Source organism: Jatropha curcas, chromosome 10 (assembly GCF_041381405.1).
Source record: "Jatropha curcas cultivar XTBG-Jc1 chromosome 10, XTBG_Jcur_1.0, whole genome shotgun sequence".
Taxonomy (NCBI): Eukaryota; Viridiplantae; Streptophyta; class Magnoliopsida; order Malpighiales; family Euphorbiaceae; genus Jatropha; species Jatropha curcas.
Window position 1 is genome coordinate 22,718,638 of NC_143160.1, and position 144,179 is coordinate 22,862,816.

The 144,179-nt window shown below is 32.6% G+C and overlaps 3 protein-coding genes and 3 long non-coding RNA genes across 10 annotated transcripts in view; 5 read left to right on the plus strand and 1 right to left on the minus strand.

The window, feature by feature from the left end:
- Nucleotides 1-24,981: 24,981 nt before the first annotated feature.
- On the plus strand, nt 24,982-56,320 carry LOC105635545 (putative LRR receptor-like serine/threonine-protein kinase At1g56140). 3 transcript variants are annotated; one of them, XM_020679882.3, is made up of 24 exons: nt 24,982-25,388; nt 26,566-26,753; nt 35,684-35,755; nt 36,544-36,615; nt 38,516-38,587; nt 42,173-42,244; nt 42,357-42,428; nt 42,519-42,590; nt 42,710-42,781; nt 42,891-42,962; nt 43,037-43,108; nt 43,205-43,276; nt 43,416-43,481; nt 49,446-49,508; nt 50,214-50,258; nt 50,382-50,443; nt 52,640-53,019; nt 53,140-53,335; nt 53,417-53,575; nt 54,136-54,254; nt 54,361-54,571; nt 54,780-55,023; nt 55,286-55,436; nt 55,525-56,320. In XM_020679882.3, exons 1-24 carry the CDS (start codon nt 25,356-25,358, stop codon nt 55,933-55,935), a joined length of 3,048 nt encoding a protein of 1,015 aa, XP_020535541.1. In that variant the 5' UTR covers nt 24,982-25,355; the 3' UTR covers nt 55,936-56,320. The 3 variants fall into 3 exon arrangements, with proteins under 3 accessions (XP_020535541.1, XP_020535540.1, XP_012074000.1); XM_020679881.3 differs by having other exon boundaries at nt 26,570-26,753; XM_012218610.4 differs by having other exon boundaries at nt 24,983-25,388; nt 26,570-26,753; nt 54,792-55,023.
- A 1,469-nt stretch (nt 56,321-57,789) lies between these two features.
- Nucleotides 57,790-58,257, plus strand: LOC105635544 (uncharacterized). The gene has a single exon (XM_012218609.4). It carries the CDS (start codon nt 57,895-57,897, stop codon nt 58,111-58,113), a length of 219 nt encoding a protein of 72 aa, XP_012073999.1. The 5' UTR covers nt 57,790-57,894; the 3' UTR covers nt 58,114-58,257.
- A 4,966-nt stretch (nt 58,258-63,223) lies between these two features.
- Nucleotides 63,224-68,549, plus strand: LOC149493279 (uncharacterized). Its single transcript, XR_016318515.1, has 2 exons — nt 63,224-63,466; nt 65,865-68,549. It is a non-coding gene; the product is annotated as an uncharacterized LOC149493279 (long non-coding RNA).
- Nucleotides 68,550-68,803: 254 nt separating this feature from the next.
- On the plus strand, nt 68,804-71,201 carry LOC105635543 (uncharacterized). 2 transcript variants are annotated; one of them, XR_002284502.3, is made up of 5 exons: nt 68,804-69,486; nt 69,579-69,705; nt 69,917-70,209; nt 70,294-70,406; nt 70,534-71,201. It is a non-coding gene; the product is annotated as an uncharacterized LOC105635543 (long non-coding RNA). The 2 variants fall into 2 exon arrangements; XR_002284504.3 differs by having other exon boundaries at nt 70,576-71,201.
- A 51,114-nt stretch (nt 71,202-122,315) lies between these two features.
- Nucleotides 122,316-135,265, plus strand: LOC105635542 (Vacuolar sorting protein 39). 2 transcript variants are annotated; one of them, XM_012218608.4, is made up of 14 exons: nt 122,319-123,687; nt 124,327-124,602; nt 125,427-125,623; nt 125,703-125,844; nt 126,789-127,061; nt 127,151-127,223; nt 128,522-128,570; nt 129,080-129,368; nt 129,568-129,623; nt 130,745-130,813; nt 130,923-131,034; nt 132,979-133,068; nt 134,077-134,247; nt 134,865-135,265. In XM_012218608.4, exons 1-14 carry the CDS (start codon nt 122,521-122,523, stop codon nt 134,955-134,957), a joined length of 3,057 nt encoding a protein of 1,018 aa, XP_012073998.1. In that variant the 5' UTR covers nt 122,319-122,520; the 3' UTR covers nt 134,958-135,265. The 2 variants fall into 2 exon arrangements, 1 of the variants encoding a protein (XP_012073998.1); XR_002284501.3 differs by lacking the exons at nt 130,923-131,034; nt 132,979-133,068; nt 134,077-134,247; nt 134,865-135,265 and having other exon boundaries at nt 122,316-123,687; nt 129,080-129,442; nt 130,745-130,816.
- A 6,346-nt stretch (nt 135,266-141,611) lies between these two features.
- Nucleotides 141,612-144,179, minus strand: part of LOC110009622 (uncharacterized) — a 3,290-nt gene continuing 722 nt past the window's right edge. The window contains exons 1-2 of the long non-coding RNA XR_005177057.2: nt 143,974-144,179; nt 141,612-141,843 (exon numbers count right to left, since the gene is read on the minus strand). The exon at nt 143,974-144,179 is cut by the window's right edge and continues 722 nt beyond it. This is a non-coding gene — a long non-coding RNA (uncharacterized LOC110009622). The remainder of the gene's footprint in view (nt 141,844-143,973) is intronic.

The window sequence follows — 144,179 nt, forward strand, 5'->3', positions numbered from 1 at the left end:
AATGATTCTAAGAGGGCTCTAGTGGCTGCATCAACCAGGACTGGATTTTTCAGGACCTTTATGAGGATATTAGGCCTGCCTGTGGAGGAGGCTAGGGAGTTGGTTGTGGGTGACCAGGCTAATTTGGTTATGCTAATTGAGCAGTATTTGGATTCATTAGACTTTGCTGATTTAGAGTTTCAAAGGTTTAGGATCGGGCTCTAGTTTTCTATTTAGTGACCACTTGTGTAATGGCTGGTCTGGTTGGTTGGGGTGATCTGAGGGTGGCTGATTTGGTGCTGTAGATGGAGCGAGGGGTAGTGATAGCCAGCAGAGCTTTGGCTGAGACCATCCTGCGCCTCGATCGAGCATATAGGGTTGATAGTATCTAGTCTGCTAGCTCGATCCTACTTCAGGTAAGCATTCTTGAACTAGTTTGAACTGAATGTCATTTTGGTGCTTTCTGAAAAAGGTTTAGGTTTTGAATAGAGAATGTTTGCATATGAATGCCTGTTTAGGATTTAGAAGGAGGGGGGCAAAGTCTGATCTTGCATGCTTTTTAGAAAAGGCTTAAGTGTTTAGGCTAGGATACAGCTAAATCTGCTTGGTTTTTGAGGGTGTTCCATGTGAATGCCTATTTAATTTCTATTTTTTGGTGCAATGTCTGATCTTGCAAGTTTGGCTGAGGGATTATTTGAGGGTGGTTGAGCCACCACAATGCCACCCGCACAAGCCTTCTCAGTATATATCTAGGTGAGTCGTGGTGAGGCTCGGGTCTAAGGATGAGTGGTTGCAGTGGCTGTTGACACAGATTTTATGGAGGTGTGACTGGTATGATATCAGGAGATTTTTGGTCAAGTCAACTGATTTTTAGATTACTTATCTACTTAGCATGGACCACATCACTTTCTACCCCGGCTTTAGGCTGATGAGGCAAGTAGGCCATACTTAAGGGCTACCACCAACCGTGCCTTTTTTGAGGATACGCTGTTTCACCTCGGGGTTACTATGATTGTTTTAGGTAGATGGTCCAAGGGAGCATATGTGGTTGAGGCTAGAGTTTCTAAGGGTAGGATTGCTGCTAATTAGGCTTGGTGGATAACTGAGCATACTGACTCAGGAGAGAGACTGTAGAGTGACTCTGACTCAGGAGATTGAAGCTAGACTTCAGGCGACTTCAGAGATAGTCCTAGACTCTACTAAATAGGCTAACCTAGAGAACTCTGACGACTTGAGGGACATCCATCCAAAGTGGCGAGATGGGCCACCTAGACCTTCTGTGCATGCCGACCTTATTCTGATAGTTAGAATTTTTTACATTTTGATTTTTGACTCAACCTATATATTTTTAAGGGCTTCGAGATAGATTACTGGCCCATGATGTATAGAGGACATTTTGACTCTCTGGATAGTGGACACACACAGATAGTTGACACATAGATAGATGACAGAGATAGACGACAGAGATAGATGCCTAAATGATAGGGCTTTTGTGATTTGCTTTTACATAACTTGTACTGATTTGAAGTATGTAAAAAGGGAATCATTTTGACACTTGAATGGAAAAGGAACTTCAATTTTATCCTTTATGAGATTGTTGGTCTTAAACCTTAACTTTTACCTAAATCGCCCTTGTGGGTTTTCGATTTAGTAGACTATCCTGACTTTTACCTAAGCTACCCTTTCAGGTTTTCGACTTGGCAGGCTAGTACTGATTTTGCCTAAGCCGCCTGCCCTTGTAGGTTTTCAACTTAGATATATTTATTTTTGCCTAAGCCGCTCTTTGTGTGTTTTCAATTCAGCTTTTATTTTTTTTATTCTTTTTTTAGTTGGCATAGTGAAAATCTAGAATTTTCATGATAGGGGCAAAAATATATTTTTATTATTACATAGATTGGGCTACCTACTATACCGTACTTTTGGAACATATTTTCGGGAGTCAGGTCATCGTATTTCTGATTAACAGTGACATGCAAGGGGATAATATTTCTGGTGCTAATGCCTAAATGCATTCACACAAAGTATCTCTTTAGCTTATCTAAATTGCATGGGTTAGTGAATTCATAGCCACCAATATTTGACAGGATAACACTGCCTCTGGAGAGGATTTTCTTCAAAATGTAGGGGCCTGCTCAATTTGGCCTGAATTTACCTCAAGAATCTTGTATTGGAGCTCTAATTTCCTTGAGTACAAGACACCCTTCTTCTAATTTTTGATCACAAATTCTCTTGTTAAAGTGCTTGGCTATTTTCTATTAGTAGCTTTGGATTTGATTGAGAGCCTCTAGCCTTTTCTCATAAATAGCATTCAACTGATTATGATAATTTTGAACCCATTATGCTTCAAGGAATTGACTTTCTTGTATGACTCTGGCTGATTGAATTTGAACTTTGATGGGGAGGACTACTTCCATCCCATAGACTAGTGAGTATGGTGTTGCCTTGATTGGCATTCTAATGGAGGTTCTGTATCCCCATAAAGCAAACGGCATATGCTCATGCCAATTTCTATGATTACTGATCATATTCTGAAGGATGTTCTTAATGGACTTATTAGCTGCTTCAACTGCTCCATTGGTCTGGGGCTTGTAAGGTGAAGACTGGTAGTGCTGAATCTTGTACTTAGTCATGAGTATGAAGACTTTCTTCTGAAAATAAGACCCATTGTCTAATATGATCTCGAAAGGAATCCCGTATCTGCATATAATGTTTGACTGGATGAACTGAGCCACTTTTCTGGAATTCAGAATATGACAGGAGGTAGCTTCTACCCATTTAGTGAAGTAGTCTGGTTGGACGATTTTAGAGTGATTTTGCTAATCACATCAATTCCCCATGTTGCAAAGGGCCAAGATATAGAGATAGGATGAAGAGCGATAGGGGGCATCTTTTGAAGCTTGGCATAAATCTGGCATTTATGACATTTCTGAACAAATTGGGTATAGTCTAATCACATGGTGAGCCAATAATAACTCTGATTGGTGATCTTATGGGCTAAAGCCATTCCATTCATGTGGGGCCTCCTTCTCCGCCATGTACCCATTCTATTATATGCTGAGCTTCTTCTTCTGTTATGCACTTGAGATGTGCCTGATTCCATGTTCTTTTATACATAATACTGTCCTTGTACAAGTAGCCTTTTGACAATTCCTGAAGAGTCCTCTTATCATATTTAGAAGTACCCTTAGGATATTCTTCTTCCTCTAACCAGGTCTAAATGTCCCAAAACCATGGCTTGCCATTGGTGAGTTGGAGGTTGCAGCAATAAGCTGGCTCTTGGTGAATTTGGATATTCAAGGGCTTGATTACCACATCTGGGCTGACATCAATCATTGAGAAAGAGTAGCTTGTGCATCGGTAAACTGATTCTTAGCCCGTGGCAAGTAGTGGAAGGACAATTCTTCAAACTACTTAGCCAATTGATTGAGGTGATGGAGGTAAGGAACTAAGCACTGCTATTTGATTTTTCACTTTTTTAGGGCATGAGAGACTATCAGGATAGAGTCTCCGTATACTGTTAGGTGCTTGACTTGAAGGCTTAACGCTGCTTCTAACCCGACAATGCAGGCCTCATATTCTGCTTCATTATTTGTGACCTGAAATGTCAACTTGATACTAAAAAGTAACCATTCCCCATTAGGAGTCAATTTAACTATTCGGGCATCGTAACCCTGATAGTTGGTTGCTCCATCAAAGTACATCTTCAATACATCGGACTGAATCTGGAGAATATCTTCAACTAAAAATTGGATATTTACCATTTGAGCATTTCTGGGTAATGCAACAAAGTGATCTGCTATCACACTGCCTTTGATTGCCTTCCTTGAAACAAACTTCAGATCAAATGTTGCAAAGATGGTGGCCCATTTCGCCATTTTACTGTCCACAACCGGCCTTTTTAAAAGAAATTTCAAGGGGCTTTAGTCAGCTATGACATGAGTGGTGTAAGAGCACAAGTAATGCTGGAGCTTAGTGCATATCCATGCTAGGGCCAGCCATAGTTGCTCTGTAACGCCTCAAAATTTTCGAATCTTAAAATAATATTATTTTATCGGGTCATGAATGGTGCTACAGAAAGGGGGATAATATTTTATTTAGATCCGAGGAAGATATTGAGTATGATTAACTATGAATGGGTAGAGATTTACCAGTTTATGACTAGTACCACCGGTCTGTGAATAGTACTACCGGTCCGGGAGTCGGTATTATTTTGATCCGGAAAATTACTATATATGTTTTATATTTTCTTTAATATTTTTGGAGTATGTATGCATGATTTTTATGGGTAGAAAGTAAGTAATGAATATTTTTGGAGAATTTAGATAATTAGTGAATAGTGAATTATGATGCTTTATTAATTAAGGAAATTTGAGGAATAATTTTTATGGAGTAATTTGAGAAATTTGTGGAGATAAATAATATTGTGATGGAATTGAATTGGAGAATATTTTTAGCCATTAGATGAGCTTAATCTTAGCCATCCAATTATGGGGAAAAGACCAAAATACCCTTTGATCACTTTATAAGGTCAACTCCAATTATTGAGCCACCACTTTTTCTCTTCTTCTTCTTCTCTTCAACGCCACTTCCTCTTCTTCTTCTCTTCTTTGTTTTTCTTCACTTCTTACTTGTTAAATCCACCAAATTAAACCCACCCAACTTGATTTAAGTAATTAATCTTAGAGAATTAAGCTTGAGAAGTGATTTGTGGTGATTATTTTCAAGAAATTTGGAGATTCTCTACTTAAGCCAAAGGTTGGGGAAACCTCTACCATGGAGTAAAGGCAAATTTAGAGCTTAGAAAGCTTTAATTTAAGCTTGCTAAAGCTTATTTTTAAGGTTAGTGTTCATAAACACACTTACCTTACTTAAATTTTTGATTTTGTGCATTTATGCTATCATACATGTATTTTGGGATTTTGTATGAAATGATTGATTTGTTGAACTTTGGTGGCAATAACATGCTCTTGGGTGATGTTTGATGAGTAATTAGTATGTGGTAGAAATCTCTACCTTGTATCTTTGTTGTTCATGTTCTTTTCATGGTTAAAGAAAGCTGAATTTGGAAAACAGTGTTATTGGGTGAGATTAAGGACTAGTTTTCGACCATTTCTATTTTCCATTTGTGTCTGAGTCCTTCATGAAAGTTGTAGGTATACTTCTTAGCTTTCCAACCCATCATCTTGTGTCCAATTTGGAGATAGATAGCTCAACTTATGGCTAAAATACCTAAACTGACTCTGTTATGTTGGGCCACATGCATCACTGAATTGAGTGCCTATTTTGACCACTATAATGACAAGATTAGGTTCTGAGTTCTTCATGAAAGTTGTTACCCTGTGTCTTGAGGCTTCTATGGTTTTGGATTGGTTTAATTTGAGTGTTTGGTTAAGTAGGAATTTAATAAATATTGGACTTAGTTCTGCTGAATCGGGTCTGGACTGTTGGTTTGTGTTCCTAGCTTCTGTTTACCACCTTACACATTGATCTGGGATGTGGTCCCTTCATAACATTTCTAGAATTTTGTCTAAGCTTTCTAATGAATCTAATTTCATTCAATTTGGAGACCTATAACTCAAGTTATATCCTAAAAACACCGCATAGGTCAAGGTTATTTTAATGCTGGAAATTTCCTATGCCTTGACTCATAGGTTTATTTGGATAAATGTATGTATGAATCATGTGTGATGAGGTTCTCTTGATTATTTGTATGTTTGAGGATTGATTTGATAAAAATAAGATATAAGGTTGAAAAGTGGTATTGAAAAGTTGTATTGTGGATATGTTTAAATGGATATAAATGGGAAAAATTGTTGGAAATTTTGGGATAAAGTGCGGAATTAGTTTAGATAATGCATGATGAGGATAGAAATGGATATCTTGGTGCATAAGAGTTATGTTAGTATGCTTGGTTGGAGAAGGAAATTCCTCCCCTTGGTTTTCATTAAGAGGCCAAACCACTCTAGGGTGGTAAGGCTTACTTAATTATTTTTTTTTGTATAGTATAAGTATGACATAAGTATGATTTTCTATGATAAGAAGTTTCTTATGATAAATTTCATTATGATGTTAAGAAAGTTTTAAAAGAAAAGGAATTTATGAGAAATTTTCCTATATTAAGTATATATATCTATATATATATTTTCAATATTTCCTTTGAAGAATGTCGTAATTTTTGTAAGTTGTAAGTTGAGAAATTTGAAATGATGGGTATTAAGTAATGAAGAGGTTTTGATTAAGAATTATTGCTTTTGTGAAAGAATGATTTTGATTTGGGCTCTACTATGCATGATTGAAACGTGGTATGATGAGATTGATTTTGTTATGTGAAGCTATGATCATATGCTAGGGTTATCAGCCCTTATAAATAGGCGGACGCGCTTATTTGTGTGATGGGGTGGTGCTTTCATAGGCCACGGTGGTGCTTTCATAGGCCACGATTGTGTGATGGGGGTGGTGCTTTCATAGGCTACGGTGGTGCTTTCATAGGCTACGGTGGTGTGATGGGGGTGGTGCTTTCATAGGCCACGAGTATGTGATGGGGGTGGCGCTAACATAGGCCACGATCAAATCTGCTTATGTTCATTCTGCATGAGTACGAGCCTTAACGAAAAATGAAATTTTATTGTTGCTAGAAAAGAATGAAGACATATTTGTATTTATAATCGTCTTATTGCTTTCAAAGTATTTGAATTAAACGAATGAGATTTTATTATTTTAGTAAACCTTACTTTGAAAATTAATGATTATGTTATCAAATGAATTTTCAAAGCATGATATTCCGGTACATGGTTTTAAACATAAATAGTATATGGATTGGCATAATAAATGTGCAAGTAATGAATTTATGAGTTGAAAGAATTAAATTCTTTATGTTGTTAATTAATATTTTATTTGATATTTCTTTTGCTATAAATGTAAATGTCTATTGAAATTTAATGATTTTATGTAATTTGTGTTTTAAGTAAGTTGTCATCGCAACTTTAGTAAGTATATGAATTATGAGCACCACTGAGTTTTATACTCAGCGCGTTGATTTTTATCACGCGTAGGTTAAAGACTGTGGTTACTGCTCGAAGACTAGAAGAGTAGCAACAGAGCAGAAGTGACTATTGTGGTAGTAGTAGATTGAGATTTATGTAATTAAGAATTATGGCATGTATAAGTATTATATTTTCGGAGGTTGTATTATTTGAATTATAACTTAAGCATGTAATTAGCACTTATGTTGGTGTATATATTTAGAGATAAGCATGAGATTCATTAAATGATTGAATATAAAATATTTCAAGAGAGTTTGTATGATTAGTTTATTAAGACTTGATATATATACTGAATGCAATTAATTGATGAATATTAAAATGCTATTGAGGAATTATATAATTATGAAAATATAGAAGTGCTGTTGTGTTATGATGATTATTTGGAGATGTTGGGATTTTGGAGTTTAGTTGGGAGTGTTTTGTATTCACATGTTTGGCGAGCTCAGTTTTTAAAGGGAAATTCTCATAGTATTTCTGTAGGATTTTTCCCAATCTATTTTTTTTTTTTTTAAAAAAAAAAAAAGATGGAAGCGAGATGAAATGATTATCTAATAAAAAAAAAACATATTACTCGCTAAACTTGTGAATACTCAATTACTTCTAATTCATAATCTAATTTTATGATTTGTATGTTAAGTTAAGACGGTGTCTCAATGTGGCATCCGTCGTCGGGTCTCACGGGACTGGGCGGAGGGTGTTACATGCTCGATCTTTCTGTACTTCAAATCAATGGCCAACATGTGCTTACTCAGATAGAAAATAGCATTTTCCTTGTGAGAATTTGGCACTTCTTGTGCTAACATCGCCCCTATGGCTTCGTCAGTCACTAAGAGATATAGGAGTAATGGCTTACCAGGTCTCAGAGGCTGAAGAACTGGGGAATTATGTAGGTATGCTTTAACTTGATCAAAGGCTTTTCAGCATTCATCATCCCAAGTCTTAGGGGCATCCTTTCTCATTTTCTTGAAAATTGTTCCACAGGTGTCTGCTAACTGCGAAACGAACCAGCTGATGTACTATAGGCGACCTAAGAACCCGCGAATCTCCTTTTCTATTTTAAGAGGCTGCATCTCTAGGATGGCTTTTGACTTGGCTAAATCAATCTCAATTCCTCTTTTGGAGACCATGTAGCCCAAGAAGATACTAGATGGTGCTCCGAATAGACATTTGGCTGGATTAAGCTTCAGGTTATACTGACGAAGTCTGAAGAAGAACTGTTTAAGGGCAATTAAGTGACTTGGGCAATCCCTGGTGTGGATAACCATATCATCGACATATACTTCTATGTTTTTGTGGATCAAATCATGAAAGATTGTGGTGGCCATCCTCTGGTAGGTGGTTCCAGAATTCTTCAACCCAAATGGCATCATTTTTATCGCAAAATGTACCCCCCATTTAGTAATAAATGAAGTCTCTGGCTTATCCGGTGGATTAACTAGTATCTGATTATACCTTGCATACAAAACTGCAACTGAGATAACACTAGATCCTGCCATTCTATCAATAAGCAAGTCGATGTGGGCCAATGAAAAATCATCCTTAGGACAAGCCTTATTCAAATCCCGATAGTCGGTGCAAATTCTGATCTTACCATCTTTCTTGAGGATCGACACTCTGTTCGCCAACCATGTGGGATAATCTATTGCCTCGATGAAGTTGTTTTCTAATAGCTTGGCTGTTTCTTCCTTGATTTTAAGAGAAATCTCCGATTTTTGTCTTTGGAGCTTCTATTTCACTAGTTTAACGTGATCGTAAGTGGGATCTTGTGGACCGCAATATCAGGATCTATGCTGGTCATATCACTGGAGGTCCATGTGAAGTAATCTGAATACTACTTGATGAGTTCTGTCAACTCTTGTTTACAATCACATTCATGCACAATAAATATATGCTTTGGTTCATTTTCTATGTTAACATCTATTTGTTCTTTTGTTATTTTTATTTGTTTTTTATTGTCATTTTTCATTTTGCCAGTAATCTCATTCGGGTTGGAAAGAGGGTAATAAGAAAACTGAAAATTTTCATTACTAATAAAAGTGACATAGTCGGTGTCAACATTTAGTTCAACAAAAAAATCTCCTAACTCTAAAAGAGAAGACAAGGAAGACTTAGAAGACTCTAAGCTGAGCTTTGACTCAGATTTAGTTTGTGACTCAGACTCAGGTTCATGTTCATGTTCGACAAGAAGGGTGACCTGCCCTACACTCTCTTCCAAGTAGGGCTGACTAAACGGTCTATTCGGTTCAAACCAAACCAAACCAAAGTCACAAAATATAAACCAAAATTTTTTTACAACAAGTCGAACCGGATCAAAGTTTGTATAGAACCAAATCGACCAAACCGATCAATCGGTTCGATATATTTTTTTATCGGTTTATACCATTTCAGTTCGGTTCTAAGTCCAACCGCCAAATTTTTGTATAACCGAATTGAACAGAGCAATAAATTTGGTTCAAACCAAACGAACCGACCAACCGAATCTCTTTGGCATTTGACCGAACCGAACTGAAATGAGTCGGTTCGGTTGGTAATTTTGCTCACCCCTACTTCCAAGTATCAATTCGGGAAAGGTGCTTGGATAAGTTGAATGAGGCTTGTAGGGTCTGCTTCCACTTGATAAGTTATCATGTAAAGGTAAAAAAGAAATGCTTCCATAATTTATATCTATACTGTATATAAAAGTGGGAATAATGAGGGGGATAATGAAATTTCTTATATTGTCCTTGTAAAATTTAAGATACACTAAAAAACCTTTGTCATAGCCAATTAAAAAATTTTAAGATAAAAATACATATAATATCCCTAAATTTGATTGGATTTTTTTAATAGATAAATAAATATAGATAATTAAGCATTTAATTTAAAATTTTACTATTATTATCTTATTATGTCTAATTATGTTTTATTTCATTATATTATTATATAAATTATTAATAATAATTTATTATCTTTATTTTTATTTGCTATTATTGTGATTTATATTCAACATTATTATTTTAAATGAATATGTGTAAATATGAGGCATTTGAAAATTTTTTTCGAATTTATTTTAAATAAATATATCTAGATAATTAAGATTTTGATCTAAAAAGAGTATGATAAAATTTCTATAATTACAAATTGTACTCTAATTTGATTGGCAAAAAAGAAGATACAAAATATTATTTTTAAACATCTCAAATTTGATTAATTATATTGATATCTTATTTAATTCAAATCCTATTCTTTTTATTAAGGAATATAATTTTATTAATAAAATTTTTAAATGATTTTATGATTTTGATTGGCTAAAAAAATAAAAATAAAAATAATCATTATTTATAAATATTTAATTTGATTTATAAGATTAGTTTCTATTCCATTATTAAAGTATATTTTAAACAGAGAAACAAATATATCAACTTTTTTTCAATGATATATTACAGTGCAAACATATAACTAAGAAAAAAAAAATTTACTGTATATAAAAAAACCACTATATTTATTGAACCTAAATAAGAATTTATATTTTAATTATATAAATAAAAAAAGCTAATTGAATACAAAAATGAGCATAAAACGAGTATAGTCAACATATACGTCATAAAAAGAATTAGTTTTTCAAAAAATGTGAATGGAAAAGGGGAATAATAAAATTACTTATAATTACCTATATTTTAGGAATTCTAAAATATCCTTTTGGATAATTGATAATAGTTTGAGTTAACTAAATAACTTGAGTTTTTAATAATTGATAAATTAGTACATTACATTATTAATCAATTGAGTTTTTAAATAATTTTTTATTACTTGATTTAAAATGTTTTTTATTATATTATTTTAATATTATTATTTTAACATATTATACTAATCAAAATTTCAATCATTGATTAATTAGGATATCAATTTTTCAAAAAATAGATTATTATTCTAATTTTAAAATAAACTTTAAAATGTAAAAAAATAAAAAAAAAGCATCTATAAAAAATATTGCTTCACACTATATATATATATATATATATATCACTTTTAAAATTTTGATTTTTTTCTTCTAATACCTATTTATCTATATTTAAGTTTTTCAAATTTTTTTATTTATAATGGCAATGCTTTAATTTTTTTTCTTTTTCTGTAAATATTGGTTGCCACTATATCATATTGTATTAGATCATATTCAATTCCTGCAAAACCAGTTGGATGATTTTCTTTTATAAATAGAAGAATTACACATCGTATAGGACTCCGAGATATATATATCTCAACATTTAATCGAAGCAAAGTGTTCTCTTTATAACTCTTGATGACCACGTTCAATTTTTATCAATAGGGAAAGGAGCCCCTCAAACAGTTTCTGTTCTACTTCCTACCAGTGGAAGAGCATTAGATGAGTCAAGGGGATTTTCAAGCTTTTCCGTTTTTTAGGCAAAAACGGGATTATTGAATGAAAAGCAACTAGATCTAGGCATGGCCATCGGTTCGGTTCTAACCAGAAAGGAACCGGAACCGAACCGTGCTATAGACGAACCGAAATCGACGGTTCATAATTTTGAACAGAAACCGGCAGTTCAAGGGTCGATTAAGGTTCATGTGAATGTTAAAATATGAAATAAAACCGGCGGTTCCGCTCCGGTTCGAACTGGATGCACAAAAAATTGTAGCTTAAAATTTTTATAAAAAAATTTATATCACTTGATCTGATTGTAGTTGATTTGATTTATAGTGAAGAGAAGTACAATGGTACATAAGTTATAAAAATTAGTGAAAAAAATACACATGATTTGACGTAATTTATACAAAAAATGGTACATGAATAGTTGATTTATAAAAAAAAAATAAATACTTTCAAGTGTACAAAAAAAAAGTGTAACAGATAGTTTTTGATATGATAGGTGTTTTTTATTTATTTTTTGGTCAATAAATTTTATTCATTTTTTAATCATTTATTTATTTATTTATTGTAATTTACTAAATTATCTAAAAATATAGCTGTTATTTTTCTGTTATAAGGGACAATTTGAGAAACTAATAAATGAGAAACATGTATGAATATGATGAGTTGATGATTTTTTATTTCACAACCAATTATATCCTAACTCTTCTCTTATTCTCAGTCAAAATTCTCTCAAATTTCCATAGTTCATTATTTTTTCTATTGCTTTATTTCCCTTAATATTGGAATTATCTATTGTTTATTTTTTATTTTCTTACATCCAATTCCAAATTCTTTCTCTAATCTCAATTTTTCCATTCATAAATTTACTTCATTTGATTTTTTTAATAATTTTCTTAGTATTTGAAAATAATAATTTACAACTCATTCCATTAATTTTATATTCCATTTATAGTTTTCTATATTAGTGAATTAGCAAAATTTGAAAATTTAATGTAATAATAGTTCTAAGTTAGTTAATAGAAGTTTTTCTTTTAAAATTTTATAATTTATTGAGTTAATAAAATTTAAACATTTTAAAATTATTATTTATTTATGAATTCGAAATTAAAATTTTATTATTATTTTTTAAAAATTTGCGTAATACTGGAACTGAATCGGAATCATAATTCGAACCGTCGGTTCTCCGGAACCGTGCTGAACCGTGCCAAAATCGGAATCGGACCGGAATCGGAGGTTCAAGGGTCGGTTCTAGTTCAAAATTTTAAACATCTCGAACCGGCGGTTCACTGAACCGGCTATGCCTAAGTAGATCAAATTGGAATAAATAGAAACATACAATTTCGCTGCCTCTGAAAACCTAAAATCTCTTTTCTCTTCTTCTATGGGCGGCCACCGATGAGCTCGCACCGGTGGTTACCCATTTCCTTTTTTTATTTGGTTTTTTGCAAATAATCCTTAGATCTATTTATAGATACGAGTTATTATCACCCATATATTGGGATATATTGTTACCCATATATTGAGATTTTGCCATCAGATCTGGTTCTGAGTTATTGTTATCACCATTATGGTGATTTTTTCTAGCGTCTTTTATTATTTCAATAGTTATGCAGAAAGAAGCATAGATCTCCTCTCCAATAGAAGAAAGAAATTTGAAAGTAGTTAAATCGGACTTGTAGAAAGACCATAGAGTCAAACAGTGGCCATGAATAGCCACCAAGTGGAGCAAGCGATCGCCTATGATACAAATATTATGCTCTGTCAACTCGATCAAATACTTCAAATCAAGATTGTGTTTTTTTATTCTTTGTATAAGCGGTTTATTATTAGGCTTCATATACAAAAAATATAAAAACATATTGATTTATAACTCATGTCTGTATACAGTTTCTAATTAATGAAATTCTAGTTTGATTTCTCTCAAAAAAAGAAAAAAAAAACAAAGTGCATAATAAATAATAGGATTTCCAAGAGAAATAATAGGATTTTCTAAAATATTTTAATAAATTTTGAGATATTCTGAAATATCTTATGAAAAAATTTAATTATATATATATATATATATATATATATATATATATATATATATATATATAAATAATATTTGAGTAATTAATATATAAATAGATAATTATAACTTTCAATTTTAGAGATTTTTCCCTAGTTTTTAAAAAATTTTATATTTTAAATACTACACACATAAGATTTAAGCAATTTATAAATAAATTGATAATTATGATTTTCAAATTTTTGAATTTCAGAGTATTTTTTGTTAGTTTTTTAAAAAATTCTATACTTTTAACTTTTTGAATGGTGCACGCACGCACATAATTAATATTCTATTTAATTTATTTATTTTAAATTATCTAAAAAAAAATTTGTGTTTAATTTATATATTTTAAAATTGCAAATTAATAATAAAACATTAAAATTACTTAACGTAAGTGTATATGTATTTATTTATTATATTATTCCTCTTTTGATTGTGTACAAATGAATGGAATGTTAAAATCCTTTAAGAAATGGTAGATGCTAATTGAAATCAAATTTATCATTTTCAAAAAAATTAAAATTTAATCTTATAATTAATAATGATTTTTCATTTTATCATCTATAATAATTTTATTAAATATACTTGACTTTTAATGGCTTCCTATCATATTAAAATTAGTTTTAATTATAATATTATTCTCTTTAATATGAATATTATTTAAATAAAAATAAATTTTAATTTTAAGGTTGTTACATATAAAATCCTGCTTTAACATTATAAATATCTAGAGAATATAAGAGAAAAATTATAATCATACTTATTCTATAATCTATACTATATTTAATGTAGAAATAGGAGAGTAAATAATGGGATTTCTGATAGTATCTTTGGTGAAATTAAAATATTCTAAAATAATTTAGTCATAATCAATTAAAAAATTTTATCTTCCAAAAATATTTATAATATTTAATCTTAATTTTAAATATTTGATTAGGAGAGAGATAAGGATAAGGAAAAACTATTAAAAAATATAAAATATTTGATTGTAATTTAAAATATTTTGATTAGGACTACATTTGATTTTTTTTTTTATTTTTTACAATTTGATAGGATTTTTTCATAAATTTATTTTTAAATATACATCTACACATAATTAAGTCTTCGAAAATTTTTAATTTCTTAATTTATTTGTTAAAACAAAATTTTATTTTTAAATTTCTATATTTTTATTTTTCTACAATTTGGTTTATATAAAATTAGGTTTAGGGGTTGGGTTGAACTTTATTTTGAGACTACTTCATTATATAAAATAAATTTTTATTTTTAAATTTCTATATTTTTTAGAGCAAAGTGTAATGTAAATAAACATTGTATTTATTTAATTTAAATAAAAACTTATGTTTTAATATTATATAAACAAAAAAATTAAACGAGTAAAAAGAACGAGTATAATAAACATGCAATGCACGTCATAAAAAGACTAGTAAAAAATAAATAAACGAATAAAGAACAAGTGTTGTAGGCGTAAAAGCAGTGGTACTGTCATCTCGGTGGAAAGGAGCACGAGCAGAGGCTTGGACACGGTCGAAGAGTGTTTCCGACTGCAAGTTCAACTAAATTCATGTTACATTTTGACACGGGTGTGTTATTTAGCACGACATGCATGTGTTCTTCTCTGAAAATCTATAATTTTGCATTTCAAAAGTCCTAGAATGGTTGTGCTAATTAACAGCCTCAAGCCGTGCAACTCCGAATTTAGTCCGTTTCACCACAAAATTAGTTAAGTTCGGTTCATTTAAATAAAAACTACAAAGAAAATTAATTAAATTATTTTAAAGCTACGAAATAAATTAAAAAAAATTATTGAAATGATAAACTAAAAAAAATTGTGGGTTGCCTCCCATTATTGCTTTATCTTGACTTTTGAGAAGTTCATCAAATAACAGCTTTCGCCAATAGTATGTATCATGTAACATCACACTTGGGTCTTGGTTGAAAACGCCCTCAAGATTGGCTAGTTCAGGAAGAATTATGCTCATCTTATCAACAATATGAGGCTTTGGATGATGAACTTAGGGAAAGAACTGCATTAAATTATGGAGAGCACAATTTATTGAATATGGTATCATTGGAAAGAAAGGATCTTTTAGTGGTGTACGTATAAAAACCATTGATGATCTCAAATCAATAATTTCAATTATTCCCTCATCCACCAATATTATTTTTTGCTTGTCTTCATTTAAAATCTCACCCGATGCCCCTTCCAATTGTACCTCACTTCTTCATAGTCATTAATAATTATATTTGGAGGCAAGATAATGTGATTTGATTTGTCTTCAAAGGAGCTGTATTCTTCATATGTAGGCTTTACTTCTTCTAAAAGTGCAACTTCCCATGAAGTTTCCTCATAATCTAACTTGCATTCCTTATCTTAAGATCCATTAGCTGCCATAGTTGCCAATTTCCCTAGTTGTACCTCCAAATTCTTCATTATCTTTTGTTGGATCTTAAAACTCTTGCAAGTTTCATTCATAAATTTCATGTGAAACTTAGAAAGTTCCATTTAAGATTTAGTGAGGACATCAATCAAATCCTTAATTTGATTCTTCTTTGTCTCTTCATCCTCAAAATTAGGAGGGTATTGGTGATTCCAAACAGTGAAGGATCCCAATGCCAATGGTAGTCAAAATCTGCCAAATCATTTAATATGTGAAGTGCATCTTCATAACTGCTTTCTACAAGGTGAATACTGATTGCTAAAAATCTACTATCTATCCAACTTCTTGTTTCTTCATCTAATGCAAAATGGAATAAGAAATTGAGATATTTATTTGTAAAATTATGATAAGGAAATCCCTCCAATAAATTGTTAAATCTTGCCTAAGTGACATAAAATGGCTCCGAATGTTGTTGACTAAAACTTGCGACTATTTATTGATGAAACATTTGAAAATACTTCAGAAGAAAATAACAAAAGTAAAAAATCAATAAAGTAAAGAAAAATTACAAATAATATAAACAAACATTTCTATTAATAAAAAAATTAAAATAAAAATTATATAAATTAATAATAGGTTAATTATTATTGATATTGGTAATGTCAATCTCCAGAAACGGTGCCAAAAACTTGACAGGGAAAATTCACAAGTGCACAAAATCGCAATAAGTAATAAAAAATGAGTAGAGTATCGTTTCCACGAAGATTGTATACCAAGTACCAAAATTATATTAACCTACTATTATCTAAACGACATAAGAACAATAATCGTAAAATACAAGAAACAAAATAAAGCATTGATAAAGAAATTAAGCAAGTAATTTTTGAAAATAAATCAAGGTTCAAAGGTTACTAGGGATTTTGATTTCACTTACTTCTATCTAATTTATCCTCTTAGTTTGATAATCAAATTTAATTATTCAAGAAGGAGAACTAATTCTAAATCACTAATAAGCTCTCTCGATGTTTTATTAGTTATTTTAACCCAATTCAATTATCCATCTCTCATTGGCGCAACCAAACATAACTTTCGAGTCAGGATTAATGAAATAAGGCCTTTAATTTTATGAAAACCTCCCACAAGGGAAACCATCTAGCTCTCACATTAAGTTATTATTCTCATAAAATTTATTACTATGTTCATATCAAAAACCCTTTTCTCAATAGTGATTAATGAAAGAAATTAATCCAAGGAGAAACTTTATCTGGAAGCATTAAGATCAATAATAAACTTTACTTGAATAAGGAAAATAAAATCTAGTATTATAAATTGGAATTGAACTTAAGCTACATCATATCCTTGGTAAAAATATTTAGTTCGACGTGGTAAATAAATTAAACTGAATTAAACTTGTAAATAATCTCATAATGAAAAATAAACAAGAAAAAAGTTCAGAAATAAAAACTAGTCGACAATAGATTTGAATGGCTTCCTTGAATCTTTCCACCAACTTGAATACTTAAAGTCTTAAAGAGAGAAACTAACAGTAGAGAACAAGAGAACAAAAGATATCAAAAAGATGATATATCCAATGAATCATAGCCATGGCTAGTCTCTCTCTTTATATAGACTGTCTGGAATATCTTTGGATTTGTTTAGGAAAGTGAATCTCTATCGAAGAAGAAATCTTTTTGAGACAGAAAACTGTTTAGACTTTATATTTTTTTCCCAATTAGGATTTTCTAGTGTCTAAATAGGACTCTATCTTGATAAGATACGTCCTATAAGATCTTCACGCAGATTTATGGAGGCAGCACGAGTTTAATATGTAATCTTGACCCAGGGTTGAACTATGCAGAGTAGCAAAGGGGTGCTGGGTAGCACGGCCTGGACGTGCTTCTTGCTGAATGTCATGGCCAAACTTTTGCTTTTTTAATCATCTTTTGCACTTTTGGCTGCTTTCCTATAAAAATCCTGCAAAATTCCTCAAGATCAAATGAAGTATGATTTAAGGAATCTTTATTAAAGACATAAATAATTCTAACTAAAATAAAACAAAATATATAAAAATTAAAAGAAATGCTAAAGAAAACTTAATTAAAATAACTATAAAAATATAACCTATTAATAAGCTAAGTTGATTTTAAGCTAACATCATTACAAACGCAGAATTCAAGGTATTTTAAATAAATTACTCAATAATTTAATTCAATTTATACTTTTTTTTTGCATCACTTAGTTTATATTGGATAATGTATTATAATTTCGTATTCGTTAGGTAAATTATATAAGGAAAGGTTCAATTTGCCCCTTAACTTGGGTCTAATATACAAAAAGCTCAATTTTGAGCTTTTTGTCAATTTCCTCCGAAACTTATATTAAAATGGATAATTAAATCAAATTTTGACAGTGTATGTCACATTATTCCTAAGTGTGTACCAACCCTATTTATTCTAAAACATCTCTTTCTCTTTCCTCTCTTCTCCATCGATTTGTTGAAAGATGAAATCTCTGCAATTTCTTAAGCCTCTCTTCTCCATAGATTTGTAGAAATATGCACTTTTTAAAACCTCTTCCTGACTTTGAACTCTCATCTTACTCCCCCACTTCAAATTGATATATCTCTCTCTCTCAGTCTCTTCTATTTTCAATTCCCAAATCTTAATCTATATCAATACAGTTTCTAGATCCCTTTTTTACTTTCTATTTCTTTGTGATGATTCTTTATTCTTTGTTTTTTTTTTTTTTGTCTCGGCCCGTTAAGAAATCGCGTTTTGTTTAAGTACTTTCTGTTGATGTAAGTAGAAATTGATTTTATAAGGAAGTTATGGCTACTGATTCCTCCCGTGTTTTCCGCTGTCTCCTCTATTATTTCTTTTTTCGAGTTCGTTCTCTCTTACAGGCCACAACAATAATAGTCTTGGCCAAGCTCTAAAAAATATGAGCTTTGACTCTACCTCACTTTGGGATTGGAGGGAAAGTTGTATTCTTACTCTTTAATGGAGCATAGAAATCACTTTGTATCATCACTGTTAATATTATCTGCAACAAAGCAAAAGAAAAATTAGAAAAAGCAGAATAAATCTCGAAAAGAAAAGATAAAAAAGATCCAAGAATTACAGGGCGATAAATCAAGAAATACTAACAAAAAAAAGAAAAAGAAAAAATTATATTCAAATCAATGAAATATAGAGTAACAACTCCAATTGGGTGTAAAGAAAAGAAAACAAAGAAATAAAAACAGGATAAATCAAATATGGCATAAAGCTTCAAGAAAAAAGAGTAGGAAGGAATAAGAGTGAATTTAGAGTTTAAAATTTTTTTATTATTTATTTTTGTTGTTGACCACGTGTAGCTCACTGAGCTAATTGTCCATTTTGGTACAAGTTTTGGAGGCTTATTTTTACCCACTTTCCCTCAATTATATGTCATATTTTTTAACTGTCCCTGTATTTTAATTCGTCACTTAAAAATATATGAATTTTTATTAGAATAACAATACCACATCAAAAATTTTCTCCTTTCCTTTCTCCTGCATTTTTTCTCTCCTGCCCACAAAACCTCCATCAAATCAATTATACTCTCTTTATCGTGTTTTCGTCCATTTCCTATAAACACAAATTAAATCAAATCAAGAACATTAAAAAGAAAAAAAATCAAAAGAAATTATAAATAGAAGATCCATTTGATTTACACAGCAAGTAGCCTTTTTTGAAAAAACCAAAACTCTATTTTTCATACATAAAGATAAGAATCTTAAAGTGCAACAGAGCAAATTTATTGAAATAAGAGTAAGTGAAAGTTGATTACCTTCAAAAGAATTCAAAATCAACCTTATTGGCTAGATTTTGATATAAATCTTGAACTAAAAAACACTCTTCCTCTATCAGATTCTCTTCAAATACTTTTCCATCTTTATTACAACTTTCTTCATATTATACCCATCCTTTGACATTCAAAAAACCAACAATTACATCAATTTTGATGGTACAAATTAAATGTAATAGACTAAAAAAATATAACAAACGAAGAAAAAATAGAACAAAGATGGAAAGGGCACCAAAAACAAGGGAAAGGGAGGTTTAATCGGTGTTTGGAACTTTGAGTTGTTCCTTAGCCATGGCTATAGGCAGGGTTTGTGATTGTGAATCACGCAATGGAGATGAGGGATGGTCTGATCGACGAGCCTTACTTGCTCTGTTGTCTCGTAAATTCCAACAAAAGCAGTGATGGTGAAGATAGATCAGAGCAATAGTTTAGATTTACTTTAGTGAAAATAGATCTCTTCTATCAATCGGCTGCTGCAAGTGAAAGGGGGCAAAGGAGAGAGAAAATTACAAAGTAAAATAGAGAGAGAAAATTACAAGTTGAAGAGAGATAAAAAATTTTAAAAAATCTGACTTGTTATTTTTTTAAGTAATTATTTATCAGTGATAAGTGTCAATTTTACGGTATTTAGTAGAGTTTTTAATCAGAAATTTAGCAAATTTTATCACTTTGATTTATTTTTACTTCATTTCAAGTATAATTTTTGTCAAAGCTTCCTTGAACCTTAATCCACTTGATTTTAAAGAAATTTGCAAGGTTTTGGCACAGAAAAGAGCATTACGAAGCAAAATACTCAGGCTCGAGCACGCCCAGCCCGTGCACCTTAGCACGCCCGTGCTAAAACTAAGGAAAATCAAGTGGAGAGTCAGGGGCTAGCATGGCTGGCCCCTGTTACATGGCACGCCCGTGCCCAAAAGAACCTCAGGGCGTGTTTGCCTAGCACGCCCATGATAAGATCTATCTTGGAAGGACAGAGCCTAGCACGCCTTAGTAGTGCTAGGGCGCACGCCCGTGCCACAAAGACTCCTCTGAGCGTGTTGCATAGTACGGCCCGTGCTCAACCATTCATAGTTCCAGACTTTAGCACGCCCTAGCCGTGCTATATGGCACGCCCGTGCTTTGAAGGTAGAACTGACTTGAACTAAAAATGCAAGCCAATCTTTTTCTCACATGGGCTCGCCTCAGATATTTTCCTAAACGTGCTACACAAGATCTAAACCTAATTAGGAAGAGAAAGAGTCCTAACTAAGAAGAAATCCAAGACCTAAACAGTCATGATCTCCTAAAGAAGATTTTGTACTTAATAAGGATTCTATTTCCTAAACGGAGTCAGATTTTCCTCCAGGAGGTCTATATAAAGAGGGGAGCTTTTCATTGTGAAGATATCTCGAATTGTAGTAATTTTCTACATAATTCTCTCTCTCTCAAAGATTTCAAGCATCCAAGATTTGTGCCAAGATTCAAGGAAGCCATCCACATAGCTGTTGCCTAGTTTTTATCTCGAAACTCTTAATCTTGTTTTTCTTTTCATTGTTCATTACTGATTATGAAGATTTATTCAAGTATTACTGAGTTTTATTTAATTACTATGTCTATCTAAACTCTTATACTAGGGATTTGATTTAACTTAATTCGATTCCAATTTATAATATTAGATTTGCTTTTCCTTGTTCTTATTATAATTTATTATTGAACTTAAGGCTTCCAGGCAGAGTTTCTTCCATGGATTGATTTATTTCATTAATCACTATCGGGAGAAGGATTTTTGATATGAAAAAGGTAATGAATTACTTGAGAATAATAACTTGATGCGGAAGCTATATGGTTTGACTCAATGGAGGTTTTCATAAGTTAATGACCTTAGGTTATGAATTCACAAAACAACCATAAAACTTAATGATTTAATCTATGTTTGATTGCGCTATTGGAAGATAAGTAATTAAACTAGATTAGAATAGCTAACAATACATCGGGAGAGCTTGTTAGTGATTTTAGGATTGTTTCTCCTACTTGAACAATTAAAATTGATTAACAAACTAATAAAATAAATTGGATAGAATTAAGTGAAATCAAATTCCCTAGTAATTTTAAATCCTTGATTTCTTTTCACCTAAATTTTGTTGTTTGGTCTCTTTCTGTTTATTTTCAAATTTACTTTCCTTCTAACAAATCTCTCGTATTGTCGATTAAATAATAATAGGTTAATATAATTTTGGTACTTGATATACAATCCCTGTGGATACGATACTCTTTCACTCTATATTACTTGTTGCGATTTCATACACTTGCAAAAATCTCTGTTAATCAGTCAATTAAATCCACATCAGCAAATTACCGGTAGTTGACCGGACAATTGGTAAACATATTTTTTATGTTTTTAAGTAACAAATTGAAGTATTGGGACAATTAAAAAATATGGGGTATATTTTAAGGACAACGGTGAAAATGAGTTAATTTTGGAGGAATTTGACAAAAAAAAAAAAAAAAAGAAAAAAGCTCAATTTTGAGCATTTTATATATTGGGTCCAAGTTCAGGGGATAAACTGAACATTCTTCCATTATATAATTATTTTAGGAAAACTCAAATATTAAAAATTCATGACAACTATATTATTACCCATTACATACTAATTATACATTAGTTTTTTTTTTTATATAGTTTTTCAGGTAATAAATGTAAAAATAAATCAATTTTAAATTGTTGAATTAACATCTTATTGTATATAAATACTTTGAACAACTATTTAAAATCATGTGTCTTAATATCATAATATGTATTAATCTATTTTTCATGTTTAACATAGTGTTAATCTTTTTTTTTTTTTTCTCTTCTCAACTAGACAAGGAAGTTTAATTTCTCTTCTTCCAAACATCAAATCGAACCAAATAAATCACATCGCCATTAAAATTTTAGTTTGATTTGTATTTTTGATTATTTGGTTCGGTCTCAGTTTTTCAAATCACCACTTTTAATTTGGTTTGATTATTGCTTCAAATCGAACTAAACGGACCTACTAAGTTATAATCATGTTGAGATGATATTTTGTAAGGGGCACGCTAATGTTATTAACCCTATCCAAAAACTTCTACTCTTTCTCTCTTTTAATTTTTTAATCATTTTTAATAAACTTGGATCTGTTGATCTTATAATATATTTATTTTGGTTTTTTTTATTGTTTTTTTTCTCTCCGTATTTGAAGGTTTTTGTCCATTCTTTTGTGAGGGTTTATTCTAAATAAGAGTATAATATTTGATTTTATTTGGTTAGAAACCATTGATATTAATTTATATATATATGGATCTTCAATCAATGGAGTCATAGTGTGGCACGTTCCTCTATTTTGTAATATTTGATATTATAACTAATGAATTATATTTTTCAATATATATATTTATTTATTTGTTTGATTGATTAGATAAAATTTCGCAATTTTAACTTCAAAATTATAAATCTAATTGATCTTTTAATTCTTTTTAATTTTTTTCAAATCAAACCAAATCATTAATTTTTCAACAGCGTAATTATACATCAGTTTGTGGATAGCTTACGTGATTCATGAATACCCTTGGCTGCTTATTAGGATATTAGTTACTTAAAATAAGGGAAAATTACGATTTTATTCCCGTATTTTCCTAAAATGACTAGTTTTTTCTTATATTTTAAAAAATACACTACTTTTTCCTTGTGTATTAGCTTCAGTGAACTGTTATACCCTTATGTTCAAATTTTATACCTTTTTCGTCAAATAATTAATAAAAAGACAAGACCCTTGTTTTAAGAGGATTCCATCACTTACTCACCTAAAAATACAAGGCATAGTTAGTTTAATGATGAGTAGCTCTGAGCACATTACAATTGCTTTAGTAGCTATTTTTTCAATTTTCAGGGGCCTTTTACGTGGAAAAGAGGTTGAAATAAGAAGTGAGGAAGCACTGGAGACGTGATTAATCAGTGTTGCTCTTTTTAGTGATAGAGTTTTTTAGATCGGAGGGGAAACAATAGTCATAAAATAATTTACTTGCAGGACTGGATGTACGTGTTTCGAAGAGTTGGGTTCTCAGAGCCTTACCTAGAAACATACCCAAAAAGCATTTTTCTTCAATTCAAAACCTTATTAAATATCATCAATTAATTTAGAAAAATCACCACCAAATTGAGCTGTCATAATAAGTCAAGACTTAGGAAGCCTTTAGCCCAAAAATGGTTGATCCAAGCCCACAAAGTATGTAAATACCTAGGGCATTCTAGAATAATCCCACTCAAAGATATTTTATGAAATATCTACCTAACTCTAGAATGTTCCTTGTAATCTAGACCATCCATTTTTGTAAGCAAATCTTAGCCGTACATTAAGGAAGTGGAAATGCCTATAAATACCACCCCTCCTCTCATTTGTAAGAACCAAGCAAAAACCAATCCTGAGGAAGGAATAGCAAAAACCAATCCTATAATTCCTTTCGTGAAGCTTTGTGAAAATCAATATTATTATTTGGTGTTTTGTGTTAGTATTATTTTGGTTTCCTTGAGCTTTGTGAAAATTTGCTTCTTATTAATACAATATTATTTGGTGTTTTGTGTTAGTATTATTTTGGTTGCTTTTCCCATTATTATTTTTGATGTTATAAATTATTAATCAATCTTGGAATTTATTACTGCGCCGATATCCAACAAACCTTACCCACAAAAAGAGTTTAAAAAATTGATGCAATTCAATTCGAGTTCATGTGAATAAGCCAAAGTAAGATACAATCAAGTGAAATAAAATTACCAAATGGGTAAGGCTTTTTATGGAGGAAAGGAAGATAAGCCAAAAAGGGAAGAAAAGAAAATCTCAGGATTCTTGTCAAAATCCAAAAAATCCATAAGATTTTATGAAAATAATAATGAGTTTCGATTGATACTAAGGAAAAAAAGGCGAATCACAAAAAAACACAAACAATTTGCAGGGAAAGAAAGAAAAAGAAAAGGAGGAGGCGCTACAAAAATTTGAAGAGAAATTTATAATAGAAAGATGAATAAGAAAAGAGAAATTTCTCATGTAATTATAGGAAATTGTGGTACAAAAACTCTACATCTTACCTTTGACTCCCGTTTTTGTGGTTGACAAACAGCAAAATTGTTGAAAAATAGATGGGAAGGCATACCAGTTTGAGGGAGGCGAAATATAGGAAAAGAACAGTTTATTTTTTAAAATACAAGGATAAATTAATTATTTTAGATAAGATACAGAAATAAAATTATAACTTTTTTTTAAATAAAAAAAATAATAATAAAATAAAAATAATAATAATGATATGACCTTCCAGGTCGGAATCCTCTCTTCCATGCTAAAAAAAAAAAAAAAACAAAAAGATACCATTGTCAAAGGAACTAAGGAAGTACAGAAGATATTAATTAATCTCCACTTACAAAATATTTGAATGGAGATCGTTCTAATTCTGGGCATTAAAACCTTACAAGAAAAGTCTTTCTAGTGAGCTCAGCTCATAGAGTTTTTGAACATTTTGGAGTCTATCTTTTATGGTTACCCATCTGAACAAGTTATTTCTGTGAAGGGCAGAGATAGAGAAGAAGAAGAAGAAGAAAACGAAGACAGAAGAAAAAGATATGGGCTTGCATGTGAAGCCAAAACCTTCTTCCTTAGTGTTAGTTCGTTGCTGGTTGTGCCTCTGCTTCATTTTTCTCTCACTTGACAGTTCCAATGCTCAAAATGCTACTACGGACCCAGCTGAAGGTACCATTTCTTCTCCTTTTTTTTTTTTTTTAAAATTTTAATTAGTAGAATTCTTGTAATAATCTTAATTTTGTGAAGTATTTTGATGAAATAGACTATCTAAGTAATTTTTTTTCAACTGAAAGATTGCTTCTTCTGATAGATTAGTTTGACGGGTGGAAATGAATGGCTTCTGAAGGTGAATTGCTCTGTTGTGATGTTTAATTGCAATCATTTGTGATTCACAAAAGAAAAGAAAAAGCAAGTCTTGATTAGAAACCAGTTCATTTGCTTAAAACACTTGTCTTCTGTATTGTAAAATTCAAAAATAATCTTTACATTAAAGTGACGATGTACCCAACAAATTCTTCCTTGAATCTGAGAAAGGTTATTGGAAATTTTATTTTCAAAAGCCAATCAAAAATTTCAGCTCATATTTGGAACTATTAGTTTTGAAGATCAAAAACTGAGAGAGAGAGAGAGAGAGAGAGAGAGAGAGAGAGAGAGAGAGAGAGAAAGAACAGTAGTGGTTGCCTGGTTGGTGAGATAGGACAAAGAGTTAGGGGTGTCTGGTTCATTGAACTGGGACCACTGGCTCAACGAATTGTTCAGACTGGAACTGAGACCTGAACCAGACCCTAAGGTTCTGGTTCTGTCTTGTAGTCTCAACAAGGGCCAGTTCCTGCACCAGTTTTGTTTGGCTTTTTTTCCTCATTTTGGGACCAGAACTGGTTTCAACCAGAAACAGTTGAATCCGGTTTTGATCCTAAAGACTTTGGGAAAGGACTAGAACCTGAATCAATTCCCTGGTTTTTGTCTGATTGGGTGTGTGCCTTTCCCAATCGGTTCTGGCACGGTTTTATTCTGAAGTATGCTGTTTGGCAGGCCTACTAAGAGCATCGAGACTTGCAAAGTTATGAAGGGATTTGGTTTTCGTACATTGATGAATATTAATTGGGTTAATTATGATTGAGAAAATAACTTTAGGTTTGTTTATAGTGTTATGCTAATGGAATTTTCCTACCCTTAAAATTTTACAATTAGCCTTTTAGAGCTCTAGTTGAGAGGTTTTAATTTTTTGAGCTTTTCTTCTGCTCCTTCTTAAGGAATCTTCTGGTTTTATTACTGCAGCTATTCTCTTGTAGTGCTAATTCCCTTGTTAATTAACTTTACATTGTGATTTTGTGTGTGTGGTGAGACAGTGGAGGCACTGAACTCAATATTCAAACAATGGGATATTGAATCAGTGCCATTGTGGAATATAAGTGGAGAGCCTTGTAGTGGATCTGCTATTGATGAGTCTGAGTTTGAAGCTCCTGATAACAATCCTGCTATCAGATGTGATTGTGGCTACAACAATGGTGCTACTTGCCACATAACCAGATTGTATGTCTCTCTTTCTCTCTTTTTGTAATATAAATACTGAACTTCTGGTCCAATAGCATGCATTTTGAAATATGCCATTCACTCTTCATTTTGGTAATTTGACCTTTCAGAAACTTTCTGAAATAACTCAAACATAAAATCAAGAAAAATCACTAGAGAGAGTCTGTCTATTTTAATGATAATTCCATATTTAACTGTTAACTTCTGTTTTTTCTAGAAAAATTTTATTAAGATACTCCCTTTGTCCCAAAAAATAAGTCGTTTTTGGTTTGTTATTTTGTCCCAAAATATAAGTGGTTTTGTGTATTTCAAGAAGTAATAAATGATGTTTTGCCAATGTAGCCCTTGTTTACACTAAATACAATAAATACTTCACAATCAATTATTGGTTTTGAGATAAAGGATAATTTGGTCAAATTACTCTTGAGTTTGTTATAATCTAGGAGAATTAATTGTTTTCTTAATCCTTGTGCAAAAATCTTAAACAACTTATATTTTGGGACAGAGGGAGTATCATTTATAAGAAAATTTCTTTATTTGTAGACCACTAATAAAGTCAGCCAAATCAAAGATTATTTGACAGCAAAAGCTTGAGCCAGAATTACTGGCCAACCTGGTTGAGCATCTTGGTTTTGGCCCACCAATAGCTAGCAATTCCACCAAATGCTGACCTGTGAGCCAAAAGTAGGGCCACCTCTTCATAAAATTAGTGAAATTTAATGTCCTATTGTTTATATGTTTAGAAAAATAGATTAACAGGATTTTTTTTTTTTCTAGATTATAGAGAAAACTAGTATTTAATTTTTTGGTTTAAAAAATTTCTTCCTTTTTTTTAATAATTGTTGAAAGAATATTTCGTATTTCTTTTATTGTGTGTTATATTTTCAATCTCTACACCACTATATATATAAACAAGATTGTTCCAATATAGGAAATAATCTAAATAGGAATAAACCTAAACTAGGAAAGAAAATATTGACTTTAATTACAAAGATTTCAACACTCCCCCTCAAGTTGGTGCATAGATATTACTCATGCCCAACTTGCAAACTAAATGATGAAATAGTTTGCTATTCAAACCCTTTGTGAAAACATCGGCTAGTTGCTCTTTTGAAGCTATATAGGAGACATTTATAAGGCCTTCTACTATCTTCTCTTTTATAAAGTGACGATCAATCTCTATGTGCTTAGTCCGATCATGTTGGACTGGATTATTCATAATACTGATGGCTGCTTTACTATCACAAAACAAGGATATATTTGTTGTTTCAACCAACTTTAACTCTCCCTTTAATTTGCGCAACCATAGGAGTTCACATATTCCCTGTGCCATAGCTCTATATTTTGTTTCTGCACTGGACCTTGCAACAATGGCCTGCTTCTTGCTTCTCCATGTGACAAGGTTTCCTCCAACAAAAACACAATATCCTGAGGTTGATCTTCCATCATCAAGGGAACTAGCCCAATCCGCATCTGTATAGCCTGTTATTGTCAAATAGCCATGTTTAGAAAATAAAAGTCCTCTACCAGGAGCTGATTTTAAATATCTTTAGAATTCGATGCACAGCTTCTAAGTGAGACTCCCGAGGATCATGCATATACTGACTCACTAAACTGATAGCATAGGCAATATCTGCTCTAGTATGGGCAAGGTAAATCAACCTCCCGACCAATCTCTGATACCTGCCAACATCAACTGAACTTCCCACTCCAGCTTGAAGCTTATGATTGGCTTCAATAGGTGATTCTGCAGGTTTACATCCCAACATACCAGTTTCTTTAAGGAGATCAAGGATGTACTTTCTTTGAGAAATAAAAATCCCTTTTTCTAATCTAGCAACTTCTATCCCAAGGAAATATCTCAACTTTCCCAAATCCTTAATCTCAAACTCCCTAGCTAACAAATTTCTCGAGTCATTTCTTCTTCATTATTTCCAGTCATCACGATATCATCAAAATAAACAATAAGCAATGTGATCTTACCTTGATGATGTTTAATGAACAAAGTATGATCAGCATCGCTCTAAATGTAACCAAATGAAAGCATAGCTTTACTAAACCTTTCAAACCATGCCCTTGGTTATTGCTTTAGCCCATATAATGACTTCTTTAGCTTGCAAACTTTTCCTCTGGTCTTGTCATCATGAAATCCAGGAGGAATCTCCATATACACCTCTTCTTTCAAATCACCATGTAGAAAAACGTTTTTAACACCAAATTGATGTAATTCCCAGTCAAGATTGGCTGCACAAGACAATAAAATTCTGATTGTATTCATCTTGGCTACAGGGGTTTCCTGGTAAACAACTCCATAGGTCTGATTGAACCCTCTTGCTACCAATTTGGCCTTGTACCTCTCAATGGAACCATTTGCCTTATGTTTAACTGTGAACACCCATTTACATCCAATTGGCTTCTTTCCTGATGGAGGAGTTACAAGATCCCATGTCTCGTTTTTTGCCAAAGCTCTCGTCTCTTCAACCATTGCAGCCTTCCATTTTGAGTCCTGTAATGCCTCTTGCCAATCTTGCGGTATAGAAACAGAAGAAACAGACAAAACAAAGGCTCTATAGGAAGGGGACAGAGCATTATAGGAGATGAAATGGGAGATGGGATGTTTAGTGCATGTTCTAACTCCTTTTCTAAGAGCAATAGGAATATCAAGGTCATTGTCAGAAAGGCTGGAATCAAGATTAGGATTAGAATCATCAGGAATTAAAGAAGACTCACCAAGTTCTTGTTCGGCTGTATTTTCAGAGCCTGAAATTGGAGAAGACGGTCGATCAGAGGTCTCATGCTCCATGGTTGTATCTGTATTAGTCCGCCGTGTGTAGGTTTTCAAATCAGGTCTATCCAATCTTTCTAGAGGTTTGGGTGGTTGTTCTCTCCTACTGTATATGTCTACAGGAAACTCCCCCTGGAAATGAATGTCATCCATCACCTCTTCCATCTGATATTTCTCCACCTGAAGAGGTGATTGGGAAGGAAAATAAGACTCGAATTCCCGAAATGTAACATCCATACTCACAAAATATTTTCTAGAAGGAGGATGATAACACTTGTATCCTTTTTGAGTAGTAGAGTAACCAACAAACACACACTTCAAGGCTCTAGGATCTAATTTGCTCAGACCATTTTGATGAACAAAACAAACACAACCAAAGACTTTAGGAGGTACAATGTAAGAGTTTTTTCCTTGAAGAACTTCTAATGGAGTTTGAAAATTTAAAATACGAAGAGGCATACGATTGATAAGGTAAGCAGTGGTCAAAATAGCATCGCTTCAATATGGTTTGGGTAGATTCATAGTAAACATGAGAGACCTAGCTATTTCCAATAAATGCCTATTTTTCCTTTCGGCAACTCCATTTTGAGCACTAGTATTGACACAACTAGTTTGATGTATAATACCATTAGAATCTAAATAGGTACGAAAAACTGCATTCATGCATTCAGTACCATTATCAGTTCGTAGGATTTTAACATGCGCATCAAACTGAGTACAAATCATTTTATGGCAGTTCTGAAAACACGAAAAAACTTCATTTTTTGTTTTCATCAAATAAACCCAAGTCGATTTAGTGCAATAATCAATAAAGGTCACAAACCACCTATAGCCAGAAAGAGACATTTTTAGTAGGAACCCATACTTAGAATGAATAGTAGCAAAATGAATCAAGCTTTTATTATTAATTGGAGAATAAGAATGCCTGGTGTGTTTGGCAAGTTCACAAGCATCACATACTGATTAATCGAAATCACACTTAGGAAATAAAGTGGGAAATAAACGTCCTAAAACAGAAAAAGAGGGATGTCCTAATCTCCTATGCCATTGAATAACTTCATGGGAAGGATTTCTAGAAGTTCCTAACAAAACTTGACCGGTACCCTAATTTGAAAAACGACAAACGTCATCCAATAGATAGAATCCATCGCGCACGCTACCACTGCCAATCGTTCTCCCCGTGTTCAGTTCCTGAAATATACAATGAGTAGGGTAATAGGTTACTTTGCAATTAAGCGCTTTTGTGATTAAGCTAACAGATAACAAATTAATAGGGAATCTAGGAACATGAAGAACAGAGGAGAGTTTAATATTGGAAGTCCAGCTAATAGAACCTGTGCCAGCAATTGGTACTAAGGAGCCATCCGCAATGCGAATTTTTCTGTGCCTTGATACTTAGAATATGTGAGGAAATGTTTTATAGAGCTTGTTGTATGTTTATTTGCTCCTGAATCTATAACCCAAGAGGGTTTTGCAATTTTTGCAAGAAAGGTAAGAAAAGCATTACCTGAATTAACAAAATTAGAAGCTGCAGTCTGAGTTGAGGAAGAATCAAGCTGTGACAACAATCGTTTCAGGGACTGAATTTCCTTATTAGAAAAGCTACCAGTAGTAGATGTTTCCTCACATAAAGCTCCACCATCAGATATGTGTGCCTGCAGTCTAGAAGAACTGACCCGCTTTCCTCCACGCCCTTTAGATGGGCGTCCATGTAATTTCCAGCAGAACTCCTTAGTGTGCCTGTTCTTACCACAATAGTCACAAAACAATTGATCTCTGTCTGAAGAACCGTTCTTGGCAGCTTGTATATGTTCTCTTCTAGAATTAGCAATCAACCCTGCTTTATCAATTGTAGATCTGTGAACCATAGCTTTCCTCCAAGTCTCTTCTTGTTGTACAAATGAATATGCTTGTCGCAAGGATGGAAAAGGATCTCTTCCAAGAACTTGGACTCGAATCTGATTATACTCGTTGTTTTGGCTGGCCAGAAAATCATACACACGTTCTACTTCAATCAACTTTTGAACTTGAGTGGCATCATCAGTACATTTGGCTTGAAAGTCTTGGTAATAATCTAGTTCTTGCCATAACCCACTAAATTTAGCAAAATACTGACCGATAGTCAGATCTCCCTGCTTGTTTTCATGAACTTTCTATCGCAATTCATACCTCTGAGCATAGTTTCCAGTTTGCGAATACGTCTATGAAGCGGCATCCCATATCTTCTTAGCTGTATCAAGAAGCAAATAGCCTCGGGATATAGTTGGCTGCATAGAATTTATTAACCAAGACATAATAAGAGAATTCTCAGATTTCCATTTGTTAAGCCTGTATTTGTCGAAACTGGTTTAGTTGCGCCACCATCAAGGTATCCTTGCAAACCTCTTGCTTCAATGAATAATAAACAATACCGAGACCAAGCCAGGTAGTTCGTTCCATCTACCTTCACCGGACTAATCTGCAGAGAGGGGCTCTCTGAGTGGAAACCCATATCTACCTTTTTTTCGTCACACATATTGTCAGAAAAAAAAATTTTAAGCGGCAGTGGCGAAGAACCAGCAGCGGTAGAAATAAACCAAAAAAGGAAAAAAATTGCAAAAAAGCAAAATTGGTGCTGAAGGACCAGCAACGGAAAATCACCAGATCAAATCGAGGCCGCCGGAGCAAGAAACATCGACGAAGCTTGCCGGAAATAGCCGCACGCGCCGGCGCGTGAAGAACGGCCAGAAGCTTCTGGAGGCGCGTGTGCACACGCACGTGATCGGACTGCGACGCGGCTTGGACGGACGGCCGATCGGCGGTCGCGCTTCTTTCTGAGCCGGGCGGTGATGATCAACTCCTACTCCGGTCGGTACTGTGTGTATGTCAGTCCACTCGGAAACCGAAACTGTCACCGAAAAAATTCATGGCAATGGCTTGATACCATGTTGAAAGAATATTTTGTATTTCTTTTATTGTGTGTTATATTTTCAATTTCTACACCACTATATATATACACAAGATTGTTCCAATATAGAAAATAATCTAGATAGGAATAAACCTAAACTAGGAAAGACAATAAACCTAAACTAGGAAAGACAATATTGACTTTAATTACAAAGATTTCAACAATAATTTTAATAAAATTTCAAGCTCATAAAAAAGAAAGGAAGATATGCATAGGCATACATCCAATTAGCATATTGCTCTAGCATGTTTAATTGAACCCTAATGGTTGTTGACCACAACAAAAATTTTCTAATTCATATTTAAGTATATATAGAAAAAAAAATAAAGTATTTATTGGCCCATTTATTTTTTATCTATCATGAACATTATTATTTTCCAATGTACACTTAAGGTTAGGAAATGATTTACAACTGTTGTTTTTAGTATAGCAACAAAATAACATAAAATAAATATGAATAATATCTGTAACGAGTAAGTTATTTCTGTGAACCAAATAGTTTTAACATGTAAAACTACTGATGATGGCATAACTTTGCATTTTACAATAATCGTAATCATAACTAGTGAGGAGCCAAGAATTGTGTTTATTTGCGACAATGTGGCCCTAACATTTATTTTTCATTTAAAAACATATTTTTCCCCTTAATTCAAGGATAAGATATAGAAAAAAATAATAAGAATCTTACGATTCATGACTTTTGCTTTACGGGTTAGGCACTTGACTATTGTGTTACTAATTCAGTTGCTAGTTGTTTTTTAAATTATAAAATGCATTTTCTTTTCTCTATTTGATGTTTGTTTCCTAAGTTTCCTTAATAGCTACATATGTAACAAATTAGTTCCTTCTATGAATTGCGAATTTTATTATTTAGAAAGAAATTATTATTATATGGGAGAGAGGAGTATAATCCTACATAATCTTATAACTTTTTGTTTTTAATTTTCTTTTTTCTTTCAATTATAAAAATAAACGTAAATTTCAAGGTGACTTTTTTCGCCATTTATGATTTGAAGACCTTATTATATGATTAAGGAAGTTAAACATTGTGAAAAAAATTGTTTCATATTTAGATGATAAAACTTTCATCATAAATCATATTTGAAGGCCGCAATGATTAAATATAAGTAGAGAGCAATTATTTATGCTTCATATATTTTATTAACGATCCTAGAATATTTTACAAATTAAACTCTTCAAAGAAATCAAACTTCACTTAAAAGTGACTATCAAAGTTGAAAACTAAAAACTAAGTAAAACGAAGAGTATACTAGAAATTTGGTGGGACATGTTATAAATTTAGTGAAAATACAATCTAAAATACACATAAATCTTAAATGATTTATTTGGATGGGTGCAGGAAGGTTTATTAAGGTAATGTAAGATACGACAAGGTAAGTTTTGTCATGGTAATAGGTTTGTTCGGCAAAATTAGTTGTTTTGTTAACTGTTAGTTGTTTTAGTAATGTTTAGCCATAGTAATTAAAGTCGCACTAAGGCGCAAAGGGCTGTTGGAGCCTAGTCGCTAGCCTCCGGGCGAAGGCACGTGCCTGAGTGAAGTGAGGCGCAAAAAAAAAAAAAAAAAGAATAAAATACATAAACCTGAAAAATATATTTTAAGATATCAATCAACAAAAAAAAAAAAAAAGAGAAAAAGTAGAAAACATAGAAAGAAACACACATAAATCAGAAAAAAATGGCAACATGACAAGTTATATTTTAAGATATGGAGTCAAGACAGAAAAGAGTATAATGAAAAAAATGAAAAAAAGAAAAGAAATAGAAAGCAAATATAGGTAGAAAAATTGAAAGAGTTATATCTGTATGGAATGGGGCTAAAGACTAGATTGCAGAGGTAATTGCTAGTTGAAGTAGTAGAGGTTGGATCACAAAGTACATCACTAGTTTTTTGTTGCATTTTTTTTTTATATTGATTTATTTATTTTGTGTAAGCTGATGTTGGCTAGATAGCTTTATATTGAAAAAAGCCCTCGGTGACTTGTTCTATAAAAAAACAAAAAAATAGAAAGGCACGCCTTTCTCAAGCCTTAGGCACAACAGAGGTACAAAAAGGCACACGCCTCTTCCTAGAGGCGATAGCCTAAGTGAAGTCGCGCGCCTCAGGACTGTTGAGGCGCAAGCCCTTGAGCCTTCAGGCTCGCCTTTAATAACTATGCGTTTAGCTATTAGTTGTTTGAGTAGTTTTTCAAAAATGCTCAAAGCTAATCGTTACATGGGTTGACTTTTTATAAAACGCTACCTTAAAAGTTAATCGTTACATGAGTTGACTTTTTATAAAATGCTACCTTAACTTCTAAAAGCTAGTTCAAACGCTATGTTACCAAACACAACCAATGGAAGGTAATGATATTTTTTATGCTTGGAAGGAAGGTAAGATAAATGAAATTTAGTAAAATTATTATTTTTAGATATATAAATTTGTTAGAACTATATTTTTTATCAAACATTAATTTATAAATTTCTTCCTAACTTAAATTTTCAAGGAAATTAAATAAAAACTTTTACTAAGAAAAAAAAAATACAAAGGGGGGTGGTTTTTAATAGGTATTCATGGATAGTATGGGAAACTAAAAGTTTTAATTCTCCCTAACCTCCAATTTGGTGGGTTGAAAATTTTGGTTCTTTTTTGGGGTGGGCACTTGGTTGGTTGGTGTTTGAAATCTTCAAAAAAACTTCCCATTCCTTCAAACCCTTTTCCTAAAAACAAAGCATAAGAGTTACTTAAGCTTACTTTTCTTTACCTTCAAAAACCCCCAACAACGCTCCATCTAAACAAAGCATAAGAGTTCTTAAATATTTGATTGTTACTAACCTTGCTCACAAAATTGTGAGGTTGTTCCTAAGTTTATTTGAAATAATGTTAAAGTGCATTAGTCAAGCCAAACTTAATGGGTTTTATCTTGTTAGTTTTCAATTGGTGGTGAATCTCTCATTTGATTTTGGCCAACTATCTTCATCCTTATATTTTTCTGGTTTAATAGCTTAGTACATGTAAGAATGTCGTTAATTAAATTGAAATATTATTGGAAGTCTAATATATAATTGATTAATTGCTTATTCCTAGTGTATTAGACATCAAATAAAATTCTACCTGATCCCCTATTTTAATATCTTTTTATTATTCATTTGAAAAAGAAAAATATTTTCTTTGTTAATTCTTGTTTAATTAATTTGCAGGAGGGTGTATAATCTGAACAAACGAGGGGTGATTCCAGAAACACTTCTAGTTTTGAAACATCTAATTTTTCTGTGAGGATTCTTTCTGCATTTCATTTTGGTTATGCTTGTTGTACTATTTGTTAGCAAGAAGTGAAATTGGCAAGTTCAACTTTTTGGAGGAAATATATAAAATCTTCATGTTTAGTTGCAATGGAGTATAAAAGTCTTTGATGAAATTACTAAAATATTTTCAATATTCTTTCCTAAAATAATATTTATATTAGTAAGGTAGAGACATTGTTTTTAAGTGTGAATATGCAACATATTATTGTACTTTCAAATATACTTTCTAATTTAGTAAATGAACCAACAAAAAGTCATTGCATTTACTAAAAAGCAATTTGTGAACAAAAAAAAAAAAAAATGTCACCTATGGGCAGCATGTAACTACAGAAGAAATGGACATATTTGAATGGAATGGGACTTATCTTTTTCTTATTAAGAATGAATAAATTATAGAGGGTTGTTTTGGATTTGGTTATTTCAAATCTTAACTCTTAACTTGTGAGTTCACTGTTAGGGTAACCAAACTTCGGTTATTTGGGTTGGAAAATACTTGCCTACTCCTAGTGTATGGACCTACTCATATACCGAATTAATAGTTAATTGCCATTTAAAAAAATTGATGACACTCGTTATTGTTATTTTGCCACCCTCATTCCCTTCTCCCTTTCTCTCTTTTGCATAAGAGAACTCACTTTCAGTAAAATTGAGTGATATGGCTGCATATTGCACAATCCTTCTAAGCTTTACAGTTATATATATACACACGCACACAAACAAACACATGATTTTTTTTTTTTGAATCAATTTGGCAGGAAAATTGACAGAAATTACTTCACGGGTCCCTTGCCTGCATTTATTGGAAATTTAACATCATTAAAGACTCTGTAAGTATAGAAGCTCTTACAAGGACATTAGATGATCAACATTTTAAAGTTTGACATATATATCATATAAATAGGTATCTTATTCTACATTAGTTAACTTTGTCAATTTTTCTGACTTTTCTTATATATTGCTTAAATTAAATGTGATTTCTCAATAAGGTAAATAGTAAGGGATTGGAATATATATATTTTCTCCTTTTTTCTTCTATAAATAATATATTTAATGTTGGGTTGATGGATCCAACCCATATTTGAATTTGGTATAAAGAGGATATGATACTACCACAATTTCTATGACCGATGCTGGTGAGAAGGAGGATGTAATAGTTGTTTTAGTTGTATAGAATAATCTTGAACATGTTGAGCCAGGTGTAGAGTGGCTTGCAGACTCAGCAGCTTCGGTCATACTATTCCTGTGAAAGAGTTCTTCGCTGTGTACAAAGAGGGCGACTTTGGCGCTATAAAAATGGGAAATTCAAGCAAGTAAAATAGAAATTAGTGATGTGAAAATTAAAACTAATTTTGGCTATATAGTGACATTCAACGATGTAAGACATGTTCCAGGTTTGCATGATAATTTGCTCTCAACTTGTGCTAGATATTGTAGGTTTTTATAAAAATTTTATTGGTGGAGGACGGAAGCTCATTGAAGGGTGCCTAATGGTTGCAAGTAGAAAAGCTTGTGATCTTATATGCAAGCCTAATGCATAGGTACTCAAGAATGATTTGAACAAAACTTCTGTTGGTACAAGCAATGTGCTTTGGTGACATGTGGATGGTTCATATATAGTGTAAAAAACGGGGGAGTGAAAAATTTGATGGTAATAAAAAGTTAAGAGTTTTTTAGAAGGAAGCATCTTTCAAAGTTAGAATGCAGTGAAGTCAATGAATGACAACAAGGATTTTAAAGAAGAAAAATAAATGCATGGGAATTGCATCTTTTGTTGGGAAGATAATAGAAGACATAATGTTACGTGTTTTAAATGAAGAATTGAAGTAACCAACATCTCTCCATGGGTTAGAGGGGGGGGGGGGGGGTTGTCGAGTTAATGGGTCCAACCCATATTTGAATTACTTTATGAAAAGAAATAGAAGAAGTAGAAAAAGAATTGCAAAGTCCAAAATGGACTTGAGTTTCTAGTTGGTTTGAATTGGGTTTTCATTAATGGGGTGAGAGTCATTAGGATGTGGATTTATTGGTCATTGACATGATAAATGGTATTGGATATAAAGGAGTGCTAATCTCCTTGTGTTTGTGTAGTTATGCAAAGTGTAGTGTGCATAAACGTGTGAAGGTTTTGTGTATAGTGGCTTGGCAAAATCACTAATGATAGAATTATTCTTGTTCATGGGTGAGGAAAAGAGCAAGTATTAGTAAGAGCATATTGGTGAAAGTGCAAGATATTAGAATTGCCGTAGAATGGAACAAATAAGTATTTCCTAGTTCCCTTTTCTTTTTTGGGCTCAACGAATATTTTAAATTGCTTTATAGTTCTTTCATTATTTTTTTTCCTTCAGGAAAACATGTTATCAGTTTCGTAAAATCTCAATATGTTGTATAATAAAGTCTATAAAATTTTGCATACAAAAAAAAAAAAAAAAAAAAAAGAATTCTATAAAAGATATATTTTGCTCAAATAGTTTCATAAGTACAGATCATTAAAATTCAAGTCATCATTCATATTGTTGTGGTAAAGAATGTAATGCCCACTATAGGAAAAGTAGCAAGAATACTGTATTAATGCTTTATATGATCTCATGTTGGTTTTACATACTAGTCAAGTGGTAACTTCTTCTTCTTCTTCTTCTTCTTCTTCTTCTTCTTCTTCTTATTATTATTATTATTAATTTTTTACTGTTTTGGATCTCCAAGTGACTTTATTTTGTTTCATATGATTAGGTCAATTGCTCAAAATGCATTTTCTGGGACCATTCCAAAGGAACTTGGAAACCTTAAGGAGCTAACCTTATTGTAAGATTCACATTCTCTGCATTTAAGCCTCATAATTCATTGTGTTTAAAATAAATGAATTTGAAATTCATTTGATTTAATAAATTTCATAATAAGAATAATTTATAAATGAATTCTCGTGGTTGGTATATCTTAAGTATTAAATATAGAAGGCTTATGATTGTTGTAAATGTAAAAAACACTCACACTACATCTTCTATTATACGATTCTTATATAGCTATTACAATAATTAGAATAGGAAATAATCTTAGAGATAGGGTCAAAGGCTTGATTCTAGGATCAAATCACGATCCCCAAACCATGCTTCTTTCCTTAATTCTAACACTCCCCCTCAAGTTGAGTTGTCGGATCACTTGACACCCAACTTGCCAAGAACCTCATCAAAGACTCGTCCTGGTACAGCCTTTGTCAGAATGTCTGCCAGTTGCTCATTTGATCTCAAAAATGGAAGACTAATAATTCCTTCTTCGAGCTTCTTTTTGATGAAGTGTCTGTCAACTTCAACATGCTTAGTGCGATCATGTTGCACTGGATTCTCCGAAATGCTAATCGCGGCTCGATTATCACACATCAATTGACAAGTGCTTCGAATTGGAAAACCAATCTCTGCTAACAATTTCCCTAGCCACAATACTTCGGTCAATCCACGAGCTGTCTCTCTAAACTCGGCCTCAGCACTTAAGAGAGCCACTACCTTCTGTTTCTTACTTCTCCAAGTCACTAGATTGCCTCCAACCAGAGTAAAGTACCCTGATGTTGACCTCCTATCTACAAGATTTCCTGCCCAATTTGCATCAGTATGTCCCTGGATATGTAAGTGGCCATGCTTCTGAAATAACACTCCTTTCCCTAGTGAACCCTTCAAGTACCTTACAAATCGTAGAGTTGCCTCCATGTATTCCTTCTGAGGCTTATGCATGAATTGGCTAATGACTCCAACTGCATCAGCTATATCTGACCGAGTATGTGAAAGATATATCAATTTTCCCACCAGGTGTTGGTGTTGTTCTCTGTCAGCAGATTCTGCTCCATCGATCATCTGTAGCCCATAGTTCACAATCATAGGCTTCTCAGTTTGTCTGCAGTCCACTAAACCAGTCTCATCTAGTAGATCCAAAATGTATTTTCTCTGTGAAATGAAAATACCCCTTTTTGACCTTAGTACCTCAATCCCAAGAAAGTAATTCAGCCCTCCTAGGTCTTTCATCTCAAACTCCTGAAACAATTGATCTCTGAGCTTTTTAATTTCTATAGTCTCACTTCTGGTGATGATCATATCATCTACATATATGATTAGACATGTCACCAAATCTCCCCTCTTCTTCAAGAACAGGGTATGGTCGGAGTTACTCTGCCTATACCCGTACTTCTTCATAGCTATAGTGAATCTTCCAAACCATGCCCTCAGAGACTGTTTCAACCCATATAGCACCTTTTTTAATCTACAGACCTCATTCTTCTGGAAACTGTCTGAAAAACCTGGTGGAGCCTCCATATATACTTCCTCCTTGAGATCTCCATGGAGAAAGGGATTTTTTACATCAAACTAGTGTAACGGCCAATCCAGGTTTGCTGCCACGGAGAAGAGCACTCGAATTGTATCAAGCTTGGCTACCGGAGAGAAGGTCTCAGAATAATCAATCCCATATGTTTGAGTATAGCCCTTGACTACCAGTCGAGCCTTAAACCGCTCTACTGTCCCATCTGCTTTGTGTTTCACAGTATATACCCATCGGCACCCAACAGCCTTTTTCCTGTAGGCAACTGGCACTTTTCCCATGTCCCATTTCTTTTTAATGCATCCATTTCAATTTTCATAGATTGTCTCCATTTTTCAGTCTGCTGGGCCTCTTGTATTGTTCGGGGAATCTCTTCGGAATACAAGATTGTTTTGAATACCTTGGCTTTCTTTGATAGACTCCCCCTGACCAAATTGGTCATGAGATATCTTGATGCGCGTGGTTCATATTCTGGTTCATATCACTTCGATGGTATAACACAAGTACTCCTGGGGGGTAAGACATATTTCTCCTGTGTCTGCTATAATCACTTCTGGAACAACATTTTCGTTATAATATTCTACAGCGGAAGCAGATTCAAAATGTAATTCCGAATCAAAGATACTTACCTCAGGAATATTAGGCGAGGAGTCAGATTGAGGCTCACCTAGCTTAGTAGACTGTCCTGTGTTTTCAAGTACCGGCCCAGTGGTATCATCTACTATTTCTTGTGGGACACTGGTAGGCAAGCCTGGGTGTTGAAGGAATATTTCGAATTTCTTTTTATTGTGTGTTATATTTTCAATCTCTACACCACTATATATATACACAAGATTGTTCCAATATGGGAAGAAATCTAAATAGGAATAAACCTAAATTAGGAAAGACAATAAACTTAAACTAGGAAAGACAATATTGACTTTAATTACAAAGATTTCAACACTCCCCCTCAAGTTGGTGCATAGATATTACTCATGCCCAACTTGCAAACCAAAGGATGAAACAGTTTGCTATTCAAACCCTTCGTGAAAACATCGGCTAGTTGCTCTTTTGAAGCTATATAGGAGACATTTATAAGGCCTTCAACTATCTTCTCTTTTATAAAGTGGCGATCAATCTCTATGTGCTTAGTTCGATCATGCTAGACTGGATTATTCATAGTACTGATGGCTGCTTTACTATCACAAAACAAGGATATATTTGTTGTGTCAACCAACTTTAACTCTTCCATTAATCTGCGCAAACATAGGAGTTCACATATTCCTTGTGCCATAGCTCTATATTCTGCTTCTGCACTGGACCTTGCAACAACAACCTGCTTCTTGCTTCTCCATGTGACAAGGTTTCCTCCAACAAAAACACAATATCCTGAGGTTGATCTCCTATCATCAAGAGAACCAGCCCAATCCGCATCTGTATAGCCTGTTATTGTCAAATGGCCATGTTTAGAAAATAAAAGTCCTCTACCAGGAGCTGGTTTTAAATATCTTAGAATCCGATGCACAGCTTCTAAGTGAGACTCCCGAGTGTCTTAATATCATACAGTTTTTAGGGTCTTCACTCTGATGTTCTGGATTTGCTTCTGTGGTATTGCTCTGTTTTGTGGGTTCAGATCTTTGTAGAACATAGCAAACTGTTTGGCAATATTCTTATGTCTGTTAGATTTTGTAGCATTGCCAGAGAAATATAGGCATTGAAATCACCCCTGACTTTGATTTAAAAAAAAAAAAAAAAAGGAAAAGGAAACAAAAACTTGATGTTTGCAGTGTGCAGATTTTTATCAGCTAGATTTGAACATCAGGTCTACCCAAACTCTTCCTTTCATCGCTCTAGTTATGAACCAAAGACAATCATTTGAAAATATTAAGCTGTAGCATTTATGTTTGAACTTCCTTTCGTGCTGGATAAATCACTTGAGGACTCTAATTGGCTGTCTAATTAAATTGAGTATTGCTCTTATTTTAAAATCCTTCCATTTGTGTTTCAACAATCATTACTCTTTTGGACATTTGCTATGGGTTTATACACATAGTATGTGTTATTGGTTTGAATGAGTCTTATGAAAATATCTTTTGTGGTAAACAGCTCTATTGGTGTAAATGATTTCACTGGAACACTCCCTCCAGAACTGGGTAATTTAGTCAAGCTTGAGCAAATGTAAATTCCAAACTCACACTTCTCTTCCTTTCTGTTTTTATATTCGTGTCTGCAAACATGTTAATATATAAATCATATGAAGTTAAGAACATCTGATTTGTGGATTTTATAGGTACATTAACAGTTGCGGATTAAGTGGTGAAATTCCCTCGACATTTGCCAACCTCAAAAGGCTGAGAATCATGTAAGGCAAAACCATTCTATGTATATCTTTGGCTGTTAGATTCTCATTTCTACATGGACACGCCTTTACTCTAACTTGTCAATATATTAGGTGGGCATTCGACAATCCTTTCACAGGCAAGATACCAGACTTCATTGGGAATTGGACTCAGCTTACAACATTGTAAGCTAAAATACTTCAAAATTTTCTCTATTTTTAAGGTTTTGTAAAGTCTATTTACATTTTGCAAATTCTACTTACAAGGAATAACTTCGTTTATTGATCCTCTAATTTTTCCTCAGGAGACTTCAGGGCAATTCTTTTGAAGGTCCAATTCCATCTACCTTTTCTAAATTGGTCTCATTGAGTTCTTTGTGAGTAATTTCTCTCTCTCAAATACACACATAAGTGCACATATTCATATGTATGCCTGCATCTAAAAGAAAACCAGTTTTAGTAACATGTGCACACATAACCATGCAGAAGAGTCAGTGATTTATCCAATGTGAGCTCTACGCTTGATTTTATCAAGAATATGAAGAACTTGACTGACTTGTAAGTTTATGATCTCTTACAACCTTTTCTTTGTGCACAAAGTCCTTATACCAACTGCTCATTTTTATTCAAAGGAATTTGAGGAATGCATTGATCACGGGTACGATCCCACCTAATATTGGAGAATTCCGAGTGTTGAAAACATTGTAAGTTATACATAATCTCAATTGCAAAAGCCGATCTTGAAATTACCCTATTTCTTTAGTTGTTTTTCTTCTCATTATTGTTGATCTGCCTTGCAGGGATTTAAGCTTCAACAACTTAACAGGAGAAATTCCAAGTGCTTTGTTCAGTATGAGCTCTCTTGAGTTCCTGTAAATATCAGTCAATCCATCATCTTTGTTGATTAAATCACTTGTGTTATAGGATTCTAAATCTATTTTAAGTCATATACTATTATTATTCACTTGACATTTTTTTCTTTTTTGTCCCGCACCATTATAAAATGGCCAGATTTCTTGGAAATAATAGTCTGTCTGGAGCCCTACCTAATGAGAAGAGTGGTATTCTTCAAACTATGTAAGTCTTTATGCCAAAGAAGATGCCATAGTGAATGTATTTTCATTTCCCTTTGCAGAAAACTGTAACATAGAGCAAACTGATGTGATATCATTTCTTTCCCTCCAATCTTCATCTCTTTCTAACTTGTTACCTTGTGCCTTTTCTTTTGCATATATGAATTTGTATTCTAAATATCTTTTCGTATTTGTGCCAGTTTGATCTTTTACATATGATCAGCAATATTGGTCTTTGATACTCAAAAATGTATAATTGGAAATCGATCCATAATGATGTATTGATGCAAATACATTTGCAGGAAATGTTGGCTGCAATTTTCTTGCTATTTGCTGGGATGTCATACTCCTAATATGTCCTTTAGAATTATGTTTATGGAGTTGCATACTATGCTTAGTTCTCTCCTAGATAGAAATATATTATGTTTATTTAGTTCTTTTGTGAAAGAGTCTGAAATAACAATTGGCTTTTGAAACTTTGATGTGCAATTTTTGGTTCTTCACCTTACATCAATGTCCATGCACATAATATTTCTCAGTAGATAGATTTCTTATTCTACCATTCTCGCGTGATAAAGCAAGACAACAATGCATACTTCGTGTCGGATTTAATTCACAAATTCAGAAGAAAAGTTATTTTGCAGATGATATGTTCAAGACTCATATTCTTATTTTCTTCTTTACAAATCAGAATGTAGAAATTAGAGGAAAGAATATGTTTTTATTTCTTTCAATTTGTGATATATTTTCAACCTCTACTCCACTATATATATAAAAAAATTGTTCCAATATAGGAAGTAATCTAAATAGGAATATCCCTAAACTAGGAAACATAATCTTTACACTAATTAGGAATAAACCTAAACTAGGAAACACAATATTTACTTTAATCACAAAGATTTCAACACTCCCCCTCAAGTTGGTGCATAGATATTACTCATGCCCAACTTGCAAACTAAAGGATGAAACAACTTGCTATGCAAACCCTTTGTGAAAACATCAGCTAGCTGCTCTTTTGAAGCTATATAGGAGACGCTTATAACACCTTCAACTATCTTCTCTTTTAAAAAGTGACAATCAATCTCTATGTGCTTAGTTCAATCATGCTGGACTGGATTGTTCATAATACTGATGGCTGCTTTACTATCACAAAATAACGATATATTTATTGTTTCAACCAACTTTAACTCTTTCATTAATCTGTGCAACCATAGAAGTTCACAGATTCCCTGTGCCATAGCTCTATACTCAGCTTCTGCACTGGACCTTGCAACAACAGCCTGCTTCTTGCTTCTCCATGTGACCAGGTTTCCTCCAACAAAAACACAATAACCTGAGGTTGATCTCCTGTCATCAAGGGAACTAGCCCAATCCGCATCTGTATAGCCTGTTATTGTTAAATGGCCATGTTTAGAATATAAAAGTCCTCTACCTGGAGCTGATTTTAAATATCTCAGAATCCGATGCACTGCTTCTAAATGAGACTCCCGAGGGTCATGCATGTCCTGACTCACTGAACTTACAACATAGGCAATATCTGGTCTAGTATGGGCAAGATAAATCAACCTCCCAACCAATCTCTGATACCTGCCAATGTCAACTGAACTTCCCACTCCAGCTTGAAGCTTATGATTAGCTTTAATAGGTGATTCTGCAGGTTTTCATCCCAACATACCAGTTTCTTTAAGGAGATCAAGGATATACTTTCTCTGAGAAATAAAAATCCCTTTTTCTGACCTAGCAACTTCTATCCCAAGGAAATATCTCAACTTTTCCAAATCCTTAATCTCAAACTCCCTAGCTAACAAATTTCTCAAGTGAGTCATTTCTTCTTCATTATTTCCAATCATCACTATATCATCAACATAGACAATAAGCAATGTGATCTTACCTTCGTGATGTTTAATGAATAAAGTATGATCAGCATCGCTCTGAATATACCCAAAGGAAAGCATAGCTTTACTAAATCTTTCAAACCATGCTATTGGTGATTGTTTTAGCCCATATAATGACTTCTTCAGCTTGCAAACTTTTCCTCTGGTTTTGTCATCATCAAATCCAGGAGGAATCTCCATATACACCTCTTCTTTCAAATCACCATGTAGAAAAGCATTTTTAACATCAAATTGATGTAACTCCCACTCAAGATTGACTGCACAAGACAACAAAATTCTGATTGTGTTCATCTTGGCTACAGGGGCAAATGTTTCCTGATAATCTACACCATAGATCTGGCTGAATCCTCTGGCTACCAATCTAGCCTTGTACCTATCAGTTGAACCATCTGCCCTATGTTTAATTATAAACACCCATTTACATTCAACTGGCTTCTTTCCTGGTGGAGGAGTTACAAGATCCCAGGTCTCATTTTTTGCCAAAGCTCTCATCTCCTCAACCATTGCAGCCTTCCATTTTGAATCCTGTAATGCCTCTTGCCAATCCTGCGGTATAGAAACAAAAGAAACAGACAAAACAAAGGCTCTATAGGAAGGGGACAGAGCATTGTATGAGATGAAATGGGAGATAGGATGTTTAGTGCATGTTCTAACTCTTCTAAGAGCAATAGGAATATCAAGGTCATTATCAGAAGGACTGGACTCAAGATTAGGATCAGAATCATCAGGAATTAAAGAAGACTCACCAAGTTCTTGCTCTTCTGTATCTTAAGGGACCGAAATTGGAGAGGACGGTTGATCAGAGGTTTCATGCTCCATGGTTGTATCTGTATTAGTCCGCCGTGTGTAGGTTTTCAAATCAGGTCTATCCAATCTTCCAAGAGATTTGGGTGGTTGCTCTCTCTTACTATCTATGTCTACAGGAATCTCCCCCTGGAAAGAAATGTCATCCATCACCTCTTACATCTGATATTTCTCCCCCTGAAGAGGTGACTGCAAAGAAAAATAAGATTCAAACTCCCGAAAGGTAACATCCATACTCACAAAGTATTTCCTGGAAGAAGGATGATAACACTTGTATCCTTTTTGAGTAGTAGAGTAACCAACAAACACACACTTCAAGGCTCTAGGATCTAATTTGCTAAGACCATTCTGATGAACAAAGCAAACACATCCAAAGACTTTAGGAGGTACAATAGAAGAGTTTTTTCCTTGAAAAACCTCTAATGGAGTTTTAAAATTCAAAGTACGAAGAGGCATACGATTGATAAGGTAAGCAGCAGTCAAAATAGCATCCCCAAAATGGTTTGGGAAGATTCATAGTGAACATAAGGGACCTAGCTACTTCCAGTAAATGCCTATTTTTCCTTTCTGCTACTCCATTTTGAGCACTAGTATTGACACAACTAGTCTGATGGATAATACCATTAGAATCTAAATAGGTACGAAAATCGGCATTCATGTATTCAGTACCATTATCAGTTCTTAGGATTTTAACATGCGCATCAAACTGAGTACAAATCATTTTATGAAAATTCTGAAAACACGAAAAAACTATATTTTTTGTTTTCATCAAATAAACCCAAGTCAATCTAGTGCAACAATCAATAAAGGTCACAAACCATCTATAACCAAAAAGAGAGACAGTTTTAGTAGGACCCCAAACATCAAAATGAATAGTAGCAAAAGGAATCAAAGTTTTATTATTAATCGGAGAATAAGAATGCTTGGTGTGTTTGGCAAGTTCACAAGCATCACATACTAATGAATTAAAATCACATTTAGCGGACAAAGTGGGAAATAAACGTCCTAAAACAGAAAAAAGAGGGATGTCCTAATCTCCTATGCCATTGAATAACTTCATCGGAAGGATTTCTAGAAGTTCCTAACAAAGCTTGACTGGTACCCGAATTTGAAAAACGACAAACGTCATCCAACAGATACAGTCCATCGCGCAAGCTACCACTGCCAATCATTCTCCCCGTATTCAGTTCCTGAAATATACAATGAGTCGGGTAAACAGTTACTTTGCAATTAAGTGCTTTTGTGATTAAGCTAACAGATAACAAATTAATAGGAAATCTGGGAACATGAAGAACATGGGAGAGTTTAATATTGGAAGTACAGTCAATAGAACCTGTGCCAGCAATTGGTACTAAGGAGCCATCCGCAATGCGAATTTTGTCTGGGCCTTGATATTTAGAATATGTGAGGAAATGTTTTATAGAGCCTGTTGTATGTTTATTTGCTCCTGAATCTATAACCCAAGAGGGTTTTGCAATTTTTGCAAGAAAGGTAAGAAAAGCATTACCTGAATTAACAAAATTGGAGGCCGCAGTCTGAGTTGAGGATGAATCAAGCTGTGACAATAATCGTTTCAGGGACTAAATCTCCTTATCAGAAAAGCTTCCAGCAATAGATGGTTCCTCAGATAAAGCTCCACTATCAGATATGTGTGTCTGTGGTCTAGAAGAACCGACCCGCTTTCCTCCACGCCCTTTAGTTGGGCGTCCATGTAATTTCCAGCAGAACTCCTTGGTGTGCCTGTTCTTACCGCAATAGTCACAAAATAATTGATCTCTATCTGAAGAACTGTTCTTTGCAGCCTGGATATGTTCTCTTACAGAATTAGCAATCAACTCTGCTTTGTCAATGGTAGATCTGTGAACCATAGCATTCCTTCTAGTCTCCTCTTGATGTACAAATGAGTATGCTTGTCGTAAGGATGGAAAAGGATCTCGTCCAAGAACTTGGACTCGAATCTGATCATACTCGTTATTTAGGCCAGCCAGAAAATCATACACACGTTCTACTTCAATCAACTTCCAAACTTGAGTCGCATCATCAGTACATCTTGCTTGAAAGTCTTGATAATAATCTAGTTCCTGCCATAACCCACTAAGTTCCGCAAAATACTGAGCGATGGTCAGATCTCCCTGCTTGGTTTCATGAACTTTCTGTCGCAATTCATACCTCTGAGCATAGTTTCCAGTTTGTGAATACGTCTGTGAAGCAGCATCCCATATCTTCTTAGCTGTATCAAGAAGCAAATATCCTCGGGAAATAGTTGGCTGCATAGAATTTATTAACCAAGACATAATAAGAGAATTTTCGGATTTCCATTTGTCAAAACCCGGATTTGTCGAAACTGGTTTAGTCGCTCCACCATCAAGGTATCCTTGCAAACCTCTTGCTTCAATAAATAATAAACAAGATCGAGACCAAGCCAGGTAGTTTGTTCCATCTAACTTCACTGGACTAATCTGAAGTGAGGGACTCTCTGAGTGAAAACTTATATCCACCTTCTTTCCGTCACCCATACTGTCAAATTAAAAAAAAATTCAAACAGAAGTGTGAAGAACCAGCAGTGGCAGAAAAACACCGAAAAACGAAAAAAAAATTGCAAATGCAAAAACTGGTGCTAAAGAACAGTAGGGGAAAAATCGCCACAACAAGTCGAGCTCGTCGGAATAAGAAACATCGACGGAGCTCGCCGGAAACAGCCGCACGTGCCTGCGCGTGAAGAATGGCCGAAATCTTCTGGAGGCGCGTGTGCACACGCGCGTGATCGGACGGCGACGCGACTTGGACGGAGGGCCGATCGGCGGTCCCTCTTCCTTCTGAGCTGGGCGGTGACAGCCAACTCCCACTCCCGGCGGCACCGTGTGTATCTCAGCCCTATTTCAAACCGAAACCGTTGCCGAAAAATTTACGGCAATGGCTCTAATACCATGTAGAAATTAAAGGAAAGAATATGTTTTTATTTCTTTCAATTTGTGATATATTTTCAACCTCTACTCCACTATATATGTACAAAAATTGTTTCAATATAGGAAGTAATCTAAATAGGAATATCCCTAAACTAAGAAACATAATCTTTACACTAATTAGGAATAAACCTAAACTAGGAAACACAATATTTACTTTAATCACAAAGATTTCAACACAGAATTAATGAATATCTCATTGTTATTTCTTCAAGAGGAAATGGGGATTCTCTATTTTGGGCAACCAATCAATAATAGTCGGTAAATTATTTAACTTCTCATCCCTGTTAATTTGTTTTTTTGCAGTGATTTATCTTACAATCATCTTACAGGAAGATTTCCTTCATGGGTAAACTCAAATCTACAATTGTACGTCTCTGAGATCATGCCAATTTATTTACCGATCTTCATTTTATAGGTTTAGTGCTCTGCTTTTGAGCTTTATGATTGCAGTGCACATGGCATTTTTTCACTTATATCTTGTTTGTATTACAGCATGAAATATTTTGAATTGCTCTATTACGCCAGGGGAAAAAGAACAATGATGCATTCTACATTAGATAATATGGTGCACTAACACTTCTCTGATGTAAACCTGACAAAAATTAGTAGAACACAACCAATACAGGCATCATGTCCTAATTTTTAAAAGAATAATGGTATCTATGTGTCCATGTTGTATCAGTGTTGTGTCTCATATGGTTGTCTGTGCCTCATACCACTAAACAATTTATTTTTGTAAAGAAAAAATGTATTTTTGATTTTCTTACCTTTCTGATTCTCAACAAGCATTTATTGCACCCTTGAAGTTGCATTGAATAGAAAGAATAAAAAGAGATATATGTCATATTTTAACTTTGAACTTTGATATATTATTTTTATATTCTATTACGTAATGCGTGTACATTTGCTTGTATAGTACTATGGTAACTTGCTTATAACACCTTAGTTATTAGCTCGTATTTCTTGACAGGCTTGAAGTTAAATAAGATATGCATCATGTTTGTGGTCTTTGCATCTTTAGTATGTGTTACCATAGGCATGCATGAGTAACTGCTACATGGAATTTTGCAGGAACCTAGTGGCCAACAACTTTGTATTTGACAACTCAAATATAAGGTATTGATCCCACTATTCCGTTAATCTTCATCATAAGCTTCTGTGGTATCACTTATACGCTCGAACAAACTGTTTTTATATTTTTTAATCTAACTAGGGAATAACAAATATTTCATTGTGCAGCATTTTGCCAAGGTTGAACTGTTTGCAGAGAAACTTTCCTTGCTATAGGAATACTCCACGATGTAAGCTTCTTTATTCTATTATTTAGTTGCTTATAGAAATTTCAGTTATTTGGCTCTCAAGGCACTATAGAGTTATGTCAAGCTCCTATTAGCAATGGAAATATCAAAGGAAATAAATTATATAGCTTTCTGTGCAATAATTTTGTAGAATACTGAATTATAGGAAAAGATGTGCTATTTCTTTCTTCATATATCTGTCTTTGTTGGACAATTCTGTATATGTGAATTATACAGTTATCACAAGATGAAATAGAGGGGAAAACCAGGAATGTCAAAAAGACTTATACCGACCATCTTCATATAAACATTATGAACATATTGATTTTCTACCTGAAGTATAGATTAGAGTTAGGCTACCTGTTAGAAAAAATTTTTACAAGTAGATATTGGGTCAAATTGATTGCTTGTCCAGCTTGATCTTAAGGTACTCAGTTCATAGTAAAATTGTACTGTTTCCTGTGAAAGAGTGAAGGAGAGAGATTCCTATATTGTATATTTTTGAATTGGTTCTAGGTTTGTCACTAATGACCTTTGAGAAGTAATAGTTAATCGTGACAAATTGGCATGTAACCTAACGGCAATCTATCTTTTAATATGAATTGACTCTATGTATATAAGTTATGACTATTACTGATAATATATGCTTTTTGATTTTTTTTTTTTCTTTGCACTTTTTAACCAAACTTTTAATTCAACAAATTAAGCTACAGTCTTTTTCTTTAATAATGCTCCCATGGATTCCAAACTTTGTGTGAATTTTTGTTTGATCTATACTTCTATATTCAGTTGCATGAGGCATGCACTTATGCTGAGCTCTGAATTGATGTACTGTCATGAATGAGCAGGGTGGATAGTATTTAAGCTATATGATTGCAGCCTAATTGAAGCTATTTAACCCCCTAAAATTCTAGGATTTTTAAGCTGACAAAAAAAAAAAAAACGATCAAAGAGGTAAGAGAGATTGATGTGGATCCCAGACGATAGCTGAAATCCTATCCTGCTTGCTCAATCCTATTAGCATACAGATTCAGTAAAAGAGCCATATCTAGGCACAAGCTTCATCGAATAAGTTCTACCATACAATAATATTGCTACCAAGTGTAAAATACAAACAAATTCAATACAACTGAAAGGATTAATTGAACTTGAAAATTTGACCAGGTTGAGATTTATGGGACTATGGAGATGACCTGTGAAAGAGAATTCCGATCTTTTCTATCAAACTTAATTTACTTAGAATTCCAAATATTACAGTGTTTTTCAGAACAATATGCAAAAACATAATTGGTTGCTGATCAGTATAATCATGATTTTTTTTATAACAAGCTGTTTTGAAATGTATTGCCCATTTTGTAATGGGATTTGAGGCTACTGTTACATTATTTCCCATTTTGTTGCAAGTTGTTCTCCAGTTACCTTGAAATGGTAGACAAAATATGAGAAACAGCTTGTTGTTTTATAAAATGTTTCCTGATATCTCGTAAAGTTTATTATTTTTTTTTTCCGAAATTAAATTTTATTAATAATAAAGTATTGTTTATTGTTGTTTTGAGTGGTTCTGCTATTGGCCTTGAAAAAATCATGCAGCAGCTGTGATTCGGCAACAGATTTCTTACTGTTTATTTATTATATACATATATCACTTATTTTGAAATTTTAACTCATAACTCTGCTTCAGCCTACCATATTAGACCATATTTTTTTAGCAAAATAATAGATACATGTGAATAGTGATATTTGGATCAAATAATGCATGAAAAATTAGTAAAAAATACATACCTCTTTATTGGATGAGGATATAACTTTAGCCCATGATTGTATAGCTAATTGATAGTCAAAATTTAAGAAGTTCGCTAGAAGTACAAAAAGGGTCAAACGTTATTATAACCTAAAACAAGTGGAGGAAGGAATTTTAACTTGGGGAAGGAGAAAAAAAAGGAAGGAAAAAAAAAGATTCAAATCACGTGAAGCTATTAACAACAAATACTGTTTGGTTTTTATGGTAAAATTTACTCCAAAGCATGGACTGCTCATCAGCCCCAATAGTACTTCAAGTTCTAATTCGTCTAATTTCATGAGGTGTGGAAGTTTAACTTTCTTTTAACTCTTTTGAACTGGCATTATGTGTTCCCTGGTGTGTTGGGATAGCTTTGTTAATCAGGAACTAAAACAATATTTCATCATGAACTGTTATAGATGCAAATTTTGCAATCAAGTGTGGTGGCCCAGAGATGAGAGCTAATGGCATAGTTTATGAGGCTGAAAATTCATCCATGGGTGCAGCATCATTTGATGTAACCACTAGTGAAAAGTGGGCAGTCAGCATTACCGGCTTGTTTGCTGATAGACAGAATCCAACATATGTTGAAGACACATTGTCACAAGTGACCAGCACTAATACCCCAGATTTTTATCTGACTTCGAGGGTATCCCCTGGTTCAATTAGATACTATGGCCTAGGCCTTGAAAATGGGCCTTATACCATAAGCTTATTATTTGCAGAAACCTCATTGAAACATAGAAGTTCACAAATTTGGGAGAGTGTTGGTAGGCGTGTTTTTGACATCTATATTCAGGTAGATATGTTTTTGAACATCAATTTATACTATTTCTGACAGGAAGATTGCATGATTCGTGTATCTGATATGAAGCTTCTACAGTGGTAAACCATTCTTTCATATCTTCGTTGATTACAGGGAAGCCGTGAGTTGAAGGATTTTGACATATCAAAGGAGGCAGGTGGGGTTGAGATAGCAATTACAAGGGATTTTAATGCTACTGTTTCTGATAACCATCTCGAAATTCACTTGTTTTGGGCTGGTAAGGGGACATGCTGCACTCCCATACCGGGCAATTATGGACCAATTATTTCAGCTTTGAATGTTGTTCCAGGTAATACATATTGTTAATTAAGAAATTCAAAATCTGATTATTTTTCCTCACTTCTAATGGTAATTGTGTTTTCTGTACAAGGTTTTACACCAACTGTTAGCGGAAGACCACTGGGTACTCGGCAGAAGAGCAGGCAAGGATTGATCATTGGTATTTCTGTCTCTGCTGGAGTCATGATCTTCATTTTAATATTTGCAATTTTTTACATAAAAAGACGAGCAGACAGTATTGATGAGGAAGGTAAGAGCATTCAATAAAAAGTAACTTTTATAATTTTTCCAATGTTAGACCTTCTAGATGCTTTCTTGTGTTTAAACATAAACGAAACACTGAGTAATAATACATTGAAGTACTGCACCTTACAAGGAAATTTTATAAAGTAGATGTTGGAATTCTTCAAGAATTTTGATAATGGTCCCATAGTATCAAGGATGCAAATCATACAAAGACAATGTGATTAAATATAAGCTGTTGAACGTGAGTTGATCCTACTGAAACCTAGTTGATATTTTTTTTTTTTTTTTAATTTTCTGAAAGGGAAAAACTTGAAGTATCTTTTCTTTTAATCCACCTTCAAGAACGTATTCTTAAAAATAATAGTCAGTGGACTTAAACCTTTGAATTCAAGATGTATCTATGAAATAGGTGAGCATAAAAGACAGTTCATCACGTGGATTGCAGATAGGAAAATCCAAAATACCATGTTACCCTGATCCATAAATGACTGAGTAAAAAAGAAAAGGAAATGAAATTATGGTTACGGAGCTGATAAATTTCTTTTGTTGTGCTTAAACTTTCAGTGCTTTCTGGATTAGGCCCTAGACCGAAGACTTTTAGTTACAGTGAATTGAGAATTGCCACAGAAGACTTTAGTCCCTCAAATCAGCTTGGAGAAGGGGGATATGGACCTGTATACAAGGTAACATTTACATCATGATCAATTGGTTGATATTTAACAATCTTAACTTTATAATTTACTGACTAGGAGGGGACATGTCCTGTTACTGATTGTTGGTGCTTTATAGGGTACACTTTCTGATGGCAGAACAGTAGCTGTTAAGCTACTTTCCCTTGCATCAAATCAGGGGAAGAGTGAATTCATAACGGAGATTGCTACCATTTCTGCAGTTCAACATCGGAACCTTGTGAAGTTGTATGGATGTTGCATTGAAGGAAATAGACGGCTCTTGGTATATGAATATCTTAAAAACAAGAGCGTAGATCAGGCAGTCTTTGGTATGAAGCTGTTGATTGAATAATGTAGAGATCACACACTTAGCAACTATAGGAATTGTATATTAACAAAGAATCATCATAGAGAAGTCTCTTATTTGGTGTTTTTCTTACTAAAGTAATGGTAGAAAAAAAAAAAAAAAAAAAAACAGAGTTTTTGCATCTGAATCAGCTAGTTTTAATAGAATTAGTTTATATATTAAGATTTCAGCTACCCATGCAGGAAAAACTGGCTTGCGACTTGACTGGCCAACCCGCTTTAATATATGCTTGGGAACTGCTAGAGGACTAGCCTATCTTCATGAGGAGTCAAGGCCAAGGATCATCCATAGAGATGTGAAGGCAAGTAACATTTTGCTTGATGCAGAACTCAGCCCCAAAATATCAGATTTTGGATTGGCAAAGCTGTTTGATGAAAAGGAAACCCACGTCAGCACTCGTGTCAAAGGAACCATGTAACTACTTTTTACCCTTTCCTTGGATGATTCTTAATTTGCTTGCTTAAATTTTTGCTGGAATGCATGTCGTACAGTAAGAATAGCCATTTATGAATTTGATAGAAAATATATTTAGTAATTTATGCACAATTAAAGAATAATTGGAACAACATGCAATTGGTATTTCCTTTTATTGAAATACACAGGAAGCCATTTCCCCTGAGGAAAAGAGAGAGAAAGAGAGAATAAACCTTTACCAAGAAATTTGATTTTCTTGCAGTGGTTACATGGCACCGGAGTATGCAATGCGTGGACATCTTACAGAGAAGGCTGATGTTTTTAGCTATGGAATTCTTGCTTTAGAAATCCTCAGCGGAATACCAAATTATGAAAACAACTTGGTTGAGGAAAAGATATACCTTCTTGGATGGGTAAAGAGAAATACATCATCATATTATTTTTCCTTTTTGTCTTTGCTTGGTGACTTTTTAAGAACTTATTTTCTTCACATGTTTCTAGGCTTGGTCTCTGCATGAAAATAATCAAAGTTTGGCATTGGTGGATCCAAGCTTAATGGGTTTTGATGAAAATGAAGCTCTTCGAGTTATACGAGTTGCCCTCTTATGCACTCAAGCGTCACCAACATTGCGGCCGACAATGTCACGTGTTGTGGCAATGCTTGCTGGGGACGTTGAAGTAAGTGCTGTTATGTCAAAACCAAGCTACTTGAGTGATTGGGATCCTCAGGATATACATTGTGGCTTCTCGTATGAAAATACTAGAACATTTACTAAATCTACGAGTAGTAGCAACCCAAAGAATGAAAGTGATCAGGACAATTCAATTAATCTTTGTCCAGGGATTGAATCAATATCTCCACCGAATTTCTCTGAAACAAATCTTAGTGATCTCATTGGGAAAGGAAGGTGAGTGGATTGCTGAAGGATAGACATGTACAGCTATAGCATCCAAACTAGTGGTTCTTTTTTTTTCTTGTGTTTTTGAAAGAACCAAATTTCAACTTCCCACGACCTTTTATTGTTTATGGTTCATGGCTCTTGTTGAAGCACAAGGACACTGACGAGTGGGGGAAGACTAGAGGAACATAAAGAGAATGAAAAGTAAAAAGGGGAGGAAATATAATTTTGAATTCTTGCTTTGTCGACTTTTGTTTTACATCAAGAAAGAGAATAAATTTATTTGTAAAGGAAAAATAGACAATGTTAGTTGAAAGTGTTCTTTATATCAGCATATGATAAGTGTACTCTTACAGTTGCAGACTGTAATTTTTATATAATTGTTTCACTTTTAAATATGCGAGTAGGATTTTCCCCATTGACGAACGGTTAGTTCTTATTTACCACTTAGCCCTTTTCCTATTGTTTATTTACATTGTTCCGCCTTGAAAGTTGTGTAAATGACTAAGAGACCCTTAATTGTCTACACTTTACTTATGTATTATTTGCAATGGGTCAATAGCCTTTCCAGAAAAATTAAATTAGAATTTCATTAATTGAAAACTATAGAATATAAATAAAGAATAATAATAATAAAAATCAATTTTACTGTTCACAGAACAGTGATTTGGCTTCCTCGCTCTGGAAAAATCATAATGTTACTGTTGTTGTCTTTTACTACAATGAGCCAATAGCCCAAAATCTTCAAAATATTATCTATAGAAGCTTTCTAATTATTTCAAATTAGCCAAGCATTACTCCCACCCCAACCTATCTATTATTATTTTCTGCAAACAATAATTTTATAATTTTATAATTTTTTGGTATACTATTCATTTATATATAATTATATAATGAATATAATTATGTTGTAATTATATAATAATAATAATAATAATAATAATAAGCATAAAAAGTCATTTTAAAATTCTTAAACAGTCATTATTCTACAATAATTCAATTTTTTTTTTTCACTTAAAAAAATTTGCTTATGCTAAGAGTAACAAATTTATGAAAAATATTTGAAAGATAATTTATAAATTATTAAAAATTATATCACTTAGTACCTAGAATTTGAAAAATGTACAACCAAAAAGATAAGTTTTCCGTATATTCAATGAAACTCATTGTAAAAATGATGAAAAAGGTTATGAAAATGTGAATTTTTTATATACATAAAATATTTTTAATATTAAAAATAAAATAAACATGTAAGAGCATAAAATGAAATAAAAATATAAAATCTATGTAAAATAAATTTAAAGTTTTAATATCACTTTTTTTTCTCCTATTATTAATTAAAAAAAGATATTCAAAATAAATTTTATACTAATAAATAACATTTTTGAGAAAAAAGGAAATACAATTTTATATAAATAAATGCTATTTTTTATATAGAAGATTAATAAAAATAAAGTTAAAACAAATGAAAATATAGAAGAAGCCCTGCAACGAAGTGTATTTACTAATTATTCTAATTAGTGTATATGAAAATAATTTTATAGTAATTATTATTACTAGTGTATTTACTGAAAACTAAGAGATTATATAGAAATTACCTTTTTTATTAATTTTCTTTTTAGCAAAATTATTAAATTCTTATTTTAATATGAAAGTGATCTGTACACGTGAGAAAAAGCCACAAAAGCAATGAATAGAAGACAAAAAAAAAGTATCCGTTGCGTTGGGTCATGAAATCTTGAACGTTAAGCCTACCGTTAGAGATGCCATCAGGACACAAAATCTGAAACCTTCCAGATCATTCATGAGTAAAGTCCCTACCTCTCTCTCCCTTCCTCACTCTCTCTGTATATATATATATAAGTATACATATGCCCGTTTCTCCAACTCACTGCCGTGTTCGACCAATCTCTCTCTCTGTCTCTCTGTCTGAAAGAGCTTAATTAAATAGCAATCAGAAGCTTAATTAAAGATGGGAATGGTGGTTGTAATCTCTTTGCCTTTGATAATATTCTCTCTAATGCTGGGTTTCGGGTGCTATTTTCTGGGAAGAGCAAGAGGAAGACAAGATGTCCGTACGAATGCTCAAGTATACGGAGTACCCACTCCACCTCCGGGCACCGACGTTAATCCTCAACTCTCGCCTTTCTCTCCTCCTCATTCCAAACAAGACAATTTGGCCAATGTTTAATCAACTTAATTTTGTATTTTGATTATTTTATATTTTTCTTAAACATGTCAATTTAAGTTTCTAATTGTGGACTGCTCTCTTGCTGTATATTGGTTTGTCATATGAATTAAAAGGTATATGGAAATTTCAAATTTTATTTTGCTAGATCTTTTCTTGTGGTATATATATATAATAATATTTTTTTTTTTTTGTTTTGTTAAATTAAATACAAAATCATAAAAAGAAGTACAAACAAATTCACCAAAATGTTTTTAAAAAAACATACATTTTTTATTAAATTTAAGCAACGTTGGATTTAAAAAATCTTTAACAACTTGCTACTTATAAAACAGGTTATCAATAATAATATATCATATTAGTTATTATTTTATTTATTATCAAACACTAAAATAAATTTTTCAATAATAATAAAGATATTAATCCTTTTAATAAAAAATTAAAATTAAAAAATTTATTCAGTTTTCCTCTAAAATAAAATTAAAAAAAAATTCTTCCAAAAAGCTTAATTATCTAAACATTTTAAAATTATTGTGATACTCATAATTTAATTTTTAATTTTTATGATTATCTATTACTTCTGGTTCCAAAGCAATATCAAAAATTTTAAATTTTATAACTTTTACAAAATTTTGTTATTCATTTCGTAAAAAAAAAGATTTCAATCTGAGGTATAGTTTACTGAATTTTTTCACTTAGTATTCTGAGCTAAGTTGGGTGTATTGAGGAGATGGAGGTCTGATGGCCCAAACTTAGATACTTAGTTATGTTAAGTTTTTTCCGAATTATAATTATAGAAGAAAAGTTTTAGTAATAAAAAAATTCGTAAAAGTTACGATTCCAAATATAACTTGAATTCTTAATTTTAATCAAAATTAATTACAAAAATTCTATAACTTAAATTGATAAATTTCTACTAATATATTATTTATAACTTTTAATATCTTAAGTTCTAAACAATTTAAAAAATAATTTGTAAATTATTTTATTATATTCAAAATTTTTTCGTTTAGTGAATTTGGTTTTCAATTAGTATTAATTAGATTTTAATTCTAGTTCATATTTTTAGAACAAATTAATCATAAATTTTCATAGTTTTGGATATTATAGAAATAATATAAAAAAAAGTTTTGATATTAAATTAAGATAATCAAATATGGAAGGAACTAAAAAAGATTGCAACAACAAAAATAAAAACTAGTTTATAAATTGAAAAATTGAAACATAGTATAATTTAAACAATAAAACTAGTTCATAAATTGAAAAATTAAACATAGTATTATTTAAACAATAGATTTGTAATCTGTTAACCTATTATAACAAGTTTATTAACCATGTGTCAATGGATTAAGAAGTCTGTATGGTACAGAATTTAATCACTTCTCTATCGTAATAAAAGCCTTAAAAAAGAGTAATGCTAAATGGCTCAAATTGAGCGAGGCTCGATTACAATTTTTGAATATAAAACCCGACTATGTCCTTGACTTTTAAAATTTACTTTAATAGATAAGAATGAAATTTTAAATTTTAAAATTATTACCCTCCTACTCTAATAATGATAAAAGTAAGGCCACTAAAATTTCTCTCATCTCTCAGTTTCTCTCTCTTAGATTCCCATTTCCCCATTGCCGGACTGTTTTTGACCACAGTTCGGCAAGAGCAAGGTGGCAATCAGCCCCTCTCACGACACTAGCTCCGTTTTCGACCTCCTTCACATTGATCTGGTTCTCCCTTCATGCGATTCATAGCTTCTTTCCAATCCCGAATTTGTGAACTCCTATCTCGGGCCTTCCAGCCATCGCCAAGCACCGGACAACGCAGTGGAGGCCGGCCAACGATGATATGGTATTCGATTTTCCATTCAAAAAAAATAGTATGTTTGTTATAAGATGAGGGAGAGGGAAGGAATTGAGAGAGGAGAGAGAGTTTAGAATATATGTGTTGAACCCATTTTGCAAATTTTTAATTTTGGACTTCATACGTTGAATTTGGGCTTGGATGTTTAATTGATTGAGACTCAGTTGATATTACTTTATATAATTAATTATTTAATTAATTAAAAGAAAGAGATAAAGAAGACGTGATAAGCATTGAGCAAGCACTCCTCAAGCGATTGTTCACGTACAGGAAGATGAGACACCAAAAGAACTAATGGAAATGTGTGTCGGTGAATCCTTTTAGTAACTACATGTCAAGTTTATAAAAGGAGCAAGGAAGTCAACAAAAGTCCAACCAAATTCTCCGACGAATTCAACAAATCAAATTAAACTCTCTAACAAATCAAATTAACTACATGTTAACTTGCTATTGCAAGTAACTAAACCGAGACTGGTTATATTATTTATCCTTTTTTTATATTTTTTTCTCTCATAATTTTTCCTTTTTTTTTTTTTTTTTTTTTTTTTAAACTATGAAGAGCTTTATTTTGAAGATAGAAATAAATCTTTACATATCAATAATTTTATATGAAATATTAATTGCACTATTTTACGTAAAAATAAATTATTAACATATTGGTCTTAATGCAAATATAGAATTCTAGAAAATACTTTTAAGCATAACAAATAATAATTTTAGATAGTTATTTTTATAGAAAATTACAAATGATTCTAATACCTTATTAGAATTTTCACAAATTTAAATTTTATAATTAATTTTGATATAATATATAATATGTATTATTTTAAAAAAATATAAATAAATTTGAGGTAAAAATTATAATTAATTAGAAGTCACAAGATATTATTTATATGGTTCAATTTATATAATTAGATTTTATAAAAGAGAGAGATTTTTTAAAGTCAAATATTTAAGTTATATAATTTAATTTTATTAATTAAAAAAATATCTTATTAAGAAGATAATGGGATATATATGATATAATTTCAATTGCATAAATGCATGATAAATGTTTTAACAATGACATGAATAAAATTTTATAATTATTTATTAAAATTTTAAAAATTTATTTTGGGTGAATAAAATTTGATATATTAGATAATTATTGTATCTTTAAAAATTTTATTTTTAATATAATTGTGTTGAAAAGAGTAATTTTTTTATTCATACAATTAAATAGTAAAATGTATATTTAATAATAAAAAATAAAAAATTTCCTATTTTTGATAACCTATATAATAGGTAATAAGTCATTAAATACATTTTGAATCTAATGGCTTATGTTTAACTACTTTAAATCTAATGGTAAAAATAGTTTTTGTATTAATACAGAATTTCTAAGATCTGTATGGTAGTTTCATCCATGTTTTTAAACTAATTTTGATTAAACAAGGTTAGTTATGGACCCATGAAAATTACTTTTTTATTTCAAAATCTAACTCAATTTTCATTTCTGGGTAATAAAAGTTCTCAACCTTAAATTTTTGGTGTAACAAGCAAAATATCTCGCAACCTTGTTGCGGGTTTACTATAGTTTCATCATTTCCTCAGTATTATTTTTAATAATTTAAAAAAAAAAAAATTTCTATAATAGTTTTCTTTTTACTCAAAAGTTTTATTTTATTAATATAAATTTTTACTATAAAAAAAATTGAATATGCAAAAAAAAAAAAAAAATCCAAATCATTCATTTATAAATATTTTAATTAAAGAAAAGGGATGCGGTCATTGGAAATGGATATTTACCATCGCATTATTGCAATCTCTAAGCATAATGTATAATATGTAACATTAATCTAAAATATTCTGATAAAAAAATGTAATAATTTATAGATGTGATACCAAATGCCACAGAAATATCCTGAATTTCTTCTAATTCATACCATTAATTGAACTTCTCTTTCCATCGGCAATGCAAGTATTGTTGAGTGTGTAGCTTCTTTTATCATTTATAATGTGATAATTTGCAATGGGAATTGCAACTTGATTTCTAATAGCTAGCTAATTAGCCTGCCACATCGAATTATTATTATTATATCATTATTTCTAAATTCAAATATTTGGTTCATGAAGTTTTATCGATCGAGCAATTCATTCACGTTTTAAATAGTAGGCTTCATTTGGATATTGAAAAAGTAAACAAATATATAAAACTCTTAAATTTTTTATATTATTTCAATGTTTGAATAATCTATTTACATGACTTTGTGATCATGGAGTAATGTGTTAAGACAATATATGTTGTTGTCTTCTGGAAAAATTAAAAGGTTTCTAAATATTGGATCGGAAGCTGCACTAAAGAAAAAAAATCAAATCCAGTAAAATTAAGAAATTCCACAACTTGTTAGACATATCTCTATGAGTCACTTTCTTTGATATTTTTATTCTTTAAATTAATAATGCAACTTTAAGCTGATAAGAAAAGATGAGTCTATATATGCAATTCCTGGACAACAAAAGAAAAGCCACCAAAAAGTATACTTACATATCTCACAAGTGAAATAATTTTATACATCATCACCATCGTACTCAGATCAATTTAATTTTTTAGCGATAACTATGTGGTACAACTACCATTTATAATTCAATATTCACTTTATAGTTTTAATTAAAAAAAATAATAAATAAACTTGGATTTTCTTTTGTTTCCAGTTAATTTTAAAAAATTCATATAATCAATTGCCAAAATTATACTAATTTTCTAAAATTGAAAAATGAACATAATTCACGTTTTTTTACAAAAAATTTATCCTAATAAAAATAGAAAAAAATAATTTTATCGACACAAATAAAGTAATTGATCTCTCACAAAATAATTCATTTAAATCTATTATAAAAAAACATCAAAAACCCGCTTAATGCATGGGTTTTACCTAGTACATATATAAAAGAGAGCAATTTGCTTTATATAAAAATCAAGTACAACTAGCACAAGCTAAGTGTAAGTAGCATAATTTGCTACTTTGCTGCATTATAAGAAAATAAAGTTTTACTGAAAAAAATACCAATAAAAATATTTTGTCGATATTTTTCTGACAAAATACCATCAAAATACCGACTAAATTCAAGTTATTGAAAATTAAAATTATAAAAAATTTTAAGACAAATTTTGTAGGTGTTTTGTTGCTAAATAGTGACAATGCAAATATGTCTGTATTTTTCTTAAATTACCGACAATATTTTTAATACCGTCAAAATATTGAAAAAACTTTTTATCAGTAATTTTGGAGATGAAAATAATTTTAGGGCTAATTTCTATCGCGCCAATTTTCTTTTTCCCCTCCATTTCTCTTGTCCCCGATTTTTCCAAAATAATTTTAGGAAGAAACAATGTACTTCCTCCCAATTGTGCCGGTAACTCATCTTCTCCTTCCTTTTTACGCTGTCAGAGTCTCACTCCTCCACAGTCTCGCTCTCGCTCTCGCTCTCCAACTCTGTCTCGAGCTCCAAAGGAAAGGTAACTTTCTTGCTCAATTTTTAATTACAAAAGAATTTGTGTAATTGTGATTTCATCTACTCTGTTATGTTTAAACTGATGATGGCTATATTGTTAGTAAGCTATATTGTTTGTTTAATTTGTTTTTCAATTTCCTAATAAGTTGTGCAATTGAATCTTATGTTGTTTTTTTATTCCTTCCTGCAACGCTAATGGCAATATGTTTACTTGTTTTCTGTAATAAGAAAACTGGCAAGGAAGTTTCCAAGTGCAAGAGTTTAAATGCTTAATATGTGGTGTTGGTTGCATATATGCAGAAGCTATCAATCAGTTTTATTCCGAATTGTTTTGCATACTTAACTGTTATTTGAAGTGCTATTTGAAACATTTGTGGAGTTCCTTCTTGAGTTCGTGTAAGGGTTATGGTGATGTCGATATTGGGAGGGAGGTTGCAAATGTGGCGTTTTTCAAGATATAAAACCTTATATTGGTCCCTTGAGCTTATTTTTAATAATATGATCTAAAAATGATGACTGCAAATGACAGGCTGCATTAGCATTGACAATTGAGCAAATTATCACTTGATTAGTTATAAGACTCAGCATGGTAAAATCAGGTAACTATTGAGAAATGAATTTGTTCAAACCACGTTTTAGACAACTCAGTTTGCAAATTAGCTTCATAAAAAACTGAAGGACAATTACAAGTCTACAGAAATAAAATATATTATTACTGCAATTCTTGTTCAAAGTGTATACTTATATATGATGCAATGGCATACTAGATCAGTTTAGGATTGATATTATATGCTTTACTTTAAAACCTTACTAGATCAGTTTTTTTCCTTATAGGTGAATTCCATTATGCCCCTTTAAATTGGCAGCATGATATATAAGTCCTTTTTATTTTTTGTCAATTAGACCTCTGAATTTTTGTTTTTAGTCAATTCAGTTCTTAGCTACACAATGGCAGTGGGTGTTAGAGGCTCTTATATAATTATGTTTTTATAACTAAGACAGGACCATGAGAACATGATATCGCAGTAAAATTATTTCTCAATTGTCTTGTTCTTGGAGTTAGTACCTGCAACTGCAAGTGGGTATCATTTTGTCTCGAGTCCTTTAATTGGGAATTCAATTGATAAAAAAAAGAATTTAAGGTCGAATTAGTCTAAATTTAAATGAGTTATGACTTACCAATATTAATTCTGTTAGTTTAAGATTGTGCCTCTATTGCTTCTGAGATTTTTGGAACTTATTTTCAGTATGTTAAGCAGTCTCAAAATCCACAGCACATGAAACTATTCTAATCCCTAGATTCTTTGTGTCAAAATCCACAGCTTTTGATGCAACTATCATGTATATGACATGATGATAGTTTGCTATTAAGATTTTGACACTGGATTCATTCTAGTAAAGGACTATTTAGTTGGACAATTAAGATTTTGTAATAAATGGAAAGGGTCAATTCTGTATATCAGAAAGATGATTTGGCCACAAATAGATGCCATAAAAAATGACTACACATGTATGGTTGGACTCTCTCTCTCTCTCTCTCTCTCTCTCTCTCTTTATATATATATATATATATATATATATATATATATGTATGTATGATTTTATTTATTATAATTAAATAATATACTATTATTATAGTATAATGTAGGTCTCCATTTATATGATGTAGCCACGAAGGGAACATCTTTTGTCCTTATACTTCTTCTCCCATATCTCTTGTCCACATTAATTTAAAAAATGTACTAATAATTTAATTGGAAAATGACCTCTAAAACACTTAAGCTGAGTATTTTTTTTAATGAAATCATCAATTACTCCCAAAATTAATTAAGTATTTTTTGATTTGTTCTTCGATAAAGTTGATTATTAAATGAGAATATGCAAAAAGTTGTACATTAGGAGAAATATCTCTCGTCTGCATTTATTAAATTGAAGTTTCCTTTTCAATTGGCTATGTTTTGATCATGTTTAGTTGAAATTTGGATATAAACATGCCTTTCTTGCTTGCGCTTTCACACTTTGTCTAGAGACAAATGGTTACTTACACATATATTCTTTACATATAGAAAGTGGAAATTTTGTTATTGAATTATACAATGTTATAATTGCAATTGAGATTTTAAATATATTTATAGATGGAGCTATAAGGTTTAAATTTCCTTTTTTTTTTCAATAATTTGATATTAATTTTATGCTCTATATTTGAAATCATGACTAAGGATATTCTCCCCCACCCTTTTTAAGGGTTGGATAAAAAACTAATCTTTTTTCAGGTTGGGCAACAATCACATTTAAAATTCTTACTAATATACTAATTCTATATTTGATCTTACGACTAAATACAATATGATTCAAAGTCAATCTCTGCTATAAATTCACAAGATTATCCTTCTTACTTTCAGGATTTCCTCAAATAAATATTTGTAGCAGAAGAATCAAATTCGTGAGCTTACAACTGGTAAGTTATGCTCTTCCTTTTTTTTTTTCTTGTAAGAAGTCTGTCTGTTCTTTACTATCAAATATCTACTTTAACTTACTTTGATGAGTTTGGAAATGGATGGCTAGAACTTCATCCCTTTTTGACTTGTTTTTTTTTTTACTTGTGTTACAGAATTGCATTTCTAGTTATAGCTGAAAATAATTAACAATGAGGCCTTCATTTAATAATAAGAAAATAATTAAATTGGATTTCTTATGATTTTATTTTGAGTGATAACTTAGACACTTTTAAAATGCTTACGTGGATCTTCTTAATTATTTATCGCTTAGGAATGGATACAGATCGACTATGAATGTAGCAACGGCTTGAGGATGGTTTCTTAAGACCTCAATTCGCAGATGGAGTAAATGATTTTGTTGAATTTGCACTGTTACGTCCTACATATATGGATGGTGATAAGTTGCGATGTCCTTGCAATAACATTAAATGTAGAAATTATGACTTCTTGGATATCGAGACCGTGCAGTTCTACCTGTTTAAATATGGATTTCTACCAAATTATTATTTATAGTATTTACATGGGGAACCCGTGAATGGGTCAAGCTTTGGAAACCATGAGGTAGAAGAATATGCCAATCCAAGATGTGAAATGGATTCTGAAATAGGAAAGCGGTATTGTGAGATGGTTATGGATGCAATGGGGATGCATGGGATGATAGATGATATGGAGGAAACACAAAATCAAAATGCACAACAACTGTTTGACATGTTAAATATGTCAAATCAAGATTTATGGCTAGGTTGTAAGAAGCATTCTCAGTTTTCTGCTGTTGCGAGAATTTTGTACCTAAAGTCGAAGCTTAATTTCTCTGAAAGATGTTTCGATGGATTGCTTGAGTTTCTACATGAGGTGCTTTCAAAAGAAAATGCCATGCTAGACACTTTTTACAATACAAAAAGGTTGGTTTGGGGACTAAGTCTTCTAGTTGAGAAGATCGATTGTTGTAAAAACAATTTTATGATATTTTAGCATGAGGACAATGATGTGCTTGTTTTTAAGTTTTGTCATCACCCTAGATACAAACAGAGGACAAATGGCAGTCACAACTGCGATGTTAGTAAACCATATAAGAAAATGTACTATTTTTTGCTGACTTCTCGTCTTTATCGATTATATGCTTCCGATGCAATGGTAAAGCACATGGGATGACATGTTGAGCATAAAGAAAAACTAGGATATATGCATCATCCCTCAAATTCACTAGCTTAGAAGCACTTCAATAACATAAATGAGTCATTCGCTTCAAAGAGTAGAAATGTTTTGCTTGGTTTATGCACTGATGGGTTTCAGCCATTTGGCCAATCAGGACAACAATACTCATCTTGGCCTATCATTCTAACTCAGTATAATTTGCCGCTTGGAATGTGAATGAAATCAGAGTACATTTCCTCACCATAATAGTTCCAAGGACAAACAATCCAAAGTTTAAGATTGATGTCTTCTTGCAACCTCTTATCTGAAAATTACTTCAACTTTGGAATATTGGTGTTAAGACTTATGATGTTTCATCCAAGACAAGCTTCACTTTAGGAGTAGCTTAGCTATGGACTATTAGTGATTTTTCGGCCTTAGCAATGCTTTCTGGTTGGAGTACAGCTGGACAACTTGCATGCCCACATTGCCAAGTGGAAACTGATGCTTTTTTTAGTCTTCCAAAGTGAGGTAAACAATCATGGTTTGATAATCATCGAAAATTTCTATTAGCAAATCACTTGTGGCCTAGAAACAAAAATTAGTTTAGGAAGAATTGAGTTGTGTCATCCTCAGCACTGAGAGTTAAATTAGGCAAAAAGAGTTTAAAAGAAATAGAAAGATTGAGGTTGATGCGAGTCACAGATATTCATTCAGATGAAATCAATTCTGCAATTAGTAAGATATGTGGCTGGAGAAAACATAGCATCTTTTAGGACTTGCCTTATTGGAAAACCCTTTTGATTCGACACAATCTTGATGTTATGCACATTGAGAAGAATTTTTTTGAGAATTTGTTCAACACTGCCATGATATATAGAAGGGAAAACAAAGGACAATGCAAAGGCAAGAGAAGATATAAAGGATATACGTCATAGACCAGAGCTTAAGTGTAATCCACATGTGGAGAAGTATCCAAAAGCATGTTACATGCTTGATAAACTTGTGAAACAAATCCTTTTGAGTAGCTTAAGGCCATTAGATTCCCTGATGGCTATGTTTCAAATATTGGCCTGTGTGTAGACATGAAGAAGTATAAATTGTTGGGGTTGAAAAGCCACGACTGCTATGTTTTCATGCAGCGCTTGGTATCCATTATTTTTTGTGATTTGTTGCCTGCAAAAGTATGGGAAGTAGTAATAGAACTTTGTTTTTTTAAGGAATTAATAAGTACTGTCTTGCGATAAGAAGATATGGACTGTTTACAATAAGAAATTCGAATTATTTTGTGTAAGCTTCAGCGTATATTCCCTCTAGGATTTATTTGACTCAATGGAGCATCTTCCAAATGAAGCAAAACTTATAGGCCTTGTGCAATATTGTTGGATGTATCCATTTAAGATGTATATTTACATTTAATCCAAAATAAAAACCAAAGTTGCATTTTTTTTGCTATTTATAATTGACTTTAATGCACTTATGAATATACCATAAACATAAAGGCAATACGAAGTTAAAAAAGAATGTGAGGAACAAAGCCAAAGTTGAAGGCTCTATTGCTAATGCATATCTTGTGGAAGAAGCAGCAATCTTTTGTGCACATTACTTCGAGCCTCATGTTTACACGAGATATCGAAGAGTGCCTCGCAATGTGACTCTAATTGAAAGAGAGAAATTAGAAGGAAATTTGTCTACATTCACTCATCCCGGGTGACCGATAGGCAAAGGCCAAAAAAGAATATTAACAGAACAAGAAATTCGCGCAGATCAAGCGTACATCTTGTTGAATTGTATTGAAGTGTCTCCTTTTGTTGAGTGAGTGTAACCACTAATAATGCATTATGATTTATATTATCTTAAAAACACTTTAACTAAAAAGACTGGTTATGGATTCTTCTCGTCCTATGTGACTTTTTATAAGATATATGTATCCTAGCTCAGGAATTCTATTCCAGATATTACAGACAATGAGGTTGATATTAGGCTAGATATGGACTTTGCACGTTGGTTCCACTCGTATGTAAGAATCATAGTATAATTTTAATGTTTTTACGTTTAACAACTTATTGCATTATAAATATGAGCTGAGGCAATGGGAGGAATGGTGGTGCACCTGGATGGGGATCACATACTGGCAGAGAGGTAGAGGTAATGGTACATCTAGTGGTAGAGGTCGCAGTTCGATAGGAGAAGGCTCTAATATTCCTTAAACACAATCTACTCATGAGGCGAGTATAGATCCCAATCATTCAGCCTACAAAAGCATCTATAGATCCTCTTCCACCTTTAGCACCACGTAGATGTTGTGGCAGAGGTCAAGGTAGAGGGGCGACATGTTCAGATGCTAAATTATCAGTGATGGTAGGTTGATTGTCTGGCTTATTGGTGAAAGGTAAGTAATTCATACTTTTTCTTTAAAATTCAAATTTGTTATTTGAATTGTTGTTAAATGGTATGTGTTGCATTTTTTTTTTTTTGAAACAGGCTTTATCCATCTTCTAAATGCTCAAGACTTATTAGAGATAATTTCAAGGAGAGGTTAGATGAGAAAGGAACTAGTTGGAGGACAGTTAGACCTGAGACTAAGGATTTTTATTAGCGAGAATTCCAAGTATGACTTTTCTCAATTATATTTATATATTAAATATTTCATGAGAGTCTATATTTGTATTACTTATACATATAAGTCGCAATCAACATTTTAATATGCAAGTTATGAAATTCTTGAAAAGTGTGTCAGATTTTGCTTTCAGATGTATTGTTAATTTTTATATGCGAACTGATAGTATTTAAGAAACTTGATTACTTGTTCTAAATTTCAGAAACGTTGTGATTGGAACAAAGCAATTAATGCAACCATAAAGATTGCATAGGAAAAACAGGCAGCATTGAGATATTTAGATCTTCTGAGTTGCTTAAAGCATGAGGGAAAGAAACCATATATTAAGGATAATGTTTGGGAAAAGTGGAGTGAATATTGGAAAAGACCTGAGGTTATTTAGAAGTCAGAGCTTTTATCGAAGAACCGCAGGTTATAGAAAGACGGTGAAGGGTTTGGTATGTCTCTCCATACTGGAGGATCCATATCTATGTTAAAGAGCATAAAGAAAACATGGTAATATTCTACTTAATAAAAAAAAACTGCTAGTTCATTATTTTATACTTATATGGCTTATAATTGTTGTTTTGTATTATATAGACTGCAGAGACTAGAAATGAGCATACCTTGGGAAGCTTTTCTATCACCTCCATACAAAAAAGAAAGATAATGTTGATAATAATTTTATTGACAATCGGTCCAAGCGAGTATTTGTAAGTTCGTTAAATTTCACTCTAAACTTCTTGTTAATTAACATGTTGATGCAAGAATGTTTACAACCCTACTTATTGTTAGATAGTATAATATTTATAAATGCTAAATTATAAATATTAATGGTAGGAGGACAACCAATCTTAGATGGATAATACTTCTCAATGCCAGACAGGAGTAGATTCAAAGCAACAAATCCAGGATGATAGAGAAATTTCCATTTAGGCTACAGGAGGATGACGTTGTAGGCAAATATATGATATTAGGACTCAGGCATTGAGTTACTACTCTAGTACTAGTCGATGTTCGCCATCTGCTTCATCACCAGCTGTGGAGATAGTCACACTAGAGAGATTAGTGCAGTAACAGTCTGATATGCTTGAATAGATTCATCAACATCTTCAGATGCGGCCGAGACAGACCTCCACAGCTTCTCCATCTAATTCCACTTATTTTACTGCTCCTTGGTTAGATTTGATCCCTTTCCTGCTGTTCCTCCTACTGCGACAGTTAGGCCTGATGGAAGTTTTGATGCATCTACCATCTGGATTCCATGCTAATCGGATTACAAATAACATAGAGGATGATCGAGATGAGGGCCTTGATCAGTAGTCATCCTAATAAACTAGTATCATCTCTATTTAAACAATTAAAATATATAACTAATGTTGAGAGACCTTTTTTTTTTTCTTCCTTTGTCTTTATAATTTTAATACAGTATCAAACATGTTTGCTGAATTAATATATTGTAGGTGTATTATGGTATGTGGTGTTAATGGAAATTGTTGATTATTATAGGTTTTGATGTTATATTAAAGCAAGTTAATTATGTAAATTTAGGCAAAATTTTTAAATTTTTTTTATGAAATTAGCAACAAAATAAATTCATTTTATTAAAATATATAATAAATTTAAAGATAAAAATAAAGATAATTTACCCTCAAAATAGTGATAAAATAACAATAAAATAGCGACGAAATTCCAATAAATTACCTTCAAAATTTATCTACTTTTTTCAAACAATTACTGACAAAAATTAGAAATTTAGCAACAAAAATTTTATCGCTAATTATTGACAAAATGTATTTTTGTCGATAAAAAATAGTGACAAGCGTTTTATCAATAAAATTGTTTTGTTGCTATTTTGATGTTAAATACTAATTAGCATCAAAATATTATGAATTGGTGACATAATTTTTTGTTGCTAATTTATTTTTTTCTTGTAGTATGTGTTTTGAATTATAGAATGACAAATATTAAAAGCATAAATGGAAAACCAAAAAAAAAAAAAATTAATGCAAGTGTTTTATTAGTATATCAATGTATCTTTTTATAAAAGAAACAAAATTTCATGCAAGTGTTTTATTAGATGTGTATATCAATATGTCTTTGCATTCCTCAAAATGGATATTAAAAAAAAATATTAAAAATAGAACTTTTCTTTTCATACAAGTATAATCTCAAATTTTTACTTTATTAGAAAATTAAGACAATGTTTCAAAAAAAAAAAAAAAAAAAAAAAAAAGGAAATGAGAAGATATTTGTTACAATTACAATAGTGAAGATGAAAGGTAAAAAGCGAAAATTGTCTATTAAGATGGGATGAAAATGAGAATGAGAAATAATACTGTTATAAGTCTTACTATCATTTTTAGGAATAGTGTATGTACATTTTTTTTGTTATAATTTTAGTTGCAGGGTCCATTCCCCATCACGATAATGCCATTAAATAAGTGAAACTATAATTAGAACTGTTGTATTTTCATCGACGTTTTCCATTGTAGAAGTTACATATATATAGCAAAGATACAACTATGTGATAGCTATTTATAAAACTAACCCTATCAAATATTTAAGTTACAAATAGTGTCTATATTTGAAATACAAATATGTGAAATATTATTATGATCCATATTATGCCCCCTCAATTCGAGCTAGGAAGAGATCGAATTGTCAATTTCTCAATAAGAAGTTGATGTCAAAGATGAGCCAAAGGTTTGGTCAACACATCGGCAAGATAATCGTTGGAGGAAACAAATTTAACTTGAAGATCTTTCTGCTGAACCTTATCACATACGAAATGACTTTGAGATAATTCGTTGTAGCACGAAAAATAGGATTGGCAAATAAGTAAGTTGCTCCAATATTATCACATCATAAAATGAGAATGTCGTTGGAGAAGAACCCAATATCTCGAAGAAGAGATTGAATCCATGTAAGCTCAATAGCTGTTAATCCAATAGCACCATCCTCAGCCTCCGAATATCACCGGTTCCATTATAATTGTGACAAGTCAAATAAGAGTAAGAGGTGTGAGTAGTACTACCACTAGGGTTTTGACTAGAAGATTGAGAGAAACCACCACTACATCGTTCATTGAAGTACTAACAGCCACCATGGCCTCCACGCCCTCTATAGGAACTGTTAGATTATTTTAATAATCTGAGTGGCCTATGTGATTAAAGGGCTGGTACTAATTAAGGTAGCCCAAGATGATGGTTATTGAGCTTAATGGATAAGGACCAGTTAGGGTTTTAATATCTTTTCTCTGCCTTATAAAAGATAAAGTAAATCAACAGCTTAGGTTAAGAAAAGAAAACAGAGAGTGTAACGGCTACCTCAAACACATACGGTGGTAGGTTGTTTGAGAGAGCGTAAAAAGAATACTCCCGTGCTGTTGATAATTCTCTGACCATTAAGAGAGCACTCGTGGACAAAAGGCCAGAGTGAAAAAACGTAGATCTACTATTACGGTGAGAATCAGAATTGCCGTAACGAGGTAATCAATACTATGGATCAAGGTACGCTTCCGCTTATTGTGTATGCTTATTAAACAAATTCTATGAACAATAAGATCTAGGCTATTTTAAAGTTTATTCAACAGGAACGACCACCTCGATTAGATGCTGCTAAATGAGCAGTAGGAGGAACAATAACACTAATAGTCGACGAATCAAGTTTCAATTGTGTTTCTTCACTGAGTAACAAAGCATAGAGTACATCAAAAGAGATGGAGGCGTTGCGAGCCTCAAGTGCATGAGTAAAAGGACAAGAATTAGGTTCCAAATCCTTAATAACATCATAAACAAGTGACTCCTCAGAAATAGGAGTTTGCAATACTACTAATTGATCAAAGATAGGCTTTGCTCTACATATATAAACATCAATAGTATTCGTTCCTCTAGAGAGATGTTTTAATTGCTTCTACAATTGTTGAATCTAAGTTTGAGAACCATAAGAGTAAATTGTAGCAAGTTTTGTCCAAGCTTTTTTAGCACACCAATAATTTGGTGTAAAATGGATTCAAAAATTAAGAAAAAGAACCAACTTAGAACAAGTTGATCTTGACAAAACCAGGATAAATAATCTAGATTAGGAGCACCAGTAGGAAGCGTTTAGGGAGGAATAACAAAGGTAATCATTAATATGACTAGCTAAATTATAAACATGGAGCAAAGGAAACATCTGAGCTTTCCAAGCAAATAATTTGATGAGTTTAATTTAATGGACAAGAACTGAGCCACATTTGGATTTGGGGATGAAGAGATAGAAGAGGAAGAGGAAGAAACAAGGGCTTGTTTAGTAAACATTGCCAATAGTTGTTATTAGGCTTTAGTTAGGCTCTGATACCATGAAACTATAATTAGAACTATTGTATTTTCATTGACGTTTTCCATTGTAGAAGTTATATATATATATATATATATAGCAAAGATACAATAATGTGATAGCTATTGATAAAACTAACCTTATCAGATATTAAAGTTACAAATAATATCTATATTTAAAATACAAATATGTGAGATATTATCTTGATCCTTATCAATAAGTAGGAAATAAGTAAAATGGATAAAAAAAACATAATTTGTATTATATTAATGTGTTTGTTCATTCCTCAAGATGCTTTTATTAATTGTGTGTGTAAAACATATTTGGTTATTTAAATCTCTAAATATGACTCTTGAAGAACAAGTGCAAAAATTATGTCTTCTTTAATTAATTGTAGAAATCTTGTTGGTTTAGATTATGGCTTCACAAATTGATTTCATCAATAAGGTGAAGCAAACAAAAATGCAGCGGAATTTGAAAGTGTGTGTGGTGTGATTGTGGCAGGTTCTAGTACGTGATATTCTCTCTTAAGATGGCTCTACAGGATGGGAAGGGTTTTTATTAAATCTCTCTTTATATATTACATTTTATCTTTTGATATTTGAATATGATATTTGAATTTAATGGTATTTGAATGATATATGTCAATGATATTTCTGAAGCTAACTAAAGTAATTTATGTGTTTGTACATATATGACCATTTATACTACATGTTGTCTTTTATATGCTTCCTAATTTATCATTTATTCATATGTTGATTTTTTTTAGGAGTTTGTATAGTTGTACATATTGAGAAATCAAAACAATCTCTTTAATATATATGTCTATCAATTTGTTTGATTTTTTGACATGTTATGGAACGCAATAATATTTTTAATATTTATATTTATCCATTTAACTTATCTCTTTATATTTAATATTTATATTTTGAATGTTTGTACAGATTGAGAAATTTATTTTTTTCGTAATAGTTCATCTTTGATTTTAGGAAGATCATATTCATGCAACAATTGGTAAAATGTTATTAGTTTATTCAAATCAAAGATACACGAGCTTGGATTATTTTTCATTGAAAAACTTTATAATTGGACCAAATAGTTTGATACTATAATGGAACAAGGTTGATCATCACAAGACTTGAGAATCAGGTTATTGAAGCTAAGGGTTTATCAGGAAATTTGGCTAGAGAAAAGTCTTAATCCCAAGAATGACGTTGACTCTATGTGATGCAAGAATACATTTTAAATCTCAGTGAAGGCAATTTCCTATCATATTATCTTTTGCCATGACTATTAATAAAAGTCAAGGCCAATTATTATCTCATGTCCAGTTATTTCTGAAGAGACTAGTGTTTACACATGGACAACTTTAATGTTGCTCTTTCAAGGGTGACAAGTAGAAATAAATTGAAAGTTTTAATTTATGATGATGAGGGAAAAATTACAAATGTAGTATATAAAGAAATTTTTCATAATCTAATTTAAACAGATAGTTTAATTTGTATTTTTTAACTAAATAAAATTATTTATTATTTTTTGAATGATGTTATTTTTGAATTATGTTATAGAGATTATTTCATCCTTTAATATTTCTTATAACATCAAGGTTCATGTTTTTGAGATGGTTTTATGAAGGAAATTGATAAACCATAAAGGTCCAGCAAAGTACCCATCAAGAATCCATAAGTACGTGGGTTGATTCATGCATAGTGGCTAAGCCATGTTTTTATCTACTGCTGATTAGGAATTGCTGTAGAATAAGTCAATTAGTATTTGATTTTTGTTGATTTTATTTGTTGAGTAAATCTTTGCTATTTGTTACGTCGTTCTTGATTCCTTAAAGTTAGGAAAGTAATTCAGTTTTATCTTTTATTTAAACTCTATGTATCTGCAGTAATGATGTAGGAAAAAAAAATCAATAAACTACTCCAATTCAGTCTAATTACCAAGCTATTCTTTTTACATTGAATACTGGTATTTTTTTTCTTTTTTTTTTTATTCAAAGCTTTAACGGGGACTTATCAGTAGTATCAGAGCTTTTCGTCATGGCAACAAACAACGAGCGAATTGAACACTTAAAAGCTGGCTTAGGATGACTCTAGAATAGTCTAAAGACCTTGGAAAAGGGTGTCAATGATAAATTGCATCACCTAAAAGACGCAATCAACAACATGACATCTTTACTCACCACCACCAACAACACATCATCTTCAAGCAATATTAATGACCATAATGGTAAATGGCAAAATTGCAAAGATGAGCATCGGAGAATCTTAAAGGGGGGAAAACCAATGTTCTCCTCTAAATTAGCCAAACTTGAATTTTTGAAATTCTTTGGCGATGACCCCACCAAGTGGTTCACTCGAGTTGATCAATTCTTTGAATACCATGACACTTTAACAACAGAAAAGGTGTTGGTGGCTTCTTTTCATGTGAAATGGGAGGCTAACCAGTGGTAGCAGTGGCTGCAGCGATCTTACCAAGAAGAACGGAAGGAAGTAACCTGGGAGATTTTTGTTGAAGAATTATGGTCATAGTTCGGTCCTACCAACTGTGAAGACTTTGATGAATCTCTATCAAAATTAGACAAACAGGCTCCTTATGAGAATATCAAAAGGAGTTCGAGAGGCTAGGAAATAGAGTGCAAGGATGGACTCAAAAGGCCTTAGTAGGCACATTCATGGGCAGACTTAAGCCTGAAATTACAGATGGAATTAGGATGTTCAAACCGAAATCATTGAAGGACGCTATTAGCTTGGCTTAAATGAGGGACGAACGGTTAATTTGATAAAAGAAGGTTTCGAGGCCATTCGTGCAACAAGTTAATTCTTCTCCAACAAAAGCTAAGATAACTGCTCCTATAAAGCGCCTAACTTGGGATGAAATGTAGAAGACGCGGTCTTATGGACTCTACTTCTATTGTGAAGAAAAGTTCACTTCAGGACACAGATGCACAGGTCCACAATTACTATTATTGGAGGGTGGGACTGAAGTTGATGACATACACTGGAGGAACCTAAAATATCACTACATGCTCTTACTGGATAGTCTACCACTTGTACAATGAGAGTGGTGGCTAAGGTGGGACCTTATGAATTGATTGTAATTATTGACAATGGGTAAACTCACTGCTTCATCATTGAAAAGATTGTTGAATTACCACAATTACTAGTAGTGCCAACAAAAGCTTTTAATGTGAAAGTGTCTAATGGAGATCCATTGAGATACAACAGGTAATTCAAAAATGTTATGGTCCTTCTACAAGGTATACCTTTCACCATCACTTTGTATTCTTTACCACTCATGGGGTTGGATATGGTGCTAGGAGTTTAATGGTTAGAATAGTTGGGTATAGTAAATTGCAATTGGAAGCAAATGATGATGGGATTTTGGTTGAGGGACCAACATCATCCGTTAAAAGGCATTGACAACCAGTCCATTCAATCTTCCTCTCAAAAAGCTATAACACAAGAGCTCATGCAAGGAAACTCCATGTTTGCAATATATTCACAAACTTCACAAGAACCATTGCAGCAGAGACTTCATCCAGATATGTAGCTCTTAATTCAAAAATTTGAAGATATTTATTAAGAGCCAAATCAACTTCCTCCAAATAGGGAAATCGATCACCACATTAACTTGAAGGATATGACCCTATCAATGTTCAACCCTATAGGTATGCATGTTTTCAAAAAGTTGAAATTTAAAAGCAACTTTATGACATGTTGCAATTAGGGTTAATCAGGCATAGCATAAGTCCCTTTTCTTCCTCTGTTTTGTTAGTTAAAAAAAAAAAAAAAAAGATGGCACTTGGAGATTTTACCCTGATTATATAGCCCTTAATGTCATAACCATTAGAGACAAATTTCATATTCCCACTATTTATGATACATTAGATGAACTTCACTGGGCTGCCTTCGTTACCAAACTTGATTTAAGAGTAGGTTACCATCAAGTTTGAGTACACTCTTCAGACATTCACAAAACTGCCTTCCAAACTCATAATGGTCATTATGAATACCTTGTCATGCCCTTCAGACTATGTAATGCCCTATCAACTTTTCAAGCTACTATGAATTCTATATTTCGCCCACATCTTTAAAAATTCATATTAGTTTTCTTTGATGATATTTTAATTTATAGCCCCAATTGGACCATGCATCTTGAACATGTTCAAAAGGCTTTTGAAATATTATGCATCATAAATTTTTCATCAAAATTAGCAAATGTGCATTCGGATAGCAGGAAATAGAATATTTGGGTAATATTATAACATCTGAAGGTTTGAAGGTGGAACAAGGGAAAATAAAGGCAATGTTTAAATGGTCTAGACCTACTAATGTCTCTAAATTACTTGGTTTTTTAGGCCTTACAGGTTATTACAGGAAGTTCGTCCCGAATCACGGAATTATAGCTCTGCCTTTAACCAATCTTTTTGAAGAAAGGATAATTCAATTCGTCAGAGGAGGTAAACATTCTTTCAAGGCCGTAAAGCAAGTTATGACTACTAGTCCAACACTTGCCATGCCTAATTTCAATGAGTCATTTTCATTGCAACAATTGCATTAGATCTTAGAATCGGAGCAGTATTATCTCAATAAGAGAAACCCATTGCTTTCATAAGTCAAGCCTTGGGGGTTACCAAGCATTCCTAGCCTACTTATGTTAAGGAAATGTTAGCTATTGTTCAAGCTTGTCGCACTTGGCGGCCATATTTGCTAGTTCGAAAATTCTACGTTCAAACTGATCATTGTAGCCTCAAGTACTTAATGGAGCAACACATTGTAACACCGGAGCAGGAAAAATGGGTATCCAAACTGTTGGGATATGATTATGAAATCATTTACAAGCCTAGCTGGGAAAATGTGGTTGGGGGCCCTAGCCTTAATTCCCTTTTTGTTCCACAAACATCATTATGGGATGGAATAAAGGCATAAGTTAAGGAGCATCCATATATGATTCGAATTGGTAAATTGGCAAGTGAGAAACCTGGTGCACCATACTTGTGGCGAAATGGATTGATCCATTACAAGAATCATGTGGTAATTCCTCCAAATTCCAATTTGATTTTGCATCTTTTACATGAATTTCATGACTCTCCATATGGTGGGCATTCAAGTACCTTAAGGACATAAAGAGAGTGGCACAACAATTCTACTGACCATCAATGCATAAGGCCATTCAGGAATATATAGCCTTTGCGCTGTTTGCCAAAAGAATAAAGCTGTGACATTAGCTCAAGCTGGACTACTCCACCCATTGCCTATTCCCCATTATGTTTGGGATGCCATTACAATGGATTTCATTGAAGGTTTACTACCATTTAATGGTAAGAACACGATTATGGTAGTGGTAGAACGGTTAAGCAAATTTTCTCATTTCTTGACTTTATCTCATTATTTTACTACAAGGTCAGTTGCTGAAAAATTTATGGAGGGCATTATCAAGCTCCACAGAATGCTGAATCCATAATTAGTGATCGTGATCTTATATTCATCAGCCACTTTTGTCGTGAGTTCTTTAAAATGTTGGCACTAAACTTAATATGAGCTCAACTTATCATCCCCAAACTGACGGCCAATTCGAAGTGATTAATCGGTGCCTTGAACAATTTCTCAAATGGTTTGTGTCTCAACAACAACGTAAATTGAGCGCCTTTCTTCCATGGGCTGAATTTTGGTACAATACTACTTACCATGCATGCATGACCCCTTTTCAAGCCCTATATGGTAGATTACCACTAGCTCTTCCACAATATCAAGTTCGCTCAGCCCATGTTAATGAAGTGGATTAGGAGTTAGCAATAAGAGATGTTATTTTGCGATAGCTCAAGATTAATTTACAGGTTGCGGTCAATCGAATGAAGAAAATTGCTGATGCAAAAAGAAGGTATGTGGAGTATTAAGTGGGAGATTTAGTGTATCATTCATCCATTTCATCAATAGACTGTGTATACGAGGGTTCATCAGAAACTAGTCAGTCGTTTCTATAGACCATATCTAATTGAAGAAAAAGTTGGAACAATAGCTTATAAACTCCATTTACCTGCGGGTTCACACATCCATCCAATTTTTCATGTTTCAATGCTTAAGAAGCATGTTGGCGAAGCAAGAGTTGCTATAGAATTGCCGCCCATTGCTGATGATGAACAGATTATTGTTGAACCAGCGACAATCTTAGATACAAGATGGATGAAGATAGGATCCAACTTCATTGAAGAAAGTCTTGTTTGGAAGAATTTGCTAGCTGAAGATGCCACCTGGCAGAATAAGCAGGAATTGAAAAATAGGTTCATTAATTTGAACCTTGAGGATAAGGTTCCACTGAAAGAAGGGGGCAATGATAAACCATGAAGTTCTAGTAGAGTGCCCATCAAGATTTCAAAGTACGTGGGCTGATTCATGCATAGTGAGCTAGGCCATGTTTTTGTCTACTGGTAATTAGGAATTACTGCAGAATAAGTCAATTAGTTATTTGATTTTTGTTGATTTTATTTGTTGAGTAAATCTTTGCTATTTGTTACATAGTTGTTGATTCCTTAAAGTTAGGAAAGTAGTTCAGTTTTATCTCTATTTAAATCAGCAGTAGTGAGGCAAAAAAAAAAATCAATAAACTACTCCAATTAAGTCCAATTACCAAGCTATTCTTGTTACATTGAATACTGGTATTCTTTCTCTTTTTTTTTTTTTATTCAAAGCTTTAACTGGGACCTATCAAAAATTAGATTTTTTCAAAGGAGGAAGTGGTGTTTCTTCTCAGGATATTGCTTACAGGATCATTGTTGAGGCAGCTAATTTTACTAATGCTCAGTATGCTCTTCTCAAGGTGAGTAATTTGTGTGCATAAGTATATGCTGGCGCATACCTATTCTAGTCATTGGCTACGATTCTTTGGGAACAAATTTATGCCCTAAAGTTATTGAACTTGCATGTGTTTATGGGCAGCTACAACTGCTAAGTTTTCTATGATAAATTATTTTTGGTGAAGGTTAATCATTATGTAGGAAATTATTGTATATATATTTTCTATGAGTTTTTACTATTGATTTTATAGGAAAGTAATCGAGTTTGGTTCATTGTGGTTCATGCCATATTTTAAAGCTTTTTTCCAATACTGTAGATGATTTTGCCGTAACAATTTATTATAATTATAAAATCTATTATTGATCATATTGCCCAATGCTCTGCAGTTATCAGCTATGTTAACACAAATATTGGCTATTAGCCTCATCCTTTCACTGATCTCTTTTTGAAAGTAAAGTATAACTTTGTAGTATGTGTTTGAATATATTTATAATATCTTGGGTCTTAAGTATTATTGTTTGATGTAGGTCATACCATGAATGGTTTTTGCTATTTCATACCTTGGTGAAAAGCTTCACAGGATTACTTAAGAAGGCACATCTTAACATTGCAACTTTTTCAGATATCTCAATGAGATATAATTTTGTAATTCATTTCACAATAATTTTATTATACAATTTTGTTATTTTTGAATGATATAGAGTATTTCATCCTTTAATATTGCTCTACACATCATATAGGTTCTAACACTAGTTCTCAGTGAAAAATAATTAAGCATAATAATTAAAAAAATATAAATAAAATAATAAAAAAATCGATAATTAAATAAAATATTTAGTATAGTTTGAGCTTCTTCTATATTCATATTCTTTTTTTTATAAAATTTGAATAAAAATATTCATAAATCTAAAAATCTAAAAGATTCATCACAATTTATAAAATTTAAAATTATTATAGAATAAGAAAATATTCACTCAATAATAAAAATAATAGTAATAATTTTCTTACAAAAATGATAATTTTCTATTAAAAAAATAAATAATAGCAATTACAATAAAAATAAAGTTAAATCAATTTATGTGGGTGGGCCAAGTCGAAATATGTCGATAATTAATTAAACTTAAAATTATAATATTTTATGTCTGTTTAGCTTGATGCATCAAATGAGAATATGTATAATGTTGGTCACACTGAGAAACAATTACGGGCTGACTTGAGCGTGCAAGGTGTTGCACTCCTTGATTACCCGCAAGTATACGGATCGCAACATAGTAATAAAAAAATCGATCCCACGAGGAACAGGTTATGACCACTTTACTACTTATCTTTAACACTTATGTTTACAACAATAAGGTTATGAAATGATTATACTACAAGCTTATTATAATTAAAAACACTACTTAATTATATATATAGATAAAGATATAGTAGAATACTTAGAAGAATTGATTGTGCACTGGATTTTCTTTTTCTATAGCAAAACTTGAAACATGCAATAAATGATTCTTTAATCACCTATGGTAAAATATAATTCAACTTCTCGGTACATAATTATTTTTATTATTATATATATCTCTACATACAATAAATACCTTACTTTGTCAAATATTGAATCTAATTCCTATTCTTTGATTATTTCAATAAGATTAGACTCAACTTTGACAAACCAAGTTAAATATTCACATGCAAACCGAACTAAATGAATTTTATCTCTTTGGTCTTTACTAAATTATTTCCTTCTGAGATTATAATTAAGTAAACTTGATTAAACAAAGACCAAAAGATAACTTCAAGAAACTTTTACTGAATGGAACCAAATAGTATTGTTGCTTTGCATAGAAAATTATGAAGAACAACATACGAAAAGTCTCTAATAAAACAAGAGAAAGATAGAAGTAATCAAACTCAAGCCTCCGGAGGGCGTCACACCTCGAGGAACTCCTTGATGTTCTTTGCACAAACAATAATAAGTGACTCTCGTCCTCTTATTTCTAATTACTACTTTATTATTTTCTACTGTATTCTAATTCTACATTTTTTTTTCTTTTCTTTTTCTCTATATCATCCTCTTAAATTGGATTACAATTTATAGAAGAGGAAGAGGATGTTGGTTATGATGGTGATTGGTTGGCCAAAAAGTGCTTCAGATGACTTCTGTTGGGAAAAGTTCCGACCTGTTCATGGAAGGACATGATTTTTTGGTGAAAAGGTAGCAGTTGACGTTGCCTGGAAATGCGATTCGCGCTCATGAGTTTTAATGTCGCGCTCATGAATTTGACCTGGTACTCTTCTGCCATTTTTGTTGTGTAATTCGTGCTAGCGAATTTAATGTCGCGCTCACAAATCTCCTTGGCAGAAAACTCATTTCCCATACTTAGTTAAATTTTTGATCCGTTTCTTCTTAAAAACAAGCCTTTTCCAATCCTTTGTTCAAATTCATTCCTAAAACAATTTTTAAACCAAAAACAATAAAAGAAAATGTAAAATTTATAAAAAATAAACATGAAATCATGCAAATCATGCGATTATAACTTAACAAATTTACCCGCTTTGCGAGGCTATCAACTCCCCAACACTTAGCTCTTTGCTTGTCCCTAAGCAAAACATTAATCTTTTCTTTTGAATTCATGTTGATCATGTTTATATTTTACTTGTTGATTTGGACTTCTTAAGTAATCTACCAAAAGATAAGAGATTGAGTTGATTATGATCCCAAGTATTATGAGTGAACATGGCATCTAAAATTTCAATCTAGCAAATAAAATCTAAAGTTTAAAATCTAGCCAAACTTAAAACATGAGATAGGCAATTCTCCTTCCTTAAAATGCAAAATAGAAAGTACTTAGGACAAGTTTAGCACACATGTAATGTTTCTCATCTCAAGGTATTTTTAGGTAACCTATTTCTATCACACAAAGTGATTGCATTTTATGCTTCATACCACTTCTCACCTTTTACTCTTTTTTTTTTTTTTTTTTTTTTTTTTTTTTTTTTTTTTTGCTTTCTCTCATTTGCATTTATTCTTTTATTTTTATTTTCTTTCTCTTTTTTTTTTCTTAAATTAAATGGGAATATAAGCAAAAAGTGGGTGCATTTTATGCTCCGTACCACTTTAGAACGGATTTCCGTTATTCCCTCAATCTTGCTTTTTCTCTCATAATACCCTCATCCTTTATTGACTTGAAACATACATGTATTATGGCTTTAGTTTCCCTTTTCTTCCTACTTCTTATTCAAGTTAGGATTCATGCTTCTCTCAAGCCAAAATTATGTCTAGATAATTTAACTAAATATTTATAATTTTGCTAAAGAAACTTCACATGTCATGTTTAAACCCTAATACCTAAGTTCATAATCAAATCTAAACATATAATCATTGAAATCTCTTAATCATGGTATATTATTCAAGTCTTCCATTTCAAAAAGTGAAATCTAAGCAAATCAACATGTAGGGACTAAACATTGAACCAAGGCAAAGGATTTGATTTTATATATATATATATATATATATATACATACATGTATATTACAACAAAAACACATTACAAACTTCCTCCCCCACACTTGAGAGACACAATGTCCTCATTGTGAGAGAAGCCACAACACATGCATACAACACACATAACACAAATATAAATGAAATTATAAATAAGTGTGTGCAGAAAAACCTCATGCCTCTGGAGAATCCGGAGGTGACGGAGTGAATTCGATGTTTTGTTTCCTGAATGATGTGCAACTTATGACCCATCTCACAAACTGTCACTTGCAAATTCTCTTGGGATTGCTGTAACTCATCAACTCGACCCAAAACTTGCTTCCATCCAGCAATTTCTTCTGCCTCCTCTTCCGCTTTGAATGGAAGATATCATCGGCGACTAACCTGTTGACTGACCGGTGAAACTGGATTTTGTGAGGCGTTTGAACTGTTCACCCTCCTCTGTAGTGTGGATGGGAAATGGCGCTTTGCACTTTGAAGCCAAAGTTTTCTTTGTTGGAATAGAAGAAGATGAACCATCATGCTTCTTCCTTGCCTTTTGCTTGAACGGCATAGTGATAATGATTGTAAAAAGTAGAAGAGTTGTGTTGTGAAGAGTATTGCACTGACAGTTGTTATCTTCTGTCCGTTGGACAGTCGCGCCTTCGAATATGGTTTCGCGATCGCGACTTTAAGATGTCATCTCGTGAATGATCATTGTAAACCCTCTGACCTCTTTTGCACCCTAGTCACACCCGCGAATATTTCTATTGCTATCGCAATCTTGAATCCAATCTCTCTGTCTCTTTTTTCACAGGTATCGCACCCGTGCTTCCATAAATCGCGCTCGCGACTCTGTCCACGAATACAAAGACAAACTCTCTATGCCTAAAATTCAACCTTACGCGCTCGTGCCTCCATAATTCGCACCCACGTAATATGTTTCCTGCAAAGGTAGAATTTGTTGCACACAACTTGGTGAATTCAATTTGCCTGCAATTTTACTTGGGGTGGATCATTAACCTTAACACCCAAGTAAAGCTTGCATCTTTGTCCATTTACCATAAATGTGGTACCTAATAAAAAATGCTGTAAATTCACACATAAGAATTTTTCGTTAAATGACAAAACACCGTTCCCCGGCAACAGTGCCAAAAACTTGTTGCACTCCTTGATTACCCGCAAGTATACGGATCGCAACGTAGTAATAACAAGATCGATCCCATGAGGAACGAGTTATGTCCACTTTCCTACTTATCCTTAACACTTATGTTTACAACAACAAGGTTATGAAATGATTATACTACAAGCTTATTATAATTAAAAACACTACTTAATTCTATATATAGATAAAGATATAGTAGAATACTTAGAAGAATTGATTGTGTACTGAATTTTCTTTTTCTATAGTAAAAACTTGAAACACGCAATAAATGATTCTTTAATCACCTATGGTAAAGTATAATTCAACCTCTGGGTACATAATTATTCTTTTTGTTGTATATATCTCTACATACAATAAATACCTTACTTTGTCAAATATTGAATCTAATTCCTATTCTTTGATTATTTCAATAAGATTAGACTCAACTTTGACAAACCAAGTTAAATATTCACATGCAAACCCAACTAAATAAATTCTATCTCTTTGATCTTTACTAAATTATTTCTTTCTGAGAAAATAATTAAGTAAACTTGATTAAACAAATACCAAAAGATAACTTAAAGAAACTTTTACTGAATGGATCCAAATAGTATTGTTGCTTTGCATAGAAAATTATGAAGAATAATATACAAAAAATCTTTAACAAAACAAGAGAAAGATAGAAGTAATCAAAATCGAGCCTCCGGAGGGCGTCACACCTCGAGAAACTCCTTGATGTTCTTTGCACAAATAATAATAAGTGACTCTCGTCCTCTTATTTCTAAGTACTACTTTATTATTTTCTACTGTATTCTAATTCTACACTTTTTTTCTTTTCTTTTTCTCTATATCATCCTCTTAAATTGGATTACAATTTATAGAAGAAGAAGAAGATGTTGGTTATGATGGTGATAGGTTGGCCAAAAGGTGCTTCAGATGACTTCTGTTGGGAAAAGTTCCGACCTGTTCATGGAAGGACATGATTTTTTGGTGAAAAGGTAGCAGTTGACGTCTCCTGGAAACGCGATTCGCGCTCGCGAATTTGACCTAGTACTCTTATGCCGTTTTTGTTGTGTAATTCGAGCTGGCGAATTTAATGTCGCGCTCACAAATTTCCTTGGCAGAAAACTTCTTTCCCATACTTAGTCTAATTTTTTGATCCTTTTCTTCTTAAAAACAAGCCTTTTCCAATCCTTTGTTCAAATTCATTCCTAAAACAATTTTTAAACCAAAAACAACAAAAGAAAACATAAAACCTATAAAAAATAAACATGCAATCATGCAAATCATATGATTATAACTTAACAAATTTGCCCGCTTTGCGAGGCTATCACAAGGTATTAAAGTCTGCTAACTACAAAAGAAATCGCGCCACCTGAACTTCTTAACTAGAGGATTGAAAGGTTTGGCTCCGCGATAAATGTTTCATCGACTGCTTGCATAAAATAGACAATGCTTGAAGATAGAAAATTGTAGAAAGCTATGTAAAAAGAAAGAGATTGCTTGAATTAAAAATACTATATTGACAAAGACTGGATTTGCAAAGACAGACAGTACTTGAAAAAAGAAATTACAATGAACATAAAAAAAAAAATTGAAATAAAACTGCTTGATAATTGTAGTTGAGTTTGATTTTTGGAGTTGATTGTTCTGGCTCTTTTGATGTTTGAGCTTGGCTTTAATAAGCTACCTAACGGTTATTACTTTACGCTTACGACATCTCAATTGTCCAAGTAACTTCTCTCCATCGTACATCGCGCAAGCAATTACTTGATCTCTTCTATTAACCACCTCCAGTTAACTCTCAATATATTTACTTAGCTATTAATTAGTTAATTGATTAATTATGGCATCTAATATTTTAAAGATCAATTAATTAATTAACCTAATGAAATCATAAAATCACAAGTCAAATTCATAATACAAAAATCCATATATATATATATAAACGAAAATAAAGAGAAAGTTCAACGCTATTTCTTTGTTTAACATTTTATTTTTCTTTTTTTTTTTTTTTGAAATTTTTGAAGTTTTTCTTTATTTTTGTGTTGTGATTGGAAAACTTAAGTATTTTAATTAATAATTTACTAAAATTATCCATATTAAATTATTTAAACTGGTGAACTTTATCTATATACAACTATCTATCCTATAAATGGTTTGAGTTGTTTAAATTATGCACTCTACCTAAAATCTTTTCCTGATTATAGTCTCTATATAACACTACACGTTTAGTGGTTTTTATCTCCTAGTTCACACTATTTAAATATTATTTTTTTACTTTTTCAATTACTAAAATAGTTTTTTTTTATTATTTTGTGTTTTGTTTACGACCTTTTTTTATTCCTTCCAAATTTGAAGAGTTTTTATCTTAATTTAATGTCAAAAATATTGAGATGAAAATTTATAATTAATGGGTTCTAAAAACATAAACTTTCTATTTATGATTTTTTTTTTATTTAATATATCACAATCTACTTAACAATATTTGGACCCTAATTCACTAACCAAAATCTTCTGGATACTAGAAACATGCAGTTTTGAATATCATAAAATAATTTACAAATAATATTTCAAATAGTTGACAACTTAGATATATTAAAATTTATAAATAATATATTAGTACAAATTTATTAAAAAATATATAAATTTAAATTAAAGAGTTCTGAATGTTTAAGTTATATTTCAAAGATAATTGTTACAACTTTTACGCTATTTAAAATTTTTGATGTCTTCTTTAAAACTGTAAATTAATATATAAAATTAATATTGACATCCAAAAATTAAATTATCAGCACTATAATAATTTTGAAATATTATTTAGATAATTAAGCTTTTTAAAGGAAAAAATATATATTTCTTTTAATTTTATTTTAGAGGGAAAGTGAGTGGTTTTTTATTTTAATTGTTTATTAAAAGAATAATTAAAATTTTTATTGGGGTTGGATGATTTATAATAGTGTTTAATAATAATAATAATAATAATAATAATAAGATACTGTAGCAGGTTAATGCACATAGAAATTAGAAGAATACGTAAAAAATATTGATTTTTAGAAATCTCATGAACAAGATCCAACAATAAGATTAGTTTGATAGAACGAGAGAAGTAAGTTTGAGGATCAGCTAGTAACGAGAAGGAGATCACTTGTTTCTTAAACAATTCTTTCAAAAAATTCATCTATCTAATTGAAGAGTCATACATGAATAATAGTTAGTCCTAGTTTTACAAGTAGCAAGTTATTAAAATTTTTTTAAATTCAACAGCCCACAGATAAGTAGTTTAAATCTAATAGGAAATGAATACTTCTTTATAGATACAAAATTTTAAATTTCTATATGTGAGTCTTATCCTTAGAGTAAAATAAAGGTAGTAAAGTTGAAAATACATACTCCTTTCAAAAAAAAAAAAAAAAAGAATATATATATATATATATATATATATATATATATATATATATATATATATATATATATATATATATATGTTATTCAATAAAATACTTATATGTTTTATATTTGATTTACTTTATATTAAATCTAACAATATGCACTCATTAAAAATATAAAAAATAATTTCTTATTAAAATATTATAATTTCTATAATTAATCATGCATGAGTGAGAGATTAAGGATTAATTATTTTTTGAATTTATACATTGTAAATTAAAAGATTTTTAAAAATAATAATTGCTCAAATAACATATAAATATTCGCGTGCAAAGCGCGGTTAATGACCGGTACTTAAAATATAGTTTAAACAATTGCCCCCATGCATGAGATTGTCCCAAGAAGTCATTCTTCATATGTTAAAACTCATCTAAAAGTCAAATAATTTAAAATTTATAAGAAGCCAATTTTCAACTTAACTACTAAATATTTTTGGGATTTTATGAAATTTTATGTATAACTTTTAAGCTAATCCTAAGATTTTAAACAACAAATATTTTTACCTAGTCTAACTAGATAAATTTTATTTTATTTACTTTCTAAAGTAATTTAAAGAAAGAATTTTTTTTTTAACAATCTGAAGCACCTAACCTAAAACAAAACAATTTATTTATTATTATCATAAAACTAAAAACCCAAATCACTCGTTAACATCGTCCTTATCAACTTCCTTTTTTTTCTTCTCTACTATTCAAAAGTCAAACCCATTTTACTTATCTCATCTTTACCAAAAATCAACATAAAGTTAGAAATCAAATAATTTCTTCATAGAAAGCTATTGATCGTCGAGCTTTCATGGTCATCTACTTTGTTGGTCTCTCTTGTAATATATGATCGATGAGTTCTTCTTCTTCTTCTTCTTCTTCTTCTTTTAAAAAGCCATGGAATCAACTTTCTTTGGTGAATGACCATAATAATTTGCTAAAAAAAATTTTTTTTAATGACCGTGAGGTTGACCTTTTGTCACCCTATTCATTTACAGTATTTATGAAAGTGAGGCTGTAGAGTCAGCCCTGGTCGTTCTACGCTTGGTGCTCTTGTATTTCCCATTAAGTGGGAAAATACTCCTTAGGTAACATTCATTGGTAAAATCAAGCTCAATGGGTGATTTGTACTCCAACAAATTTCTTTTCAGACTTAGTGTCTCATGATAATCCCGGGTGGAATAGTTTTTGAACTCGAGCAGGAAGACAATGACTTTTGCTTTAATTTCTTTTTTAATAGGTTGTTAATGAACGCAACTCTTGGACTTTCAAGAGTAGCAAGGTTCATTCTTTGTTCTTCCTCAGCTTCAGCAACTTCCCAAGTCATATCTACAACCATCATGTCAAAGAGTTATTGCATATATACTCTAGAGATAGCAGTTGCAGTTACTGGTAACTCCTTATCAGTATACTTATAATGCTCAAACATGGAGCTCCTTAATGAGAGTCTCCTTCATTGGACTGGTATGCACGATGGCTAAAGGTCCTAGAGAGCTGATTAAATCACTAATATCTCCAGTTAAACTGCTATCCTCCAAGTCAGAATCATCAATCTCCTCAAAGACAACATCTTCTGGTTCATTGCTCTCCTCTCCCGGTGAACCAAATTCTTTAGGTACATTAACCTCTAAACAATATACTTCTTTAGGTACCCCCAAATCTTTTGATATCTCTGCAACTTAGGTATTGGTTTGATATACCTTGTACTTGGAAGGAAACTGGATTAGGACTAGCTTTCCACATACTCTTCCTAGTTACATATGGTGAAGCATGCAATATGCTCTAGGGTACACGGTCCATACTGTATGGTGAAGCGTGTAATATCCTCTAGGGTAGATGGTCCATCTTCACTAGAAAATAGTATCTTCCATACTGTATGATACAAGAGCAGGTACATTCTTACTCAATTGATTAAATTGTCTAGCATATTCACTAACTTCTCAAAATCTATAGCTTTAGCTTGTCTAACACTTGAGTAAGAATGTAATCAATTGAGTATCTGAATTTTTGCCTCAATTCCTTCTAAAAATTCAGTGAGATCTTCTTCTCCTTTATAAACTGGAGGCTTCAGTTTCAAGAACCTCTCTAATAATTTTCTTTCTTCCTCCGGTTCCATCTGTGGGGGTGGAGGTGGAGCTGTAGCAATTTGAACTTCAAGAATAGGGGCTTGCTGTTGTTGTCTCTATTGTATTAACATTTCTGTTATCAGCTCACAATTCTTCTGTAATTGTTCAATTCTTTCCACTACCCCAACCATTCTATCCTCAGGGGCTGGTGCTGCTGGAGGTGGAGACACTTTATTTTCAGCTCTCTGTACTGATTCTTCTGAAGGGACAGCCCCTTCAGATCTGATTGTCCTTATTCTCCTTATGGGTGCCATCCTAAATCTGTAAATAGGAAAGAATTACTCAGTTAACGCATGACTCAATGCAAATCTAGATATGAAACAAACCGTAAAAGAATAATCCTATGCTCCGTAGTATTCTTACACATTTATACTTATAGACCATTAACCTAAGTGTTACTATAAACCTTTGCTCTGATACCAACTCTGTCACACCCCAAAATTGATGGTGCGATGGTCCTAGGGTCCAGGTAGGTTTAAGGCCATCGGATACCTCATAGAACCCATAACTAAACTAATCCAATTGCACACAATTACTTATCTTGTTTAGTACTTAGGTGGGCTACAATCAATTTACTTTCTTTCATTTAATTTCCAGGATCATTTAATACAATCTTTCACACACTTTGTACAATCACATATCACACTCTCTGAATACTATTTACATTATAGCTTACATACATACATACAATACTAATATCATTCACAAAGGTACTATGGAGCAACTAGAATTCATATAACTCAACTTACAATATCTAACAACTATTTACATTATTCATAGGCTTCTTGGTAGAAAAAGGAAATCAAGAAGCTGACGGACCTGGATCACCTCTACCTGAAACCACAGATACTTGAGTGAGTCGTCAACTCAGTTAAATTATAGTGTCATATCAGTAGCATGTACATTGAAAAGTATCTCAAGGTTCAATATTTATAGTAACACGGGATGGTAGTACCATTATAACTTGTGAACAAAAATAAGTTCATAAAAAAGGATTCATAATAATCGTATCAATATCACAAAGGCAATATCAATAATGTGACAGATAATCACATAGATAGCATTAAAGAAAACATATCACTATGTACAATCTAGTGCTATCACACATTACACACTTTAGGGCTGTAACTTCTCCCATTAGTCACAAATCTCTATGTGCACATAGCCTGATGGTATAGCCCCCATCAAGTTGGGATTCTGTCATATTGGCTAAACAAAAGGCTTAGTAGAATCAAATAGGCCTAGAGCCCAAATAGGTTCCACAATTCACAATCTCAATATCATAATTAACAAATGGTTTCAAATACCAATGATGGTATGCATTTGATCAAAAGTTCTAGTGCAACAAGGAAGGGTTAGACACTACAACGCACCATGAAAGCAAGAATTTGATTCCTCTCAATCACTTATAATTTCAAAATGGTTCCATGGTAATCATCGACCTATATTCACATTTAAACACATATTGCACTTTTAGTTTTATTTCTAGCTCTTTATTGACATTCAAGGTTCTTTGATATTTTTATTCATTAAATTTTTGAATCTAAAATTTTAGGGACAAAAATTACACATACTAAGCTTTATGTTTATCCATTATATGCTCCTGTTCATAGTTTATTTATTTGTGTTTTAATATGCTCAATTTAGTGCAAGGTTAGTGAAACACAAAATTTTCAGCATATGAGTTACTTGCATTCTTTTGACTATATTTTCATTTCTCAAAATCTTTTTGCTATGAAGTTTTTTCACAATTTTTCCAATCACTCCCGTTAAATTTCATGCATTTTAGAGTTCATTTGCCTATTCAAATAATTCAATTACAAAACCAGAATTTTCAGTTTTCTCATACTGAGTAGTCTGCTTTCTTTTATTAATATCTCCATTTTCCATCATCATTTGAAATTTCTCTTTTAACACAACCTTCTTAATATCTTAGGCTATGTATTTGTAAAATTTTATATTGTTTGAAGTTCATTTACATGGTCAAACAACCTAAACACTGTACAAAAATCTATTTAGAGTGTTACACTGAGCAGTCTGTATTCACTTAACTATAGATTCTTTTCATTTCATCTTCTGGGTTGTCCTTTTCCCACAACCTTGCCGACATCCCAGCCTAGCTCTCTGTAAAATTTCATTAATTTTGAAGCTCGTTTACATATTTAATTTAACAAAACACAATGGCTAAATTAAAGCAACTTCATTGAGACAGTTTTGGGAATTAAGATTTCTAGCTCTTCCATGCTCAATTCCTTTTGATCCAAATAAATTTCCAGCATTCTAAATGATTAATTAAAATGTTTAAAAGATAATTTCAACTTTTTAATCATCAAATTAAAGATTTAAGCTTAGGGAAATATGAAAATCAAAGACAGAATTTTTAAATTTCATACCTTTCTTTTAATTGCTTTTGATTCCTCTTCTCCTATCACTTTATTGGCTTAACTCTTCCTTTGAAACTTCTGTAGTTACTTGATATTATGCTATGAATAGGATATATCAGGTTGGAGAATGGTGGAAAGGAGAAGGAGGAATTTTGCTACGTTTTGTTTTGGAGGTGAAAGGTGGAGGTGTCTTCTCTTAGAACATTTGTCCTCCTTTCTCTTAAACTAGAGGATGAGTCACTTGTAAATCTGTCTTCATTTCTTCTTAGTTTGGAGGTGAGTCATTTATTGTGTTGTGCAAAGATTAGGCTGCCACTTGGATAGATAAAATGTCCCTTTTAACCCCTTTAGTCACTTTAGGTTTATTAATAGTCTAGGTACTTAGTTGGTCATTTCACATTCTTGTTACTTAAGCTCATTTGCTTAGAATTTTATTCTTTTAATTCTCAAATTTTGTTATTTTAATTAGATTAAGATATATGTATTTTCTTTTCATGGAATTATGATGCCTTCCAACTTAATTTCCTTAGGATATTTTCTTTTTGGTACTTTTGTGTCGTCTAACATTAGGTGTTTTAGGATTTTCCATATTTATCACTTTAATACTTTACAAATTCACTTCCTTGCATTTCAATAGTCATTTATGGTTTTAATATGTCACATACTTATAAAACATATCTTTATTACTTATTTACTTAATTTGCAAAATATTTGGAGTATAAGACTTTCATTGCATCTAGGGTGTTATAGTTGTTATGGACTTGGTATTTAGTTTTGTACACCTGTTAGATGTTGATGTTGATTTTTTTAGAGGGAAATACAACTTTATTCTTTTTCATTTTAAGAGGCATATGCTATTTTGGAATGCTAATTTGATGTGTATTGTTGTAATATCATGTTGTTTGGCATAGATTTATGTCTTTTTAAACTTTAACTATTATTTTATTTTAGCATTATCATTATATTATTATTATTATTATTGAGTAATTAAAAATTAAAAGCATGGAGTAAAATTTTTTATTAGAAATTATCGAGCTTCGAACTCAAGCTCTTAATGAGCCTAATTTTGAGCTTGAACTTGAGCTTTTACTGAGCCTAATTTCAAGTTCGAGCTCGATCTAAATATATACGAGCTCTTAAACGAGTGGATCTCGAGCTCGACTCGTTGATGTCATAAATGAGCTTCATCAAATCAAGTTCGATTTTCATAATCTCTAATCGGGCCAAACTTAAGCTTCAATATAAAATCTTGAATCAAACTCGAGCCCATCTCGAGCTTGCACCAGAACTTCATGAACCAAACCTGAACTACTCAAAGCTCAACTTGGCTCGATTCGTTTACACCCCTTACTACTCTCTCCTTTGCACATTCTTTTGCACACTGTTTTGCAATCCTAATCCCACATTGCCTAACTATAACATCATCTAACCCCCTTTGTGTGGGTCCCGTATGTGTATGGCACAACACAAGAGTGGGGGTGAATTGGGTTTTCCAAAAACAGATATAAATTTTAGAATTTTAAAACAAAATATAGAATTCTAAGTGCAGCGGAAAGATATAGAATTTGTGAGAATATATTATAGATTAGAATCACTTCACAATGTTCTATTCACAAAAGATAGAAAGTCTGTGCAAAGTGCAGCTATTGATTAGAACTGCTTCATAAAGACTTATTCAATATTAGAACTTCTTTATGAAGGAAAGCTATTGAAATTATAACTTCCTCATAAAGTTTAGAAAATCATATAAGACTGTGTGAGAGACAGTTATTGAATTTAGAACTGCTTTACAAAGCCTTAATCAAGTATCCGAACTACTTTATGATGGAAAGTTATTGAAATTAGAACTTCCTCATAAAGTTTAGAAAATTAATTAGAAACCCAAGCAGTGAAATATACTGTGAATAGAAGAACAGTTAGAACTTGGTATATTCACTTATCAGAATTCCAGAGTTCTAATATTCAGAGAAGATAAGACTTATTCCAGTTTTTAGAACATCTGAATCATTAACAACCTTAGCATTTCTAAAATATAAACAGAAGTGTATTAAAAGTAGTATCAAGCAAACTTCAGAAATTAAAAGATCAACACAGTGATTTATAGTGGTTCAGCACTAACTCGCCTACATCCACTCCCCAAAACTAATCTTGAGATCCTCAACTATGTTATCTCTTTTCAAGGGTAAGAGACAAACCAACAGTACAAGGCAATAGATCAACACCTAGATCTACCCTTTTATCACACTAGATTTTCTAAAGGTTCTAGTTAACCTCAACCCTTTCTGTTTTTGGCAGAGTACAGAAACTCAATTCAAGACATTAGAATCTCACACAAGGAGAAGGTCGCTTGATAACCTCTTTCACAATAGCTTCTAACCTAAGCTATTACACACAAATGTTTAACAAATAAAGAGCCTGTCTACTATAGATTACATAATCTAAATAGACAGAAAGAAACACACATATAAGCATAGGAAAAACAGTTTATCAGATTAGAAAATCGTTTAGAACACAGAACCGTTTTTCAAAAGTAATGATTGTAAAAATTCTTTTCTCTTTAAAGATAAAAACGTGAAGTGTAAAGAGAAAAGAAAAAATGGGGGTAGAGAGTAAGTTTTGAGAGATAAAGATGTGATCAATGAGAGAATGCTCTTAAAACGAAAACTCTTACTTCCTCATAGCTCAAGACGTGAAAGCTCCTATTTATAGAGAGCATCGTGTCTCTTGCTTTTGGAAAGTGGATATTTCATTTGAAATCAGAATATTTGCTTTCCTTATTTAGAAGATACGAAAATCTTTAGTTACCAAAAGTTTATTTTATCCTTTTTGGTAAGAAGAATGAAAGACGATTTTTCCTATAATCAAAAAGATTTTCGAAAGCATTTTTATTTGGAAAATATTTTTCGAATAAGATGCTCTTACTAAAAACGAAAAGATTTCTCCCTTCATTTTAAAGTAAGAGAATAAATTGAAGTTTATTTAGATCTTCATAAGATATTTCCGAAAAGTAAAGTGTATGATTTATTACCAAAAACATTTAGAGACGTAATCTCTTTAGTTTTAGGAAATTTAGATCATTTTAAATTTAAAGAATATTTTTTGAAAACAAATAAAAGAGTTTATTTTGGAAAATCTGATTTCTGAAAAATATTTTGAATGAGAGAAAAAAAAATTTTAATTTATGTGCTCATATATGAATTTTCTCTCTATCTTACAAAGTGTCCTAAATACTTAGCTACTAGGGTCTTTGAATATCTTTACACTCAATGTAGGACTTGCCTTGTATGATTTATTTCTAAAAGAATTCTGCATAAAATAATATTAGCACAAATAATATAATTTAAATTTATTTGTTTTGTATTAATCATCAAAATCCCGAGATTAAATTTTGACCCTTGAGCCAACAATCTCCGCCTTTTTGATGATGACAAAACCAATAAATTTAATAAACATAAAAGCATGTGCTCCCCCTAAATTTTATGCATATAAGTTCTAATCATGCCAAATGATCTTGATATAAAGCAAATTAGAACATGTATTTTGCTCCCCCTGAATAGATGCAATAAAACTATTTTGTGAAAATTAGAACTAGGGAGACCTTTTAGAAACTGATTTTAGAACTAGCAAAAAATAGACAAGATATTCTAAGTTCTAGTAATCAGAGCATAAATATTAGAACTAGCAAAGATAGACAAGATATTCTAAGTTCTAATAATCAGAACATATGGTCAGAGCAAAAGAATAGAAATTGATATTCGAAATAGAACAAAAGATCTAATGTCCAACCTGCAGAACAGTCATTAGAATAAAAATCTAAGTTCTAAAAGCACTCAGCTTATCATATAGACAATATAGCTCACCAAAATAGACCATATGGAATGCAATAAACACCAACACAGATTAGAAAACAATAATTGCTAAGATATAAGTACTTTGATCACCAAGTACGTACCAAAATATTCAAAGTACCACCAAAATACCTGCGTTCTCCCCCTTTTTGTCATCATACAAAAGGGTTAGACAAAATCAAAGCAAAATAAAGAAAAATAAACAGTTCCAAAGATATAACCTACAAAGATAAAGCAGAAAATAAATTGTTCAGAACACACAGAAACAACTCATAGAGGCTTAGAATCAGTTCTAAGTCTCTTAAAACTTCTCAAATTTTGAGCTGGAGCAGTTTCAGAAGAACTCTCTGGCCTTTTAGAAGACGGGTGAAATGGAGGCTTTCTTCCATGAGTCTTATGCTGTCCAATCACAGTCTGGCAATGCTGTATTGCCTCATCAAGTTCTTTGTTGTGCTCTTCTATTAGCTCCTTCTCTATTTTTCCCAGCATAGCTTCCCTACTTCTTTGAGTCGACAACAGATCGGATTCTTTCTCTGTTTTATCCTCAGTAGATTTCTCCTCATCACTAATTTCTAGCTTTTCAGTTTCAGCATCACTGACCTCCTCTACTTTCTTTCCTTTTTCCATCTTTTCAGGCTCCTTCTTCTTTTTCGTTTCTGCTCCTTTTTCTAATTTTTCCTCTTTCTCAGCAGCACTCTCTTTTTCAGTTTCCTCTTTTCTTTCTTCTTCTAATTTTTCTTCTTCTTTTGCTTCTTCTTCCAACTTCTCTTCTTCTGCTTTCTCTTCTGCCTTCTTTTCTTCTTCTCTTACTTTCTCTTCTGATTTCTTTTCTTCTTCTTCTATTTCACCTAACTTTGCTTTTCCTTTTTCTTCTCTCTTCTTCTCAGTCTCTTCTTTTCTTTCCTTGTCCTTATTGACTTTTTCTTTCTTTGTTTTTCCAACTTCTCTTTTCACTTTCTTTTCTTTTTCAGTTTCTTCTTTTCTCTTCTCTTCCTTCTCCTTCTCTTCTTTTTCTTTCTCTTCTCCTCCTTCCTCATCCTTCATTTTCAAAGACCCGCTATCCAACTTTGAGACAGTATGACCGTCATTCTCATCTAGATCAACATCCAGAAACTCAAACACTTGGGTAAGAATCATACCGTAGGGCAGCTTTTTAGGGTTGTTCTACAACTTGTCAAAAATAATGTGACATAGATTGAGGGGTTTCTTCTCAACTATGTGCCACATTATGCACAGCTCTACTTGGTTCACATAAGTGAGTGAAGCACTCTTGGGATAAATGTAGTGTACAATGAGTTTGTACAACCATTTCATGTTGTCTGTCAGTTTTGGGCATTCTATTGTACCCTGTTTGTCTGCAGAACCCTTTCTCACAATCTTCTTCACAAAGTCTTCCTTTTTATAATCACTAACCCTAGACACATCCTTAATTTTTGTCACCCTAGACCCAGCATTCGGCACATCAAAAATTTTCCCAAAATCAGCGTAAGATAACGCTTTGGTCTCACCCTGAAGCTTGACAGAGATCGACTCTGTCCCACTTACTTTAAGAGATCCGTAGAACTCTTTAACCAAACTATCATAACACAGTTCATTCAATGACAGAAAATTCATCCAGCCTTGAAACTCAAAGAGTTCGTTAAAATCAAACTCATCACTACCAAAGAATTTCCAATCTATGACATATGAACGCATGAGAGGATAAGGTGAAAGAACTGATTTGCCTTTATCATGTGCTCTAGCTACCGGTTTTTGTGATGTAACAATTTCGATTTTTCTTTTCTTTGTTTCCTCTTCTGACTTTTTCTCTTTCGACTCCTTTTGTTCATATTTCTTTGAAAGCTTTTTCAGGAGTTGAAGTTCTTGCTCAGTTAAAGAGTTTGATGAAGAGGTGGAGCTTGATTCGGCCATTGTTGCAAATTTCGAAACTCAGAACAGCTTAGGGTTTTGGTTAGCAAAAAGACGATAGAGAGAATACGAAGCAGTTAATAGAGAATAAAGACACTTAAGTGGCGGAAGAAAAAGATAAAGAACAGTTTTTAAATGGAATTCAAAATGACAAATAAGACAAAAGAAATAAAATAAATAAAGGAAATAAAACAATAAAACCGCCAAAGCACTAAAGACACGAAAACATAATAAAAACAAATACACACAATAAATTAACTATTTTTGGATTTAGTCTAAAGCAAGATTCTGATAATAACATTAGAAAGTCATATCAGGACAATGTGCGATTTAGACAAAAATCAATTTTCACACAGAACAAAAATTAGAACATAGCAAGTCTTCTATTTTCGAATATAGAAAGCAGTTTAGAACATACTTACAGAGTTCTAAAGTTATGAGTTTAGAACTAACATACCAAGTTCTCTTCTAATTGAGCAGAATTGACTTTCATTCAAAGGTTTTGTAAAGATATCTGCCAATTTCTTTTTTGTGGGAATGAACTCAATTATTATATCACCTTTTTGTACATGATCACGTATGAAGTGATGTCTGAGTTCTATATGCTTGGTTCTAGAATGTTGAACTGGATTTTTAGATAAATTGATGGCGCTTATGTTGTCACACTTGATTGGTACTGTTTCTAATTTCAGTCCATAGTCTGCCAACTATTGTTTAATCCATAAAACTTGTGCAACACAACTTCCAGCAGCAACATATTCTGCTTCTGCAGTAGAAAGAGCTACAGATGTCTGTTTCTTGCTAAACCATGATACAAGGGCGCTACCCAGAAATTGACAAGTCCCAGACGTGCTTTTTCTATCTATTCTGCTTCCTGCAAAATCAGAATCACTATACCCAACAAGATCAAATGTATCATTTTTAGAATACCACAGACCCAGATTAGAAGTTCCACAAAGATATCTTAATATTCTCTTCACAGCAATTAAATGAGATTCTTTGGGACACGATTGAAATCTAGAACATAGACAAACACTAAAGTGTATGTCTAGTCTGCTTGCCGTTAGATATAGCAAAGAACTAATCATACTTCTAAACAACTTGATATCCACGTCCTTGCCTTTTTCATCTTTTTCTAATTTTGACGATGGACTCATTGGTGTACTACATACCTTGGCATTTTCCATTTTGAATCGTTTCAGCAATTCTCTAGTATATTTTTCTTGATTAATGAAAATTCCATTCTCACATTGTTTGATTTGAAGTCCAAGGAAGAAGTTTAATTCTCCCATCATACTCATTTCGAACTCACCCTGCATAATCTTAGAAAATTCCTTACAAAGAAGATCATTAGTAGAACCAAAGATTATGTCATCAACATAAATTTGTACAACTAGAATGTCATGTGCTTTATTTTTAATAAATAGTGTTGTATCAACCTTTCCTCTTGAAAAACCATTTTCTAATAAAAACTTACTCAATCTTTCATACCAAGCTCTAGGTGCTTGCTTTAAACTATAAAGAGCTTTAGTAAGTTTGTAAACATGATTAGGTTTATCAAAAATTTCAAAACCAGGAGGTTGTTCTACATACACTTCTTCATTTAGAAAATCGTTTAGAAAATCACTTTTCACATCCATTTGATACAACATGAAGTTTTTAAAACATGCAAATGCACAAAGCATTCTAATGGCCTCAAGTCTAGCAACCGGGGCAAAGGTCTCATCAAAATCGATGCCTTCTTCTTGGTTGTATCCTTGAGCCACTAATCTTGCTTTATTTCTCACAACGTTACCTTGTTCATCAAGCTTATTTCTAAACACCCATTTTGTTCCAATAACAGAATGGTTTTTAGGTCTAGAAACAATTTTCCAAACTTGGTTTATCTCAAATTGATTTAGCTCTTCTTGCGTAGCAAGAATCCAACTTTCATCATTTTGAGCATCTTCTAAATTTTTAGGTTCTAATTGAGAAACGAAAGCAACATTACCAAAATATCTTCTGAGTTGAGCTTTAGTCATCATCCTTTCCGAGGGATTATCCGTAATATCTTCTTTGGGATGATACTTATGAAATCGCCATTCTTTTGGTAATTGAGAATCTTCATTTTCTGTTTCTGGCATTTGACTTTCAACTGTATTCTGATCTTCATGTTCAACTTCTGATTCAGCCTGATTATTGATGTTCTGATCACTTTCTGGCTGTTCTAGTTGTTCTGATTGTTCATTCTGCTTTTCATGATTAGAATCTACAACATCATCACCTTCTAATGTTCTAGATGTAGAGTCAGTTTCATCAAACACAACATGAATAGATTCTTCTACAACTAAAGTCTTTTTATTAAATACTCTATATGCTTTACTGTTACTAGAATATCCCAGAAAAATAACTTCATAAGATTTAGCATCAAATTTAGCAAGATGATTTTTCTTGTTATCTAGAATAAAGCATTTGCACCCGAAGATATGAAAATAACCAATATTTGGTTTTCTACCTTTGTATAGCTCATATGGAGTCTTTTTAAGTTTAGATCTTACCAAAGTCCTGTTTAGAATATAACAGGCAATGTTAACTGCTTCTGCCCAGAAATACTTTGGTAGTTTAGAATCACTTAGCATGGTTCTGGCCATTTCTTGAAGTGTTCTATTCTTGCGTTCCACTACTCCATTTTGTTGAGGTGTTCTAGGTGCTGAGAAGTTATGGAAGATTCCTGACTCGTTGCAAAATGCATCGAATTTCTGATTTTCAAATTCTCCTCCATGATCACTTCTAATTGCCGTGATGTTGTATCCTTTCTCATTTTGTATTCTCTTGCACAGATGAACAAACATGTCATATGACTCATCCTTATTTCTAAGGAAGAGTGTTCAGGTGAATCTAGAGTAATCATCTACAATAACAAATGCATAGAATTTTCCTCTAAGACTAGAAGGAGTAATTGGACCAAATAGATCAAGGTGTAGTAATTCTAAAGGTCTAGAAGTAGAAACCATGCCCTTGGATTTAAAAGATGTTCTGGTTTGTTTGCCCATTTGACAAGCATCACAAATGTGATCTTTTTCAAATTTCAATTTTGGCAAACCATGAACCATATCTTTCTTAGACAGTTTAGAAATAAGGTGCATGCTTGCATGTCCAAGTCTTCTATGCCATAACCAACTAGAATTATCAATAGAAACTAAACATATATCCTGGTTATGCATATCAGAGAGATCTACTAGGTATATATTTCCAAACCTTTTTCCAACGAATAAGGTTTTATTATCATGCATATTCTGAACTTCACAATGAGAAGGTTTAAAGATCACTCTTCTATTTTTATCACAAATCTGACTAACACTTAACAAGTTATAGTGTAATCCTTCTACTAAGCATACATCTTCTATTGAAGGATTAGAACCTACCACACTAATACCAACGATTTTACCTTTTGCTTTGTCTCCAAAGCTTACTGTACCTCCCTTTTTCTTTTCTAATCTGGTGAACTTCTTTCTATCACCAGTCATATGCCTAGAGCAAGCGTTGTCTATGTACCACATCTTTGTTTTCAGTTCGCTCCTTAGGCACACCTGAAAAGATCAAGTAGATTTAGGTACCCAACTCATATTGGGTCCTGGAGGGTTAGTGGTAACAGGTGCACTATGATTTTTCTTTCTGTTGAAACTTTGATATTCTGAAGTCACAACATTAGAAACAACATTTTTCTTATTAGAAACACGATTCAGTTTAGAAATGCTATCATAGCTAGAACTTGTCTTCTCTTTACAAAACGATTCTGAAATTGATTTTAGAATTCTAATCTCAGTTTTCAAAGATTCATTTTCAGAATTCAGATTTTTACATTTTCTTCAAGATGTGTCAGATTTTCAGAAAATCGATTATTACAATTTTTAAGATCTTTGATTTCTATGATAAGATCTTTGCATGTAACTTCTTGATAAAAAGCATCTTTTAAATGATTACTTTCAGATTTTAACTTTCTGAAATCTTTCTTTAGAACTTTATGCTTTCTAACAAGCTTTTCAAATTCATTGCAAAGATTATTGTAAGTATTTGGAAGATCATTTTCTGATTCAGGTTTAGAAATACTTACAGTGCTTTCATCATTCTCAAGGATCGTTGCATTTGTTTCGTTGATTCTAGCTTTCTGTGTTGAAGTCAGAGTGCTGATTTCTTTAGATTCAGAATCGATAGTAGCCATTAGACAGATATTAGCAATTTCTTCTTGATCACTGTGGCTTTTAGGATTAGAATCATCTGAATCACTCCAAGCAGCTACGAAAGCGTGCTTTAGCTTCTCTTTCGTTGACTTCTTTTTCAATTTAGGACAATTAGGCTTGATATGTCCAGGTTTGTTGCATTCACAACAAACCACTTCAGAAGGTTCTTTCTTTGGTAAGTTCCCATTCTTGGGTGGAAAGTTCTTTTTGTTGAACTTTCTGTGGCCTTCCACTCTTTCTATAGAACTTTTTAAATCTTTTAGCAACAAGTGTTAAATCATCACTATCAAGATCAGAAGAACTTTCTTCACTAGAATCTACTCTCAAAGCTAGTCCTTTCTTTTTCTTATCTTCTGTTGTCAAAGAAGATTTCCTTTCTTCTGAAACAAGAGCTCCTATAAGATAATCATAAGTGATGGGAGTCTATTTGTAATTCATGACAGCTCCTATAGAATCCCATTTTCTAGGTAGAATTCTAAGGATTTTCTTAACAAGCTCATCTTCTGAAATTTCCTTACCGAGAGTTCTCAAAGGATTAACTATATTAGTAAATCTAGAATTTAACTCTGCAATAGTTTCTCCTTCTTTCATACTAAACATTTCATATTCTCTCCAAAGGATATTTATTCTAGATTCCTTTACTCTATCTGTACCCTCATAGGTGACTTTATGTTTTTCGCATACTTCTGTCGCTGATTTACATCCAAACACTTTGTTGTATTCTGTTGCATCTAAAGCACAATGAAGAATATTAATAGCTTTTGCATTTATAGCAATGTCATTCCAATCAGCATCTGTATATTCTTCTTCTGTTTTTCTAACTATCTCATCTCCTACAACTTTCATGGGAATACGAGGACCAGCGATAACATTTCTCCAGCAGTTTATATCAACTGACTTCATGAAATTCTCCATTCTAGTTTTCCAATAAGAGTAATTAGAACCATTGAACAAAGGAGGTCTAGAAACAGATTGACCTTCTAAAGAAGTAAGAGGAAGTGGGGTTGCCATGGGATCTTATCTCTTAAGCGGTTAAACTTCGGTAAGTCAAGAGCCAAGGCTCTGATACCAGATTGTGGGTCCCGTATATGTATGGCACAACCCAAGAGGGGCATGAATTGGGTTTTCTAAAAACAGATATAAATTTTAGAATTTTAAAACAAAATATAGAATTCTAAGTGCAGTGGAAAAATATAGAACTTGTGAGAATAGATTAGAATCACTTCACAATGTTCTATTCACAAAAGATATAAAGTCTGTGCAAAGTGCAGCTATTGATTAGAACTGCTTCACAAAGACTTATTCAATATTAGAACTTCTTTATGAAGGAAAGCTATTGAAATTAGAACTTCCTCATAAAGTTTAGAAAATCATATAAGACTGTGTGAGAGACAGTTATTGAATTTAGAACTGCTTCACAAAGCCTTAATCAAGTATCCGAACTACTTTATGATGAAAAGCTATTGAAATTAGAACTTCCTCATAAAGTTTAGAAAATTAATTAGAAACCCAAGCAGTGAAATATACTTTGAATAGAAGAACAGTTAGAACTTGGTATATTCACTTATCAGAATTCCAGAGTTCTAATATTCAGAGAAGATAAGACTTATTCCAGTTTTCAGAACATCTGAATCATTAACAACCTTAGCATTTCTAAAATATAAACAGAAGTGTATTAAAAGCAGTATCAAGCAAACTTCAGAAATTAAAAGATCAACAGAGTGATTTATAGTCGTTCAGCACTAACTCGCCTACATCCAATCCCCAAGACTCATCTTGAGATCCTCAACTATGTTATCTCTTTTCAAGGGTAAGAGACAAACCAATAGTACAAGGCAATAGATCAACACCTAGATCTACCCTTTTATCCCACTAGATTTTCCAAAGGTTCTAGTTAACCTCAACCCTTTCTGTTTTTGGCAGAGTACAGAAACTCAATTCAAGACATTAGAATCTCACACAAGGAGAAGGTCGCTTGATAACCTCTTTCACAATAGCTTCCAACCTAAGCTATTACACACAAATGTTTAACAAATAAAGAGCCTGTCTACTATAGATTACAGAATCTAAATAGACAGAAAGAAACACACATATAAGCACAGGAAAAACAATTTATCAGATTAGAAAATCGTTTAGAACACAGAACCGTTTTTCAAAAGTAATGATTATAAAAATTCTTTTCTCTTTAAAGATAAAAACGTGAAGTGTAAAGATGAAAAGAAAAAATAGGGGGTAGAGAGTAAGTTTTGAGAGATAAAGATGTGATCAATGAGAGAATGCTCTTAAAATGAAAACTCTTACTTCCTCATAGCTCAAGACGTGAAAGCTCCTATTTATAGAGAGCATCGTGTCTCTTGCTTTTGGAAAGTGGATATTTCATTTGAAATCAGAATATTTGCTTTCCTTATTTAGAAGATACGAAAATCTTTAGATACCAAAAGTTTATTTTATCCTTTTTGGTAAGAAGAATGAAAGACGATTTTTCCTATAATCAAAAAGATTTTCGAAAGCATTTTTATTTGGAAAATATTTTTCGAATAAGATGCTCTTACTAAAAACGAAAAGATTTCTCCCTTCATTTTAAGGTAAGAGAATAAATTGAAGTTTATTTAGATCTTCATAAGATATTTCCGAAAAGTAAAGTGTATGATTTATTACCAAAAACATTTAGAGACGTAATCTCTTTAGTTTTAGGAAATTTAGATCATTTTAACTTTAAAGAATATTTTTCGAAAACAAATAAAAGAGTTTATTTTGGAAAATCTAATTTCCGAAAAATATTTTGAATGAGAGAAAAAAAAATTTAATTTATGTGCTCATATATGAATTTTCTCTCTATCCTACAAAGTGTCCTAAATACCTAGCTACTAGGGTCTTCGAATATCTTCACACTCAATGTAGGACTTGCCTTGTACGATTTATTTCTAAAAGAATTCTGCATAAAATAATATTAGCACAAATAATATAATTTAAATTTATTTGTTTTGTATTAATCATCAAAATCCCGAGATTAAATTTTGACCCTTGAGCCAACACTTTGCCTATAGATGTCCTCTCTAAATGTGTATTGAGACACAATTTTTGAATCACAACATTTAGCAATATAATTATCCTTATTTTATTAGGCCTTTACCCACAAAAGTGACCAAAAAAGGAGATTTTAATCTCCATACTTAAGGATAAAAACTCTTTTGAGTTATATTTAAGTACTCATCGAGTTGAAGATTTGGACTCGTCTTCATGCTTGAAGCTCCATGAACTCGATGAGACACTTCATGAGGTAGGCCTCCTTTTTCCTTTTCTTTTTAATTAGTGCTTTAATTAGGTTAAACTCTAACTAATTTATGTCATATTTAGATTAGATTTTAATTAATGCGTAATTAGGTTCGAATTTAATTAATTAATTTATTTATGTCATGTTTAGGTTAGACCATAGTCTATGCCATGTTTAGGTTAGAATTTAATTAATTAATTTATGGCATGATTAGGTTAGAATTTAGTTAAGTAATTTATACCATGATTAGATTAGAATTTTAATTAATTGATGCTTAAGTTAATAATTAATGACATGCCTTAGACATGTGCTTTATTATTGAATTTAGACACATAGCTTAGGTTTAACAATTAAACCTAGGCCTTAACTTTTCAAAATACACTTTATGCTTCATAAATTCATGCTTATTATTCTGTCTTTTCGATGTCTACTGTAACATCCCTTCCCAGTCCATCCGTTAACTCGAATGAACCGAGCCGAGACGCTACAATCTGGTTGAACTTATATCCTATCAGGCTGATATCCTTATGTATGCTGAATAATATATCATGCTGTTGCTTTTTACATTAGTAAAATAGAGATATTGTCACGACCCATTTCCGTGGGCCGGACCGGCACTAGGGCCCAGGTAAGCTTAAGGCCCTGAGGCCCGTAGTAAGCCTACATTTATAACTCTGCGGAGAAGATTGCAGAGCTTCTGTCGAATCAGCTGCTTCCTAGTACCTGGGAGGTTTGTTGGGGAGGTGAGTTTTGCAACTCAGTAAATAATAATAAATAATACACATCACAAACAGTCACACAAATGCACCCTAGAATACTGGATGTACACACAGCAGTCAATCATATGGCATCATATCAGCACCCCCAAACAATATCACCTTCAAGTAATCACATCACGTGGAAATTAGTCAGTGGAGTCACCGAACCCCCGATGAGCCGTCCTCCCACATGGCTCATCCTCTCACGTGTGCACCAGGGAGCCGATCCCCCATACTGGCCGACCGGTCTAATCCTCACTTGACCAGCCCTCTCATTGCTTTTCCATTCTCTCTTTTCTTTTCCATACCAACAGGAGGCAACCCGGTGGTCTCCATCCAATCTAGATCATCAAGCGCTCACAACAGGACGCCACCCTGCGGGCTGCAATCAAATCTAGATTTTCAGGTGCGCAACAACAAGCGGCCGTCCTGTGGTTAACGGTAACGGTAACGGTAGGTGCACACGGGGGCGCCGATCTCTCATTTACCCGGCTAACGGTAATCAGGATCCATATAACGGTAACGGTAATCATAATCAGGATCCATATAACAGTAACGGTCTCACAAACCCATGGTGACCCACTTCATCCCAATTCCACACAAACAAAGCACAACATAGTCACAACACAAATAATCAAACAATTTCATTCATCATAATACACCAATTTCATCCAAATGCACAATTATATATAAGTATAATTATAGTGATCGTAACATAACATATATGATAAAATACTTATAATATATTGTAAATATGTAAATAAAAATATAATGTTTATAAATAAATGATATGCAAATGCAGTGTTGATATGCATTATTTATTATTACTCACAGTGGTGGAGAACGAATCCCTAACTTTGATTCTGTCCAAGAGGAGCACTAGACGAACACGGGCGATCTAAGCAAAGTAAGAATGACACAAAAAAAATAATTCTATCAGACAATATTTCTTTACCACTCTAAGAATTTTATTTTTATATTCTAACTTTTTCTACGTAATTTAATCTCGATATTTAATTTTGTTTCTGTAATAAATTTTTAGTTTTCTACCGAACTCTATTTTATTTTTTTTTCTTTTGAAATTTATTTTATTTTCTACCAAAATTTATTTTATTTTCTACCGAGATTTATTTTATTTTCTATCGAAATTTCGACAGCAATTCCCCTAAAAATTGGACTATCCACCTGTTAAAATATCAACACTTTATCTAATAACCTGTTAAAATATCAACAATTTATCTAATAACACCAAACCACACGGCCCATCCACCGGGCAATCAATCAATTCAATTTTTCCATCCTCCATCCGAATAACAATATTCACATTACCTTACATCCATAATTTATAAATTAAAATTACCTACCATATAATCTACCTTAAAGCCACATTTAAATTCCATAAACTTTCTTATTATCAAAATTTCCTAATAAATTTATTTCATACTGAATTTAATTTTAACCAACTATTGTTTTTATTAATCAATAATTACTTCATATTAATTAATCAATAACTGTTTTGAATTAATTTTAACTAACTAAATAACTAAAATTACTAACTAAATATTTTTATTAATCAACAAATTAATACTACTTAAATTAATTTCACTACATAAAATTTAATTAACTACAATAATAAAATTAATTCAAGTAACTAAAATTATTAAAATTGATTTTTACACCAAAATATAATTTTTGTCAAATTTTGCTAGATCGGGGATCGGAGCTACGCGCGCTGGAAGTGCAAGCAAATGGCCGGATCCGACTGGCAGTGGCAGAGAGAGAATGAGGCGGCGCGATGAAGCTTGACAGACCCGTTCCTGGTGGTCGGAGGCGCGCTGGAGCGACGGCAGGGCGGTGGCGTGACAGATCCGTTGAGGCGCGACAGATCGACTGTGGTGCTGCTCCTGTCAACTGTGCTCGCCTGGATGGGAACTGAGGAACGGTGCTGGCGGAGCTACTGCGATGGCGAGCGGCAGCGAGGTGGCGCGATCGACCTGGTGCCGCTGCTGCTGCTCTGTTTCTCACCAGAAACGCAGACGCAGGTGAAGAGAAAGGAGAAGGAAAGAAAGAAAAGAAGAGAAAGAAGGAAGAAGAGAAGAAGAGAAGAAGAGGAGGTGGCAGTGGTGGCAGTAGTGGCGCTGCTGGAGGTGTTGCAGAAATGGTGAGGGGAGGGTGAAGTTTGCGCTGGATACAGAGGGGAGAGGCTTCTAGAAGTGGTTTGGGCTGATTCGATTTGATTTCGGTTTGATTCGGCCCAAATCTTAGTTTTTGTTTGATTTTTCAATTTTCAATTGGTTTTCGATTCGGTTTATCACTGTACAAATTATTAATTCACGTTTAAATATTTAAATACATTTTCCACACTGTCAGTTTATTAAATTTAAATGAAATATCTTTGAAAATAAAAATTCGGGTTATTTCAATCTTTCCCCCTTATAAAAATTCGTCCTCGAATTTTAACAGTAACAAGTAACTAGGAAACAATGATGGTTGTGCTTCTCACATAATGCTGCAACTGATAAAAGTTATTACATTCACATTTAGTAGAATACTTGTTCTTCTGAGCAGCTAGAATGATGAATCAAGAAGATGAGATAAATATTTTTGAGTTCGTTAGTCAGACCAGTGGAACTAATTTTTATTAAATTTACGAAGACAAACCAATGGGAAGCAAATCTAATTTATAGGGAGGGTAGGATGATTATGAGATGAATCTAGCCCCAAAGTTACCTACTTTATTACCATAGTTAATTTAAACTTGAGTTGTACTATATCCACAAGTCGTCAAGTCAAGTCAAATATTCATAACCTAAAGCACAGATTCGACACTAATATTCACCTTTACACGTAAGAATTTTAATCACTTATAACCTCTGCTCAAGTAAGAGTTATTAATCTCATTAGCTCTATATCATGTGTCCTTACATTGATGTATCGTCATTTATTCTCTCACTAGCTATCACAGGCAAAGATCATCACTCCATAAGAAACTCATACACAAACCAAGTATTTAATCTTACTGATATAAGAATCCACATATGCAATCAAATTTACTACTATCCCAATTTGGACTCCTTATTTCAAAATTCAAAACCTACATGCTGACTTATCCATTTTCCATCAATTCCAAATATTAATATCATTGCTCCTATAATCATGGAAGAAGTTTATAATTAGATAAGATAGTTGCTACCAATTCAAAGAGGTTTTAGATTATTATCAAACCACTACTACAAGCTTATTTCAACAAAATCATGACAATTCTCTAGCTAAATGCTATCAACTGATAGGAGATCCTGACCTCTATCCCAAGTTCATCACCTATTTATCAATTTAACCATTTTCCAACGAAAGATAGATATACTATCTCCTTTCATATCCTACTAATGAGAATCCTATAAAAACAAGTAGCACATCAACTATAAAGAGAATTTAAATTCACCATCAAATCCCTATTTTAGTTTTTTTTTTTTTTTTTTTAACTTCTCTATTCCTCTTTCCAATTTGTCATACCATACCATTTCTTAACTAATTGTGACAAGAATTTATGCAACTAGCCAAGTTAGCAGATGTCATGCTAGATAATTCTTCATTTATTTTCTAGAATTTGTAAATGCCAATCCATGATACTCACTTTCATAAAGAGATCCAGCCTACAATCAAGATGTAAAATTCTCCAAACCGTAGTTTATATTCAATTTATCTATTTCGTCTATCCTTAATCAATCTTTTAGAACTAAGTTTACGTATTTAGAAATCAAGAATCCTAAACAAGTAGTGCCCTTTTTTGCTCAAGCTAAGTAAGAGATTAAGGATGTTAAACCTATAATCCAACTCCTAATTAAACTATGTCCTTTGTTTTATGCCGATGAATATTCAAATAATAATATCATTAGGTTATTCCTTTTTTCCAAGTCTATCTTAATGTCTATCACCTGCAAAATTTGTAAAATTTATATCTCATACGATGTAGGAATATCCTCAACCTTAATTATGTTCTCTCTACATTCTTTACTCCAAACAAGTTTAACACCTCATTAAATCCTTCAACATCAGAGTTACAATGTACCAGTTCTCGAATGGACCTAATTAATTAAATATTCCCTTAAACCATAAGATAAGTCATAAACTGCCATTTATAACACAATTCTATTCATTCAATCATAATTTCTCTCAATTACTAAAAAATTCGGAATAGCTTTACATTGACTTCACATTCTGTATTAATAATTTTCGCCCTAATTGGTATCTCAATTGACCCATGAGCAGTTTAAATTGATTAATGATCTAATTGACACCCATGAGTTGGCATTCCAATATAATTAAAATGTAATCCTAAACCACCCCGTTATCACATTCAACAGTCCTATAGTTTATCTTTTCACTCTTCAAATAAGCATGTATTCTCATATAAGCTACGTGAGATCAACACAACTCACAAATTTTTTTTTTTTTTACTCATGAAATCCCAAAATATAGAAATCCTTATCTTAAATCCTCGGATGTATCATTATTACTATTTCCATCAACTCTTATTACCCATAATTTCAAATTTGTCAAAAACTCTAAGTAATGACTATCATCTCAATTAAATCATAATAAGTCATGCTCCTTCACCTTTCTGCGATTAATTCTTTCCTTAAAAGTCATACCATAATATGATTAGATCCACCATTACTTATCTAATTCATTAGTATTACATCAATTCAATAATTGGACAGTTATCTCTCCATGTCCGATGTCATTCATAAATACACTTAATCATCATGGCCCACTATTTACATAACATAATTACCTTAATTTCCTTAGAGTCGTTTACTCCTTCTGGGATCATAGAATCTCACATTAAACAAAAATCATCGTTTGTAAATTACATACCATCGAGTGTGCAACAATTATTTTAAACATCAAAAGACTAAATACCATTAGATTTACATCTTACACCATATTAAACCATAAGATGCCACAATCCACACAATATCCATCACTAAATACATGAAGATTAAAGTAATTTATCTCTTACTACGAATCACAATTTACTTTTCTTATAACCACAATAATTTATATTATTCCCTATATTCACACACTAAAAAAAAAAAAGTTGATGAATACAACAATACACTTTACTCTACCAGTCAGTGATTGCTCCTAAATAAAACTCACTTCATATAATAATTCCACCAATATTATTTCTTATGAAAAATACTCATCGCTAATTATTATAGCAAATCACACCAAATCCTTCAATATTTAAACCTTATAAAAATCAGTTATGTACTTATACTAATTAATGCAACTATTCCATCCAGAAAAATATTTACCCCAATAACTATAATAAATTCCACCAACCAACATCATGTAAATTTCACCAAATACATATATTAATTCAAGGCACCAATTAAATAGATTCTAATATCCTCAAATTCAAATCGTTTAATTCTCTTATTAAATAAAACTAGCAACTAAGTCTCAATTCTGCAGGCACACATATACACGCACTCATGCATTTTTATGTATGTATTCTACATTCAACACATATTAAATAAAATAGCACACTTACAGTATTTGACTTCAACTTATTAATCATATGTAACTTATCTTCTTACATACTTAAATTATATATGAATATTATTTATTCCATAGAAGGATTTTTTTTTTTTAAACCATCCCCTTAGCATCGGTAACTAAATCACATCTCTAAATAACAAGGATACAAATTTAATTATATTAAACAACTTGACTTTAACCTAGCTGCGAATAACGCTGAAAGGGAAAGCAAGGAAGACTATGTCAAGACATGACAGGAATTACTCCGCAGTTACATCTAAACTTATAAACTTATGCTCTGATACCACCTTTGTCACGACCCATTTCCGTGGGCCGGACCGACACTAGGGCCCAGGTAAGCTTAAGGCCCCCGAGGCCCGTAGTAAGCCTACATTATCCAATCTGTCTACCTATCTTTCCCAATTCATCAAAACAGTAAGCTTCTATACAAACATCTGGCCCAATCTCAATTAACACATAATATATAACCAGGGCCTATTCAGAATCAATTATAATCACATTATGGGCTTACTGGTTCACTTGCAGCAAATTACATAATATTTAATTTATAGTGTAGTGCTAACAATAAGTCCAACATTAATACACAACCCTATAACTGCGGAGTTCAATAATAATCTGATAATCGAATAATTTATACATCCAAAATTAAATAACAGAAATATAAAGTTTACATTTATAACTCTGCGGAGAAGATTGTAGAGCTTTAGTCGAATCAGCTGCTTCCTAATACCTGGGAGGTTTGTTGGGGAGGTGAGTTTTGCAACTCAGTGAATAATAATAAATAATACACATCACAAACAGTCACACAAATGCACCCTAGAATACTGGATGTGCACACAGCAGTCAATCATATGGCATCATATCAGCACCCCCAAACAATATCACCTTAAGTAATCACATCACGTGGAAATTAGTCAGTGGAGTCACCGAACCCCAATGAGCCGTCCTCCCACATGGCTCATCCTCTCACGTGTGCACCAGGGAGTCGATCCCCCATACTGGCCGACCGGTCTAATCCTCACTTGACCAGCCCTCTCATTGCTTTTCCATTCTCTCTTTTCTTTTCCATACCAACAGGAGGCAACCCGGTGGTCTCCATCCAATCTAGATCATCAAGCGCTCACAACAAGAGGCCACCCTGCGGGCTGCAATCAAATCTAGATTTTCAGGTGCGCAATAACAAGCGGCCGCCCTGTGGTTAACGGTAACGGTAACGGTAGGTGCACACGGGGGTGCCGATCTCCCATTTACCCGGCTAACGGTAATCAGGATCCATATAACGGTAATGGTAATCATAATCAGGATCCATATAACGGTAACGGTCTCACAAACCCATGGTGACCCACTTCATCCCAATTCCACACAAACAAAGCACAACATAGTCACAACACAAATAATCAAACAATTTCATTCATCATAATACACCAATTTCATCCAAATGCACAATTATATATAAGTATAATTATAGTGATCGTAACATAACATATATGATAAAATACTTATAATATATTGTAAATATGTAAATAAAAATATAATGTTTATAAATAAATGATATGCAAATGCAGTGTTGATATGCATTATTTATTATTACTCACAGTGGTGGAGAACGAATCCCTAACTTTGATTCTGTCCAAGAGGAGCACTAGACGAACACGAGCGATCTAAGCAAAGTAAGAATGACATAAAAAAAATAATTCTATCAGACAATATTTCTTTACCACTCTAAGAATTTTATTTTTATATTCTAACTTTTTCTACGTAATTTAATCTTGATATTTAATTTTGTTTCTGTAATTAATTTTTAGTTTTCTACCGAACTCTATTTTATTTTTTTTTCTTTTGAAATTTATTTTATTTTCTATCAAAATTTATTTTATTTTCTACCGAAATTTATTTTATTTTCTATCAAAATTTCGACAGCAACTCCCCTAAAAATTGGACTATCCACCTGTTAAAATATCAACACTTTATCTAATAACCTGTTAAAATATCAACAATTTATCTAATAACACCAAACCACACGGCCCATCCACCGGGCAATCAATCAATTCAATTTTTCCATCCTCCATCCGAATAACAATATTCACATTACCTTACATCCATAATTTATAAATTAAAATTACCTACCATATAATCTACCTTAAAGCCACATTTAAATTCCATAAACTTTCTTATTATCAAAATTTCCTAATAAATTTATTTCATACTGAATTTAATTTTAACCAACTATTGTTTTTATTAATCAATAATTACTTCATATTAATTAATCAATAACTGTTTTGAATTAATTTTAACTAACTAAATAACTAAAATTACTAACTAAATATTTTTATTAATCAACAAATTAATACTACTTAAATTAATTTCACTACATAAAATTTAATTAACTACAATAATAAAATTAATTCAAGTAACTAAAATTATTAAAATTGATTTTTACCCCAAAATATAATTTTTGTCGAATTTTGCTAGATCGGGGATCGGAGCTACGCGCGCTGGAAGTGCAAGCAAATGGCCGGATCTGACTGGCAGTGGCAGAGAGAGAATGAGGCGGCGCGATGAAGCTTGACAGACCCGTTCCTGGTGGTCGGAGGCGCGCTGGAGCGACGGCAGGGCGGTGGCGTGACAGATCCGTTGAGGCGCGACAGATCGACTGTGGTGCTGCTCCTGTCAACTGTGCTCGCCTGGATGGGAACTGAGGAACGGTGCTGGCGGAGCTACTGCGACGGCGAGCGGCAGCGAGGTGGCGCGATCGACCTGGTGCCGCTGCTGCTGCTCTGTTTCTCACCAGAAACGCAGACGCAGGTGAAGAGAAAGGAGAAGGAAAGAAAGAAAAGAAGAGAAAGAAGGAAGAAGAGAAGAAGAGAAGAAGAGGAGGTGGCAGTGGTGGCAATGGTGGCGCTGCTGGAGGTGTTGCAGAAATGGTGAGGGGAGGGTGAAGTTTGCGCTGGATATAGAGGGGAGAGGCTTCTAGAAGTGGTTTGGGCTGATTCGATTTGATTTCGGTTCGATTCAGCCCAAATCTTGGTTTTTGTTTGATTTTTCAATTTTCAATTAGTTTTCGATTCGGTTTATCACTGTACAAATTATTAATTCACGTTTAAATATTTAAATACATTTTCCACGCTGTCAGTTTATTAAATTTAAATGAAAAATCTTTAAAAATAAAAATTCGGGTTATTTCAGATATGTACTTAATATTTACAAGACCTTATACCAGTTTCCAAAATGAAATGGGCCCAACTATGTGCCCTGTGCATGCTATGTTAAGAATAGACAGAACCAAAATATCAAAAACGAATAGCTACCCTGAAGCTTGGGTCTTCCAAAGATGAACTACAGCAGTTGTACGATGACTCTCTACAGTCCAGACGTAGAACCTGCGAGTTAAAACAAGTAACTCACTGAGCAAATAAAGCTCAGTGGATATCTCAACTTAATAAGAAATAAATAAATAAACATGTAATCACACATATCAATATACTTTCATGATCTTACCTACTGTTCATTATGTTGTATGAATTATGCACCTTTTATAATTTATACATAAGACAATCTCATAACTGTATGTCTCCACACGGTTCCAATGAAACCTAAGTGATAAGAAGAACTGTATGAATACTGTATGAAACTGGATGAATACTGTATGGCTGGGTTGTTATGGCCTATATATACTCATATCCACTCAACGGCCTGTAGCCGGAGTACCAAATTGTATGGGGCGCAGATCTGCTATCCTATGTCGCGACATAGTCTTATCTACGTGGTTTCTACCTAACCTCAATGGAGCATATTATCGGTATTTCAATAATACAAAACAGAAGCATATTACATTCGTCATAAAATTCATAAACCATACTGTTTACCTGCATGCTGTCTCATTCTGTATGTTTCTAACCTGTTTCATGCTTTATGAGGCTTTCATGGATAAATAGAAGTAACTGCACACAATTCATAACTTGTAAAAATAATTGGCATGGAAATCTAATTGGTACACCCGCGATGCAACTCGTACCACTCATTAGATAACTTAATTTCGACCGGTCAGATTAAGAAAATTATTATTGTTAATGTAACTCAACTCAGAAGGTTAAAATTCAGTAATAATCTTAGGTTGCATGAAGCTACATATGCATCCCAACATCATTTCTAATGTAGCCTTGAAATCTGACAGGACAGCCTGTACATGTTTCACAATTTCTAGCATAACTCTGTATTAATAAGTCCAATTGTAGTAATTCTAAATTCTAGTGTTAGCTAACACATTAAGGTACAAAATTTTCTTCTATCACATCTCTTAATTACGTTGGTAAGGTAGTCAAATATTGAGCTCAATTGGCAACTGCCAGTCTGCCCAGCTGTTGGTTTCCAGCCTGCACAGTTTGTATTCTTTTGGTCATAGCTCTGAATTTATAACTCTCATTTCAGTGATTCTATAACACATTAAGGTACAAATTTTTCTTCTATCACATCTCTTAATTACGTTGGTAAGGTAGTCAAATATTTACCTAAAGTAGCAACTTCCAGTCCGCCCAGACTGTTGGTTTCCAGCCTACACAGTCTGTACTATTTTGGACATATCTCTCAATTTATAACTCTGATTTAGGTGATTCAAAAACCCATGGAAAGCTAACACATAAAGGAACAAATAACGCTTCTAGACCACCTCTAATTCCATCGTTACATAGGGTCAAAATCAAGGGGAAGTTACTAGTAAAATTTCCAGCAAAACCTATTTCAGCATAAATTCAATATCTACTTCATTTATTCATTTCATCCCATGCTTTGTCACCATTTTCAGTTCTCTCACTCAACATTAAGCAACATGTTTTCTCATTATCAACACACCACACAAGTTTTCATGCAAGGAAAGTGATAAATTAAAAGAGATATCAAACCTTCACTCCAAAAAGCTTAAGCTCTTCTTTTTAGCTTCCTTTTTCTACTACCTTTGAACTCACTTCACCTATAAATAAGAATTCTTATGAATACTCTAAAAATATCACCAAATGATTCAATTATGAAACTCAAGAAGATTTACTTACTTGGATAGAATAGAGGTTGAAATTATTGCTTAACTACCATTAAAATCTTCACTACCATTAAAATTGATGGAGGAAGGAAGGTGGAAGAGGAAAGGAGATGAAGGAGATGAAGATAAGGATGAAGAAAGGAAAATGAAATGGTAATCACGGATAGGCTTTAGAATTTCAATGATTTTTTGTGTAAAATTACCAAATGGTACCTTAATTGTCAATGAGTTACAACATAATACCTAAGCTTTATAGTTTAGTGCAAGTAAGTCCTAATCCTTATACTTTGATCTTTTTGTTTTATTCAAGTAAGTCCACTTCTTATCATGATTATAGTAAATCCCATACTACCCCACTCTGGACTCTAATGGCTCGAACCGGGTTTTAGTTCGGCCCGACTCGACTCGATTCTATGCAACGATTGTAGGATGTCACATCTACGCATTCATAGTTAGACCCTTGGCCTTTAATATGACATTAATGTTGTGTTGATGATTGAAAGCATGATGTGGAGAATCGCTTGTTGTCTTGCATGATTTGCATGTTGCTCATCTACTTCTCTTTCTCTTTTTTAAAATTTGGCGACTAAAGCCAAAAACACTTTGCCTTTCAAACATGGTGACTAAAGCTAAAAAATAATATTTTTTCTTCAAAATAGCGACTAAAGCCAAAACACTTTGCTTTTCAAACATGGCAATTAAAGGCACTTTTTCAAAAAAAACATTGCGATATAAACCACTTTTCCTTCAAATTGGTAATTAAAGCCACTTCTTCACAAATATGGCGACTGAAATCACTTTTACCTTCAAATTGGTGATTAAAGCCACTTTTTCAATCAAATGGCTATTAAAGTCATTCTTTCATAAACATGGCGACTAAAGCCACTTTTACGTTCAAATTGGCAACTAAACCCGCATTTTCACATAACATGGCAACTAAACCCATTTTTTCTTAAACTTGGCCACTAAAGCCACTTTTGACAAAACATACTTTTCCATAATCTTCTTAAATTTGGCAACTAAAGCAACTTTTTAACTAACTTGACAACTAATGTCACTTTTCAATCAAATTGGTGACTAAAGCCACTTTTGACAAAACTTACTTTTCCATAATCAACCGACCTCATTCCACAATCAACTAACCTCCATTTCACAAGGGGAAGAATTGTTTGGTTATAATTCTTATTCAATGAGGTAAGCAGGTAGACTTAATTACTAAACTTGAGTGCGAACCAAAAATCCATAAAATCTTTTTCCCTTTTTCCTCTTCTCTTCCTTCGTTCAGATTTACTTGTCTTACATGATTGATTGGAAGACATGTGATTGTTTTAGAATCCCAATAAAGGGGCTAGAGGTAATACTCCTTTTTGTTATTATTTCTTTGTGCTTTCTTCATGTTGTTTGCATGTTGCCTTCATCGTTGTCTATGATAGCTTTCCTCTGCTTTTGGTTTAGGAAAACGTGTGGTCATCCTATAATTTCTTTAAGGGACTACCCTTTATTAATTTATTCATTCGTACTTTATTTACCGTTTTCTCTATTTGCTTTATTTGCCTTAATGTGAGATGTGTGGTCATCCTAGATCCTCTAAAAGGGGCTAAAGGTGACACTCCCTTTTATTCTTTTATTATTTTATTATCGTTGTCCTTTTATGCTTTTTTTTACCGCTTTTCTTTACTTGCTTTATAGTATTACCATGCATGTTCTCATCTTAAAACTGTTTTTCATTTAATAAAGTATTAATATTTAGGCCAATTAAATCATTGTTTTAAAATCAAAAATCTAGTCCTTGAATTCTATTTGGTTTCGATGATTATTTCATCCATTTTGACCAATATCTAGAGTCAAAATTAAGGTTTTCATTAGATTTTTCCTTTGAACCCAAAAATGTAAGTGTCGAATCCTTTTTAAAGAAGCAATCAGATTAAATAGGCTTTCAGACCATGAATCCAACTCAATATGAACGTACTGATTTCACTTTTTAATGGATTAGAATTAGTGTTCGAGTCAAGACCTCACACATCCGCACAATAGTAGTATTTACAGAAAGCAATTTTGATTAAGAATATGGACGAGTCATCAATTTTAAGCTAAAAAAATTGGGATTTCCAATTCACAATCAAGTAAGAAATGATTGGTTAGAGATGAGATCTATTCTTTAAGAGATGGCCACGGCCATTACTGTCGCCACTGTCATTATGGTCGATGGTGGCAAAGAAGACGAAAAAGTAAAATTGGTAATGATGGAGTAGACACTAGAAAATTCGCTAGACTTATTAGGATTCGGATAGAGGAGAGAGTAGGAGAGTTATTTTTGTTGAGAATGGGCTTGGACCTCTAAGAATGTAATGGAATTTACATAGGATTTTTATGTAATGAATGCTACATCAATTTAAGTAATGAAGATTACACATAGAATCTCAATTACATTATAAAAACAGGTCTAATTAAACAATGTAATTAGTCAAATAATGTAATTTTTACTGCCTCTGTTCCTTTTATTTAGAGAAAATAGAAAATCTCTTAGATTAAAAAAGTTAGTTAACCGAATTTTTCTCCTTAAAACGCCCTTAATAAGAGTTAATTACATCATTAATTATAGGTACAACAGCTGACATAAGAGACAGTCCCAAAAAGTTCATTAATGGTCTACTTGCACGGATTGGGCATTACTTTTGATAAAAATTCAAACCTTCCATATTTCTATTATGACACTTCATTACAATGGGAATGTTTTATATAATATGTGCCCATAAATTAAATAAAATTTGGAGACAAATTGAAGTCCAATTTTTGAATTTATTCATTAAAGGTTATAAATTCCTTAAAATTTTGGAGAAAAAATGAGGGAAGACTAAAATTTCGGCTTTAACTTGTTCAAACTTAAATAATTTTTTCAATTCAAATTCAAAATTAAAAGTAAAATTTAGTTCCTCAAAACTTAATTGAAATTCAAAAAGTAGTGCTCAAACTCAATATGTTTTGGCCAAAATGAAATAGAATTTGGAGCCAAATTTTTTACAATCAGACTCCTGGTTTTCTAAATTTTGGCCATATATAAAATGAAACCATAGTTAATAATCTGATTTAGAGAAAATCCATTCGCTTCTCCATAACACTTAAATTGGCTACATCATATCTAGAAATGACCACTATTTTGCATCATCTAGACTTGAATCCTATAGGTAATGAAGCATAAATAACTTTAGATTGCCTCTTAACAGTACTATCTTTATGCATTGCAGGATCGATACATCTTTTGGACTTCGATCACATTAGTCGTCATCATTTGTTTGCTTCTCAAGAAGACTAATCAGGTTGGCTACATTTGCATCTTCTTGGTCACCATTAACAAAAGCAAGTATTTCAAAAACCTTAGAATACTCACTAGTTCCTTCGTGAAAGTGCCTCAAATCAGTAATTGAAGACTGCAGTTTTTCAAGTTGTGCACTATTTTTCTGTGTTTGCTCACTGTTTTTACCTACCTTTTCCACCAATGTGACCAAAACAATACTTCTAATTTTTTCAAAATCTCAATATGCTCGTACTTTTAAAGACAAAAAGTGACCGTTTTAAAACCTAACTAGCCCAACATATCTTCATTCCTTATACCAACAATGATAAAAGTGAATATATAGCCATTGAACATAAAAATAAAGGCCAACTTTGTATTTATAGCGATAATTTTGATATTGGAATTGGCTTAATATAAATTTGTCCTAAAATTTACGTGATTTGCCTTGTGGCACTTTAAAGTTTGCGGAGAATCTATCTTATCTTCATCCTGATTCGACATTAAAAGTATATTAATTTTTCCCCAATAACCGAAACATTTCGATAATAAATATACTCTTTGTCAAAATGAAATAACTTTGCAAGAGTTCAATCATGACCCTGCACTTTTACTTTTATTTCGGTGAGAGCATTGTTATTACTGAAATGTAAAAATGTATGAGCATAATAGGTCTCATGTAAATTTAAGGGTGCCATAATAAATTTATGCATTTGTCATTTAAAACTTGTACTTTAATTTTGTGGCTAAATTATATAAATAACTGTCATTATGCAAAGTCGATATAAAAAAGTAAACTGATAATTGGTCCATTGAAACAAGTTTTTATTAAATGCTAAGAATATTTGTGTCGGCTACTCATCTCTATTATTAAGCTTTAATATTGAAACAAACATGTATATTGTAAAAACATTCTGATTTTTTTACTTGGCTTACATACTAAAGTTACTGGTTAGAGTAAAATTTTTTAAATAAAAAATACACTAAAAAGAAAATTTTCTCGGAATAAAGGACCGCGAGTGTTTCATTGAACAATTTGTTAGAGCATAATAAACATGGCATGAACCTCCATGAATTAAGAAGTTAGATCGCGAGAAACAGAAAAAGGAAAAAAAAAAAAAAAAAAACAGGAAAAACGGCGGAAGCAGGAGTAGCTGTTTCAACGAATAGCATTTTGTCTTCAATGGCTTTCTACTTCAAGTCTTAGCCTCTGCAAATTCCTTGTTCTCACTTTACATTCCATGGCCAAGCCCGATCCTTCTGTTCGAACCGTACTCGAACCTCTCTCTAGCATTGACCTCTCCTCTTACTCTCCCACTTCAATCCGATCTCTCTCTGTCTCTTCCATTTCCAATTCCCAAACCCTAATTTACATCGGTACCTTCTCTGGATCCCTCCTTTTACTCTCTACTGACAATCCCACTGCTGGTGATCATGCTGCGGCCAAACAAGATACTCAATCCACTCTCGATTTCGATGCCTCTGAAAGCAAAAACATTTCGTTTCTGAGCAGCGTTGCTCTTGGGGATTCTCCTATAGAAACAATACTCGCTCTACGTGATATTGGGAAGGTTCTACTTCTCTGTGATGGTTCCTTGTTTTTGGTCGATTCTCTTCTGTCTCAGCCTGTCAAGAAATTGACTTTTGTTAAGGGAGTTTGTGCCATTGCCAAGAGAATTCGAAGCAATGATTTTGAGAGCACTAATTTATTGGGTATAACTGGTAGTAACTTGGAGACTTCTAGTGCCAGTCAGCGAATTTTACAGAAATTGGGAGGTGGGATTAGAACTAATGGACTCAAAACCAAAGAACCTGTGCAACAGGGTGAAGGTAACAATGTCTTTGCTGTTGTTATTGGTAAAAGATTGGTATTAATAGAGCTAGTTTTTGGTAGTAGTAGACTAGCTAAAACTGACCGAGACATTGACAATTCAAGCGGGTCTTTTGTAATTTTGAAAGAGATCCAGTGTATTGACGGGGTTAAGGCCATCGTGTGGCTCAATGATTCAATAATTGTTGGTACCATCAATGGATATAGTTTGTTTTCTTGTGTTACGGGGCAAAGTGGTGTGATATTTTCGTTGCCGGACATATCTAGCCCACCGCAGCTTAAGTTGTTATGGAAAGAGAAGAAGGTGCTAATGTTGGTAGACAATGTTGGAATTATTGTTAATGAGCATGGGCAGCCTGTTGGAGGGAGCTTGGTTTTCCGTGGTAGCCCAGATTCTATTGGGGAATTATCTTCCTATGTAGTGCTTGTGAGGGATGGGAAGATGGAGCTATATAACAAGAGATCGGGTAACTGTATTCAGACAATTATTCTTGGTGGCGAAGGAGTTGGGCCATGTATTCTTGCCAGTGAGGATAGTGGAAATGGACAAATTGTTGCTGTTGCAACCACCACGAAGGTATGCAGTTGATTTCTCTTAAATTATTCTTTTCCATGTATTTTGCTACTGGGTTATATTTTTGGAAGTTATGATATTCTAAATGATATTATGTGTTTGATGTGATTGTTAGAATTAGTTAATCCTTATTATTAATTCTTTTTACTTCTTGTGAAGTTACCTTTACAAACTTTCTTATTATTGTTGAGTGTTATTTAGGCTTGTGCTAGTTATAAATGAATGTATTATTTGTTGGGGAAAATGTTCTTCTTATGACTTTTAAAAGTTAATACTGGTCATTGCTTGTTCTATTAAAATTTAAAAGTTCTACTAAAAGTTAAAAAGAAAATACTTTGGTATTCACTTGATCATATAGGCTCTGGGTTGCGAAAAAGATATTTAATGCCGACTCCTTTTGTTTTCCTTGCTTGCACATATTATTGTATCTTGCAGAAATGTGATTGCATGTCTAGAGATTCAATTCCTTGAATTTGAAATCGATTACTAAGGGGTTTGCTGATATATTCGTTAAATTTACTTGCTCAAGAGCTTGTCATCATGGCTGCAAACTTGTGACTTTGTATGATTTCATGTTTTTGAGCCTCAGCCATTGATAAGAATTTTTCATAGAATATTATAATTTATCTTGACTATTGCCAGGTCATCTGCTACCATGAAGTACCCTCTGAAGAACAAATCAAAGATCTGTTGAGAAAGAAAAACTTCAGGGAAGCGATTTCCTTGGTGGAGGAGCTTAAATCTGAAGGTGAAATTTCAAATGAAATGCTGTCCTTTGTTCATGCTCAGGTGGGTTTTCTTTTGCTTTTCGACTTGCACTTTGAGGAAGCAGTGAATCACTTTCTGCAGTCAGAGACAATGCAGCCTTCTGAAGTTTTTCCATTTATAATGCGAGATCCAAATCGCTGGTCACTGCTGGTATATCTTATTATAAATTCAAATTTGGTTGTGCTTTTTATGTTTGTCTTCTATTTTTCGTATTATTCTTGATGAAAACTGTATTAGATTACTTAAACAACATTAAATTAGGATTGATATAAATCACAAATTAATCTCTAAAATGGAACACTTAGATGAGTGAAAACTCACTAATATTAAGGAACATAGTTAGATTGAAGCCCAGAGTATGTGCTGATTTTCTGCTAATGTTTTTTCTAATATTTGCTTGCTGGAATTAAATTTTTAATGTGGCAGCAAGAATTATCTAGTAAATTTCAAGTTGTGCAGCTCTGTGTCTCCATTACTGAAAATAAAAGACTATTTTCATGTTTGTGTTGTTACTGTACCTGACCAGGATGATTAACTATTGTAATTGTGTTTGATTTACATTAGCCAATAAGTGGAGGAGAAGAAAATGCTATTCAATTGGTCCTGGTATTTTTTAAAATAAGAACAACTTTATTGAGAGAGAAAGAAATGCATCTACACAACCAGAAAACATAAAACACAAGCTTAAAGAATAATGACCTCTGATCTAGTTGTATAACTAACATTCAATGAGACCCATCAAAATGCTGCAAAAAAAAAAAAAAAAAAACCCAAATTATGCATTTCATTGTTAATGGTAGTTAGACTTAGAAAAGTTTGCATTTATGTAACCGTTTAGTAGTTTCTTAAATTGTACATATACTGTTTCATTAAACGTGATAACGCTTGTGGTTTACTTGATTGTATAATGTATATTAAATATGTGGGAAGTACTTAAAGTGTTTGCTTTCATAGTATTGAACTGACCTTTTCAGGTTCCTAGGAACCGATATTGGGGCTTGCACCCGCCCCCTGCTCCTCTTGAAGATGTTGTGGATGATGGATTGATGGCTATCCAAAGAGCTATTTTTCTAAAGAAAGCTGGCGTAGATACTGCTGTAGATGATGATTTTATATCAAGTCCACCAACTAGATCTAATTTACTTGAGTCCGCAATCAAGAACATTATCAGGTGTCTACAGTTTTTGATTGGATTGTTGCCTTGTTTTAGCCTGTTGCTACTATCTGCTGAACTTATTTATTTACCATAGATATCTGGAAGTCTCTCGCGAGAAAGAGTTGACCCTGTCAGTAAGGGAGGGAGTTGACACGCTATTAATGTACCTCTATAGAGCTTTAAACTGGGTTGATGACATGGAGAGGCTTGCATCTTCAGGGAACAGTTGTATTGTGGTAATTCCTATTTACCTTTTGCTTGAGATAATGATAACTAGTCTCTCGTGTTGTCTTGAGAGGGAGATTGTTTGAGACTGTGCTACGTAAGGGTGAAATTTTGAGACAGCAATTTCCCATAAGTTATCATAAAACTTTATGATGATAAGTGGAAGAACTTAAAAATCCTGGTCTGTGAGAAATTAAAAAGCAAGATTATTCATTCATTTGTTTTAATATTTTCCTACAGTGCTTATTACAATAGTATTAGAGTGCAGAATATGGTTTGCCTCTTGGATTTTAGATGCTGGTGGTTTGGAACAGGATATCTTCATTATGGCTAGGGAAACGAATTAGATATTCAGATACAATACAGCTGTTTGGAATGATAAAAAATGATTGGAGAGAAGTCCAATTTTTATTCCCCAAAATTGTAATATTTATTTTCAGTTTATTATTTCATTTCCTTTCTCCTTATTTTCTTTCTTTAAGTTTCTCCAAATCCAAAAGAACAGGAAGAAAAAACAGATATTGCTTTGCTAATTTTCTGTCCTGTTCTTTCCCTTTCTTTTCTGCCTATACTTTTCTTCACATTTTACCTTATTGATTTTTAACTTGTGTTCCTATCTTTTAAAAAAAGAACAAAAAAATTAACCAATGGAAAATCACTGGCACCTTTAATGGACATGGATGAGACATTTAAGACAGACAACTAGATTTTTTTTTTTTTCAAGAAATTAGACAACTTGAAGAGGTTTGGTTAATAGTAACTGTAGCTGAGCCATCTGATTTTTTCATCTTTGGAATACTGCATCCAGAACTGTGTGTCAATGTCAGTTTAGTTCATAGGCCTCAAGTCAATGGTAGACTATGGAGTCTTAGTATTCGAATGCATTGCAAAACAGAGAGGCTGTTGTCAGGAGCTTGCTTGAAGGATGACCATACAACTTCCATGGGCGGTGCAGGAGGAGTTAGAAACCTTATTAGATGACTCTGGCCATTTACGGACGCTTGCCTTCTTATATGCAAGTAAAGGAATGAGCTCGAAGGCTCTTGCCATATGGCGCATTCTGGCAAGAAATTATTCTTCTGGTCTATGGGAAGACCCTGCTGTAGAGACTGACTTAGAAGATGGAAGTACAAATGTCCTCTCGGGTAGAGAAATCGCTGCAATTGAGGCATCAAAGATTCTAGAGGAGTTGTCTGATCAGGATTTGGTGTTGCAGCATCTTGTATGGGTACGTAGTATTTGAGTTCAAGTGAATAATTTATGCAGAATTTCTTTTGGAAGCTAATGTCTAATCTGCATTTGGTGATTTGTTATTAGATTGCAGATGTTAATCCAGTACTTGCAGTTGAAGTTTTGACTTCAAAGAAAAGAGTAAATCAGCTATTGCCAGGTTTGCGTTGGTTTTGAAAGAAATTTGAGCTTCAGTTTCTTTTTTTTTTTTTTCCAAATTATGTTCCTTTTTGTCTGGTATCTGCTTCTTGTTAAGAATTTTATTAATCTGTGGCTACTCTTTGGTGAATTTGCTACCATCCAGTTGTGCTCTCCTTTATGACAGAAATTTGAAATTAGCTGTTGAAAGAATATTTCGTATTTCTTTTATTGTGTGTTATATTTTCAATCTCTACACCACTATATATATACACAAGATTGTTCCAATATAGGAAGTAATCTAAATAGGAATAAACCTAAATTAGGAAAGACAATAAACCTAAACTAGGAAAGACAATATTGACTTTAATTACAAAGATTTCAACACTCCCCCCTCAAGTTGGTGCATAGATATTACTCATGCCCAACTTGCAAACTAAAGGATGAAACAGTTTGCTATTCAAACCCTTTGTGAAAACATCGGCTAGTTGCTCTTTTGAAGCTATAGGAGACATTTATAAGGCCTTCAATTATCTTCTCTTTTATAAATTGATGATCAATCTCTATGTGCTTAGTTCGATCATGCTGGACTGGATTATTCATAATACTGATGGCTGCTTTACTATCACAAAACAAGGATATATTTGTTGTTTCAACCAACTTTAACTCTTCCATTAATCTGCGCAACCATAGGAGTTCACATATTCCTTGTGCCATAGCTCTGCTTCTTGCTTCTCCATGTGACAAGGTTTCCTCCAACAAAAACACAATATCCTGAGGTTGATCTCCTATCATCAAGAGAACCAGCCCAATCCGCATCTGTATAGCCTGTTATTGTCAAATGGCCATGTTTAGAAAATAAGTCCTCTACCAAGAGCTGATTTTAAATATCTTAGAATCCGATGCATAGCTTCTAAGTGAGACTCCCGAGGGTCATGCATGTACTGACTCACTAAACTTACAGCATAGGCAATATCTGGTCTAGTATGGGCAAGGTAAATCAACCTCCCGACCAATCTCTGATACCTTGTTGAAAGAATATTTCGTATTTCTTTTATTGTGTGTTATATTTTCAATCTCTCCACCACTATATATATACACAAGATTGTTCCAATATAGGAAGTAATCTAAATAGGAATAAACCTAAATTAGGAAAGACAATAAACCTAAACTAGGAAAGACAATATTGACTTTAATAACAAAGATTTCAACATTAGCCAATATCGCTTGTGGTTTTCTGTTAACTTGACAGCTCTGACACCCCTGTTTCTTTAAATAGTAAGTTTTGATCTCTCATGCAAGTCCAATTTTTCACTGCAGATGAAGTCATTGCTGCCATTGATCCTAAAAAGGTAGAAATACTACAAAGGTACGTTGATCTCTTGTTTAATAGATTATAGCTTAACGGCTTAAGAATTTCTTGAAGATTTGTCATCCATATGAGTAGCAGGAGAAGTTTTTGGTTATTAATTTGATAATTTCTTCTACTGGAAGTTTTTAATGAGACATAGCCTTGTGTTTTTTGAATTTATATCTCACAATTCTTTGCCAAATGTCCATTCTTCATGCTTTACTCTTAATACTTTTTGTTGTTTTAATATCTGATTAGCTCAATTGCTGGCCTTGGATAGTTAATATGCCTCCTGAAGACAGGCCTTTAGTGTTGAGATATTCTCCGGAGAAGTCCCCTTATATTTAATTTTTTCAATTTGAATTTTGAATCACTGTATCTTTGTCATAACTGTTTGACAGACTCTGTTTTTATAACGTTTTCATTATGGTTTTACTAGTTCTTTCCTTTATCATTAAGATATTCTTTTTCTGTTTTCGTTTGACCTTTTTGTCAAGGACATTGCATTGCATCTCTGTATTGTGCAGGTATCTCCAGTGGCTGATTGAAGATCAAGAGTCTGTTGATACCCATTTCCACACACTATATGCTCTTTCACTTGCAAAATCAGCAATAGAAACCTTTGTTGAGGGAAGTATCCCTGTAAACCCTGTTGGTGGAAGGTTAGAGGAGGCAAGATGTTCCAGTTTTGGGGGAAACTCAATCTTTCAAAGCCCTGTACGAGAAAGGCTGCAGATATTTTTGTTATCATCAGACTTGTATGATCCAGAGGAGGTCCTTGACTTGATTGAAGGATCAGAATTATGGCTGGAAAAGGTCTTTTGGAGCTTCTTTCTTTGTGGTCTTTGACTCTGCTTGTTTGGTTATAATGAGGCGTCCTGAATTCATTGGTAGTTGTGTCCTTTATGTCTGTCTGCTCTTGCTCTTAGGGTTAGCATGGATGTTATTAATGCTTTCAAATTGCAAAAATTATCAATTTTGCTCCTTTGTCATTGATTGCTTGTTTCTTTGACAGGCTATCTTATACAGAAAATTGGGGCAAGAGACATTGGTTCTTCAAATTTTGGCCCTGTAAGCTTCAAACCTTTTTGAAAATACCAATGGCAATAGCCAGTGGCCACCTATTTTTATTTCCAGTTTTGATATACATGAGACTTAACTGAGAAAGACTTGTTACCAGATTCAAAAATTTGAACTATTTATGTTGTATTTTCTTCTACCATTCAAGTATTATTGTGTTTGTAAGAATAATATTTATGTGTTGTCAGTATGTTATTTTGCTTTCTAGTTAGAAAATAAATAGGCCTTATACTGGGTATCCTATGTTTCATAGTTGTTCATGTTTAGTCATCCTTTTTGCCTGCACTCGTTTCGGTTGCTAATAGATAAACTGGGCTTTTTGTTCTGCAACAGCTTGTGCAATTTTTGAACCGTGTTGACTGGGCAATTCTTGTCGGCATTTTGAAATTCTGTTTGACCACCAAAGAAAGTCTACACATTCAATAGAAATTTTTATCATTTATCTATCTACAGTATCTAGCATTGTGATGGATGATTCCAATCATTTACTCATTCCTAAGTTTCAGGTGTAGGTATGTCTTTGAGTTTCAAGTTCTATCCATCATATTGAAGATCTCAAGGAAATTAGTAATGTAGCTTATGGATAAACTTGTTAGGGCGATTTGACATTCATTGCTCCATAGCTTGATGGATGATGTCACATTTGTAGGTCAAATAAATCCCTGGATAATCACAGACTGGTGTTATGAGTAATTCTTTGGGAAATAGGAGTTATGAGTATGTATATACGGCCGTTCCAAGAATGTAACCTTAGTAAGGATAGGAATAGAGATAAAATGCAATAAATTGTTAAAGCTAGCTGGGAACATCTTCTAATCTGAATCATGTTGGTATCTTTTTGTGTCAGTGCATTATTTGAAGCAATTTTCTTTTAACCAAACATTTTGTAGAAAAAATTGAACTCTGTTCTATAACCAAAATATCCTAATTGCACAAGGAAATACAATTACTGCTTTTTGGAGTCACTGCTTAGGATGCTTCTTGATTATAAGTTACCAGAATTTCTGCCCCTGCCAACCCACCCACCCAATGCCCCCCAGCCAATGCATATGAACATCGTGTATTATAGAGATTTTTAGCATATCTAATTATCTCATGCAATGATGTCTCAGGAAACTGGAAGACAGTGAAGCCGCTGAACAATATTGTGCTGAGATTGGCAGACCAGATGCATATATGCAGTTTGTTTCATTCCTTGTTTTGCTGTTCTCATTTTGTCCATTTATCCAAACTCTGCATACTGGTTTTCTTGTATTCTTCGTTTAAGTTATTTGTGATATAAACTCTCAGGTTACTTGATATGTATTTGGATCCACAAAATGGTAAGGAGCCTATGTTTAAGGCTGCAGTTCGCCTTCTGCATAACCATGGAGAATCTCTAGATCCTCTGCAAGTTTTGGAGGTATCAAACCAACACATCTCTCTCTCTCTTGCATCACGTCCAGACATCCCAGATGCCTAAACCACTCCTTTTCTACAAACTACAAACACACCCCCCCCCCCCCCCCCCCCCCCCAACAAAAAAAAAAAAAAAAAACAACAACAACCATACACACACAGTGACAGATGCAGAAATCTTAATTAGGAGGGCCCAATTCAAAAATACTTTTATACCATGTTAAAAGATATATATTTAGCGTAAAAAAGGTTATAAATAAATTACTCAAATCTCAAGATATTTTTCAAATGTTGATCATTTAGATTCAAGATTGTATAATAATATATTTATGTATTTAAAAGTAAGATACATAATTCTATTTACTTTTACTTTATGACAAAATATTACATTTTATTTGAGATCACAATTTTAATTAAAGTTCAGCATTAAAATAATTCATAAACTTTAATTGTCTATAAGTGCATATTTTTATTTCTTTATCTTATTAAACCTTAATGCATTTATTTTGTTTACAAACTCTTGCTGACAAGTACTGTATATTATTTTTTCTTATAGAAATCTCTAAGTTAATGAACTTGCATAAATTTATTTGCAAACTGAATTTTATTTTGAGCTTATATTTTAATTTTTAATTATTCTAGCAAGATTTTTTTTTAATATCTTTTTCATTATTGAGACAAATAAACTCATCAGGAACCTAATTATGGAATTCAACATATATTTTATTTTGGAGTAAAAGTTTGTGTAATGGCTTGGTATCTTATTCCGATTGGGCAATTTGTCTCAACTCTCTTGTACTTGAATTGCAAAATGTTGTGGAGATTTGCAAATAGCACAAATCATATATAGCATTTTGGTGAAAGGATTTGAAGGATTGTAGGAGGGATTGAATTTTATGTTGACATATATTTCTCTCTTCCATAAATGTTTCGGAGTGGATCTGATATTAATAGATGAAACTATGGGGGTGGGTTAATAAGATATTAAAAAGTTCAAAGTATAATACAATGGCTACAGACTGTCGATTTGTCAAAATATCATTGGCTTCCTCCATCCATGGCTCCACTATTCTAATTTTTTCTTATATATTAGGTAGGAAAACAATTACACCCTTAATGTTTTTTAAATTGTTAGGGGGGAGGGGGTGGCTAGTGACCACTTGGTCAGTATTTTTTTTTTAATCTTTATATATTAAATACTAAAAGGACCATTACATCCTTAATGTTTTTCAGCATGTCAAGGGGGGCACTAACGTGGGTCTGTCTTTGCTCACTGCCAAAGAAAAAACAAAAGAAAAAAAAAAAAAAGAAAGAAAAAACAGTAGACTACATTTCTTGGTGTGCTTTTGAGTTGAGAAAGTAATTGCTAAAATATTTTGTACTCTCAACATGCACAAGCTAATTTGCTTTTTATTCCATGAAGCATGATGTTAGTTTTGTTCATCGCCCCTAATTTGAGAATCCTAGTATTCGGGACTTTTCCTGAGAATAGATATGATAATTAAGTAATGCATAATGCAATATAATAATTAGTAATAACATTTCATAGAAAATATTTTCCAGTATATTTCCCTTTGGATCATACTTGAAAATCATGCCACTACTCAAGTAAGGTAGATTACAGTTGATTAATGGGTACAACGTCAGTATAACCATGCCTGTATTGATCCAATTTATATTGATACATTTGTTCTCGTAATTAGGATCTGGGCAGGACTGTAAAGACAGGCAAGGGTAGGCAAACTAGAGAAATTGGTTATGATGGAAGGGTTATATTTCAAGTTACATTACCCATCAAAAGTTGCCCATGCATAAATACTTTTTGGCAAATTGTGATAAATTTTAAAGAAACACATTAATTCTTCTGGAACAATTAACTAAATTACTTTATCTTATTAATTCTTTTCCCCCCAGTATTCTTATTGAGAAATAAGGTTTTACACTGCAGACATTGTCACCAGATATGCCCCTTCAACTTGCCTCTGATACAATATTACGAATGCTGAGGGCTCGGCTGCACCATTATCGTCAAGGACAAGTAAGATCCTTTGCTTATCATACATAGGCAAAATGGATTGCTTTGATATTGTATTGAATTTTCTTTAGTAAAATATCATGTTTGACTGATATATACATCCCAGTAGATCTTAGTGCCATTCAACTTGATAAATGCAAATTTTCATATAATTGCTTTTGTAACATATGGCACCCAGTTGTATGGATGCAAACAAATAAGCAAAACTTTGAGGGAATAAATTTCCTTCTTTAGAATATATTGAATCTAATATTGGTCCTTATTGGGAGTCAATAGTTAATCCTGTGATGTATTTTCATTTTGGAACCTACCATATACGTAACAGGGTTTCATCTTATAGTGTACTATTTGATGAGTGAAGAAAGTCCTCTTGAGGTCACCAAGGGGTTGCAAGATATGCCAAAAAAGCCAGATCATATTCTGGATTGGGAATTCAGAACATCAGAAAATGCATAAGCAGCAAAATAGTCCCCCAATGAAGAGTGACCCTCTGAAATAACAAAGAGATGTGATTCTTCTCATTAAAGCCTCCCTGTGTCTCTAAGATGATAACTTTAGAAACAGGCTTGCATACAGGAGTCAGGGCTGCACGTGGAGTAACTATTTATTAAGTGAATAAGAAGTTGTGGTTGAATGAAAAAGAGTTGCAGATAGAGTTGCAGATTCTCCTCCATGACCATCTTCCTATTTCCACTACTTCTCTTTTGATGGGTGTGAAATATCTTTTTGTCCTTCATTTGTGTCTGTCTATTTTGCTTTATTGACTATTTTCAAGAGTCCTGGTTCCTTTGATTACAGTGCTTCACTCTGCCTTTTTGACCTTGTTAACAAATTGGAACTTTATGAATGTGCATATGGAGATATACTCCAAATTAAAATGGATGTTTCATAACTTATTTATGATTAAAAGAAATTCATTTTTGGCATCAACATTGTTTTGACCTAATCTTCTAGTATATTCTCGTCTGGCACCATTTTAGAGCCTATGTTGATCTGCAACCTGCTTTTCAGATTGTGCATAATCTGTCCCGTGCTATAGATGTTGATGCAAGACTTGCAAGATTGGAGGAAAGGTCACGACATGTGCAGATTAATGATGAGAGCCTTTGTGATTCTTGTCATGCACGCCTTGGGACCAAACTGTTTGCAATGTACCCAGATGACAGTGTTGTATGTTACAAGGTAGATTGCCATTTGTCACATTTTTCTTTATGATTATTAATATCCAAATGTCAGTCTAAAACAGGATCTATGTATATCTAGAATACAATAAAGCTGATTATCATTCCTGCAACTTCATTTTTCTTCCATTTATTTGTTCTCCATTTTTATGTCGCAGTCCAAATATGTTAGCATGGTTATCAATAGAATATGCATATTCACATTCCCTAATGCTGGGCCGGGGTCTGTTGGTTTGCTGATACGATGTGGGGAGGATATTTATTTAATACCATCTAACTCCAATTAGCTGATAGATTCAATCCCAACTAGCTCTAGGAGTCATTTACTCTTCTCTTGAACCTTTGTGGTACAACTTGCTAACTGAGCATGTTTCCTAGAAGGAATAAAAATAAAGCAATTGCTTCCGATGACTGGTAATAGCATTTGGTTAGATAAGGTCTTGTGTTTTAGTTTGTATCTTTCATTAAAGCATAGAAATAAATTATACAGTTGAAACCGACTGAAGAATCATCAAATGCAATGAAATTTGCTGTTCTCATCAGACTACTATCTAATTCATGTGTTGGAGCAAAGTCTCGAAGTTTGATCGCTAAAACTGTATCTTGCAATTGTTGCAGTGCTTCCGCCGTCAAGGTGAGTCCACTTCTGTCAAAGGCCGGAACTTTAAGCAAGATGTCCTAATCAAACCGGGTTGGCTTGTTAGCCGCTGAGCAAGAAACCTGGGTTCTGGGTTCTTGCTGGGCTTGATGGTCCTGGAGACAGACTTTATGCTCAGATGAAGGTGACGGTGGCTTCTTTTTCTAGGCAATTAGTGTTATTTAGAATGACCATAGCTTTATATATGAATCATGAACCTCTGGTCAAAGAAAAAGATTGTGAACAAAGGCTTGTTTGTGACTCATGTAGATGGATGCATATTCATAGTTAGAGATCGATAAAGGTCACTCTAATGGATAATTGCATATATTGTACTAGTAAGCTTCCAAATGCAAAACAATGGATTTTTCTTCCCTGGTAATTGGATTCTAATGACATTATTTGGCATGCGATGAATGTCTTGCAAACAATTGATCCTGCAGCGGCAATCATTGGTATGTTTATGGCAATTGTTGGCATGTTTATGGCAATTGTTGGTATGATTGTAAAGGGCCTAATGCGTAAATTTGCTCCTGAAGTTTAAGTGATTTGTTTTGTGGCATTCTTAAGTTTATAGGAGACTTATTGTAACTTTACATTTTCACATTTCAGTTAAATCATATTCCTCGCTCAAATGAAATAACTTTGTAAGAGTTTAATTATGATCATGTACTTTTACATTTTATTTTGGCGAGGGGCATGATTATTTTTGAATGTGAAAGTGTCAAATTATGATAGATATTTTGCAAACTTGAAGGTATTACAAGGCAAATTGCGTAAACTTCAAGGGCGAATCTATACATTTAGCCGATTGTAAAGCAAGTCATATGTTACGAAATCATTTTTTCATCTGAATTTCTGGAAATGCAACTTGACTGTATATTCGTAGAAAGTGGATTCTTTCTTTCTAGACCTTCAGCTGTGCCATTTTTGATACTGTGGAAAGGAAATTATTGGAGAATTTTCTTACATTTGCTATCTCTTGCTATTGTCCTACGTTCCCATATTTTACCCGCTCATTTGGTTTTCATTTTGATTTTTGAGTAACTGCATATTGCGAGAATCTTTACTTGAAAGTATTATTTCTTTATTGATCTTTCTCGCTTGTTTCATGAACTTGTTCAATGTTTATTTTTGTTAAATCTCTCTACATATGATTGTTAATTGATGATTGTTAATTAATGTTGATCCCTCATTTTTCTTTTCTAAGATAAGCATGTGCAATTTAATTAAATTTGATGGGGTAGGTGGACATGCGATATTGATACTTGCGTTAATTTCTTGGGCTTAATGTGCAATTATACCACGAACGTAGGAGGTTGTTGTACTTACATTTTAATTTGAACTTTGCAACAGTTGCAACCCAAAATGAAAAGGTTAAGAATGTTTACACCCTAACATTAAATTAAGAGTCCATTTGTAATAAAAAAATTTTCATGGACCTAATGGAAAATTCAATTTTTGTTTGTGAACAATGAGAAATATCATCCATCGTTATCTTTCGATGTTGCTGGTTGGTTCAAATTATATATAAAGTTAAAATAATTAAATGGAATTTTCAATTTAAATAATATTAATATATGTATATTCTGATGATAATCGAATACATGGGCAGATGTTAAATACAACATAAATTCTAAACATGCATAAATTATTCCAAATTCATCGAATTCTAGGATTATCAAATTGTTAAAATTTTTATTTTTTCAAAATTTATTTTCAACTGTTCTTCTCACGTACAATAAATATATAAATTAATATATAATATTGCATGTATTTATCACCGTACATAAACATATATGAATGAAAATGAAAAAAAATCAACATATCAATTTTGAAGCTACTATCCGAACTCGAAGTGCTTTCTATGAATTAACTGCTGTCTATAAAAGCAAAATTTTTCGCAATGATTAATGATGTACTCAAGTGATAGATGATAGTTATTTTAAATTAGATTTTTTTATAATTGATTTAGTAACTTATATGATTTATCAAATTAAAGGATAAAACTACCTCCGACAATTATAAAATGACATCATAATCCACTTCTTAATCATTCCATAATGATTTTTTTTATATTAATTCTTAATTATTCAACTCAGTAAGCTATTAATTCAGGTTGACTACAAAATTCAACTCAAACATACGTTTTTCTGTTGGACTTTTCCAGCTTGTTTGGAAATAGGTATTTTTTATGGAGGACGGAAAATAAGTGGGAAAGTAATTTTCCCTTCTTTGGATATGTTGAAGAAAATGTGGAAGGAAGCAAAATAACCATTAAGATCCTCTCGTGCCCATAAAGGGCGATGAATGAAAATGTTACACGTGACGGTTTAGCAACGAATGTGTATCTAAAATTATATAACTTATTCAATGAAACAATAAAATTATCCTCGACAATATAAATTAACTTTCATATAGAACTTCTTAATCGTTGAATAATGTTAGCTTCAGATCCTCTCATACCATGTATTAAAAAATATATAGAAGTAGTGATATCATTACTGTAAGACAGAAATGAACTTATTTTTTAAAGGAACAATTGAAAGAAGGAATACATAATTACATTATTTTTTGAAGTTTATAAAAAATTTGAGGTAATTTTTATTGTTTTAATATAATATTTAGATATGTAAATTTTAAAGAAATATTAAATACAAATCTTTGTAATTCAAATTAAACGAATAAAAACATGTATACTAAAAGATTTTTTTAAAATTAAATAATTAGTGAAAATTATGATATTTGGAAGATTCCAAATTTTATTTTAGAACTATAATAGTTTTATAAATCATTATTAAAGGGTTTAAGGTAAAATCATACTAATTGTAGAATTGAATATTCTACGAAATTATTAGGTATAGAAATTGTATTTTAGACACTCTAAAGTTAGAAAAAATAGATGTTATGACAACGGAATTTATGATCGAGAATATTTGGTCACTGAAAGAATAGATAAAATTAAGGTAAAAATTTAATGAAGGAAATTCAAATTGATGTAATTATACACATTAAAATATAAAAAAAAAATATTAAGAATATATTCATTAAATAGAAAGTTCAAGGATTTGTTAAAGAACGTGGGCGTTATTAACATTTTCAAATTTTGGTTTAATATATTGTTTCATCCTCAATTTTAAGTTTTATTGCAATCTCACTCCAATTTAACTTTTATATCAATTTCACCCTGAACTTTGACATTTTTTGCAATAGCACCATTAATTATAATTAAGACTTAAATTGTAAATAAAAAATAGGTTCACTCTTGACCTTGGGGTTGAATTAACTTAATACATTTATGTGAGTGAAGGAGTTTGGGTTAATAATATGGACAATCTCTATTATTATTTTTAATATTTTTATATTATTTTTTTAATCTATAATAAATAAAATTTAAAAATTAATTTTTTGTTACATGAATGTTTTTTTAAATAGATCATAATTATTTCTTATATTCCATTTTGATAAAAAAACGTTACTATTTCTAATAATTTAGGAGTCAAATAAATTGATAGTAGATTTGTTTTAGATTTTATAATTATTTTAAAATTTATATTAAAATCAAACCATAATAATAATTATATTCTAATTTTTTTAAAAAAAGTTCATTTATCAAATAATTAATTTTTAAATATTACTTATTATCAATAAAAGAGAGAATTTAAAAATATTAAAAATAATAATAGAGATTATCCTTACTATTAACCTGAACTCCCTCATTCACACAAATGTATAAAGTTAATCTAAGCACAAGGTCAAGAGTGAATCTATTTTTTAGTTACAATTTAAGTCTTGAATATAATTTAGGGTGCTATTGCAACAAAATGTTAAAGTTAGGGTGAAATTGGTATAAAGATCAAATTATAGTAGTGAAATTGCAACAAAAGGTTGAAGTTCAGACTGAAATTAACATAAAAGTCAAATCAGATTGAAATTGCAACAAAACTTAAAGTTGAGGGTGAAACAATATATGAAGTCATCTTAGTAAGTAACAATCATCTTTATTAAAAAGATGTGGATGCATATAAATTTTTGGAAGAATGGATCTTATAGATATAGCAAGGGATCACTTCTTTACAAAAGAGAGAGGTACATATGGAGCAAATTCACTACTTGAGCAAGATTTGAAATTTCAAATGGTGAAACATAGGATTCAAAACTCACAATCTCAATTTGCACATGTTGTCCTTCAAATATTTGGAAACATGTTTTACTCATGTTGTCCTTTAAATTGCCCTCCCCAGCCTACATGTCAGAAGTAGGATAGACACTATGCTTAATATATCATGCATAAAAATTCATTACAGGCTGAAAAATTTGGTTGTGAGCCCACACCGATTGAGGTGTTTACATACACTCACATGAAGGACCACGATCTTAATACGTTTGTCAACAAACGTGCAGTGAGCATCAATGTAAGTAACAATGAAGAATATTTATATTTACCCTCTAGTTGTTGCGAAGATGTACAAAGTTCAATATAATAAAGCTTGCAACTGCATTGATTAATTAATTTTTTGTTTTTCAGGAGAACTATACTACAGTTCGGGAGCGTCTTGTTTCTTCTCAGGCTGAATCTGAAGCTGAGTCAAGAATTGATGAGGTAGCACTTTATCTCGAGGATGTAGGGGGCGAGAAGTAGAGGAAGGTATATGGCATCGGGTCTCAGGCATCACAATTTTACTGTGGCTCAGCATCTCATGCTTCTGCAGCCACCTCAAGACCACCGCCCGAGCACAGTGCCGAAGAGTTTTCTGTATTACGGGCTCGTGTTGATGAGCAGGAGAGACAGCTTGCAGAGCTTAGAGCGCATGTCATGCGGCTGTTTGGTCAGCCCGGTGCTGGTACTTCTTCGTCTGATTCTGCGTCTGCTACAGATCGAAATGTTTCGACATCTCAGCAGCAGCCACTACCGTCTTAGTCACCCCTGCCGACACTATAGCACATCCAACAGGTATTCCTCCGGGCGATTCGACATTGGATCGTGCAGATGACTAACAACGTAGATTTGATTTTGGACCTTTTTAGCTTTCCAGTTGTTTTTCGAAATTTTGTTCAGTACATTACGTACATTAACAATTACATTTTTATATTGTTTTTGAATTGCATTTGTGATATATATATATATATGCCAATTTTTACAGGTACAGAAAATTATGGTTTTATAATAATATTTAATTTTTTATTGTATTTTACGACGGATTTGCGACCGAACTGCAACCAAAAATATAAACTATAAATTTAAAATTTGCGACCTATTTGTGACCAAATTTTTGCGACCGATTTGCGACCATTTTTTATAATTGCGACAGACTATTTCTGCGACTAAATTTTGCGATTGCTTTTCTAATATTGCGACAGATAAATCGGTCGCAAACTATTTTGCGACGAACGTTGTTGCGACACATTGTTATCGGTCACAAATCGGTTGCTACTTTTGATTAGCGACCAATTTCTTGCTTTTTGCGACCGATTGGTCGATTGCAAAAAGCTATTTTTTTTGTAGTGTAAAAGGTTTCATTAAGTTCTGTATAGGATAGACAATTCCCCAATCCCATCATATATCGGTTCAATTATTTGGTTTTCTTCTTTGATATGTGTTTCTGAGTTCATAGTTTCTATTTTCTATTCTTTAAAACTTATTCTTAAAATGATACTTCTGTTTTATCATATGCATATCATTATTGGAGCATTCATCTTTATTAAAAGGTTAGGATGCATATCCGCTTAGTGTAATAATGCATATAAGACATATTTGTTATTGCAAAACATGCATAACAATTTTCATGGGCCTAAATAAACAAACGAAGCAAAATAGAATAACATGTAGGATTTTTTTTAAAAAAATTTTTTTTAAGAAAATAATGTTTAAGCAAAATGTAATTACAAGAATGGCGTTCCCTAAAAAATGTTTACGAATATGGTGTTTTGTTGACGATTCAAAGACATTTGTTATACTTTTTTGAAGGTAATAAATGTATTGATACACCATGACCGTAACACAAGCAATAAATTTTAATTTTTTTAATGCTAGCCAATACCTTTATCATACAAATATTTTCTCTCCCTTTCTCCTTGTTAAATATTATAGTTATAATATAACAATGTCAGACACGGATATGACATAGACTTTGACAATATAAATTGACATTGTTAACACGATAAATGATTTGGGATACCGGTAAACTTGCATAAACTTTTTGCACGTGACTCATTGTCATGATCTTTTGTGCACAAATAAAAGAAATACAAATATAAATTTATCACTTGTATTCACATAGTCATAATTCTAAATATAATTATCAAGTCAAAAATAGCATAGATAGATTATCATAATTATGACATTCACTTTCTCCACCTTATTAATATCGTAGCCGATATTAATTATCTTTTGCAATCTATGGCTAACCCTGATCATGTGTTTCTGTAAATTTTTGAATTTTGAATTTACTCTAAGTGCATATATTCCTTTAAACATTTCTTTGATTTTTTGCTTTGCATATTCTCCTCTAAATATTCTCGAGCTGATTATAGTTATAACCATCTGCCAATTATATAAAATTGATCCTCAATATTCATTAATTATACTTCTTATGTATATGTCACGACCCGATTCCATGAGCCGGACCGGCACTAGGGCCCAGGTAAGCTTAAGGCCCCCGAGGCCCGTAGTAAGCCTGAAACACTAAAATTTTATTATCTCCATATAATTTTAAACATTCAGTCAATTAACAATACATCATATTTTTAATATAGGCTCACAGAATCATTTCGTCTACGATGATACACGACTAAATGTAAGTAAATTCTACAACTGCGGAGTCACTAACTATTTGGTATACATAGTTTTTTTTATACATATAGTTACATAGCAAAATATTTATGGAACTAGAAAAATTTCTCTATTGCCCTGCGTCGAACAAACATAGCCTAAATCGAATTAAAGGAAAAACTTACTTCCTGAAAAAAAATCAAACAAGACATGTGAGTTTTCTAAGCAGTAGTAATTATTGCACAACACACGCAGTCACACAAGTGTGTAAAAATATCAACCTAGTCATCCGACTAGGTATATGCTCACACAGCCAGCCACACAAATGGCATATCACCAGCACTCACAATTATTAACATCTTCATATAATCACATCACGTGGAAATTAGTCAGTGGAGTCACCGAACCCCCGATGAGCCGTCCTCCCACATGGCTCATCCTCTCACATGTGCACCAGGGAGCCGATCCCCCATACTGGCCGACCGGTCTAATCCTCACTTGACCAGCCCTCTCATTATTTTTCCATTCTCTCTTTTCTTTTTCATACCAACAGGAGGCAACCCGGTCGTCTCCATCAAATCTAGATTATCAGGCGCTCACAACAGGAGGCCACCCTGCGGGCTGCGATCAAATCTAGATTATCCGGTGCGCCCAATAAAGAAGCCAACCCGTGGTTAACAGTAACGGCAACGGTAGGTGCACACGGGGGCGCCGATCTCCCATTTACCCGGCTAACAGAAACAGAATCAGGATCCATATAACAGAATCAGAATCAGGATCCGTATAACAGAAACAGTCTCACAAACCCATGGTGACCCACTTCATCCCAATTCCACACAAACAAAGCAAGGCATTTTCACATCACAACTAATCAAGCATTGCAATTAATTGCAGAAATATTGCAAAGTTAAACATCGGAATGCAATGCACAATCAGACATTCATACTCAAATGCAAATAAATAAATAATATTAACAATAAACAACAATGATAGATTAAACAATAATAATGAAAATAAACAATAACAATGAAAATAAATAAGTAATTATGTAAATAATTAAATAAATGATAAAGATAATAAATAATCAAAGCACTATATTTATTATGTACCAAATTATAAAACTAGTCTAAATAAACTTATTAATTATGTTGTTAATTAAAATTTAGTCTAATTTCTATCGAAATTTCGGCAGCACCTCCCCTAAAAATTGGACTGTCTACCTGCTTAAACATCACCATTTAATATACTTAGCAATTATCAATCACACAGCTCATCCATCGGGCGATCAACCAATCAAATACCCGTCCTCCTCAAATAGCAATATTACATTCCACAATTAATTCTTAATATTCTTTAATTGATTACCTTACACAAATTTATTTAGATATGCTTCATGAGTCAAATAGAAACTATGTACATATCTTCCTTTCTCCAAATTATTGCAAAAGACATCAAATTTCCGAGGTTTAATTTAAATGTTCTTAGATTGAACTTCATTTTAAATAAAGATATACCCAATAAGTCCGTATCATCTTAAGCAAATCAAACACAACCATTCTTGTTGTCAATTAGCCAAAACTCATAAAAGCTAACCTCGCATCAACCGCCATTACATAGAAATCCTAAATTCCAGCTTAAACTCATTTACTAGCAAATTCATCTAAAAAAAACAAAGAATTCATTTTAATATGCCATTTCTAATCTCATCGTTATCAAACTCATCAAGATGAACAATATAGTTGCTGCCTTTAAGTTTCTCCACCAAAATTCATGTTTCACATGATAATCAATTCATTTCTCAACATAATTATTTTGTGTAATACCATTCCTTCTAAAAAAAAATTAGAACTCATGTAAATAATTAAGTTAGTTGCTGCCATAGTTAAGAGATCCTTGATTTTTTTTTTTTGCAAACATTTGTAGTTTAAGCAAATAATCTACCTATTTCTATACAATATTTCGGGTTATATATCAATTAGAAGGTAAAGATCAAAACTTCCCATCAAGAGTTTAGCATATAGTATACATTACCTTCATTACTTACCTAAATCTCAAGCTAATGGCTAAATAGCTACTGCCAATATAAAGAATCTTTAATTCTTCACAAATATTTATAATAGAAGCAAAAATCTAACCATTTCTATATAGGATTTAGTTTATATACCTATTTAAAGAGCACAGATTGAAATTCCTAATCATATTGATATAAATAGTAGCTGAATATTTAAATTTCTACAATAGCTTAATTATATACCTCAAATCCTTCAACTAAGATTAAAGAACTCATGAATTAAATTTAAGGTCACAATATGGCTTACCTAATTGAAGAGTAGTCGAAAATTGCTTGAGGTGGGCCGGCAATACCAAATCGGGGTCGGTCTCTCTTGTCTTTGCACTAAGACTGGCAGGTCGGAGATAGGGGAAGCAGTGACCGGAGCTACTGCTAAGGAGAGGAAGAGATCAAGCCCGTCGGTTGAAGGCCAGCGTCGCAGGAAACACGAGGAGCAGGAGGCTCGATGCGATC

What these genes read in the sequence shown, in the direction of transcription:
- LOC105635542 (XM_012218608.4), top strand. Translation starts at nt 122,521, where the DNA reads ATGGCCAAGCCCGATCCTTCTGTTCGAACCGTACTCGAACCTCTCTCT. An exon ending in CTGTTGCAACCACCACGAAG is followed by an intron (nt 123,688 to 124,326) that starts GTATGCAGTTGA and finishes GACTATTGCCAG; the next exon opens with GTCATCTGCTACCATGAAGT. An exon ending in CAGAATTATGGCTGGAAAAG is followed by an intron (nt 129,369 to 129,567) that starts GTCTTTTGGAGC and finishes TTTCTTTGACAG; the next exon opens with GCTATCTTATACAGAAAATT.
- LOC105635545 (XM_020679881.3), top strand. Translation starts at nt 25,262, where the DNA reads ATGGGCTTGCATGTGAAGCCAAAACCTTCTTCCTTAGTGTTAGTTCGT. An exon ending in TTCCGAGTGTTGAAAACATT is followed by an intron (nt 43,109 to 43,204) that starts GTAAGTTATACA and finishes TCTGCCTTGCAG; the next exon opens with GGATTTAAGCTTCAACAACT. An exon ending in CTATAGGAATACTCCACGAT is followed by an intron (nt 50,444 to 52,639) that starts GTAAGCTTCTTT and finishes GAACTGTTATAG; the next exon opens with ATGCAAATTTTGCAATCAAG.
- LOC105635544 (XM_012218609.4), top strand. Translation starts at nt 57,895, where the DNA reads ATGGGAATGGTGGTTGTAATCTCTTTGCCTTTGATAATATTCTCTCTA.